The following is a 144,179-nucleotide window of genomic DNA, read 5'->3' as shown; positions in this document are numbered from 1 at the left end:
CTCTCTCCGAATTTTTTTTCTTTATCTAAAAACCAAACTATTCAGTCAGATAGCGATTTATTATTAAAGTATACAGTGCAATTACAATTTCAATAACTTTCCAGCACTTTATACACAATTCAAGCACTATTCAAACCTTGAAAACACCACATTGAAATACAAGCATTTTCAAGGATTTCCAGCACCCGTACGAACCGTGTCGGATGCGCGGTGGAGGTGGAGGCGGAGGTGGATGCCTGCGGGGAGGTGGAGACGGAGGTGGATGCCTGCGGGGAGGTGGTGGTGGAGGTGGAGGTGGATGCCTGCGGGGAGGTGGAGGCGGAGGTGGTGGAGGTGGTGGTGGTGGAGGTGTTGGAGGCATCCTGGAGAAAGACCGACGTCATTAGACAATTTCCAATATTCCACCTCCTTTATTTACAAGATATCATATCTATCTCTCATATATATATACATATATTGTATGTATATTGTATGCATGTATTTGTATTGTATTGCATGTACTTTTATGTATTATTATTATACTACAGACAAGATGGCGGCGACAGAGATCGTGTGACGGGTCGAGATGACGCACAAAGAGCGGCGGGATGAGAGGATTTCGTTTTCGGGGCGCAGACTACAGGCGTCACCCGGCCAACACAGCACCGGCAGCTCCCGAGGAGGGGGTTGATCGTAGACACAGGTGCGTCATCCCACATCATCAATGACAGGAGCAGTTTCAAGAACTTCGATAAATCCTTCGAGCCGGAGGGACACAGCATGGAGCTGGCAGACGGGAAGCGCACCTACGGGTTGGCGCAAGGGAGAGGAGACGCACAGGTACGCCTTATAGACAGTAAGGGACGCCGGTGTACAGTGACATTAAAGAACTATTCTCAGTCAAATCTGCTACTGCCAACGGCGCCGAAGTGTTCTTCAGTGAAGGTAAGGATGTTCTTGTAGAACGAGATGGTACGCGGTTTAATATCGACGTATATGGGAGAATGTATTACTTACAAACGGAGTGCAATAATAATGACAAATGTAATGTGACTGTTAGCCATGACATCCAGACGTGGCATGAAATTATGGGTCATTGTAATCACGAGGATTTGCTAAAGCTACAAGCAGTGACAGACGGTATGCACATTAAAGGTGAGAGGCATAGACCTGACAAAGAATGTGAAGTTTGCATAAGAGGGAAGTTTACTCAAAAAGGGAACAGGGGCCCCACAGAGAAAGTAAAGAGACAGCTGGAGCTAGTTACACCGTGCAGGGGCGTCCATTTGGTATGGCAAGGTATGGCACTCGCCATACCTTGGCAAATAAAAATGTAAAAAAAGAAAGATTTTTTTTTTTTTTTTTACAATTTTCTATGTTGATTTAGAATTTGAATGTCAACATTATGAACGAAGCTTCGAACTATTCGGTACAGCCCTAGCATGTTTTGATATTGTCAATTATCTCACTTTTACTAGGTGACTTTTACTGTGACTAACTGAAATATGCCCAAAAAAAAAGGAAAATGGACATAGGGAAGTTTTTTTATCAAAGGGCAGCAGAGACAAGTGATGCAGGGACACAGGTAAGGTCTGGCTTAGTGATTATAATAGTGCAGTTCAGCATTCAGTAACCCATACTTTTTGTGAATGTGTTTTTGATACTACATTCTGTTGAACACACACCTCAAAACCGTACCTAAGGAAAATTGGCTCAATTGCAAGAAAAGTAATAAGACAGTTATGATATTACATTCTGCATAATTCGTATGCAAAATATTGTGGTTCCCTGCTTTAGTCTGTTGACACATTTCTATACTAAAAATGCTTGTGTAGTCCTGTGTCATACCTAAATGTCATATAACTGAATTGTATAGAAACAACTCACCAAAAGTGACTATTGCACAACTGATTTGACAAAAAAATCCACCAAGGGGGGGAAACACCCCCTTCACCCCCCCCTTCTCCTCGCCATACCTTGCCTTTTACTGAAAGGACGCCACTGGTTACACCCCTGGTAATAATCTCAGTTAAATGGGGTTTTGCCCTCAATTGAATTTGGATTTTTAAGACTTTATAGTGGTCTATCTAGCAGGTTGCTATTTCAAATTAAGAGGGTTGTATTTTAAAATCACTTACAAGTAACAAGCATCATCGTAGAATTTGTGGCAATCAAGCTGAATATTTCAGTAATGTTACAATTATATCACATCAAGCCTCATGGAATGTATGGTGAATGGCTTTGATTGATTGATTGATTGATTGATTGAAAACTTTATTAACAGATTGCAGAATGGGTACAATACAATACGGCTCAATACACACAATTGTTAAGGGGTTGCAGACCAGAGAAAGACTTTCGTCTTGTTTACATCAGGGTCCCCCATTTTCAATTCATAATGACATTTATGACACACACACAACATACATATATCATGACATTTATGACATACATAACATGTATGTATGTCATGTTACATATACAGTACTGTTAAACAGAGGTTTTAACCTTCATTTATGAATGTCTCTCATTTCACTTTGATGGCGTTATCTAGTCTGTAGTATGTTCATTACTAAATGTTTAGAAGAATTATAGAATTAATGTTATATTGTAAACACAAACTGGCAGCTGAGAAACCTTACCTGACTCGACGACATTTTGCTAATTTTGTTAGCAGACCTGTTGAATGATGCTGTAGAAACAAAATGGTTGTTAGCTAACATTCTGTTCCTCGTTGTGTAAATAATACATCTATCTATCATCATCAACTCATGTTAATGAAAGGTAACTTTGGTAAATAATTTGTAAAGGAAGACATAACTGCTCAAAATGTAGTAATATGTAGACTTTTCCGAATCATCTAGTACTAGCTAACTCACCGTGAATTACTGAGCAAGTGACCAACACTCTCTCATCGAGACTGAAGTCGAAAGAGTATCACGTCAAGTGCGCGAGACATTTACGTCCGTTTAGGCGCGAGACGTGCAGTGCCGGCTCGAGCCCATAGATGCTCGAGCCCACCTGTCACCAGCTGCAGACCTCATGGGAGAACGGTCTCGGATCGCTCACAGCGCCATCTCCACTCAGTGGCTGAATTGGAGTATTGCGACTGGACTGTGATAATACAAATACAATTTATTACTATTATTATTATTATAATTATATTATTATTATTATAATATTGAAACATAGCAGCACATAACTCAGTAGTGCAATACTGAGCCTCTGATGTTCACATAGGGTTTAGCTTGGTCAACAACACAGGGCAGTTCTACAAACAGGCTTGTACATATGAGTAAATTAACTATACTACTTCATAAAAATGTATTGTTCTTTTATTTTTTGCTCAATATTTTAACAATATAAAACTCAAAAGTAGCCACTGCAGCCGTTATCACGAGCTCTGCTCTTCTGTGTGTTCACATAACTTTCCCCAAACAGTACTGTATATCTGTCATGTATGTCATAAATGTCATGTTTATATTAGATTAGATGATTCGATTTTTATATCTGTATATCTATGTTGTTTATGTCATAAATGTCATTATGAATTGAAAATGGGGGACCCTGATGTAAACAAGACGAAAGTCTTTCTCTTGTCTGCATCCCCTTAACAATTGTGTGTATTGAGCTGTACTGTATTGTACCCATTCTGCAATCTGTTAATAAAGTTTTCAATCAATCAATCAATCAAGCGCAACGCCAGACAGACAGACTCACTGGAGGAACCTCTTCTTCGTCGTTGAAATGGATTGATTGATTGAAAACTTTATTAACAGATTGCAGAATGGGTACAGTACAGTACAGCTCAATACATACAATTGTTAAGGGGATGCAGACCAGAGAAAGACTTTACATCAGGGTCCCCCATTTTCAATTCATCGTAACAAATATGACATACATGACATACAGATAGACAGTACTGCTACATCTATACATTTATGACATACCAGATTTGCAAATACAGTACTGTTTGTGATACAAAAAGAGTCCAGAAAAAAGAGTATACATTTGACGTAGGGAAATGTCCGGCAGTATGGCGCATTACTGCCCTCCGCTGGACGTATTTCGAATTTTCGAGAAATAACCTTCTGTAGTGTGGTAGTGAAGGGGGTTAACCCTTTGTCGTGTGGTAGTGAAGGGGGTTAACCCTTTGTCGTGTGGCAGTGAAAGGGTTAACCTTCTGTATTGTCGCGGTGAAAGGGTTAACCTTCTGTAGTGTGGTAGTGAAAGGGTTAATGTATTGTCCAGGATGCTTGTCATGTGACGTTCAAGGGGCAAAGAAGTGTGTTAGGGTGTGTCCTCTACAGAAGAACCTACAGCAGATTATTATTCAAATAAATCCAGTAGTGTTCCTTTCTCTTGTGCTATTATTGGTCATCACATTATGTAGTCATCTGGATGAGATTACTTGTTTTATAATAATAATAATAATAATTATTATTATTATTATTATTAATAATAATAATAATGATAATAACTGTTATTATTATCATGATCAACATGAGCAGTAACTCGGAGACCCACAGAGGAAGGTGGCATCCCCTGGTGTCTTCTTTAGGAATGGACAATAATACACGAAGCTATGCTGTTCAAAATTTAGGCTATTATTTTATTACTAGATTATCTTTAAATCCCAAATATGTGACCCGCCCCCCCCCCCCCATATCAATGTGGGGTAGATTCACATACATGCTTGAAGAGTTTGATCGGTAGATGGAGGATACACTATTTGTAATGTTCCTAACTGTACACCTGGATATATCTGTTTTTACTCCAGTGTGTACAAACGTTACTTTCACATACTGTCTTTTGGTGTACATTCACATGGTGGTGGGTGTACTCACTGTCTGTTGTGTTGCCTTCACTTGGCGGTGTGGCTGTGGAGGCTTAATTGATGTCCACTAATTGATTGTTGTAATTGAACACAGGTGTGGTGACGACTGTAAACAAGAATACCCTGAAGACTCTGGCAGGAGCACTCATTCAAGGGTACTACGACTATGCTTGCACGGTTGCACCTCATGGTACCAAAGTACCTCAAAGGCGCTAAAAACAAAATTACAAACATCACAAAACAAACTGGTCAGACTACTACTTGACCTTACCCCCAGAACCCACCTCACCCCTGCCCACTTTGACAACCTAGGATGGCTTAGAGTAGACGACAGAGTACAGCAACTTGCAATGGGCCTGGTCTACAAGATACACTATACGACTAAGGTATCCATGTACATGTCAAAATACTTCCCAAAGGTCAGTGAATACCACAACCACTACACCAGAGGAAGCTCAACAAATCATGTTAAACCCAGAATTGGCTCAAACAAGGGACTAAACACGTTTAGCAATTATGCCACATCAATGTGGAACGCCCTACCCAAAGCTGTAAAGGAATGTGAATCCCTACCCACATTCAAAACCGCTCTTAAAGAGCACCTACGGGAGGCTGCAATTCGAAACTGGCCACCGTAAATGCCCAAAACCCCCACCACCTCCTAATAGTCTCCTCCCCACCGCATGTATATATTCCCTCCCCGCCGTATGTATATTTCTCTCCCACCCACCCACCCCCTCCTAATGTACAGTCCCCTCCCCATCATATGTATATACTCTTGTCAGGATCTAGGGGTAACAGTACTGTATATTTGAATACCGTTTAAGTCACAAATGTATCAGTACTAAATACCTATATGTCCCTATGCCATAAATGCCTTGTATGTTGTGTGTCATAAATGTCTGTATGAATTGAAAATGGGGGACCCTGATGTAAACAAGACAAACGTCTTTCTCTGGTCTGCATCCCCTTAACAATTGTGTGTATTGAGCCGTACTGTATTGTACCCATTCTGCAATCTGTTAAATAAAGTTTTCATTCATTCAAGGGGATGCAGACCAGAGAAAGACTTTCGTCTTGTTTACATCAGGGTCCCCCCATTTTCAATTCATAGTGACTTTGCTTTCAAAGAGCCACATAAACGACACAGATAATAGAACGTGCAGTATGAGTACTGATAGGACACTTGATTATTACACAAGTGTAATTCATAATAATCTTGAGAGGCTTGTAAATGTGTTTGTTTTGTTACGCTGCTGGCCAGTATGATTTACTACCAGTGTCTTTATACCTGTACCACTGTACATATTAATATTACAACTCTGTATACATCTGATTAGCACTATTACTCAGTAGTACTCATTTATATATTTTATACCCAGTTTAATCACCTGTCCATTATATTACTATTGCACTTTACTGTTATATTTGCACTCTGGTTGGATGCCAAACTTTGTTCGTTGTACTGTACTTGTGCTGCATGATGACAATACATTTTAATATAATCTAAAGAAAATACATTATGGAGACTATATGAAAGATGTGACAAAATACGAATCTTGAACCAGTTGAAACTTTATTTTATGAAATAGTTTGTAGAACGTAGAAACTAGTTTGTAACAAGTCATATTTTGAGCGATGCAAGGCATCGTCTCACAACATATATACACCTAGAGTTGCATTTCTTAAATCCTATTAAAGGTGCTGTATGTTTTTTGTTGTTTGTTAAAACAACTGTTAAATAGCTATACATTCTGACAGCCATCACTGATATAGTCAAATAATCTATCAGTGCAGTAAACAAATCTGCCTGGGCAAGAAATACATACAAGATATCTAGTGTTCTCTCTCCTGATTGGATACATTGTGAACAGGATACCAGAACATGTATTTAGTGTTTACTGCAGAGTGGAGGGACTGGGAGACCCATGTTACTGACCAGACACTCTATATCAGTGATGGCTGTTTACTGCAGAGCGGAGGGACTGGGAGACCCATGTTACTGACCAGACACTCTATATCAATGATGGCTGTTTACTGCAGAGTGGAGGGACTGGGAGACCCATGTTACTGACCAGACACTCTATATCAGTGATGGCTGTTTACTGCAGAGCGGAGGGACTGGGAGACCCATGTTACTGACCAGACACTCTGTATCAGTGATGGCTGTTTACTGCAGAGTGGAGGGACTGAGGGACCCATGTTACTGACCAGACACTCTGTATCAGTGATGGCTGTTTATTGCAGAGTGGAGGGACTGGGAGACCCATGTTACTGACCAGACACTCTGTATCAGTGATGGCTGTTTATTGCAGAGTGGAGGGACTGGGAGACCCATGTTACTGACCAGACACTCTATATCAGTGATGGCTGTTTACTGCAGAGCGGAGGGACTGGGAGACCCATGTTACTGACCAGACACTCTGTATCGGTGAATGTAGAGCTACTATTTTAACATGTAGACCAGTTACTTTAACAAACAAAACAAAAATATCACTTACAGCACCTTTAAAATATCAAGGAATGAGGAAGGGAAATAGGAAGCAGAGGAAGGGAAACAGGAAGCAGAGGAAGGGAAACAGGAAGCAGAGGCCACATGGTGTAATCAAACATTTTAATACTCCTGTCTCGTTTATTTTTGTACTCAAAGTCACTTGAAACAACTAGTTAGAAAATAATCAAGTCTAAAAATATGGTACAAAACGTAGACAGAGCCGTACTTGGGATATAGAAGTGAACAACAGTGAAAACACCTCTGACGTCCACACAATGAAAAGCAACGCGTCCCCCCCCCCCCCCCCCCCCCCCTCAGCGCTTGAAGCGCTCGAACATGTGCCACAGTTGGCCTATGTGATTGGTTATGATGCGGTGGATGAGATCCACGTAGCGCGCCACGTCCCCTTCCCGCGAGAAGTCCCGGCAGAACATGCCCGTCTCGGCGCACAACACGAACTTCTCGGGCATGGGGCCGTTGTCTTGCACGTACTCCCAGACGGCCAGCAGCAGCAGGCGCACCTCGTAGGGCTCGATGTGGGGGAAGATCTCGTGCACGTTGGCCAGCACCGGCGGCAGCAGCTGGCCCTCGCCCATGCAGGACACCAGGAGGCAGGAGGCCTGCAGGTCCCAGGGCGAGTCCAGGGCCGAGGCCTCCCGCGAGGCCTCCCAGTGGGCCAGCAGCGTGGCCAGCAGCGCCCGCAGCAGCGCGGAGCAGCAGCAGAGGGCCGGGCGCCCGGCGGCCACCACCTGCAGCAGCGGGAAGATCAGCTTCGGGTGGTCCTCGAAGCAGCGGCGGACGCAGAGGTCGCGCTCCACCGTGGTGTGTGCATGGCTCACCGGCGGCCACGCCAGCTCCCTGTTGGCCACCTCGGGGCAGATGTTCTCCAGCAGCGCCATCGCCACCACCTGGGCCGCCTCGGAGGTGGTGCTGCAGCACTGGACCATCACGGCCATGAGAGTCTGGACGTTCTGAGAGGGGGGGGGGGGGGGGGGGAGAGAAACAGAGAGAAAGGAGAGGAGAGAACGAGAGAGATGAGAGGGGGGAGAGAGAAGAGACAGAGAGAGCGAGAGGAGAGAAAAAGAGAGAGAGAGAGAGAAAGAGGGGGGTAGAGAGAAGTAGAGAAAGGGGGGAGGTAGAGAGATAGACAGACAGAGGGAGAGAGAGAGAGAGAGGTGGGGGGGGGAGAAACAGAGAGACATGATGAAGACCATAAGTTATTAGGTGTATTTATTTACACACATTCCTGAAGAGAAATCATGAATCTGAATATAGGTTTACTATATTGAAATAATAGGTCTACTGGTCTGGTTTACTCAAAAACCTTTTTGCCGGTTTCAACAAGTTCAATTATTGACTTTTTAAGACCTTTTTTTAATACCACTAAGAGCAAAGTTTAATACCAATTTCACGACCATACTAGTAGCAAGTAGCAACAACAAAAACACTGACCTGGCGGCTGCACGTTGGCAGTTTAAATGATCAGGCGTTCCAGACAAGCGCTCGCCGCTCGGCAGACGCGGTAGCCCCGCAAACATTTCATATATTCAATATTATTTAATATCCCGACAAAACTTTATACCTTATGCAAATAAAATTCTATGCCTTTTTAATACCTTTTAAGGCCTTCAATTGAGAATTATGAATGTAAGACTTTTTAAAAGAGTGATTTCTAAATGAAAAATAAACTCATTGGAACTTTCTCAACTCATCGTGAATCGTTTTTACTCCAAAGATGTTTTACAGACAAGAAATGCAGCAAATATAATTAAGAACTTGCATACCTGGCCTGCTGTGTCTAGAGTTAGTCTGTAAGGAGCTCAGTCTTTATCACCTACAGAACACCTGCTGTGTCTAGAGTTAGTCTGTAAGGAGCTCAGTCTTTATCACCTACAGAACACCTGCTGTGTCTAGAGTTAGTCTGTAAGGAGCTCAGTCTTTATCACCTACAGAACACCTGCTGTGTCTAGAGTTAGTCTGTAAGGAGCTCAGTCTATCACCTACAGAACACACGTCTACATTTAACTTTTTATTTTTTTTTATTTTTACATTTTAAAGTTAAATGCATCAATCTGGTGCACTTTGAGAGCAAAATAAAGAGGCTATGATGAACTTTGTGCTCAAAACACAAAATCGACTAGACTGCAGTGCTTTCTCCCTGCAGCCTTTTCCTCAGGTCAGTATTTTACATTAAGCACCCCCACAGCCAAAATGAAAATGATAAAAAATAAAAAATAAAAATTATTTGTATTTTTTTTTTTATTTTTATTTTTATAGTCTAGTTCATAGCAGCGGCGGTCCTAATTAGGGGAAACACTGGATGGGTCTAATTTGGAACCAGCCGGGGGTTGTGAGCAAGGTGACTGTCAGTGGTGAATCCCCAAGTTCCGTTTCAGCACCTCGGACAGCGATGTGCAGATCCTTAATCCTCCCCTGGATAACTCCTGCTGGGTGTAATAATGCTCCCCTGGATAACTCCTGCTGGGTGTAATAATCCTCACCTGGATAACTCCTGCTGGGTGTAATAATGCTCCCCTGGATAACTCCTGCTGGGTGTAATAATGCTCCCCTGGATAACTCCTGCTGGGTGTAATAATCCTCACCTGGATAACTCCTGCTGGGTGTAATAATCCTCACCTGGATAACTCCTGCTGGGTGTAATAATCCTCCCCTGGATAACTCCTGCTGGGTGTAATAATCCTCACTTGGATAACTCCTGCTGGGTGTAATAATGCTCCCCTGGATAACTCCTGCTGGGTGTAATAATCCTCACCTGGATAACTCCTGCTGGGTGTAATAATCCTCCCCTGGATAACTCCTGCTGGGTGTAATAATCCTCACCTGGATAACTCCTGCTGGGTGTAATAATGCTCCCCTGGATAACTCCTGCTGGGTGTAATAATCCTCACCTGGATAACTCCTGCTGGGTGTAATAATCCTCCCCTGGATAACTCCTGCTGGGTGTAATAATGCTCCCCTGGATAACTCCTGCTGGGTGTAATAATCCTACCCTGCTGGGTGTAATAATCCTCCCCTGGATAACTCCTGCTGGGTGTAATAATCCTACCCTGCTGGGTGTAATAATCCTCCCCTGGATAACCCCTGCTGGGTGTAATAATCCTCCCCTGCTGGGTGTAATAATCCTCCCCTGCTGGGTGTAATAATCCTCCCCTGGATAACTCCTGCTGGGTGTAATAATCCTCCCCTGCTGGGTGTAATAATCCTCCCCTGGATAACTCCTGCTGGGTGTAATAATCCTCCCCTGCTGGGTGTAATAATCCTCCCCTGCTGGGTGTAATAATCCTCACCTGGGAGTGGGTAACCCCCTCCTCCTCCATGTCGGCCAGCCGGCCCCCGGGCAGCCGGCCCCCGAACAGGTGGGCGATGCCCTGGTGCAGCGCGCACTCCACCAGCTGCTCCAGCAATATGTTCAGGCCGATTGAGGAGAAGGCGGCCAGGTGCGACAGCAGCAGCACCGAGCAGCTCACCGCCTCGCTCGCCTGCTGGCTGTCCCCCCCCTTCCCCCGCCGCGGCAGCGACAGGAAGAAGTGGGCGATGGCCGTGTGGGCGAGCAGCAGGAGGTGCGGGGGGGAGAGGTTGCGCGGCAGCGGGCTGCAGGAGAGGAGGCGGGCGGCGGCGTGCGACACGGCCGCGTCGTCGTGCATCAGGAGCGGGCAGAAGTCGTGGAGGTGCACCGATACGGCCGCGCCCACCTGCAGCGCCATGGAGGACTGGGCGCCGCCGGCCCCCTGCTCCTCGTCGCGGCTCTGCACGGCCGCCGCCAGGTTGAGCAGCAGCGTGCGTGGCGCCGTGTTGTACGTTTTGATCTGGGCCACGATGCGCATTATGGCGTCCGGCCCCAGGTCCGGCAGGCTGGCGGACAACAGGGTGTGGAGCTGCCAGGCCAGCGCCAGCTCCTCCGGGTTGCGGGCCTGCGTCAGCAGCTGGCAGAGGGCCTCCGTGGCCACGCTGGGGCCCCCGTACACCGACAGCAGGCAGAGCAGCTGGTGGAACCAGAGGTGGCACTTCCTCTCCAGCCGCAGCGTCTTGGCGCACAGCTCCCCCACGTGGCCCTGCAGCTCCTCCAGGAAGGGCACCACGTGCTGCGCCTGGGAGGAGGGGTGGGCATCGTTAGGATCTTATCGACACTACTACTCTTTATCAATACTGCTTAACGGTTCGGTACTTTATCGATACTCTTATCGGTTCTTTTAGATTATTATTATTTAAAAAAAATATGTATACATTTATTATTTGAACGGCTTAAGGCTATATCTGTACTTGATGTTTGTTTGTTGTGTTGCATATTTGAAATAAACTTCAATCAAATCAAATCCCCCTCTCTTAAAAACAAAAACCTGTGTTTAACCTAGCCATCTATAAAACATCATGCGACATCATGTGAAACAAAATGTCCTACTCCCCTAAAGAAAGAAATACATAGCAAACATGACTCACGTTATCCAATAGTGCTGCTGCTTTTTATTTTGTTAAAATCTTTTAGTTAATAAGACTAAACGACGGAGACTTCCGGTTTGGAGATGTGTGGGTAGTCGACCATTGAAAGAGCTCCCGGTCAAACAACATCGAAAGAATCAAGTAAAACAGTCTAAAACTGTCTAAAACAAAATAAAAAGTGATAACTCAAAGATATAAGAGAAAAGGAAGGATGACCACGAGAAAGAGCGAGAGAAAGAGGACCCCGGAGGACGTACAAACACGGAGGAAATATCTCGACACGAGGAAATGGCGGCAGAGATAACTCAGGCGAGTGTGACTCAGGTAGACAAGAGGCGTGGAGAACGTGGAGCCCGCCTGGGTAGCGAAGATACAAGCGACCATGATAGCCAGCGTACAAGAACTACGGGCTGACATACAGGCTAACGCAAAAGCTATCCAAGCTATACAAAATAGCATACAAACCAACACGCAGAACATACAAGCTGGCACGTTGACTAACCAACAGGCTAACGCGACAGCTAATCAAGAGCTAAAAAATAGCATACAAGCTAACCAGTGTTAATTTTGGCAGCTATTTTCATTTTAGTTTTAGTCTTAGTCATGTGTCAAGTGCTCCTTTTTCGTTTTTATCATATTTAGTAGGGATGCACCGAATGGGAAATTCTTGGCCGAAACCGATACTGAAAATAGAAAACAGTTGGCCGAAAACCGAAAGCCGAAAGGCCGAAAATGATTCATAGAATAGATTTTTTTTACCAATGTTGTGGAACATTATGATTATGGAAAAATATATGATTATGGCAAAACTTAACTTAAATAATAAATAATCACTATTATGGGTCCATAAAACATTTATTCAGCACTTCTGAATGCATACAGTACATTAATTCCATCTTTTCTCTGGCTGCCGCAGCGGACATCTGTGCTTTACTGAGCGCACCTTTCTAGTCCCCAGCTGAATGTGCTCGCTTGACTTGGCACAGTAGACGCGCGACAGACAGACAGCGTCAATGTGAGAAACACAATCCCCCCCCTCTCTCGCTCTGAATAATATGCATATTAGATCACTCAGTGATTAACCGCGACGGGCATATAGTAAATAAGGATATAAAAGCATGTTAAAGACGTATTTATTGGACGCGTTGCGCGCAGAGTTTACATAGAAACAGCGCGACTCCCGACAGCGCGACATCATCACAACAACACGCGTTAGGTTACAGGTTGTTTCTGTTTCTGTGACATATTTTCGGTGAAAAAACTCTTTCGGCCGAAAGCCGAAAGGCCATCTTTGGCCATTTTCGGCCGAAAGTTTTCGGCCACCGAAATTTCGGTGCATCCCTAATATTTAGTCATCTTCATTTATTTTTCGTTTAGTCAGTTTTAGTCAACTAAAGGTCTGAGCATTTTAGTCTTAGTCAGTTTTTGTCTCAATTTTGGCTTTTTTGTTTTAGTCTAGATTTTTAGTCGACGAACACAGATGACATTTTTGTCTATTTTAGTTAATGGAAAAAAACTTGTCAGAAATAGTCAACATGGAACATTTTCTGATTTAAATTGCGTATTTATTTTTTAACCTAGGGGAATCTGAGTCGGCGGCACAAGTGATACACAGGAAGTATATATGTTGGTGTAGACATGGTCCAATGTATTGTTGCTCCTACAGTATATGATGGTGTAGACATGGTCCAATGTATTGTTGCTCCTACAGTATATGTTGGTGTAGACATGGTCCAATGTATTGTTGCTCCTACAGTATATGTTGGTGTAGACATGGTCCAATGTATTGTTGCTCCTACAGTATATATTGGTGTAGACATGGTCCAATGTATTGTTGCTCCTACAGTATATGTTGGTGTAGACATGGTCCAATGTATTGTTGCTCCTACATTATATGTTGGTGTAGACATGGTCCAATATATTGTTGCTCCTACAGTATATGTTGGTGTAGACATGGTCCAATGTATTGTTGCTCCTACAGTATATGTTGGTGTAGACATGGTCCAATGTATGCATCAAAGAGAGCATTACGGATGTGGTGACGTTGTTTCTGACCAGAAAGACAACGTTGAACTCTGTCTGTCTTCTGTTTGCTGTGTCTTTCCTTTCTCTCTGCCATGTCTGTCCTCTCTCTGCTGTGTCCTTCCTCTCTGTCATGTCTGTCCTCTCTCTCTCTGCTGTGTCTGGCAGCGGTTTATTCTATAACAGGATACTGTAAACTAAGTAAACAGAACACACAGTAGTACTAGTAGTAGTACACACTGATTGCAATCTGCTTGCATAAAAACATTATATAAAATCACATTCTGAGGTCAGTGTTAAAGTGCCACATGGAATAGGTCTGGTTAGTGGTTAGAGTTAGAGGTGGTCTAGGTCTGGTTAGGGTAACTTAGGGGTAGTTAAGCATTCATTATAATTTATTATTATTATTTAGATAGATGGATGTAAAGGGCTAGACCAACTCTTAACCCCTATCCGGACCTAGACCACCTCTAAGTCACAACCCTAACTTAGGGGTTCAAGTTAGAGGTGGTCTAGGTCTGGTTAGGGGTTAGAGTTAGAGGTGGTCTAGGTCTGGTTATACTGATCCGATACCAGTGCATACATAAAAAAAAAATTATATTATGTAAATTATAAAACTTTTCTTTCTTTTCTTTTTTTACAGCTACTGTTTTATATATACTGTTTTTTTAGTAATAACTAGAAAGTAATGGTATTTATTCAACAACAGGTGATTGTATAGATTAGTATTAGTATAATTAATAGGGCTGTCAGTTTATCTCGTTAATTTGATTAATTAATTACACAGCAAATTATTGCGTTATGAAAATGTATTACAAAAAAAAAGAAAAAAAAATGTTTTATAAAAAAAGTTTTTTTTATCTCATTCATTCCATAATAATGTAGAATACACATTTACAGACTTTTTTTTTAATATGGTCCAATTTCATGTTCTTGGTGTCAATCTGCGCGGTGATTGATTGAATGACATTTTTATTTTGAGTAAATTGTAATGAACCAAATGAGAATATCAATAAATTGTTTTTTATCTTTGACTGTGAATAACACCATGCTCAAATTGACCAGACCTGAAAAATCTAAGCAAATTAATAGATGGAAGATGATTAAACAGAAGGTTTTGTAGATACAGTACTGAATTCTGCCATCCGGACACATGCAATTTGAAATATGATTATAGAATATAGAATATCAGGCATAAAATGGTTATGCAATTAAAATGCGATTAATTAGATTAATTAATTACAAATCCTGTAATTTATTAGATTAATTTTTTTAATCGCCTGACAGCACTAATAATTAATTCACAACTAAGCTCAATGAGTTCACCCACGGAATGGTTGTTGGTACATTGGTTCCGCACGGACGTTACACGTTGTTGCGCACTTCCTATCCAGAAGGCTCCGTTTAGGTTGGCTAGTAGCAGAGGCTCTGTTGTGATTTTTAATGCAAAATAAATATTCAACATTCTCTTTTGAGACTCCGCCTCAGACTCTTATCATTTGGCACTAAAAGCTAAACATTGTCACGGGTATGGCTGTCTGCATTATGTCATTAATTGTGTGCGAGAGGTCGATCGTTATGTTAGCGTGAGCTAGCTTAGCCACTAGCTAACGCGAGCTAGATGGAAATACAAACAATGTAATGTTAGTGGTGAAAAAGTGATTTACCTTGGAATACTCCTTTGCCAACTTGCTGTACTTTGCTTGCAGGTCTGCAGCTGGATTATGAATAGTCCCAACTTTAGCCAAGGTAAGGTTAAGCTAAAACTAGCTTTTCAAATAGCTCCAGCTAATGCTAATAACATAGCTCCCCGTCACACTGCTCTACTCGGGACGATGGCATTAAGAAAAGTTATAATTATTTTGTCTCGTCTTGTTTTAGTCAATAATATCAATATACATGAAGAGAAATTTTCATCCTGGTTTTTATAAAATTACATTTTTGTGTCGTCAGTTGTGGTCAACGATATTTAATAAACTATTTAGTCTCGTTAGCGTGACATGGTCTTCAATAAAGTGACGTCACGTTGTCGTCATGAAAAAAACCTTCGTTGACGAACATCTTTCGTCATCAATTTAGTCAACAAAATTAACACTGAAGCTAACGCAATGGCTAACCAGGCGAGCACGCAGAATATCCAAAGCAACATCGATGGATTAAGGGAAGAGTTGAAGAGGGGACAGGACGAGCTCAGAGGGGAAATGGATAAAGGACTCGAGGCAATGGATGGAAAAATACAGGAACAAGAGAAAGACATAAAGATGTTGGAAGAAAGGACGGCTGAAACGGAAGAATGGAATACAGAAATGCATGATATTCTAAAGGCGACGCTCGAACAACAGAACATGTTGAGAGAAAAGTTAATGGACTTGGAGGGGAGGTCGAGGAGAAACAACATACGAATATGGGGACAGAAAGAGGGGATGGAAGGAGACTCGATGATCAAATTTGTGGACAGCCTAATTCGAAGAGAATTGAAGATGACAGCCCTCGACAAGACAGGGATTCAAAGAGCACACAGGACACTGGCGCCGAAGCCGCGGTTGGACAAGCCACCGAGAGCAGTTATAGTCAACTTCTTGGAATTCGAGGTCAAGGAGAACATTCTTAGAGCAGCCTGGCAGAAGAGGATGGAGGTGGAGGGAAAGAGTAACCTTCGACCATGATTATGCAACAGAGCTACGTTCAGATAGAAAAAACTCTGAAGGAAGGAGGAATCAGATTTCAATCGCCAATGACCACGCTGAAGGTCCATTGGAATGAAGGCGCAAAGGTGTACAACGACGTGCGGGAGGCGGCGAGGGACATGAACCGGAGAGGATGGAAGGTGCCGGGAGGAGAAGAGAAGGGACCGACGCTGTTACAGAGGCTGGAGAGGGCGAGGAGATGGAACAGGGTCGGCGGGGGACGAGGAGGAGGCGAGGAGAATGGGAAGGTGAAGGGGATCTGAATCGATTCAAAGCAGATCAACTGAGAAGGAGGACGCAAAGACACGGAGAAGGGGGGCAGAGAGGAGACGAGAGGGGACACGGTGATCCAAGGGAGGATAAGTACAATACACGCACAATACAGGTTAATGTATACATGAGAAGGACTGATGCAATGAGAAGATGGTAAAGTACATACGAGATAATTAAACCAAAAATTAGAAAGAAGGGCATGGAGATTCAAGACACATTAGACTGATATACATATGACGCACACAATACAAGAAAGTGAAAACATGAAAAATACTTATGCAGGAGGAAGATGATAAAGCACATGTGAGATAATTATACCGAAAGTGATAAAAAAGGACATGTGGATTCAAGAGATATATTGAGACAGACATTAAAGGAACACAGGAGTACACATGTCGCATAACACAATTAAACAGGAACATGAAAGTGACTAATACAGAGCTTATGACCAGGAGCTCGGAGGTCGCACACAGAAAGAGTTAGACATATATAGTGCGCTTTTTTTAGCCACTAGGGGGAGCCCTCTCACTAGGAGAGCCACTACTCCCCACCCACCAGCGGGGGAAGGAGGGGTACGAATGAGACCCTCAACTGCCATGGAAGTTCCAAGTGTAAATGTGGATGTTAATGTTTATTATGGTTATATGTATGTAAATCAGACGGAGATAGCAGAGGCTACAACCACAAGTATTATTTTATGTGACATGGGTAGAACGGGAAAACAATTGGAAAAGAAATTACACAAGTTAAGGGTATAAAAATGATGTCGTTAAATGTGAATGGTATGAATAATCCGATCAAGAGGACTAAGGTGATGACGAAACTTAAGAAAGAGGAGGCGCAGGTCATCTTCTTACAAGAAACACATCTAATATCACAAGAACATGAAAAGCTGATGAGATTCGGGTATGAAAATCTGTTCTATAGTTCTTTTAAACAGAACCTTAGAAGAGGAGTAGCTCACCGGTTCTACATATTATTTTTACGCACAGTTATTGTTATGTTTGAAGGCTCACGGTGTTCCATTAAGGATACCAATTGTACACCACAGATACCACAAATTCTCAATTACTAACGTCCTCGTATGAAATCCTCCACCTAGAATCAGTCTGGAGGAGGGATATACCAGACCTGGAGATAGATTTTGATTGGCAAGAAGCCTGGGCAAATGTTTGACTTGCATCAAGGAACCCGGACCATCAACAAATCAATCTTAACTATATTCATAGGACATACTTGACCCCTATAAGACTGAACAGAATGGGTCTTAAACAAGACTCCAAATGCTCCTTATGTACAAATGGGGACGAGGGGACATTTATTGTACTGGGACTGGGACATGTACTGGGACTGCCCACCAGTTAAGATATTCTGGAAAGAAGTGACCCAGCAATTATCAAATCTCTTAACTCTGAATATACCTGTACACCCCTCTGTATTACTGCTGAATGATGTTTTTGAGTGTGCAGTACCCATACAGCTAAAGAGATTGGTTTTATCTGGTATCACAGTGGCTAAAAAGCTGATAGCATCACGATGGTTTCAACCGGAAAAAATGTGCCGGAAGGTCTGGATTCTTACATATCTCGATGTGATTTATCTAGAAATATCTACAGCAAGAATTTTGGGTCTCAATGAATCCAAAATGACAATGTGGTTAGAAGTGGTGGAGAGAATAAAAACTAGCATATAATGTTAATGCCTGGTTAGGAGCGAATGATAATGGGTGGAATTTCCAATGGGAGGTCCGGGGGGGGGGGGGGGGGGGGGGGGGTAGCGAGCAGGAGCATATGTATGTAGGGTATTAGATAGCAGGTGTTAGGTGTATATCTTGTATAAGACATTTATCTAAATGGTGATTTCATTGGATGTGCACTGTTAATTAATGCTTGTATATCTAATTTTATGTTGTCATGTTTGTTTATGTGTTTGTTTAAAAAAAGAGTACAAAAAAAAGTACAACAAAAAAAGAGTAGCTATACTAATTAAGAACACAGTGAAGTTTGAAATGATCAGGGAAATAAGGTATAAAGAGGGGAGGTATGTAATGGTCAAGGGGAAAATAGAAGGTCAAATGGTAACACTAGTGAATGTATATGCTCCTCCACCAGACAGTGAGAAATATCTATTTGAAACTATCTTTGATATCATAGCGTTGGAAGGGGAGGGGGTCCTGATCTGTACAGGTGATTTCAATGTAATAATAATAATAATACATCTATTTTATATAGCGCTTTTCCAGGTGCTCAAAGACGCTTACTGAACTATGACATAGACACGACAAGCACAAAGAAATGGAGGACAAACATTAGCAAATATATGAATATACAAATGGCAGAATTAGGAATCATGGACATATGGAGAGCAATGCACACACTAGATAGAGTACACACATTATTCACATCCACACACAACATATTCAAGGATAGACTATTTTCTCATGACAACAGGGGACAGATACAGGGTAGAAGAATGCAGGATAGGGGTGACATATCAGACCACAGCGCAATATATCTGACAGTGAATGTTGTAAATTCCCCATTATTTGTTATGCTGTGTATTGTTATTTCCAGTCAGGCACTTCTTTGATGGCCCAGGGGTCCTATTATTTATAGTCTGGCATCTCTCTGGACAGCCCAGGGGTCCTAATGGGTTTAAATACAGCGGCCATCTTGCCGCCCATGTGTTCCATTGCTGTCTGCTTTCCCAGTGAGAGAGTGCGTTCATGAACTAAGTAAGTCAACAATAGCCTACAAATATAGTGCCTATGGTAATGATAGATACATGTCATATGTAGCCTGCCTTATGTGTTGAGATGCTGTGACATGCATGTGTGACTATTTGGTTTGCTACGTTGTGTTAATTCATGCTGCTAATTGAGCTATGCTAATGCCAATAATGCTATAGCATCTCTTCAGTTGTGTCTGGATGCCATTGCATTCTGCCATTTACTTGTTATGTTTGGTCCATGCGGCCGATGCTAATATGCTAGATAGCATCTTTTCAGTTGTGTGCATTATGTTTGGTCCATGCGGCCAATGCTAATATGCTAGATAGCATCTTTTCAGTTGTGTGCATTCTGCCGATTACTTGTTATGTTTGGTCCATGCGGCCGATGCTAATATGCTAGATAGCATCTTTTCAGTTGTGTGCATTATGTTTGGCCCATGCGGCCAATGCTAATATGCTAGATAGCATCTTTTGCTGTGTGTGTTCAGGTTATGATTAATAAGTATGTACCTCTGTTAATTATTGTGTTCTGCTTATATGTTGCAGAATACCACTCACTCAATCTTTGATTGCTCCATCCAGCCCTACGACCTGGATGGAAGCACTCTTGAGATATCACTCAACAGAATCCTTAATAAAATATGAAAGGACTGTTCTCTGTGTCTGCGTCCGCTCTCTGACCGGGGTGTGCCGTTCTGGATGAAGTGGCTCCAGCAAACCTTGCAAACAAACATTATATCTTCAATAGTGAATCTTAAAAGTAGATGGAGAAATACAGTTTGGAGACTGAATGTAGGATTATTAAATAACAAAGGTTTGGTTAATAAAGTAAAGGAAGACATAATTAGACACAGAAGAAAATGATAACGGAGAGGTAGACTCAAACATTTTATGGGATGCACTAAAGGTAGTAATACGGGTAAAATTGATAGCAAAGACGGCATTACTCAAGAGGGCTAGAATAGAGACATACCAGAACTTGATAAAGAAACTGAAAGAATTAGAGAGAACACCAAAGCTCAAAGAACCAAAAGACACTTAGGGAGGTAAAGGAAGTTAGAGGAAAGATAAACAAAGAGCTGCTGACAGAAATAGAGAAGAAAGCTAGATACATGAAGCAGACATACTATGAAGGGGGACCGAGAGCGACCAGACCTTTAGCTAGACGAATCAGGACACAACAAAAACTGAACACAATACACAAAATAAGGGACACGAACACAAACAAAATACTGAGAGAACCAGTTGAAATAGAGAAGACATTTGAAGAATATTATAAGAAACTATACACACAACCGATAGCGGCAGGAGAAGAGGAGAGAGAATTATTTTGAAAAATTTGATCTACCATCGATAGGGAAGGAACAGAACAAAATATTAAATGCAGAGATCACAGAACAGGAAGTATGGAATGCGATCAGTAAAGCAAAGAGTAGTAAGTCACCGGGTAGCGACGGGTTCCCCTCGGAATTCTACAAAACATTTAGACAGGAACTGAGCCCCATATTAGAAGCAGCATTCAGACACACAATGGAAAAAGGCACAATGCCACCTTCATGGAAAAAGGCCATAATTACTACAATTCCAAAAGAAGTGAAAGATAGAGAACTGTGTAGCAGTTTCAGACCTGTGTCCAATCCATATACATCAATAATATCCAAAAGATTTGAGACATTTATGACAGATATAATAGACAAAGACCAGACCGGATTCATTAAAGGAAGACAGACACAGGATAACATAAGGAAGACAGTGCAGGTAATAGATGAGATACAAAAGGAAACAGGAAGTGCAGTATTATTAGTTAACCTAGAGATGCAGAAAAAGCTTTCGACAGTGTAAGCTGGATATTTCTATATAAACAGGGCTGTACAGTGCGATGATATCGTCGCAAATTGCCCCTTTAATTGGCCGTTGCGATTGGTAAATATTATCTGGGGGCGGGCTTGCGAGTAGTGCTTTCAAGCCTTGGATTCGCATTTCACTCCTAAATTATCCAAGGCGTGTGATGACGCGATGACGTCACTCACGCGAGCTGAGCAGTGAGCACTCACAGCAGGTATGATCAGCGAGCTGCGGCGTCTGCTCCTCCTCCAGCCCTCTCGCACCCGTGGCTGTTGTAAACACTGGGACCTCGGTGAGCCTGCCAGCCGGCTAGCTACTGATAGCTATCAACAAATGCTCCAGTAAGTCTAGTAGTGCATGATAGCTTGCGTTAGCTTACTGTTCAAAACGAAACGTCCCATTAAACTAAATAGTTCAGATAGCTCCGTCCTGATATCAATGTCTTATAACACTGAGTCGATGCCAGCGTTTCCGTTAGCCGGTAATTACCGGTATTTGACTGGCAAAATCTGTTGAAGTCCGACAAATTTAATCTCTCCGGTCATAGTGTCCGGTGAAAATAGTTCCCTCTGGGCACAGTTTGATTATTTGAATTGTATTTGGATGGGCTGGAGTTGGGTGGCCTATGCGATGAACGAAACAATCATTGCGTTTGTTGTCGTTGCTTCGCTCAGCGAGAGCTTGCTGCTGGATTTGCGGAAGGCATGCAGCTGCAGACCCACAGAACCCACCAGCTTTGCTGGCACAGTGCGGTCCCCAGACCTGGAAAGCTGCTCTGCGGGTCTGCAGCTGGATGCTTCTTGCAAACTAACTGCGGCGCTCGCGCTGATATTGTTGGACCGGCTGCTTGGTGGAGCAACGATGAAACGAATGTAATGAATCGTTCGTCGCATGGGCTATTTAATTTTGGCCTGTTTTGGTACGGTTCGGGTGGTCAAGTTGTGCTTGGAGGGAGTTGTTTTCACCGGACATTATGACCAGCACCAAGTCGTTGGGACTAGGTGGAGATATACATCACGCAAACCCACGATAATGTTGCCGTCTCTCTGCCAAATTTCTCAGTTCTTCGCTTGATATAATTAATACAAATGTCCAATATAACGGAATTCGTTAGCTCATAAATGTGATTATAACAGACTGCTGTTTATTAATGTCGGGCCGACTGCCCACAGACACAGGTCTATTTGATTTAAAGTCGGCAGCAGCACGGAGTCTCTGGACTTATTTTATTTGGAATATGACTGTATACGCAAAAGTAGCCTAGCTTTAAGTTAAAATATTATAAATCTACATGCCTTGAGGATGTCATTCTTTATATAGCCTGTTGTTTTTAAGCTCAATAAACTCTGACCGGAATTTCTCTCATTTGACCGGTAGATAAAAATCTACCGGACCCTGAGACCGGCAACAATTTTTTCTAACGGAAACCCTGGTCGATGCGTATTCGAGCTGAGGGCACGCTGAATATAGTCAATAGGGACCAGCTGCAGCGCCGGAGAATCCTGGCTGTAGCTGGAGGCTACAGTATAGGGCCCAGCTGCAGCTCCGGAGAATCCTGGCCGTAGCTGGAGGCTACTCAGTACACACAGACAGTGGAGCTGGTTGCATATAGCGAGCATTTAGACTTGTTGCGTGGTGGCGATGTCTCGCAGATAATACAACTACAAGTATGATTGTATAATATATATATTTTATAAAAAAAATATATATATATAAAATAATTTTTTTTTTTTTTTTAATCAAAAACAATCGATATAAATAATGGTAAAATTGTTATTTAAAAATTTGCCCCTAAAAAATATTTTTTGCCCCTAAATTTCTCATTTAGGGGCAAGTGTGCCCCTAGTGAAAAAGCTTAGCGTACAGCCCTGATAAAGTATTGGAAAAATTTGGATTAGACAAAAACTCTATGAAAACAATTAGGGCATTATATCAAGAACCGACGGCTAGGATTAAGGTAAATGGTAGTTTGACGGACCGGATTAAACTATATACCATACCTATTTCAGTCTCTACTAGGGGTGCACCGATATATCGGTTGGGTATCGGCCGATAAGTGCCTTGTTGACTGCCATCGGCCTGTTGGCCGATAAGCTCAAATTTGCCGATGGCAGTGGCCGATGAATATCCCTCAATTTGTGTCACGTGAATCTGGTCCACACGTTAAAAACTTTGAAAAAAGTTTTAGTCAAGCAACCTGCACAACGCCGCCCCCACACACACACGCTACTGCATCAAAGTTACTTATGATTAACAAAGGCATTCGTTTTGTGGCATTAACGTTATATAGTTACATGTTCAACAACATCAGCATATTATTTACCCGACCAGATAGCATTGTTGGTCATTCATATTTCAGTTCCTTCCTTTGCTCAGAGAGCCCGTACTGAATTGTACCCATTCTGCAATCTGTTAATAAAGTTTTCAATCAGACAAATGTATAGAAAAGCTTTTATTATAACATTCGTTGCAGTAAAATCATTATGCCTCGTTTGGTCATCCTGCGGAGCGCTGGTAGCCTACTCGTGGCCGGCGAGGAGCTAAAGTTATTAGCTCCGCTAGGTTTGTTGTTGATCTCATGTAAATCAATGGCGGACTTCCCGGAAGTAAAAAACGAATAAGCGCTTGCAGATTGGTGGTAAGAACAGCAGAGGCGGGTGTAAGCGGTGTGACGTAATTGGCAGAATCGACTGTCAATCAAAATGGTGCTTTGGTTGAGAGAGAGATAGTGCTCTCTTATTAAAACTCATAAACAAGTCTTGAGCAAGACAAGTTAGTCTGTTAGGTTAAATTTGTAACACAAAAAGAGAGACGTGTAGCCTATTTATTTATTTAATATTTTATTTATTCATTTTATTATTATTATTTTATTTGTTGTCATGCCTAAAATAATAGTCAAGCATAGGGCTAAAACATTTTCATAAACAATAATATAATTTTTTGTTATATGGTTATAATAAAAGCTTTTCTATACATATGTCTGATTGATTGAAAACTTTATTAACAGATTGCAGAATGGGTACAATACAGTACAGCTCAGTGGACTGGAGGATGAAGACCAGAAAAAGACTTTTGGCTTTTTTACATAAGGGTCCTCCATTTTCAATTCATCAAAACATTTAGAGACATACAAATATACAGTAGTTTCATATAAAAAAAGAAAAATATTATATACAATAGTAAAGAAATACAAGCTAGAAAAATAATCCAAGATACTGAGATGGATAACACACGACAACAAATTCAAACCAGGGATAGACGACCATGGGTTCAAAAGATGGGAACGGGGGGGGGGGGGGGATAACAGCAATATGTACAATGATAGAAGGAGGGGAGATGCAGACTCTACAAAAATTTAAAGAAATATTCGGACTAGAGAATAGAGACCACTTTAGATATTTACAGATTAGAGACTACTATAACAAGGAAATAAAGCAAGACAGAGACAAAGAACAGAATGGGGTAATTAAGATAATGGTAAAATCATACGAAGGAAGGGAAGGGTTATATCAGCACTATATCAGGCAATAATGGACAGTAAGGGAAATACAACATTGTATATAAAAGAAAAGTGGGAGAAAGAGTTAGAAATAGAGATAACAGAGGAGGAATGGTATAACACATGTAAGACACAACAATCAACCACAGGATCAAGGATATGGAGGGAGTTTGGGTGGAAAAACATAATTAGATTCTTTATAACACCAGAAATACAGGGCAATTACACACCAGCAAAGAGACTATGTTGGAGGGAGTGTGGACAAGAAATAGCGAACCACACACACATATTCTGGAGATGTCAGAAAATAAGGCACTACTGGGAAGAGATAGGAGAGATAATAAATGAAATAATAGGATACGAAATACCCCAGGCAGGCCAAGTGTTGTATCTGAGGAGCCTATCACAGGAAGGAATAGTGGCAGCCAAAAAAGCTTTAACTAAACTGTGGTACAGGGTAGAAGCGCTGACGAAGGACCAATGGATAGAGATAGTAGAGGGGATACAGGAAATTGAGAGAATCACACATCTGCTGAGGCTGCAAGAAGAGAAGTTTGAATTGAAATGGGAAAAGTGGGAAGAATATAGGAGGGGAAGGAACGACATCACAGGGGATTGAAAAGGATACAAGGAAATGATGAAAAATGTAAATAAAGGATGCAAATATAGAATGGACCGAAGGACCCATGCCACACTGTTTTATTTTTTTTTCTTGTTGATAAGTCTTTATAATTTTGTATGTGGAAATGTATTGTCTATGTATGTTGTTGAAAAAATGAAAATAAAAACTTAAGTTAACATTTTTCCCCCCTAAAGACTAAAAGACTACAATATGACTACAACGATTTCATGATGGCTTCCTGTCCTCGCGTTTCCGGTTTCACGTTACATTATCAACAACAGATTGCTGCTAATTAAACACTTCATGGAAACGGAGTAATGTTAACGTTATGTCGAGTTCATACGCGTAGTGTAGTATGAACTCGACATAACGCTAACGTTACTCCGTGTCCAGTGTTGCTGCCACCGTTGCGTCGCAGACGGACGGTACTCCGTTAGCTCCGTAGCTAATCCGCTCCTAGACTACCGATAGCCGTAACCGATAACCGGTTTAGAACCGGGTTGTTTCGGGGGGGCATCCCTACCTGGGAGGAGGCGTGGTGGGGGGTGCTCTCCCCGTCCGAGCGGCTGTATACCAGCTTGTGGAGGTGCAGCAGCAGCGTCTGCAGCAGGCGGTCGCAGGCCTGGCGCACGCCCTCGTGGGAGGAGGAGGGCGCGGGGCCCGAGGTGATGACGGACGCAGGCGTGGCCGTGTCGGCCAGGAAGCAGAGGACCCGGGCACCGCCCGCCGGGCTCTGGCTGATGAGGTGCACGGCCAGGCCCAGCATGTTGTCCAGCTCGTCCCGGGACAGGCCCTGCAGCGATGCCTGCAGCAGGAGGAGCGCGGGCGGCTGCAGGAGCTCCACCAGCTTCGCCGACACGGCGCCCAGCAGGGCGGGGGACAGCGCCGCCAGCTGGAGGAGGAAGGGCACGGCGGCCTGACGCAGCTGGGGGGAGTTCTCCCAGGAGGAGGAGGAGGAGGAGGAGAGGGAGGGGGACAGCGGCCCGGCGGGGGGGCTCAGGCTCTTCTGGAACATGCACAGCAGCTCCCGGCGGATGCTGTCCGAGTGGTGCGCCAACAGGTGGCCCAGGATGCCGACCACCGAGCCGATCTTCGGCACGCGGCTGCCCGCGTCCGTGCCCCCCCCGCCCTCCTTGGAGCCGTGCGTGTGGAAGTCCTTCAGGCCGCACGCCAGCACGCGGCTGATGATGGTGTCCGGGAAGGCGGAGCCGATGTGCGCCACCACCCAGTCGAAGTGGGGCGCGTGGCGCACGGAGGTGTCCAGCAGGGCGTCCACGCAGGCGTCGGGGCATGAGGCCAGCATGGCCGCTAGGCACTGGGAGTAGACCTCCATGAGGGAGCGCGTGGCGGCGCAGGACATCCACAGGTCCAGCAGCTCGTTGAGGCTGGAGTGGGGCGCGATGCGGCGGCTGGCGTGCTTGCTGCTCAGCTGGCCCAGCAGGTCCACGGCCCAGGCGGACAACAGGGGGGCCCAGGAGCGTGGCTTGAAGGCGATGAACTCCAAGAGCACCCTGTGCACCTCCTGCGGAACACACACACACACACACACGCAGCAATCACTTTAAAGTTTAAACAATCGCTTTAAACAAAATGTCACACAACTTTGTTTATCCCCTTTTTTCACAATAATTGACCTCAAATGATCAATAGCAAGCTATTGATAACAAGCTCCGACGCTACCTACAAGGTAGTGAGAACGTTAGGTTATAACTATAACCAAGTTCTGTTAATAGTGGTGACGCTCGGCGTCACTCATGCACTATCCTCGCATATGTGCACGCGCACTGAATAAAATTCCACAATGTACCTTTATCCCAGTATTCGTCTGACCACACCCCTCGTTAGCTTACCTTCATAAGCAGGTGTGTGGTCACCTGCTCTCCTCCTTCCCAAGCTTTCACCACAAGGTGAGATCAAGGGCTGCAGCGGCGTCGGACGCCGAGCGTCACCACTATTAACAGAACTTGGTTATAGTTATAACCTAACGTTCTGTAACATAGTGGCTCCGCTCGGCGTCACTCATGCACAAGGGAGGCCGAGCGGGAGCCACCGGCCGACAAATACACCCCGCTGAAGGCCCCCCACAACCATCAGAACAGGGAGGGCCGAGCCCCCCCGACCCCCCCTAATGGAGGGCACCCCCCCTATTGGAGGTTTCCCGGGAGGGCGACGGACCCGACCGTGCGAAGAGGCACTCAAGCAACTCAACGCACAGGGTGAGCAGACCGTGGCCTGACCCCACGACTACACACACGCACAACCCGCATGCCACCCGGGAACGAACGGAGGGAACAACCTCGTTACTGCCCCCAGAATCACGGGGTCAAGGGCAAACCCAACCCCGTGGCAAGGCCGTAGCAGCGGAGCGCGAAGGAAGGCCCAGACCCACCAAAGGGACTGGACCCCCTGGAACGGGGGCCCGGAGAAGTCCATGATGCCAGCATCAAGACCCCACCAGGTGGGCACTTAGTGACCCCGCCCCCCACATCGCCAGCGTATTCGGACAAAGGCCCCTCAGCCGAGCGGGCCCTGTCCCCCCAATAGTACACCGCCTGGCACACTGACCCTGCAGAACAGGCAGTCAGCATGGCCGTAAGCACACAAAAAAGGTTAACCAACGGAAGCAGGCAGCGCACCGGGGAAAAACCAGGCAACAGGCTGTAACCTGAGCCTGGAGCACTGCGGACGAGACAGGCGCCAAAGGAGTCAGCTGAAAACAGCCGCCCCGGCGGAAGGGGCGTATGCTGGCGTTGTTGCATGACCAAGCCTCCATTTAAAAAAAACCCACCCAGAGGGGTTGAGGCAGAGAAGGCTGACACGATTGGCAGACGTCATGAACGTGCAGGGGCACCCTCAACCGGGTAACCCGGGAGTTGACTGCTCCAACACACCAGGGAATCAACCACCTTGGTGTTACCCAATGCGGTGGCTGTTCCTATAACCCCTCAAGAAAAAACTCAAACACACCTGCGGGTACACACCGGCTATACCGCAGTACAAGTGTTTCAGTTTTCAATAAAGGGTTAACCCAGGCCTACGGGTCGACGAAACATTACTTCGGACCGGGCCCGGCGATACGGGAAGCACAGGGTCACCAGAGGAGGTCAAAGACCACCCCAACAGGCCCCTCTTCGCCATGTGTGAGAGAGGAGCGAAAAGAATGGAGAACCAGCCCCAAGCACACCGTACTTGGTATTCCCAGGCGGTCTCCCAACCAAGTACTAACCAGGACCAACCTGCGTAGCGGCCGAGATCTGACGAGATCGAGCGTGTACAGGTTGGCATGGCCGTAAGCCATTACGACAGTGCAGAGTACAAAATGTACCCAACCAGGGTCTCCATAGCGCTTAACCCTGTGACACCCGGACCGACCTGGCATTTTTCCCCCTGAAAAAGCCCAAGTCCCTCAGGGTACCAGAACAGCAGATCTGCATCCCCGGCGGACAACGGGTTTAACTGATCCGGACCAGCGTGACCAGAACCAGTCCCGTGCCCTAACCACGCCGACATGCCTACTCCAGGAGAAGGGGCAGATATACGTGTTGATCTTAAACATGAAAAGAAGGCGCCACCCAGACGTTCGGTGCGAACCGCGCCCGGTGGCCCACCCCCAGGGCGTGAGACCCCTCTACATATGTTCAGATCCATTCCGTCATCATCCCCCAGATATGAACGAGAATCCGTCGACAACCAAAACAGGTCGTCGGAAGAGGAAAACCTCCATCCCAGTTGCTTTATAAAAACGCCGTTTTAACCTCAAGCAACCAAGGCGTGCCAGTCAGTCGCTTGATTACAGAACACCCCGAGCTAGCACTATACGTGCGTCGGGACACAACCATATCAATGAACAGGCTATTTAGACCTGTCATTGAATCCCCAAGGCGCCCAGGGGAACGACAAGAGGGGTGTGATGCTCCCTAACTCCAACTCTTCTCAATAGAAAAGAAGGAAGCACCAACAGTATGTATCCCAGTCTACACAGCCGGGGGTACATTTTTTTTCACATTTTTACATCCCACCACCCTCCCATAGGGAGGAGACGGAAATCCCCAGAGAGACTTCCCACGCGAGCTGTACAGATTGAAAAGAATATATTGCACCTTGAGCCATGTAAGTTTGGTTTTAGGGCTCTCCGGGGAGGAGGCACTGAACCCATACACACTCAATAATCGAATTGAATCGAATACACACACAATAGAGTAGGACTCCTTCTTGAGGTTCCACTCACCTTGACAATCTGAGGAGGAGGCTCTATACTCTGAGGAGGCTCCCTCACATGGAAGGAGAGTCCCAACTCACAGAAGGCCCGAATAGGAGCTTCGTGAGGAGGAGCCCTGACCACCCCCCGAAACAGATCCATCATATGGACCTGAACAGCACACGGAAGTCCTACCAACAGAGACGCGCACAGTGACGTACTCTATGGCGGGGGAATTTCTGCGGTGCACACGCCCAATATTCCAGGGCGTGGGACCAGGAAACTCCCCCCCCCCCCCCCCCCCTCACCCTGTAACGTGCCGAACCGCAACGTGACAGGAACCTTGAAGGACAGGTGGGTTTACCCCTGACCAACAGAAAAAAGGGGGAGGAAAGGTTACCAGTTCACCCCTTTACGACCCCACACCCATGATACGATGTAATGACAAAAAAGAGTATGACGCAGTCATAGTCAGCTCCATGAAGCGTCTAACAGCTTCACACAGTGCATGTGCCAACCTGCTATCTGATTTTTACTAAGGAAAAAACACAGAATAGAGAGGGCCCTCCAAGAACCCCGGTACCAGACTTACACATGTGCTTCTGTGGCCAGCCCAACCCAGTTGTAGGTCACACGACACACACAACCCATTATCACCTACAAAAAATAGCAAAAACACTCTACAGAGGAACGCCGTTTTTCATAATGAGAGAATACACAATTCTCGATTAGTATCGGCCACAGGCCTTGCTAAGCACACACGAAAAAGTTACCAAACATTCTTTTCTTTAGGAAAATAAAGTTTCTCAAGCGGTTAGCACAACCCCAACAACTAAGCCAAGGGTTACATCGTATCCCTACCACACAGTGACACAATATAGTGTAACAACATGTCTGAGAGGAGGATGAAGAAGTCCCCAGGGAACCGGGGGGAAACACAACCCTCCTACTTTACCCTTAATACGGCCAGTTAAACAGGTAAACCTGTTAATATGTGAACACACTGTTCATTGTTATTACAGGCTGAGAAAAGAATCATTCTTTACTCATATGTCACTAAGCATAGCTTTATAGGTTAGTTTAACCCCCTTAGTTGTGAGTACACGATACATGAACACATAATGTGTCTCAACACAACAAACCAGAGCATTTTCACATCTGTAACAATAACCCGATTTGCATGGAGACCAGTGACAAGACAATTCACACATAACTCGCGTCGTATCCTAAATGTAGTGCAGCAACACTCGTTTTGGAAAACATCGTTATTTACAAAACATTTAGAAGGGAAAGCAAGAAGAAGTGTTCAAGGTCTGGTCAGGACCTTGCCTACCAGGAGCGCAGATCAAGCGATTTGCAGTCTCTAACATGGCACCGAAGTAAACACAGCCTCCTGTGTTTGACGACACGGGCAGCTCGCTGCTCCAACCCGCCGCTACGGTGCTCCTTGTTGACGCAGTCCTCGCCGGCCTGGCTCAGGGCAGGTTCGACGAACATCCTCTGTCAAAGATGACGTCGTAGTCAAGAGTGTTAAAAACATGTTATCGTCACAGCACGTTCAACAGTGTAGCATTAAGCTAACGGCCGCTCTCGGCCGATAGCAGCAAGCTAACATTACCTAGCCTAGTGACACAACAGGCTTGGCAAACACAGCGAGCTAGCGCCGCAGCTAACAGCTGACTGGCTAACACAGTAGGCCACAACTAGCACGCAAGCTAAGCAGCCACCACCTGAACTCGTACACAACGATACAACAAGTCACACTCAGACAGGCCGCCGTTCTGAAACCCTCCTCACCTTTTAAGAGAAAAGAGAAACGAGATGTTTAACACAGTTTTACAAGAGTGATTTTACCAACATCCGGCGGAGCCAGCACAATTCCCATCTGGGCTGTAGCTGACTTGAACATGGATTTTCCGATAACAAACAACCATGCTCACATTTCCTCGTTTAGGGTAAACTCTCATTTGCATATGAGACAGGGCCTATACGGTGACAGAGAAGTACCCACGCGTCCAGAGATCCTGGGATCACCAGTTTTACTGGCCGTGGCCCACTAGTTGCTATAATGGGCTTCAAACCAAGGTCCTCCGTCGTCGCCTAGAGGCTGAACAAGGGACCCTAATCTGGGGCCGGTTTCCGCAAACATTGTCAACTAGCCCCCATAGCACTAACAGACAAGTGGAGCTCGCAAGCAAAACACTACTCACCAACCTGGAACCCACCGCTTCTCACAACAGCGGTGCGTCCTACAGTCCAGCTGTGTCGCTGAAAGGTTTTACCGCAACCAGCCACAGCAAGGAAGACTGCAGTTGGGAGGCATGTAGCGGCGTGCTCCCAATACGAAAACCGGTGGAGGTTTTTTAGAATGATCACCATCTTCCAGACACTCCAGTGACGAAGACAATATCGCCGTATTTTCTCGAAAATAGTGAGAGAGAAAATAAAGATATGATGTCAACGTATCTCTTGTTTTCCAACTCTTCTCCTACTATCACATCACGTCAAGTGGGATCTACCGAAGGCACTTCCTTGTGGTGAAAGCGAGAAGGAGGAGAGCAGGTGACCACACACCTGCTTATGAAGGTAAGCTAACGAGGGGTGTGGTCAGACGAATACTGGGATAAAGGTACATTGTGGAATTTTATTCAGTGCGCGTGCACATATGCGAGGATAGTGCATGAGTGACGCCGAGCGGAGCCACTATGTTACAGAACTTCTACCTATAGACTGAACTAATAGATCAGGGCTATTCAACTAAATTGTTCAGGGGGCCACATTGTCAGAAACCCAAGGGGCCAGGGGCCGGACTGCCACGGCGCCTCCCCGTGCTATGAATATATGTACACTTGACACAACACGCAACCACATTTTCACAACTTTTATTTAATTTAACTACATTGCAAAAGTAGTATACTTTTCAAAAAAAGTGCTTCATTTATGTGCCACATCTGCAACATCTCCTGCAAAAAGTGCTTCATTTATGACTGCAACAACTGCAACATCTCCTCTTCAACATTTCAATATAAAAATAAAATAAAAAACAAACGAGTGCATGATGTGCATCTGAACATTCTAACATCAACACTTGAACAAAAAAACACATTTATAGTGCAGCTGAGCTTATGAAAAAGTGCTTCATGTCTGTGCAACAACAGCAAATCACAGCATCTTATTAGCACTTATTGTCCACTCTTAACTCTCAAACATCAGGGGGGTGGGGGGCAGACAGGCCTAGCCTACATACACACATCTAATGAGAGCGATTGCACTTCTTTGACTGGGCAATGGCAGAGAAAGAGGGTTCATAGGAAGTGAGGGCTACCCGCAAACAGTGATGCAAATGCTCATTTGTCAAGGAGGCACGGTTGCTTGTTTTAATGGCATTCATGTGAGAGAAACTGGATTCACAGGTGTATGTTGAGCCAAACATTGTTAGCACAGATATTGCCAGCGTTTTTATTTTGGGGAATGTCTTGACATGAATACACTTTATCCAAAATGTTGTGGTGGATTCATTCTCAAGTGCCTGCTTCAGAGCAGATGATGCTTGCATGTCAATTATTTCAAGTTGCAGGAGACCTTCATCAATGTGAAGTGATGCAAGGAACTCTTGTCCTTTTGTGGAAATAGCAGCTACATTGGCAAATGGGTTGCTCACAAAATGCATCAATTCTCTGGACATGTCAAATTCATCAAATCGACTTGCAAAGTTTTCCCTCAATTTATCAATGAAATCTGTCATTAATTGAGTGACTTTTGGCTCAATTGTGCATGTTAACGTTGACATGAAAAGTAAAAAAGTTAAAAAAAAAGAAAAATTATTATCATGTAATCTTTGGCGGGCCGGTCAGAATCATCCCGCCGGCCGGATCTGGCCCGCGGGCCGCCAGTTGAATAGCCCTGTAATAGATGAACAACTTAATAACTTTCTGTTTTGCTTTTATAATTATCACTCATTTTAAGTCTGTTGGGATTTTTTTTAATACTTCTTTAAAAGTTATATCTTGTCATTATTATTATTATTATTATTATTATTATTATTATTATTATTATTATTATTATTATTATTATTATTATTATTGTTGATGTCGATGTCGATGTTATTTGTGTTCGGTCATAAAAAAAGAAATTGAAAAAAATTATTTGATCAAAAAAGAAAAGTATTTGATTTGATTTGATTTTTATTTGTCTCGAACATAGAAACATAAAACAAGTTTAAAAAACAAAAAAGGTAAATAGTCAAAGACTATTTCCATACAATACGTTTTCGAGAAGGAACTGGGGGAGGTAAAAAAAAAAATACGTATCAAGCCCTGCCCCTTCCTTACAATATTTGACATTATAATTTAATAAAAATAATATAACAATGAAAAATAAAATAAAAGTACAGTTTTTTTATATATCCAATTATCCACATTACTGCTCAAGCTCCTCTCGCTTATATGTGTCCATAAGTGCTTGTTTATAGCTGCCTTTAAATTTATTGATATTTTTGCTTAATTTTATACTCACCTCCAGACCATTCCAGTGATACCCCACAAACTGCAATGCACATACTTTTAAGAGTTGTATGTACCGTAGGTTGCTTTAAAGCTAATGTCCCTCTAAAATTATAAACACTCTGTCTAGCCATGATTTTTTTTGAATGTTGCATGGTAACAGCAGGCATGCGTTCGTCATGGGACGGGGTTGCACTCCGTGCAGGCCCAGGGTAAGATAAGTACTCGCTATAAGTAGCCTACCCACCTGGGCTACTTTGCATATCAATAGCGCCGGTCGTCAGGTGTGTTAAATACGTTCTCAGATACATTCACACCTAACTTGTTGTGAATGATAAGTGTTACATTCCATTCGTAGAGGCAAGTAGGCACTGTCTGTAGTCTGTGCTCAAGCGAGGGGACATTTATGCGCATTCGCGGGAGCACGCGTGCACGTGGCGCCATTAGGTGCGTGCAACCCCAGTTGATTTCAGGAACGCACGCCTGGGTAACAGTGTTTCCCACAGGATTTTCAGAGAACTTTTTTGTTGTTGTACATTTTAAAGTTAAATGCATCAATCTGGTGCACGTTGAGAGCAAAATAAAGAGGCTAGATCTATGATGATCTTTGTGCTCAAACCACAAACTCGACTAGAGCTTCCCAATCCTCTCGTCGAAGCACCCCAGCCGTTCAATGTATTTGTTAAATTCCACCAACAGCACACATGATTCAACTTAACTAGCCCTTTATTAGTTGAATCAAGGTGTGCTGGTGGTGGAATTTAACAAATACATGGAACGGCTGGGGTGTCTCAAGGAGAGGATTGGGAACCCCTAGACTAGGGGTTCCCAAACTTTTCAGGCCGGGACCCAGAAAATAAGGCGTCAGAGAGCCGCGGCCCAATGCACATCGTCAGGCTTTTTTTTTCTTTTTTCAGGCGACCGATTTTTTAAGCCAAATATCACTTCAATCCTATTAAGTTAGTTCAAGTTAGTTATTCATTTATATGTGCTATTTATGAGAGGGCTAACTTGTTGCAAAATAATAATGATAATAATAATAGCCTCATTAAAATACTATTGTTGCTTCGGTTGTTTTCAGCGTTTTATGTGCATAATCTGTTATTTAGTTTGAAATGTTTGTTGAAATAAGTCGATTTTTCGTTTTTGTTTATTTATTAAGTTAATATAAAACCATATAGTCACATTTTAGAATACAATAGAATAGAATTTTAGAATACAACTAGAAACACTGTCCTGGCCTGCTTCTAAGTTCAGTGGCCTGACACAAATTTTTTTTTTTTTTTTTTTTTTTTATCATCTCGCAGCCCTCCCGTGGCTGCTCACGGCCCACCTTTGGGTCGCGACCCCGACTTTGGGAACCACTGGACTAGAGCATACATTTGAGCCATCAAAGAAATTAAGCAAAAGTGGTTACCTGTGTTGAACTGGTTTATTTTTTAGAAAATAAAAAAATATAGTGGATTACTATTACGACTACTACCACTGCCAATACTACTGATACATCCCTATTGGCAAACTTTATATTTAAAAAAAATAAATAAAAAAAAAGAAAAAAAAATTAATAAAAATAATTTTTAGTTCATTAATGATTATACAACTGTGGCGGGACTAATTAGACTGTGGCGGCCAGGGTAATTAATTAATGGGAAACCCTGATGGTAATTCATTTTTTATTGCCAGAAACATAAGTACTTGAGTAATTGTACTTTGTTACAATACTTAAGTACTGTTTTTGGGGATTTGTACTTTAGTCGAGTATTATTAGGTTTGTATACTTGTACTTTTACTCAATTACATTTCAGAGAAACATTTTCTGTCTTAAGAACAGTAGTCTATTCGAAAATGATTTTGGTCAGTCATGCACATCCCTACTATCGTGCCAGTTCGGGTACCTTGTGTATGCCGTTTACTCATAGTATTTATATATATTCAGACTCAAATTCTTTATTGCCTATATTTATTGTAATGTATCATATACAGACCCTCATCTGCACTTTTGTTTACACTATTGATTTTTCTCACATTTTTATATTCAGAGTTAAGTATAATTGTTTACACTGTTTAGTTGTAGCAACGTACAGCAGAATGAGAGTTTGGATTGGGACCGCATCCTCCTGTTCTACACCGTGGTTCCATCGTAGCGCCCCCCAGTGGGGGGAGCGCTCTCTGGGAATGACGGATAATAATAATAATATATTAAATTTGTAATGCGCTTTATAATTGTGGAGCAAATCTCAAAGCGCTACATTTTAAAAGAACATAAAAACTAGCAAGAGTAAAGGAAGAAAGAATAAAAAAAGAATAGGCAGGACTAAAGCTAGCAAGGAGTCAAAAGAACACTAAAACTAGTAGCAGAGTAAGAGAAACATAGAATAAATAAAATTGGTAAACGAACATAAAATGTGTGGAGCAAAAAATTTGATAAAAATCAAAAGAAGGCTCTATTAAAAAGATGAGTTTTGAGGCCCTTCTTGAAAGCATCCACATATGACAAATATGGACATATGGAAATATGAACCCTATTTGACGCTCAAATGACACTAGAGGTTCCCTGCAGACAGACCAGACTGGAAAAGTCAGTCTTTTATTATAATCTGCTCCTTGGAATGAGCCGCTTCAACTCACGCTTTAGATTAATGCACCTATATCCTCTGGTAGATTTATTTAGATTAATGCACCTATATCCTCTGGTAGATTTATTTAGATTAATGCGCCTATATCCTCTGGTAGATTTATTTAGATTAATGCACCTATATCCTCTGGTAGATTTATTTAGATTAATGCACCTATATCCTCTGGTAGATTTATTTAGATTAATGCACCTATATCCTCTGGTGGATTTATTTAGATTAATGCACCTATATCCTCTGGTGGATTTATTTAGATTAATGCACCTATATCCTCTGGTAGATTTATTTAGATTAATGCTAGAGATGTTCCGATACCATTTTTTCCTTCCCGATCCGATTCCGATACCTAAGCTTTGGGTATCGGCCGATACCGATACTGATCCGATACCAGTGCATACATATATATATATATATATATATATATATATATATATATATATATATATATATATATATATATATATATATATATATATATATATATATATATAAAAGGAGAATACCTTCAAGGGAAAGAAGGGACCACACTCCACATGACTGGTTTTTGCTTTTTTATTGTTGCACAACGTGTTTCGCTATCGCTTCCTCAGGTGCAGAAATTTAGGAGCACACACAAATATTTAGGAGCACAGTGAAAATATTTCAAGTAACAGAGTTTTTTATAAATGTATATTTGTACTGTGCATGCGTGTGCAAACGGGACACACATCTGTGCAATAGCACATACCACCAAAGTCACTGGCCCACTGTGTGCGTGTGTGTGTATCTGCGTGTGCAAACGGGAATGGGACACAGACATTTGAACTATTAAGTGATTAATGCCTACTGTGGAAAAGTTGTAGCCAACAACTAGGCCTAATAAAAAAGGCAGTGACATGATCATTATATGATATTCTGTACCCGCAAAAAACAAAACCAAAGGCTGGCTGCCACAAAACAGTCACATCTAGAGACCTCAAAACCTACTCTAGCGAGGCCTTCAACCTTGAACTGGAGAGTCTGGACTGGTCAAATGAACTCAATGGGACACTGGTTGAACAAACATGGCTTGGCTTCAAAACCAAATTCTCAACAATACTAAACGACATGGCCCCCCTAAGAACCACCAGGGTAAAAAATCGCGCTGAGCCGTGGATCAGGGGCGGAGCTAGGGGGTGGCTACCTGGGCTCAAGCCCCGAATGTATTCTGAAAAGCCCCGAATCTATTTAAAAAAAAAATAAAAAAATGTTTTTTTTTTTTTTTTTTTTTTTTACAATTCATCATTGTTACATGAAAATATGTTTGCACCAGATTTAGCAGAAGCTAATTTCCATCTGTGGTCTATCCAGCTGCTAACTGTATTTGAGTGAGTTAAGTCTTGGTGTTATGGTAGACTCAGACCTAAGCTTTAAATCACAATCAACAAGTTGACAAAAACTTAATTCTTCCACCTTAGAAACATAGCTAAAGTACGGCCATTTATAAATCAAAAGGACGCTGAAAACCAGATCCATGCCTTTATCTCAAGCCAACTCGACTACTGTAATGCACTCCTTACCGGCCTCCCGAAAAAATACGATGATAACTATTTTATTGCAATGCACTATTGCATTATTTTATTCTATTTGACTAACTATTTTATTGCACTGCACTATTTTACTTTGTATCAGTGAATCATAGACGCCTGGCCATAAGAGCATTCGGAGCATCTCTGCTCTCCCACTATTGAACTTGGGGGAGCAAAGGTATGATCTTGCTCCACCACTTTTTGATTATATGAAAAATATGATATATCCCCCCCCAATATATAAATCTAACCATAACTACGTTATGGTTAACTGAGTTTTATAGTGAAAAGAGCAGCTTTATTGGTCAAGATTGAAGGCTCTATATTGCAGGAAATTGCACGTACAGGTTCATTAAATTCAAAAAAAATCTGTCGTGGAGGGGGTTGTGCCGGACCCCCTCCAAACCACCCCTTGCCTGCCCAAAAACTAAAAAAAAAATTGAAAAAAAATTGAAAAAAAAAAAAAAAAATTGAAAAGAAAAGAAAGGGGGGCCCATCTGGGCTAAGCCCCGGATCTCCTACAATCCTAAATCCGCCCCTGCCGTGGATGCACTCCGAAATACTGGCCGCTATGAAAACCAGAGACAAAAAATGCTCTGAGTTTCGTAAAAGTCAGTCAAAGCTTACTAAAAGCACGAGCAGTGAACTCCAAGCCCACGTGACTGAACTCAAACTAGAAAGAAACAGACTAAGAAACGACGTAAACTCCATGATCAAAACTGCAAAAAAGAATTTCATCAATGACAAAACTGAGGAAAACAAAAACAAACCACGTGAACTTTGGAAATTACTCAATAATCAACTAGGATGCAGTAAAAAACTCAACCAGATTCTCAAACATAAACATAAAAACGGACAACACGCTCATCACAGACAAGCTGGATGTAGCCAATTACTTAAACATTTTCTTCACAAACATAGCCACAACACTGGTAAACAAACTACCCTCCCACTCAGGGCGTTATGGGGTAGAACACATAGTAGCTTACTACAAAAACCTAGGGGTCCGCAAGGACGACTTCAAGCTGGAAATGGTAACAACAGATGAGGTACTCAATAAACTGAGCGCCCTCCAACCTAACAAGGCCACTGGCCATGACAACATCCCCTCCAAATTCCTCAGAGACTCAGCAGCCGCCATCACCCCAATCATCACACACATAATAAACCTCTCCATAAAACAGGGACACGTCCCCAAGGACTTCAAAATTGCGAGGGTGACCCCTCTGCACAAAAAGGGCAGCAAATTAGACCCAGGCAACTACCGCCCTGTTTCTATTCTCACCTCCATCTCGAAAGTCATGGAAAAAATAGTCTATGAACAGGTCGAAAAGTACCTAGCGGAAAAAAATCTAATCTACGAATTCCAATCTGGCTTCAGAACATCCCACTCCACTGACACATGCCTTCTCTATTTGAATGACCACATCAAACAAGAGGTGGACGCAAGCAAATACTGCGGCATGGTCATGCTGGACCTACAAAAGGCCTTTGACACGGTCAATCACTCCATTCTGATTGACAAGCTAAAAGCAATTGGTTTTGATAGTCTATCAGTGAGCTGGATGCAATCCTACCTTGAGGGGAGGGAACAGATGGTGGAGGTAAACGGTACCCTATCCCCCCCCCTCACAGTGAGCTGTGGTGTTCCACAAGGAAGCATACTAGGACCGCTACTGTTCCTAATTTATGCAAATGACATGTCGTCAGCTTGTGACTGCAACTTGTTCCTGTTTGCGGACGACTCAGCCCTGCTGGTCTCTGACAAGAACAAGTTACAGGTTGAAAAAACCCTCAGCTCGGAACTAGGCAGAATCTGCATATGGCTCGCTGATAACAAACTATCATTACACATGGGCAAAACAGAGTCCATTCTCTTCGGTTCAAATAACAAACTCAGCAAGACCGACGGCTTCTCAGTTACAGTGGGTGACAATATTGTCACAAGGAAAGATGAAATTACCTACCTGGGTTCCATCCTAGAGGCTAATCTCTCCTGTGACAAAATGGCATCCAATGTAATAAAAAAAGTCAACCAACAAACTCGATTCTTGTACCGGATCTCCTCTCTGGTAAACAAGAATACCCTGAAGACTCTGGCAGGAGCACTCATTCAGGGGTACTACGACTATGCTTGCACCTCATGGTACCAAAGCACCTCAAAGGCGCTAAAAACAAAATTACAAACATCTCAAAACAAACTGGTCAGACTACTGCTTGACCTTACTCCTAGAACCCACCTCACCCCTGCCCACTTTGACAACCTAGGATGGCTTAGAGTAGACGACAGAGTACAGCAACTTGCAATGGGCCTGGTCTACAAGATACACTACACGACCAAGGTACCCATGTACATGTCAAAATACTTCCCAAAGGTCAGTGAATACCACGATCACAACACCAGAGGGAGCTCCACAAATCATGTTAAACCCAGATTCGGCTCAAATAAGGGACTAAACACGTTTCGCAATTATGCCACATCAATGTGGAACGCCCTACCCAAAGCTGTAAAGGAATGTGGATCACTACCCACTTTCAAAACCTCTCTCAAGGGACACCTACGGGAGACTGCAATTCAAAACTGGTCCCTGTAAATATCCTAACCCAACCCCCTCCAATGTACAGTCATTTACCTAGTATGGTTTTGTCAATAGTCCAATGTACAATTTTGTTTGTTTGTACAGTGTCTCCTCCCCCCCCCTCAATGTACAGTTTTGCTTGTTTATACAGTGTGTCCCCCCCCCCCCCCCCCCCCCCAACCACCTCCAATGTAAATTACCCAGTATGGTTGTCAATATCCCAATGTACCCAACCCCCCCCCACCCAACCTCCTCCAATGTACAGTTTCTACGTCAAATGTATATACTCCCTTTTCTTGACTCCTTCTGTATCACAAACAGTACTGTATTTGCAAATCTGGTATGTCATAAATGTATAGATGTAGCAGTACTGACTATCTGTATGTCATGTATGTCATATATGTCCTGATGAATTGAAAATGGGGGACCCTGATGTAGGGCTGGGCGATATGATGATATTATATAAATATCGGGTACAGTTCATTAACGATACACTTTTTAAACGTATCGTGGATATCGTGATGTTTTGCCCAAGAGGATTGTGTCGCGTCAATCTGGTCCACACGTTGAAACTTTTGAACAGCGCCGCCCCACACACACTACTGCATCAAAGTTACTACTTATGATAACAAAGGCATTCGTTTTGTGGCATTAACGTTATATAGTTACACGTTCAATAATAACATCAGCGTATTTACATAGCAACGTCCGAGGTCGACCTAGATATAGCAAGCATTAGTCGTTCATATCTCAGCCCGTGCTGACTCAGTTGTGCCCATTCTGCGGTCTGTTAATAAAGTTTTCAATCAGACAGATGTATGGAAAGGCTTTTATTATAACATCCGTTGCAGTAAAATCATTATGCCTCCAGTCGTTTAGTCGTCCTGCGGAGCTAAAAGCTAAACGTCGGCCGCTGTCATTGAGCTCTCCAATGGCGGAAGTAAAAAATTAATACGCGCTTGCCGATTGGTGCTAAGAACAGCAGGGCGGGTGCAAGCGCTGTGACGTAATTGGCAGACTCGACTGTCAATCAAAATGATTCTGTTTGCCGTCTGAATGAATGAAAACGTTATTAACAGATTGCAGCATGGGTACAATACAGTACAGCTCAATACAACAACAGTGGACTGGAGGATTCAGACCAGAGAAAGACTTTCGTCTTGTTTACATCAGGGTCCCCCATTTTCAATTTATCATATTTCATATCTAAATCATATAATATCTCATTGCTAAATATATGCAATATATAATCTAATAATCCAATAATCTAAATCTAATATATAATATAAAAATGCTAAATGCATGGGTATTTTATTTTGTCTTTAATGTTAGTAGCTTGCAAACGCAAATACTGTCTTGGTAAGCCTCATAATGAAAGGAAAAAAAGAAAAACATCGTGATGCGTATCGTGTATCGCCGAAAGGTCAGAAAATATCGTGATATCATATTTAGGCCATATCGCCCAGCCCTACCCTGATGTAAACAAGACGAAAGTCTTTCTCTGGTCTGCATGCCCTTAACAATTGTGTGTATTGAGCTGTACTGTATTGTACCCATTCTGCAATCTGTTAATAAAGTTTTCAATCAATCAATCAAACATTGAACTACTGCTACAAAAGTAACAGTCACTTCGCTTTTGCCCCTTTTATGCATACAATGCCTATGTTTTGGCTAGTGTTGCTCTTCTAGAAAAAGTATCCTTTCAGGGTTGCCTATTGAAATACTGTACACCTCCAGTACAGAAACATTGTTTATGAGTTTGCGTGTCAGGTAGACCATTGATTGACAGTCGATTCTGCCAATTACGTCACACCGCTTTCACCCACCTCTGCTGTTGATAACGCTAGCCAAGTTGGCACACACACATACACACACGCACAGTGGGCCAGTGACTTTTGTGTAGGGGTGTAACGATGCATCGCAATGCATCGATCCTAAGGGGAAAATTCAACTGCATCGATTTCAAAATGTTAGAATCGATTATAATCGCAATTTTAATGTGTACACACAGTGTTGCTATTCTCATGTCCGTTACAGTCAACACAACGACATACGCTACTGCATCAACGTTATGATTAACAAAGCAAGGCATTCGTTTTGTTGCATTAACGTTATATTACTATCGATAAATCTAGGTGTTCTAAAATCTATTGCTATTGGTAAGACTAGAATAAGTTAACTTAAAGGGGACATGCATTGCTATTCCTAGCACTATTTGGGCAACTTTACACAATTCCTGTGAGTCTATTGAAGACATCTGTAAGTTTTTTTTTTTTTTTAAATGCATTGTTTTATATTTCTAATCAAGTACTCAAAACCATAATTTTTCAGCCTCAGGATTTCAGGCTGTTATGGCCTGGCTCCGCCCATAAGCACTTTGAGTGACAGTCAGCCCACAAAGTCTGCGACTGGTAGACAGAGAGAGAGAGAGGGGGGGTGGGAGAGAGAGAGAGGGAGGATTCACTGTATCATTCTGCTCTCCGCGGGGCGGGGGGGGGACCTGCACGTGGAGTGTTTGCACAGTGGTCTCCCTCCCTCTCTCTTCCTTTCTTCTTTCTTTCACTCTCTCCCTCTGTATCAAGCTGCGGTTACACCTTTCATTTCATTATCATATGCGTTTCGCCGCGACGTCGCAGCCTCGAGTCACACTTTCGTTTTTGTCACCTGAGCACACTGATGTAGTACACTGCCAAAGCAGTAGGTGGCAGTAGGTGGCAAACATGAAGGCAATTTCAACCAATCAGAACTTGAATGTGCCTGCAAAGCAAATGTCAACAAGGCGGCCACCATCTTTTGCCTAGTTACCCAATGCAGCAATTCTTTTTCAGCAAAGCCTAATAAAAGTGCAATAAACAAAACGGATACATTCACTGTGTGTTCTGCCTGTCATTTGTTGATGAAACAAAACTAACATCAACACAAGTGACCACCAAGAGCGGATAGTTTAGTCTAAAAAAAGATCGGTAGCATTGTTAGCTGCATGCTAACGTCAATGGAGTATGCCATTATAACAGTATAGCATTGTGGCTAGAAGCTAACGTTAGCTCACGCTACTTAGCCAGCACCAAACTGATGATATTGCGAGCTATCAGTAGTTAGATAACATTAGAGACAACGCTGTGTGTATTAAACAAAGGTGAATAGATGACTGGGCCATTTTGTTTAATGCTTGTTAAGTTGAAAGAGGAGCTCTGAGCTAACAGGGTCTGAATCCTGATAGCTCACGTTAGCCAGCTGCTCATGCAATCGGTAATGCTAGCAGAATGAATGGATGTAAACTTTATTTAACATATTGCATATGGGTACAATACAATACGGCTCAATACAAACAATTGTTAAGGGAATGCAGACTGTTGTAGCTTGGACTGGGGTACTTATAACAATAACTTGACAACACATGGTAGCTGAAGCTATTTGGGACACGGAGCTATGTCCCAAACACACACACACCCACACACACACACACTGTTGTCACCGGAAGGGCACGCAGATGGTATCTACTGCACAGGGGCGTTTTCGCAACAACGGCTCCGTGCAGACTACACGGCTGTTGTCGGCGCGTTTTTTAGGGGTTCTCCAAAACGCAAACACAATTTAGCGTTTCAGCCGTATCCACAAAAAAACGCCAAAAAACGCATTTCTGTGTAATAGGGACATGAAACGTATTCAAAAACGTATAAAAACGAGCCACAAAAACACTAGTCTAACCCCTGCCTCATTCTGCTCTCCACGGGGCGGGGGGGGGGACCTGCACGCGGAGTGTTTGCACAGTGGTCGCTCTCTCTCTCTCCCTCTCTCTCTCTCTCTCTCTCTCTCTCCCTCAGAGTGCATGCAGAGGTGTCGGGTTTCACTCTGCCTCCGCAGTATGAGGAAGTGGTTTCCACTCGCTGTGTAGAGGTAGATTGTGGGCGGGCATTAGCTCAAACCACAGAGCCAATCGCATCACTGTCCGCTACCCAGCACTCGGGTGACGTCACGACATGGCTCAAATCAGGATGACCTAATTAAATCTAGCAGGAAATGGTCTGAGCTGAATCAGAGCAATCCGCCAACATGGTATTTAGACACAAAAACACATTGATACTACCGTACTTTTCGCACTATAAGCCGCACCTGAATATAAGCCGCAGCAGCTAAATTGAATGATGTGTACATATATAAGCCGCACTGGACTATAAGCCGCAGGTGTTTTCATGTTTAATTACCATATGTAATTAGCATTGGGACACAATACTGTCGGGACAAATAACAAGAATTAACTCATTTACAAGTTGTATTAAGTTTAGCAAATAAGGGAACAGATGAATAACATTTCAATGCAGTCAAAAAAGCAATATTTTCATTTTTACATTTTCGGGTTTGGTCACGTCGAGTCACATATAAGCCGCACCGTTATATAAGCCGCAGGGTCGAAAAATGGGGAAAAAAGGTGCGGCTTATAGTCCGAAAAGTACGGTAACTCCTATTACTATAATACAATGCTAGAGACTGAAAAATTACATTTATAATGCATGTCACCTTTAATGTTACTGTCTCGGAAAAGTCTCGCTTAGGGCAATGGCGGACTTTCCGGCAGTAAAAAAAGCAAATGAGCTTCCGATTGGTCATTTCCTTTATTTCCCTTGAAACCAGTCACGTCACTCTACTGTGATTGGACCGTTGGCTTGAGTGCAATGTGGGACTTGTAGTTTTTGAACGATTAGCAGCGGAGAGAAAAAAGCACGACTGAGGTTGTAATCTTCACTCGCACACTGTGCGAGTAATTGATTTTTCCGGTTTGCACACACATATTATTAGGGGCAAATGCGATTATGGTCGCACTGTAGAGCCCTGAATATGAAAATTTTTATTGTGATATACATCGTGATAAAAATGTTTGGCCATATGGCCCAGCCCGTCCCACCTGGATGATGTTCTCCAGGTTGGAGACCGCGGCGCTGGCTTCCCCCTCCATCTCCAGGTGGTCCAGGAAGGCGTTGACGTGCTCGTCGTAGACGCCGGCCAGGTGCTCCAGCACAGCGGCGTGGTAGACCGGCACGGAGCGCAGGAGGCGCACGGCACAGCGGGCATGCTCCCGCACGCTGAGCTTACGGCCCTGGGTGTCCACGCCACTGTTGAACGACTTGATCTCGTCCTGGGCGCTGGAGAGAGGGAGGGAGGGGGGGGAGAGAGAGAGAGGGAGGAGAGAGAGAGAGAGAGAGAGGGAGGAGAGAGAGAGAGAGAGGGAGGAGAGAGAGAGAGAGAGGGAGGAGAGGGAGGAGAGAGAGGAGAGAGAGGAGAGAGAGAGAGAGAGAGGAGAGAGAGGAGAGAGAGAGAGAGAGAGAGAGAGAGAGAGAGAGAGAGAGAGAGAGAGAGAGAGAGAGAGAGAGAGAGAGAGAGAGAGCAAAATGGAGAAGGTAGAATCGGTAGAGATGAGGAAGAGGGTCGAGTGTGTGTGTGTGCCCACGCAACAAAATATCAAGCAGAAAATGTAAATAAAGTTCTAATCGACCACAGGAAAAAAGGCACATAGGCTAATGTATGTTATAAATAGGGATGTCCGATATTATCGGCCGATATTGGCATTAAAATGTAATATCGGAAGATATCGGTTTTCAATTTTTTTTAAAAACTCTTTTTCTTTTTACATTTATTTAACCTTTATTTAGCCAGGCAAGCAAGTAAGAACAAATAATTATTTTATTTATTGTCAAAAGTATGGATAATGTTATGTTAATTCAACTACAGTCCCTACAGCGATGGCCCGACTTCAGACAACCAAAGCACAACTGATTTTCGCGAACAAACTTGTTTCGTTCAAACATGGTCTTCTGCATAAACTTGCGACACCTTTGTAGACTATGGCCGGTCGTAGCACAAAGGACACAGCGTGTGGCGCCGGCTGTCTCATGGGCACTGGTTGCTAAGACCCTTGCTCCCAGGTCCCTGCGTCTTGCGCCCAGGTCCCTCATACCTTCCCGTGGGTTCAGGGCATGAAGCGATGTTACTGGGTTGCAAGCTATTTTGGCTTCACGTGTGAGGAACTTGACAAACTGGCTGAAGCTCGGGAACGTGTGAGTTTCGTCGTCCATGTCTACGACTTTCCTATTCCATCTTTCCGTCACTCCGTCTGGGAGTTTAGAGAGTATTTTCTGGTTCTCGTGGCAATCATTAAGTATTTCAAGACCTTTGATCTGAGGCATGGCAGCCTCACGCAACATGGCTTTCTTGGCGCCTCCCCCCACGTACTGGCGTAGACAGTAAAACTGGCTGCACCCCGATGGCTCTTCAGTAGCAGCACTACATTGAGTCTAGAACATTACCGCTGCCACAACATTCTGGAACGTTCTGGAGGAAGTCATAGCGGACCATTCTAGAACATCGAACATCCTGGCATTACATCAAGATGTCTGATAGTGGCAGCCATTCCAAGACTATGGTGGAGGAGGAGCCAACAGCCGCGGCAGAGGGCCAAGACAAGCCCAGAGAGCGCAAGTTGACGGCCGTGGCTCAAGAACTGAAGGATGAGCAAACGGCAAAGATTGAACGGAAGTTCAATACGTGCAAGGAAAGATGGCAGGAGGCGATGCGGGAAGCTGAGAACGCGCTGCGTCCCCCGGGGCACACTCAACCCACTTAAACACGGCGGCTGGCTTGCACGATGGTCACAAACGACCGAGTGATCGGTGTTGCCAGTCAGAGCAGAACATTAATTCCATTTTAGAAGGGAGTCTGGTTGTTTCCCTGCCAACGTCTCTAGTAGACAAACATACCAGCCACAGACTAGATTTACCAACAACTGGCTGGTGTTAATCTCCCACCCTGCTGTCAGTACTCAAGATAGTGGGAGTGTTGGAAGAGTAACAGGGTGAGGTTTGGGGGGCGATTCCCGTAAGGAGTCCAGTGATTCCGAGGCGCTGCTGTCCAACGGGGTCTTTCATCTTACGTTGTTGACAACCTAGGATGGCTTAGAGTAGACGACAGAGTACAGCAACTTGCAATGGGCCTGGTCTACAAGATACACTACACGACCAAGGTACCCATGTACATGTCAAAATACTTCCCAAAGGTCAGTGAATACCACGATCACAACACCAGAGGGAGCTCCACAAATCATGTGCAACCCAGATTCGGCTCAAACAAGGGACTAAACACGTTTCGCAATTATGCCACATCAATGTGGAACGCCCTACCCAAAGCTGTAAAGGAATGTGAATCACTACCCACTTTCAAAACCACTCTCGAGGAACACCTACGGGAGACTGCAATTCGAAACTGGCCCCTGTAAATGTCCTAACCCAACCCCCTCCAATGTACAGTAATTTACCTAGTATGGTTGTCAATATTCCAATGTACAGTTTTGCTTGTTTGTACAGTGTCCCCCTCCCAACGTAAATTACCTAGTATGGTTGTCAATATCCCAATGTACAGTTTTGCTTGTACAGTTGTACAGTGTTTCCCCCCCCAACCCCTCCCTACCCAACCCCCCCCCCACACAACCCCACCCAACCTCCTCCAATGTACAGTTTTTACGTCAAATGTATATACTCCCTTTTCTGGACTCTTTTTGTATCACAAACAGTACTGTATTTGCAAATCTGGTATGTCATAAATGTATAGATGTAGCAGTACTGTCTATCTGTATGTCATGTATGTCATATATGTCCTGATGAATTGAAAATGGGGGACCCTGATGTAAACAAGACGAAAGTCTTTCTCTGGTCTGCATCCCCTTAACAATTGTGTGTATTGAGCTGTACTGTATTGTACCCATTCTGCAATCTGTTAATAAAGTTTTCAATCAATCAATCAATCAATCAGTCGGCACCAGGGTTTCCGTTAGAAATCTTTTTTGCCGGTCTCAGTGTCTTGCAAGATTTCAATCTACCGGACAAATGGGATCAATTCCGGTCAGAGTTTATTGAGCTTAAATTGATAGGCAGGCTATTTTTTATAAAGAATGACATCCTCAAGGCATGTAGATTTATAATATTTTAACTTAAAACTAGGCTACTTTTGTGTATATACAATCATTAATATATTCCAAATAAAATAAGTCCCTCGAGACTTCGTGCTGCTGCCGACTTGAAATCAAATAGGTGTCGGTGGGCAGTCGGCCCGACATTAATAAACAGCAGTCTGTTATAATCACATTTTTATGAGCTAACGAATTCCGTTATATTGGACATTTGTATTAATTATATCAAGCGAAGAACTGAGAAATTTGGCAGAGAGAGACGGCAACATTATCGTGGGTTTGCGTGATGACTATCTCCGCCTCCCAACGACTTGGTGCTGGATTTGCGAGAGCGTGCAGCTGCAGAGCCGCAGAGCCAGCGGTGCTTTCAGGTCCGGTCTGGGGACCGCTCAGCAGCGCCCCCCACCCAACAGCTGAATTGCCAATGGCTGAATTGGAGTATTGCACTGTGCGGGCACAACTGTCAGCTCTGCGGCTCTGCAGTTGCATGCTTCTCGCAAATCTAGCTCCCGCTGCCAAACCCAAATGAATCTCGACATCGCTTCACCAATAGTCGTTATCAGAACACTACACACATATCATAATAGAACACACATCGTTGTCATTATTAGACCTGCTTGGTGAAGCAACAATGAAACAAATGTAACTATTTTAATACAATTCAAATTGTGCTTAGAGGGAATTATTTTCACCGGACATTATGACCGGAGAGATTTAAATATGTCGGACTTCAACAGATTTTGCCGGTCAAAAACCGGTAATTACCGGATAGCGGGATCCTCGGGACGCACATCCATCATCAGCAAAGGCCTCGGTTTCTTCGCATCTTTTTTTTCCTATGGCGATACATCACACAGTTAACAGTCAAAAGCTTTTCATCATTAGTCACACTGGGAAGTGAACCTTCTGCCAAAAAGGGACAAGGACGGGGGGAGACAATCACACGCATACATACTGATGATGTACAGTAGGGTGTGTCAAGAAATGAAAATTTGAGAAATGAGAGGTGGCCCTATGGTTTGAAGTTGTGTTATGATATAATAAAGCATAATCAAAAGCAAAAAAGTGGGTTTGACTTTATTTACCTACCCCGTTTTTCGATTGAAAATTGCATTTTTTGCGGATTTCTGACAGTTTCCGCAAAATCACATTTTCATATATGTGACTGCTTGTCTACATCCTGGGACCTCATTCAGACTTACTACCCCTACCTTAAGCTTGGTATAGTAGCCCATACCATGTTACAATGCAATAACATACAATACCATGGTATACCATAAATAAATAATCGGAAGTGTGTGGTACTGTATAATTAGTGAAAACAGGGCAGGACAGCATTTTGGTTTTTATAATGCTTTATTTTTTTTGCCTTTGTTATTTTATACTTTTTATTTTATTAAATTTGTTTATCAGATACTGTAGCAATACATCTAGCTGTATTTCAAAGCCATAAATGTGGAGATTCAGTTTGATTGCATACTTCATGGCAAGCTTCATGATGCCGATGAGGTCCTGCTTGCTGTTGATCCTGGGCACCAGGTCCATGTGCTCTGCCCTCCCCCGGATGAATCCGTCCCTCCTCTCAGCACCAGGCCACGTGAGCGGATCGGCCCGGCCGAGAAATACGCTCTTCGCTCTTTAAAGCTTGGTCCGCTCCGCTAATCGCTCATGTTGACCCCGCCCCCAAGTCGCTCTCCGCTCGCTCCCCGCTCACCTTGAATCGAGCGCTCCCCGCTCCCCGCGCCAGATCGCTCGGCAGTTTTTTATTTATTTTTTTGGAGCATGGTGTAAATTAGCTCAAACTACAACAGTCTACACCCCCTGGGCCCCTTAACAATTGTTTGTATTGAGCCGCATTGTAATTGTACCCATTCTGCAATGTTAAATAACGTTGTTTATCCATTCACTAGCTCTATTAAGCGATGATAGGCTAGCCGAGCCACAATGCTATGGTCGCTGCCATTAACGTTAGCATGTAAGCTAACGTCAACAACAATGGCGTCGATACTTTTTCTAACAGGAGTGAGTGAAGGAGGAGGAGTGAAGCCTGAACATGATATCACAGGTTCACCCTTCTCATTGGTTGAAAATGGCCTTCATGTTTGTACATCGCCATCTGTTGCTTTGGCATTGTACTGCATGTATATTATTACATCAGTGTTAAACCACTGTGAGCGGCCTGGAGTGGATTGGAGCGGAGGAGAACTCTCGCTCCGGACGTCGCGCCGACTCATTTTAAAACCCACTCCTCGCTCACGTCAAAACCGGCCGCTCCGCGCCCCGCGCCGCTCACGCTCCGATCCGCTCACATGCACTGCTCAGCACTATACACAGCACTGGCTGCTGCTGTCACTTCCTTCACAGCTCTCTCTATAACCCTCCCTCAGGTCCCTGCACGACTCCAGGGCGCTGAAGAGGGCGAGGAAGATCATGGCCGACCCCTCCCACCCCGGTCACAGCCTCTTCACCCTGCTCCCCTCTGGGAGAAGGCTGAGGATCCCAAAGGCTGTGAAAGCTCGTCACAGACTGAGCTTCTTCCCCTCAGCCGCCAGGCTGATCAATGCCTCAGGCGCCCCCCTCTGCCCCCAAGTGACACTGGCACAATGACACTGACTGCACTAGTCCTTACTGGAACTCTGCACTTTTCACTTTATATATATATATGTATTTAAATTATTAATCCTCCACTGCACTGTTTTTTGTCCTGTGTCTGTGTTGGTGTTTGTCGTTACTGTGAAAAAAGAAATGAAAAAATGCATACACTGTAGTGCTGCAACAATTACCAATGTGTTTTGCACCGATGGCTTAATAAAGGAATCTGAATCTGAATCTAAAAAATCCTAACTAACCTTACTGGCATGCACTTGATATACTAACCTACACTGTAGGGGTGGGAATCACCAGTTTAATCACGATACGATACGATATCGATTCTTTGGACAACGATACGATATTATCCGATATCACACAGTCTGCCACGATACGATACGATTCGATTCAGGTGCCTGCGATCGATATGAGACGATATTATGTGCCCATTTAATACAATCAGTAACATTTAAATCAACAACAAAAAAAGGCAATGGAAATATCCTGACATTTTTATTTTTGAGCTCTTCCAGACATTTAAATGAAAAACAATCTATTGTTTTTAATACAAATAGACCTCCTGTTCACTGTTTTTGGTTAGTTTTTCTTTTTTTTCTCGATATTAATATCCTATTCACTGTCACAGAGCTGTATTTTGGCTCGAAAAGCATATTGGGAGTCCCAAGGTGCAGTACCGGCCAGATCCTGTTAGTGGGGCTATCTCGAGAATGCACCCTCCCAGTCCCCACTTCTCTCTGCCTATGGCTCTGGGTTAGCTTGTTAGCTCACGCTAACGTAACGTTATCTTCGATCTTTAACGCGACGTGGGCATAATGGAGTGACGAGGATTGCAAAGCAGGTTAGATGCATTGGACCCGTTGTGGAATAAAACAGCAGGGACATGTTTTGGGTCACAGAATAGGCACACTAGTCTTGCTCTAGTGACGCTCTAGACGCTACTGCTGTTGATGTTAAACGGAGTTTGAGTTTCACAACACTGGGCGTGGGGCGATGACGTCGCCGTCGCCGGATTTTCAAAATAAGAGTATCGCAATATGAATAGATCTTTTTACGTGGCATCGATCCTATTTGATTATTGATAATAGATCGATATATCGATCTGGATCGATGTATCGTCCCACCCCTACTACACTGTAGCACTCAACACTTTGATGAACATTGTTACTCAGCTGATAAGAGTTGTACCCTTCCTGCTTGTTATACAAAACTTGTAAGTCACTTTGGATAAAAGCATCAGCCAAATGTAAATGTAAAAAAAAAAACTCTTAGCGATTGTACCAGCCAGACACTTAATAACAATGAGCTACCGTTAACTAATTGCTAATTCAATGGCCCATCTGAAAATAAAGACTATGTTACACCGAGTTGTCCTTCTATACGCCTCTTGCGGGTCTCAAACTGTTATAACTTATGTCATTATCAGCAGGTCAGGACTACAAGCAATTTTGAATCTGAGAGAGCTCTGGTCAGCGAAGCCGGCGCCGTTCGCAACATCCATGTTTTGGGGCTATTCATCAGAAAACTCGGATCCCGATTCGGCTCCCATCCGTCGGGCAAGAACTGGCGGTTTTCAGCCTCTCTCTCTGGAGCTTAACGGAGTTTCGAGTTTGGGATTCACCGTGTTGAATGGGGCGTCTGAACTAAGCGAGGACCTCATGCGCATGCGCGGCGAAGAATGCGGAAGCACTCTTGCACTCTTCCGCTGGCATTAAGCTACACACGGCTAGTACATCGACAGGCTGCTATAGTGGAGCCAGCTAACGTTAGCTGCTGAGGCTAGTACATCGACAGTTAACATTACATAAGGTTTTAGCGCGACGTGGGCATTCCAGAATGGCGAGGATGCAAAGCATGTTAGACCATTGGACTCGTCGCAGAGTTTACATTACACATGTAACTGCGCGACTTGCGAGAGAAGTTGTCACACAGCCTTCAAACGCAGGGTGGAAGAGCTAGTTTGCGTCTGTGTATTATGAAATGACAATTGCGCGTTGACACGCCCACTGCGTGAAGCCTCTGTGCTCCTAAATAACCTTTTCCAGTTTGCACATCTATTATGACTAATTCTATCTATTTTTAGGGGCAAATACGAGTGAAATAGTCGCGCCCTGGCTGTGGTTACATGACGTCATTGCTATTTTAGAGCTGCTCTACCGGTTACAAGGTATAGTCAAAATCCATACCATAGCGCAAATTCATACCGTTTATACCGTCCACCCCTATGTCAAACTACACAGCTATCACCCCCTTACATCCCCCCTCCCTCTTCTCCCCTACTCTCGCTACCTTACTTATACCCACCCCACCAATGCTCCTCATCTTCCTAGCCCTCTCCACCTGCTCCTCACTACCACACCCTACGGCCAGATTACCATCCCACAAAACTCTCGCATACTTTACCTCACCTAATTGCTCGACAATGAGTTTGGGCAACTCGAGCCTACCTACTTTCCTCACTCCCCTCTCCCCTCAAGCCTAACCACTATATGAATCACTTCTGCAACATCATTTCCTCCACCCTCGCCTTCTGACCCACTTGAGCTATCGTCCCTCACTTTCTTCCTCTTGCTCTCCTTCCCCTCTCTTACCTCCCTCTTCTTCTCCTCCTTCTCCATATCGTCACCACCCGACCCCTTACCCTTGCCCTGGCTATTCTCGCCCCCATCGCTGTCGTTCCTCCCCTTTCCCTCACTTACCCTCCTCTTCTTCCCCACCCTTTCCCACCCTTCTTTCTCACTCTCCTCCCCACTATACTCCATTCTGTCACAACCCGACTCCTTCCCTTTGCCCTGAGACTTGTTGAATATATATAGATACACAAATGTTCTAGAATGTTTGATTATGACAGCATACTGTGACATCACGAATGCTCTAGAATGTTCCATTATGACAGCATACTGTGACATCACAAATGTTCTAGAATGGTTGACTATGACATCATACTGTGACATCACGAATGTTCTAGAAGGTCCTATTATGACAAATAATACGGTTCAATGACTTTATCTAAATCCAATCAATATTCCTAATGCCGTTTCAATGTAAGGTTATAAAAATAAACATATAAACATTCATATAATACAATAACCTACATATATAGCTTTGGCTCCTCTACAATACACTTACCTAGGATTTGACTTGTTTCAACAACAAAGCAGTCGGGGCAATGGCAAGCCGAAAACGGTCGAAAGTGTAGTTATTTGAAGTTTGGATTTTTTTTTCGACTGAGGTAGGTAGATTACATTTTTAGAGACTAAAGTACCGAAAAATTGTACCATTGGGTACCGGTATCGATTCACAGGTACCGGTACCGTATCGGTTCAAATGTGAACGATAAATAAAGATCAAATCAAATCTAACTGAAGAAGTTATCCCTCTTCTAACAAGAGAGAAAAACGTATAGTTTAGCTTTAAACTATAACGTCATTGCTTATTAGGGATGGGTACCGAATTCGGTACTTTTAAAGGTACTTACCGAAACACATCGGTACTACCGAGTATCGATTCACGTGATACCGTAAAAGAAAGGAAAAAAAATCATTTTTTTGCACTTTTTTTATATATTTTTTAACCTTTTTTCTTTTCATGTCAACGTTCACACGCACAATATACGTATCAGGGCCGACGTTCCACTCTATTGGTTAAAGTTGCTTACTCGTGACTGAGTAGTACGTTCGTTGATAAAGAAAAATAAGGTCCACAGCCGCTCCAGTGTAAAACAAAGATATCCAAATGGTTTATTTCTCTTCCACAGCGAAGTCTTTCTTTACAGAAGTGATCCTAAAGCTATTTTCCTAAATATTCACGTCACTACAAGGTAAGAAAACTGTATTTTCCCCGTCTCCAAAATCACAGCAGACTCGACACATGAAAATTCCTCCTCACCTGAAAGCCGTAAATCAACTTGCCGGCTCTTTCCACAGCAAAACGGTCGGCAAGGCACCTTGGTTGAGAGATGCAGGCTTCAATCTATGTTGTTTAGTCTATCCGTTCAGTACTGCTCAGCACTGTTTCAAGATGCACAATGAGCTCTTCAGAGAGAATTGTTGAATATATATAGATACACAAATGTTCTAGAATGTTTGATTATGACAGCATACTGTGACATCACGAATGCTCTAGAATGTTCCATTATGACAGCATACTGTGACATCACAAATGTTCTAGAATGGTTAACTATGACATCATACTGTGACATCACGAATGTTCTAGAAGGTTCTATTATGACAAATAATACGGTTCAATGACTTTATCTAAATCCAATCAATATTCCTAATGCCGTTTCAATGTAAGGTTATAAAAATAAACATATAAACATTCATATAATACAATAACCTAAATATATAGCTTTGGCTCCTCTACAATACACTTACCTAGGATTTGACTTGATTCAACAACAAAGCAGTCGGGGCAATGGCAAGCCGAAAACGGTCGAAAGTGTAGTTAGTTGAAGTTTGGATATTTTTTTTCCGACTGAGGTAGGTAGATTACATTTTTAGAGACTAAAGTACAGAAAAAGGGTACCGTTGGGTACCGGTATCGATTCACAGGTACCGGTACCGTGTCGGTTCAAATGTGAACGGTACCCATCCCTATTGCTTATGTCCAGAGATTCCAGCTTTGATAACTAAAGTAATGACACTTGACTTACCTGTTATATTATGTTTTGCCTTTTTAAACATGTCCCTTATCACGCTGTCCACGACAGCTGTCACGAGACGCGCACTGAGAGCTGGCCAGTATACCGCGGGACCTTTTATGAAACATTCTGATATTTTCGCGGGCACGAGACCACTGCACAAGACCCGCGAAAATATCTCCATAACAGTTAAATACGCCTATACAGGCTAAAGAGTTATGATAATAATAATAAATGGAACGAGTGATCCTAATAAAATGTCTATTCGATTCATGCATGTCTGACTGTTAAACAAGTAAAAAATTATGTAAATATGTTGTTAGAATGGTACAAATATTCATCTGGTGACATTCTTCATAGCATTAACACATTTATTGACCCACAAAATGTATAGTTTGACACCAAAATGTATCTTCTATGTTCAACATTCTAACAACAAACCCTAACCCAACATTCACATTTTTGGCAGTTGTTAGAATGTTCGACACATTTGTACCACATGCACAAACCTGCTTGATTATTGCCCCAAATAGCATGCAAGTTGGACAAAGTGGGTATGTCTGGAAAGAAGAGGCTTGTGGGTACCTATAAAACCAATGTGCACTCTGATATATTCATGTGAATATCCAAGGGACCTTTTGGAAGATGAGCATGGCAGTTTTTTCTAGGCGAAAATGTTACATAATTTTGAATCATTGCCTATTAAAACCCCCTTCCCAACAGTTTACATCAGGGTCCCCCATTTTCAATTCATAATGACATTTATGACACACACACAACATACATATATCATGACATTTATGACATACATAACATACAGGTATACAGTACTGTTACATATACAGTACTGTTAAACAGAGGTTTTAACCTTCATTTATGAATGTCTCTCATTTCACTTTGATGGCGTTATCTAGTCTGTAGTATGTTCATTACTAAATGTTTAGAAGAATTATAGCATTAATGTTATATTGTAAACACAAACTGGCAGCTGAGAAACCTTACCTGACTCGACGACATTTTGCTAATTTTGTTAGCAGACCTGTTGAATGATGCTGTAGAAACAAAATGGTTGTTAGCTAGCATTCTGTTCCTCGTTGTGTAAATAATACATCTATCTATCATCATCAACTCATGTTAATGAAAGGTAACTTTGGTAAATAATTTGTAAAGGAAGACATAACTGCTCAAAATGTAGTAATATGTAGACTTTTCCGAATCATCTAGTTAGTACTAGCTAACTCACCGTGAATTACTGACCAACACGCTCTCATCAAGACTGAAGTCGAAAGAGTATCACGTCAAGTGCGCGAGACAGGTTTACGTCCGTTTAGGCGCGAGACGTGCAGTGCCGCCCTCGAGCCCATAGATGCTCGAGCCCTATGCTCGAGCCCACCTGTCACCAGCTGCAGACCTCATGGGAGAACGGTCTCGGATCGCTCACAGCGCCATCTCCACTTAGTGGCTGAATTGGAGTATTGCGACTGGACTGTGATAATACAAATACAATTTATTACTATTATTATTATTATTATTATTATTATTATTATTATTATTATTATTATTATTATTATTATTATTATTATTATAATTATATTATTATTATTATTATAATATTGAAACATAGCAGCAAATAACTCAGTAGTGCAATACTGAGCCTCTGATGTTCACATAGGGTTTAGCTTGGTCAACAACACAGGGCAGTTCTACAAACAGGCTTGTACATATGAGTAAATTAACTATACTACTTCATAAAAATGTATTGTTCTTTTATTTTTTGCTCAATATTTTAACAATATAAAACTCAAAAGTAGCCACTGCAGCCGTTATCACGAGCTCTGCTCTTCTGTGTGTTCACATAACTTTCCCCAAACAGTACTGTATATCTGTCATGTATGTCATAAATGTCATGTTTATATTAGATTAGATGATTCGATTTTTATATCTGTATATCTATGTTGTTTATGTCATAAATGTCATTATGAATTGAAAATGGGGGACCCTGATGTAAACAAGACGAAAGTCTTTCTCTTGTCTGCATCCCCTTAACAATTGTGTGTATTGAGCTGTACTGTATTGTACCCATTCTGCAATCTGTTAATAAAGTTTTCAATCAATCAATCAATCAATCAATCAATCAAGCGCAACGCCAGACAGACAGACTCACTGGAGGAACCTCTTCTTCGTCGTTGAAATGGATTGATTGATTGAAAACTTTATTAACAGATTGCAGAATGGGTACAGTACAGTACAGCTCAATACATACAATTGTTAAGGGGATGCAGACCAGAGAAAGACTTTCATCTTGTTTACATCAGGGTCCCCCATTTTCAATTCATCGTAACAAATATGACATACATGACATACAGATAGACAGTACTGCTACATCTATACATTTATGACATACCAGATTTGCAAATACAGTACTGTTTGTGATACAAAAAGAGTCCAGAAAAAAGAGTATATACATTTGACGTAGGGAAATGTCCGGCAGTATGGCGCATTACTGCCCTCCGCTGGACGTATTTCGAATTTTCGAGAAATAACCTTCTGTAGTGTGGTAGTGAAGGGGGTTAACCCTTTGTCGTGTGGTAGTGAAGGGGGTTAACCCTTTGTCGTGTGGTAGTGAAGGGGGTTAACCCTTTGTCGTGTGGCAGTGAAAGGGTTAACCTTCTGTATTGTCGCGGTGAAAGGGTTAACCTTCTGTAGTGTGGTAGTGAAAGGGTTAATGTATTGTCCAGGATGCTTGTCATGTGACGTTCAAGGGGCAAAGAAGTGTGTTAGGGTGTGTCCTCTACAGAAGAACCTACAGCAGATTATTATTAAAATAAATCCAGTAGTGTTCCTTTCTCTTGTGCTATTATTGGTCATCACATTATGTAGTCATCTGGATGAGATTACTTGTTTTATAATAATAATAATAATAATAATAATAATAATAATAATAATAATAATAATAATAATAATAATAATAATAACTGTTATTATTATCATGATCAACATGAGCAGTAACTCGGAGACCCACAGAGGAAGGTGGCATCCCCTGGTGTCTTCTTTAGGAATGGACAATAATACACGAAGCTATGCTGTTCAAAATTTAGGCTATTATTTTATTACTAGATTATCTTTAAATCCCAAATATGTGACCCCCCCCCCATATCAATGTGGGGTAGATTCACATACATGCTTGAAGAGTTTGATCGGTAGATGGAGGATACACTATTTGTAATGTTCCTAACTGTACACCTGGATATATCTGTTTTTACTCCAGTGTGTACAAACGTTACTTTCACATACTGTCTTTTGGTGTACATTCACATGGTGGTGGGTGTACTCACTGTCTGTTGTGTTGCCTTCACTTGGCGGTGTGGCTGTGGAGGCTTAATTGATGTCCACTAATTGATTGTTGTAATTGAACACAGGTGTGGTGACGAGGCTCCACGCCCTATAAACCACGGGAGCGTCATCACTGCTGTGTTCTGGATGGCGGCTGGATGTGGTCGGAGCAGAGGAGGTTGAGGTTTTCGGAGGAGATGGTGGGAGGCTTGTTCCGAGTCGGTGGCGTGAGGATGACGGAAGGGGAAGTAGAGTCGCTCCGCCAGGAGGGAAGCGTTTTGCAGATTGAATGTTTGGAGTCTGGTCCTGGTGTGCCGGAGCGGTGGTGTCGTAAGCGGGAGAGACTTAAGTTTACTTGTCGAGAGAACTGTTTGATGGGATATGGAGACATGGAGGAGGCTCTAGCATGGAGGGTGGGCTCCCGCTGTCGTGCTGTGTACCCCGGGGATGGCAAGGTGTATCTGGGGTTTGTTTCCTGGATCAAGGGTGAAGACTGCAGGGTCTCGTTTGACGGATATGAAGAGAATGAGCCGATGGGTATGTCCACCTTGCTGCTCCCTGAGGGAGTGAGTTTGGCGATGGGAGATGACAGTATGGAGTGTGGTTCGGGGGGTGAGAGCGGGGGAGAAGGGTGGAGTAAGGTGGAGAAGAGGGGCAGGGATAGTGGGGGGAAGGGGGTGAAGAGGAAGAAGGGTAGGGGGTATAGCTCGAGTGGATCAGATGGTGAGGGTAGAGACGAGGTTGTTGCGGGAGTGATTCATGTAGTGGTTAGGTTTGAGGGGGTGGGGGGAGTGAGCAAATTAGGGTTGTTCGAGCTGCCAAAACTCGTAGGTAAGCAGTTAGGAGAGGTAAAGTATGCTAGAGTTTTGAGAGATGGGAATCTGGCCTTAGGGTGTGTAAGTGTAGGGCAGGTGGAGATGGCTAGGAAGATGAGGAGCATTGGTGGAGTGGGTATAAGGGAGGTAGTGAGAGTAGGGGAGAAGAGGGAGGGGGGATATAAGGGGGTGATAGCTGGGGTACCGGTCGAGGTTAGCATGGAGCAGCTGGTGGAAGGATTAGGGAAGGACGGGCGTAATGGCATAGTTAAGGGTGCAGAAAGGATGAAGAGGGGAGCAGATAGGGTAGAGACGGAGACGGTAGTGATTAAGTTTGAGGGTAAGGTTGTTCCTAGTGTAGTGTTTGTAGGGTATAGGTTGTTTAGGGTTAGGGAATTTGTTCAGAGTCCTCTTAGGTGTTATAGGTGTCAGGAGTTTGGCCATGTAGCTGTTTCTTGTAGGAAGGGACAGAGGTGTGCTAGGTGTGGCGGGGAGCATGAATATGGGAAGTGTGGAGAGGGAGTGAAGCTGAAGTGTTGTAGTTGTGGTGGGGAGCATAGTGTAGCGTTTAGGGGTTGTGAGGTGATGAGGAGGGAGGTTGAGGTTCAGAGAGTGAGAAGGGATGATAGGATTTCGTATGCAGAGGCAGTTAGGAAGTTAGGTCAGGGAAAGCAAGGTGAGGAAGGAGAAGGGCATTTGGCAGTAAGGGTAGTGCAGGAGGATCAGGGGAAGCAAGGTGTGGATAAGGGGTTTAGAAAAGGGCATTTGTCGGTAGAGGAAGTACAAGAGGAGAAAGAGAGGGTGTGGGGGGTGAAGTTGGAGATGGTGGCATTTGTGACGAGAGTAGTGAATACTATAGTGATGGTTAGCAGTAGGACAGAGAGGTTAAAGTTAGTAGTTGAGGCAGCAGTACTAGACATGGGTATGAAGGGGTTGACAATGGGGCAAGTATCGAGGGAGTTAGGGAAGTTAGGGAAGAAGGTTGTTGTGAGTGATCAAGTAAGAGAGTTAGGGAAGGGGGTGGTGAGTGTTCAGGAAGGCCAGAGTCAGCCGCAGGAGGCAATGAGTGACTCATAGATTAGGTTTGGATAGGGTGGTGATGTTAGGGATGGGTTTTGTTTTTGTTTGGTGTGTTAGGGGGTTGAGTGGATTGTACAGTAGGTGGCGGTATGCACCTTTTGTGGTCGCGATCTGACATTGAACCATTGAAGAAGAAAAAGAAGAGGGGAGAATGGAAGACTGGCCCGATTTCCGGGTCGGTAGGTGGCGGTAAATGGCCCAATTTTGGTGCCCGTCCGCCGTAAAACACCATTTAGAAGAAGAAGAAGAAGAAGAAGACTGCTGTGTTCTGGTGGAGTTAAGAATATAGAGTCGAGACAGCTGTCAAAACTCATTAGAGCACAGTTAGGAGAGGTAAGGTACGCAAAGGTGTTGGGGAATGGGAACTTGTTTATAGGGTGTGTCAGTGTAGTGCAGGTAGAGAAGGCAAGGGAAATGAAGAGCATTGGCAAAGTGAATGTCTGTAGAGTAGTGAGAGTAGGGGAGAAAAAAGGGATGGTGGTTGCAAGGGGGTAATTAGTGGAATTCCAATCAAGGTTAGTATAGAGCAGCTGTTAGGAGATTTGAGGAGTAACTAACATGTTGGGAAAGTTAAGAGTGTAGAAAGGATGAAGAGAGGTGCAGAGAAGGAGGAGACAGGGACGATAATTCAGTTTGAAGATGAGATTAGTCCGAAAGAGGTATTGTTAGGGTATATAATATGGCATATATGGTTAGGGAGTTTGTGCCGAAACCGTTGAGGTGTTACAGGTGCCAGGAGTTTGGGCATATAGCTAAGTCATGTAGGAAGGGGCAGAGATGTGCTAGATGTAGTGGGGAGCATGAGTATGGGGATTGTGACCAGGGAGTGGAGCCGAGGTGTTGTAGTTGTGGTGGGAAGCATAGTGTAGCATATTGGGGTTGTGAGGCGATGAAACGAGAGGTAGAGGTCCAGCAGGTGAGAAGGGAAGGTAGGATATCATATGCAGAGGCAGCTAGGAAGGTAGGACAGGGAAAGCAAGATAAGGTACAGGGGGTTAGAGAAGGGCATTTGGCAGTGAGGGTAGTGAAGGAGGATCAGGGAAAGCAAAATAGGGAACAGGGTTTTAGAAAAGAGCATTTGTCAGTAGAGGAAGTACAGGAGGAGAAAGTCAGGGTGTGGGGGGAGAAGTTGAATATAGTGGCCTTTGTGGCAGGAGTAGTGAATGCAACAGCGATGGTTAGCGGTAGAACAGAAAGGATCAAGTTAATAGTTAAAGCAGCAGTACAACACATGGGTATGAAGGGGTTGGTATGGCAGGAAGTAGTAAGTGAGTTAGAGAAGGGGGTTGTGGGTGATCAAGTAAGAGAGTTAGAGAAGGGGGGGGGTGACGGCCCGAACTCACTGCTCACGAACGAACACGGACGGACGGACGGGCGGCTGCCTCTTCACTTCCGCTCCCATGTTAACGGACGATAGTAGGCACACTGGCCGCGAGCGGGAGCGCGCCTCCCGAGTGGCTGGCGAGCGGCAAGCTATTTTTTCGCCTCGATCCTATTTGAGGCGGCGCGCCACGCGCATTGTCACAGAAATACAATTGAATATCTGCATTATTACCACAGATATAGATGTTGTTCAACCAGCTGTGTCTGTATCTGCAAATAAACGCCTTGAATGTTTGTCTGTATGTTTGTTTATACCTATAACTATTACAATGTTGCATAATAATAATAATAATAATAATAATAATAATAATAATAATAATAAGCTCTTGCTGCTGCTGGGGCTACACGCTGCTCTTTCAGGAGTACAGTCACACTGATCATCATTCTAAAATGACTGACTTCGCATATAGACTAGGCATTTACAGCTGTCCCAATGTAAATATGCCTTCCTCGGTGCGCTTCCGCACGCTCAAGTCGTAGGTCCAGTGTGCCTGACCAGGCGCGCGATCTCACGAGGGAGCCGCACGTGAAATTCGTTCGTGAGCAGTGAGTTCGGGGCGTGAGTGATCGAGAAGCTCAGGCCACAGGAGGCGAAGCGTGTCTCACAGAGGGGGACTTGCCCCCGGCACACCCAACGCGAATGAACACGGACGGACGGACGGACGGGCGACTGCCGCTTCACTTCCGCTCCCATGTTAACGGACGCTACTGTGCACACTGGCCGCAAGCGGGCGCGCGCCTCGCGGGCGGCTCGCGGGCGGCTCGCGGGCGGCAAGCTATCTTTTCCGCTTTGGTTGGATTCGAGGCGACGCGGGAGGCGTGCACCACGCGACTGATTGATTGATTGATTGAAAATTGTATTAACAGATTGCAGAACCCATTCTGCAATCTGTTAAATAAAGTTTTCATTCATTCATTCAGTTGTCATACAAAAATACAGAATACTTTTATATGAAATGCTTTTTTCTGTTTTGCTCCTGAGAGTGTGCTAGATAAAAATAGATACGTATAAAATAGAAAGTCAAAAGTACGTGACCATGTGTAAACAAAAGTGTCCAACATATATACAATATACAATGCAGAGTAGGGGGGAAAAGTAACTGAGTTACAATACAATATACAGTACAATGCAGAAATGGGATGAGGTACAACTTAGGGTAAGGTGCAATGAGGTATGAGTTGTAGTGCAAATCTCTTTACCAATAAATATAAAGTGTGTGTCTTACTTGTCATATTTATTAGTTTATTAGTTGTCATAGTAAAATACAGAATATTTTTCCATGAAATGCTTTTTTTTATGAGCTTCTGGGATTGTGCTAGATAAAAATAAATAAAAAGTATAAAAACAGAAAAAGTCAAAAATACGTAAACAAAAAGTGTTCAGTTACTCAATATACAATATAATACAGAGTAAAAAAGAGTAACAGTGAGGTACAATGCAGAAATGGGATGAGGTACAACTTAGGGTAAGGTGCAATGAGGTATGAATTGTAGTGCAATCTCTTTGCTAATAAATATAAAGTGTGTTAAAGTGTCTAAAGTGAGTAGAGTGGGTGTTACGGTGAGTGTGTGTGTGTGGATGTGTGTGCTGTGAGTGTTGATGGGTTGAGCATCCTGATGGCCTGGGGATAGAAGCTCTGTGCTGGCCATGAGACTCCGGTATCGCTTGCCTGACCGCAGCAGTTCAGAGGCAGTTGTTTGGGTGACTAGAGTCTTTGATTATTCTCTTAGCCTTGCCCCTGCAACGCTTGTTGTGAATGTCCTGGAGGCGTGTAGCTTATTCCCAGCGGAAGAGTGCGTCGCGTTTGACCTGACCGCGGCAGCGCGAGAGAGCGGCAGTGCGGAAATAGGCTGCATCCTCCACGTCAAGAAAGACAGACAGGCATTCTCTGTGACAAACCCTAACCTTAACCAACTCCGAAATAATGCCTAACCTTAACCCTCCCTAACCTTAACTTAACCCTAACCTTAACCTTAACCAACTCCGAAATAATGCCTAACCTTAACTTAACCCTAACCAACTCCGAAAGAATGCCTAACCTTAACCCTCCCTAACCTTAACTTAACCCTAACCTTAACCAACTCCGAAATAATGCCTAACCTTAACTTAACCCTAACCTTAACCAACTCCGAAAGAATGCCTAAACTTAACCAGCGGAAGAATGCACGTTTATAATGCACGTTTATAGCGAGAGATGAAAAAAAAATTGAAGTGATTCAAACTTGTGACCAACCGCACCGCAGGCTCCACAGCACGGCGGCATACCAGTTGAGCTAAGCGTCGAATGAAAAACATCGGGGATTACGGCTACATAATGCCGCAAGCTCTGCCGCTCCGCTCCGCGGCAGAGTGGGCCGCGGGGCGTGTCGCAGCCAATCAGGGAAAACGCGGAAGCACTCGGCAGCACTCTTCCGCTGGGAATAAAGAATAGGCGTCCTGGAGAGGGAAGCCCACCTCCAATTGTGCTTATGCGTTGACTGGCTGTCGTCGTGGAAACAGGCAAAGTTGACACCCCCCCTCCTTCGAGCGACGAGGCAACTTTTGTTACAATGTATCAATTCAGGTGCTTGACCGTGACCAAAGAATGATAATATTTGATGTTCACGGATGATAATAAACAAATACCATATACACTCTGAACTCCATTGTCTATAATGCTAGGCTCTGTTACCCATACTGTACAGACCTTGAACTCTGTTTCCTGGCCCTATACTCAATGTATACCCATCTACTGCTTTCTTTCACTGTCTACAACTGCTCTACACTGTAATCATAATAATCACAACTACCTACCTCATACTAGTCTTCCTCTGATCTGGGTCTCCTCTCCATCCCTCGCACCAGGTTGCGGACTTTCGGTGACAGAGCCTTCAGCGTGGCGTCCCCTGCCCTCTGGAACTCTCTCCCCATTAGTGAGTTTAAATTAGATTAGGTTCATTATCCCTTACCTGCCCTCATCCCCCCCTTTCTTCCCTAGCCCTATTTTTTTGTGATTGTGAAGCGACCTTGGGTTTCATGAAAGGCGCTATAGAAATTTGATCTATTATTATTATTATATAACTCTGTATGACAGCATGTACAATGCTGTATATAAAAATGTATATACACATCTGTCTGTACATACCGGCATATAATCCTTTTTACATATCTGTAGATACTATATCTATATCTGTACATATCCCTTACCTACTCTTACTAGTTACGCTGCTGGCCAGTATGACTTACTACCATAGTGTCTTTATACCTGTATCACTGTACATATATATTATACTACAACTCTGTACATACAACTGATTAGCACTATTACTCAGTAGTAGTAATTTATGTTTTATACCCAGTTTAATCACCTGTACATTGTATATTACTATACTGTTAAATTTGCACTCTGGTTGGATGCCAGATGTATTTTCGTAGTACTGTACTTGTGTTGTATGACAATACATTTGAATCTAATCTAAAAACAACGATTTCTGAAAATGTCTACTGAGCTCGGTCAGTAATACAAATATCACGGGTATACAATAGAAGCAATTTAATAGTCCTGTGAAGATAACCCAGCCCTGCCTCCAATAGATTTGAATCTAATCGAAATCTAGATGTTAAACGCTACAAACTCACATGAATGAAACACAGTGACGACCGTATTGAAAATACAATTTATTACACTTAGTAATAAATACATACAAAGATGCAAGTAACAGCATTTTCATTTTTATACCAAAAAGACAACCTCAACATGAATGAACCAATGTGTTTGGCACATCTCTGTCCTTTACGGTCATGTGTGTTATAAGGGTCTGAAAAACAGACCAAATTCTATCAAAAAGAGTTCCTCTCCTCCTAGTCTAGTCCTGTACAAGCCATGCAGTGTCTACAGTTAAACCAGAGACCCCCAGGGGGCCCCTCGCATGCATAAAATCACTTTAAATATGAAGTCAAAACTAACCCCAAAGTGGGGCACAAAGGAAATAAAAAGACCTTGTGTTTTCCTCTCATTTGAATCCCAATAATCCACACAATGACGCTCCCTAACACTCACCAGTCAAGTCACAAATTATCTTGTGTTTTCAACATATTTCTTTTCTCCCAATCCCTTGTTTGTTTCACTTCCTCCTCTGGAAGGAAATACCATGCAACAGTTTTAATTTTTTCTATTAATGAGAAACACACGCGGTTGGTTCTTGTGGAGACGAAGACGAGGGGGCGTGGCTAGGACCTGGCGTTCCTCTCAGTCTCTGCCAAGCACTCGCGTACCAACCCCCGGGCGTGGATTATACCTTCGGAGACGGAACAGAATAGTTACACAATGATAATTGTTGTAACTTAATAGGCCAGGTTACATGATTAATGAGTTATATTTCATATATGTTCATATAGATTATTGTTTACATTTGAAAGCAAGGTTGGAAGAGTGTTTGTTTATTAAAGCCAAGAGATACTATTATTTACATTAGTCGCCACATTAGTTGGTAGAAATACAAGTCCCAATAGAGGGGATAGAGGAAATGGAGAGAATCACTTGTAGCTGAGGCTACAAGAGGAGAAATTGGAGTCAAAATGGGAAAAGTGGGAGGAATATAGGAAGAAAGGAAACGACATCACAGAAGAATGAAAAAGAAACAAGAAAATAAATTGAAATGTAAATAAACAATGTATGGACCGATGAACCCATGTCACTCCTTTTTATTTATTTTTGTCCCCCTTTTATTTGTTTTTTGATATTATTTTTGTATAATTGTCAGTAACTGTATTGTCTTTGATGTTAAAAAAAGTGCAAAAAAAAATGTGAGTAAAAAAATAAAAAAAATACAAGTCCCAGAATGCCTTGCACCTAGTAACCAGCTGGCGCAAAGATTTTCCCTAACGCACTTTCAGTTCCGCGTTCGGGTTCCGCGATCTGATTGGCCACTGACGTTTCTCTCAGCGCCAATCGCGTTACGCCTAGTTCTATCACTGGTTAAGCTTGGCGACTCTTTCGACGTTTTTTTTTTTTTTTATATTTCTTCCCCTCTTTTTCCCGATTTTTCTCCCATCCCACCCTTCCTGGTTGTTGCGTACTTTCCCCTACTGTTGGTCCGAGAGACCGGAGACTGTCACATGCTTTCCTCCGACGCATGTGCAGCCTGCCGGCAGGCCAGCCTGGCCGCGCAGGTTCTCACCGGGGAGAGTGTAGCGTGTGGGAGGCCGCACTATCTCTCCCTAGTTCCTACCTTAGCTGAGCAGGCGCCCCGACCGAACTGTAGGGGTCGCTGTCCACAATGCCCAGGACCCACCCTTCAGCTTTCCCATCCTCTAATACTGCCAATTGTATTAGTGAGAGGCCAGCCAAGCTGATAGCAACGCCGGGAGCTGGATTTGAACAGGCGAATCCAGCGTCTCCGGTGTTGGTGACGAACGCAATCTCCGCTACGCCACCTGACCCCCCTTTCGAAGTTGGTTAAGGTTAAAGTTTGGTTTAGAGCAGGGCGATAGACCACCAGCCCTGATTCCAAACTCTAACCTTAACCAACTTCGAAAGAGTCGCCAAGCTTAACCAGTGATAGAACTAGGCGTTAGCTAGTTAGCAGGCTGTTAGAGGCATAACTAGGCGAGAACTAGGCGTAACGCGATTGGCGCAGAGAGAAACGTCAGTGGCCAATCAGATTGCGGAACCCGAACGCGGAACTGAAAGTGCGTTAGGGAAAATCTTTACGCAACCAGCTGTGTCCATTTATAGTGATTAAGTTGCCGACTGGAGCGAGCGTTTTTTGTGAATGAACTGATGACAAGAACTGCAATGTAACATGCGCCGAAAGTTTCTATATAAAGGACATCGTATTGGAACCCGACGTTTGGACAATCTATTATTTTGGAAAGTAGATATTCTACAATAATAACAATCACAACTTTGTGTAGAGGGGATTTCACATGTTTCATGATCATCAAATCAGTTATAAAATCAATGGTATTTATTTGTTAAAATAAGTGGTCTACATGTTAAAATTATAATTCTACATTACGACAGGCCATCACTGATATAGAGTGTCTGGTCAGTACTGCTCAGCAGTAAACATTTCCTGGTAAATAAATTTCCTGGTATCCCGTCCCCACCAATCAGGAGAGAGAACTCCACACTGCAAAAATGGTCTGACAAAAATAAGAAATAAAAACTAGTTTTGAAAGCAAAGATGTGCTTGAAACAAGTAAAGTAATCTACCACTGCAGTAAGCAAATTTGGCATGGCAAGATTTATTTTTAAATGATTAATTATAATTATAAATGATTAAATTAGATGTATAAGTAAAAAAAAACATCTAGGGTTCTTTCTGCTGATTGGATAAAGTGGGAACGGGATACCAGAACATTTATTTTGTGTTTACTGCAGAGCAGGAGGGACTGGGAGACCCATGTTACTGACCAGACACTCTATATCAGTGATGGCTGTCGGAGTGTAGAGCTATTTAACACTTATAACTTTATAACACTTATACTGTTGTCAGTATGTCATCTCAGGTAGACTGTGGTGACATAGAGGATAGAGAAGCTCACTTGTGACCAAAAGGTCATTGGTTCAAAATAAATCCCCAGGGTGGAAGAATGCCACTCTCCCCTGTCAAGAAAACTACTGTTGAAGTTCCCTTGAACTAATTATACTACATCATTGTTGGAATGGAATTTTACTACAGAGCAGAGGGACTGGGATACCCATGTTACTGACCAAACACTATATCAGTGATGGCTGTCAGAGACAGAGTGTAGAGCTATTTTTTTTTTTATATCTTTTCCCCCCTTCTTTTACTGTTTTTCTCTTATCCCAATGTTAGTCGTTATGCCAATTCCCAATCCCCTTCCTGGCGTTGCGTACTCTACCCCCTACCGTCGGTCTGGGAGGGCAGAGACTATCACACGCTTCCTCCGACACATGTGTAGCCTAGCCAGCCCACCGCTTTTTTTCACCTGGCAGCGCGGACTCTCACTGGGAGAGTGTAACGTGTGGAAGGATCACACTACCTCTCCCAGATCCTTCCCTTGCTGTGCAGGCGCCCCGACCGAACTGTAGGAGTCGCTGTTTACAACGACCAGGACCCACCCTCGCCGGGGTTTCCCACCCGCTAACACTGCCAATTGTGTCACTATGGACGGTCGGCCAACCCGGAAGCACCACAGCTGGATTCGATCCCACTGTCTCTGTGGTGGTAGACAGACGCTTAGTCCGCTGCGCTACCCGGCCGCCCCAGAGTGTAGAGCTATTTAACACTTATTTTAACAAAAGAAGACATACCTAATTCAACGGTGTGTTTTACTAGCTTATTAGATCAATGCGTTGCCTGTGGCTTGTTGTAAAAAGGAGATCTGGTTTCCGGTACCTCGCTTCAGTCTCTCCATGGCGCTCTTACTCCCAGCGTATGTCGGCCGGATCTCCTTGCCCAGCTCCTCGATGATGGCCAGCAGCTCTGCATATTTGCTCTGTGGCACTTGGCTGCCACCACTGGAGACCTGGCACCAACACAATGATTACATTAGATTACAATCAAATGTATTGTCATCATACAGCACAAGTACAGTACGACGACAAGAAGGTTGTTGGCATCTAACCAGAGTGCAAATGTAACAGTAAAGTGTGATAGTATAATACAATGTACATGCTATCATACATACATAGTTATATGGGTTATATGCAGGATATATATATATATATATATATATATATATATATATATATAGGGCTGTCAAAATTAATGCTTTAACTTTGGAGATTAATTTAAATTATTTAAAGCATTAAAATAAATTAATCTAGATTAATCTATGGAGTGAAAAATCTTCAACGTTCTGAACTTTCAGCAGTATATTTGCTTGTTCGGATATAAGAAAGAGGTAGCTGAGTCAATGTTGATGGTTTTGTTGAACATTTGTATTTCACAGGAGAGAAACTGTATTCAAAGAAAGCTATTAAAATAGTCTTTGAATCTAAATATACTTTCTTTGTGTTGATTTTACATTAATTCCATGATTTTACTCAAGTAAATATCTGTTACAAGCTTCGGTCTTAAATAGAAAAATGCTATTTTTAATCTAGATTAATTACAGAAAATTGTGAGATTAATTAGTTAATCTTTTTTTAATCTATTGACAGCACTAATATATATATATATGCAAAAAATATAAATGTATATATACGGTATATACAGCACTATTGTACATGCTATCATACAGAGTTATATGGGTAGATAGTATGAGGTAGGTAGTTGTGATTATTATGATTACAGTGTAGGACAGTTGTAGACAGTGAAAGCAGTAGGTAAGTATATATTTGAGTATAGGCAACCATGCACAAGGTTAGCGGACAAACAACAAACAATTTGCCAAAGATTCTCCAGAGCAGCTCCCAGGCTCTGGAACTCTCTCCCCCAAGACATTAGAGACTCACGAGTCCATCGCAGTTTTCCAATCCTGCCTCAAGACCTGTCTCTTCTCCAGGTCACGCTGCCTTCATCAATTCCTGCCTCCGCTGAGCAGGCGCCCAGACCTGACCTGGCTGTCCACAACGCCAGATTCCCACCCATGACTTGCCCTCCCCGTAACCCAGCCAAACGAGTTAGTATGACAATCAGCCCAAGCCAAGGCAATGCTGACTCCGGGAGTCGAGACCGCACAGTGAAAGGGTTAACCATTTGGTAGTGTGGCAGTGAAAAGGTTAATGTAAAGCAACTTTGTGTTCTAGTAAAGCGCTATATGAATCACATTTATTATAATTGTTGTTGTTACTACGGTGTATAATCTCTCCAGAATAGTATTATTTTGTTTTATTTCCTCCAAAAATAGCTTAGAGTTGAATCACCTGTACATTGTATATTACTATTGCACGTTACTGTTATATTTGCACTCTGGTTGGATACATACTTCTTCTGGTTGTACTGTACTTGTGCTGTAATGATGACGAACAAATTTGAATCTATTTTCATGTAATTTGCATAAATCACTAATTACTCTAAATCTACACTATAAACTTGAATCGTGGATATTTAGTTAAAAAGATGGATGAACTCTATTTTACAGATTAACTGGCGAGTACAGTGAGTGGAGGAGGTTAATACTCCTGTTGTCAGTATGTCATGTCATGTCAGGTACACTGTGGTGACACATAGAGGACAGAGAAGCTCACTTGTCGTCACCAAAGGGTCATTGGTTCAAATCCCCAGTGTGGAAGAATGCCACTCTCCCCTGTCAAGAAAACTACTGTTGAAGTTCCCTTGAACTAATTATACTACATGATTATTGGAACCGGTGGAACCTGTTCTAGTGACTGCCAGGTCCTTAAGGTCCAGTTTGCTCTGAACAGGGTGAATCTGCTTTTTGCTATGATGCCCCTCTAGCTCATGGAATGAACTCCAACAGTCCTAAAAGCTTGAGATTCTCCCCTCTGTTGCAGAGTTTAAAACCTTGATCTCCAACCTTTGTCAATCAAGTTGTACATGTTTTAATTTATTTCTTACCTTGCTTTTTGCCTCGTCTTGTTGTCTTATTGTTATGATTTTATATGCTGTGTGATTTTATATGCTTGTATGCTCATTTCGTTCACACTTGACGTGGCGGTAAATGGGGGAAACCTTGGTTGCCTTCAGAGTTTAAACTGTTCCAGTAGAGCAGCTCAGTGGCCAACAGTATAACGTGTTTGTACTGTGCAGCTACTGCTAGTAGCTAAAGAAAAGCATACATGCTCACAAATCTACCATGGATAAACAAGGGTGAAAGTAAAAATAAAATAAACGCTAGTTAGTTACCTGTGAGAATCCCAGCGAGGGCGGCCCATAGTCATTCACCAGAGGTCTGTACGATTGTAATGTGGCCAAGTTGGCTGCGGAGGGAGACTGGATATTTCCAACCACTGAAAGATAAACAGACTTGGGGTCAAGATGAGATAAGATATTCCTTTATTGATTCCCTTGGGGGAAATGTGGGCGTCATGGCAAAATAAACAGTGTAAACAATGTAATTAACTGATTATAAAAATATGAGAAAAAATAAACAGTGTAAACAATGTAATTAACTCTGAATATAGAAATACAAGGAAAGTAAACAGTACACACAAGGTGCTATATATAGAGTGTAGACAAAGGTTCAGATGAGGGTCTGTATGCCCCATCAGTTATTTTATATGTTACCATAAATATAGGCAATAAAGAATTTTAATCTGAATATATACTATGAGTAGGCGTAACAGTATAAACAATGTGCCCTAACTGGCAATTAGGGTAAAATTGCGAAAGTCTAACAGCATATATACACCTGTGTATTCAAATTGTCCAGGTCATCGGTCCTGCAACCTACCGACTATCCTCTGTCCATCAACACAAGGTTCCCTAACTGATCCGATAACAGGCTGAACAAGTTTTGAACATGTTTTCTTTTGTAACAAAAAAAAAAAAAAAAAAGAAAAAAAGCTATGTTGAAACTTGAAACCAGTACCTACTGACTTGTGTTTTGTCAATTGTAAATACTATAATTAACTCTAAATATAAAAACATGCGAAAAAGAAACAGTAAACACAAGGTGCAGTATACACATGGTGGTAGCCGGTCCATAACCGGCACGAAAATAGTCCAAACAAGTTTTTGAAGCGTCAAAAAAGTTAAGTACTTTATGTTGAAACCTCGTACACAACCTACTGACCTAAATAGATCTGAATATAATAAGAAAAATGTGTAAACAATAATAATTCATTCTAAAATATAAAAATATGAGAAAAGTATACACAAGAAGAAGGAGCAGTATATATACATACACAGAGGTATCCTATACCCGGCACGAAAATAGTCCTGAACAAGTTTTTGAAGGATGAAAAAGTACTTTGTTAAAAAAAAATGTATATATTTAAAACACATACAACCATCTGACTCAGTGTAATAAAATATAAAAATATGAGAAAAGTATACACAAGGAAGGAGCAGTAGAGGTACCCCCCCCCCCCACCTCATCCAATGTACAGTTTCTTCGTCAAACGTATATACAATTTTTTTTTACTTTTTGTATCAACGGTACTATATTTGTAAATTTGGTATGTCATAAATGTATAGATGTCGCAGTACTGTCTATCTATATAATAATTTAGGACCTGCTCCGAGGTCATCAATTGGCACACATGCGATGCATGCATGCAATTCGTATCTGCGATTAACCCATCCCGTCGTCCTTCCCCCCCAAGGGCAGCCGGGAGCAGACAGGCGTCAACGTGAGCCGCGCCAGGGGACCAATCCAAGTGCTCCTGTCCGTCTTCGTCAAGGACGCCACAGCGTTAGCGATCTTGTTGTTGTGCATGTTTTTCCATTGGGTTTATCTTATCGGGGGGGAAACCCTTGCGAGCACGGGGAGAACATGCAAACTCCACACAGAAAGGCCTGGGAGATACCCCACCTGGGTAACTGGCATCATGGAAACCTGGTCCCCAATGATGAATTGAACATGGGGGACCCTGATGTAAACAAGACGACAGTCTTTCTCTGGTCTGCATCCCCATAACAATCTGCAATCTGTTAATAACATTTTCAATCAATCAATCAATCAATCAATCATATACCCGGCACGAAATTAGTCCCAACTAGTTTTTGAAGGATGGAAAACGTACTTTATGTTTATATATATAAATAAATAAAAACTTCCACCTTCTGACTAACAGTGTTTTGTCTGCTGTCTGCTGTTTTGTCTGCAATATGCCCCGTCACCGCGAGGTGTCCTCGCAGAGTCATAAAAAAACACACACCCAGCAGCAGCGGCGGCAGATCAATCAGCGGCTGGCTGGGCGCGAGGCTCGGGGAGCATCATGGAGGAAACGGAACACACTCAAGAAGCCAAAGTGATACATTTTTTTTGATGTAACGGCGCCTCGCGCTCCGGGACCGGGGACACAACGGGCGAACGACGGGACCGTGTCGCGCGGTCGATATACCTCGTACTTAATAAACCCCCACGTCCCGGGTCTCCCGGTGCCCGACGAGGGGAGCTCTTCTGTACATTAGTAATAATGGCGGATGTGAATGAGCCGCGCTCCCAGGATCTGACCCTACATATATAACTGGACACAAAAAAAACTACACACGGTCTCTTTCTCCTCCTCAGGTATTCTCTCTCGCTCTCCGCGAGACCCCGCGGTTCAAAACACTCGATCTAACGGACGGATAGTTGGATTTTCGCCGCGTTTTTTTCGCTTACCCGGGTTCCCCGAAGTTCCCGGGACGTGCTGGTGGACGTTTGGTTTATAGGACATTCCCAGAGACATCGTAAATTAAAGAAATAAAAATGACCCGAAATCCACTGAAGCGTCTTGTCTGACTGTCTCTCACTTCTTTTTGTTTACAACAGCGGCGCCGGCAAATATGGCCGTCAGTCTGTATTGACACCCGCACTGTGTGTTCTCCATCATCATGTCCATTAGGAGGTTATGGTTTTATGTCAGAAAAAATAAAAAAAATAAATGATTATAACGCGATTTACATAATAAATCAAGGGGGATTTCGACAGATTGTTTCGATGTATATTTAGATTAAATTCGCGTGTTTTAAACCAAATTAAACATTTTACGAGAAAAACCTAATTCAATTGTAATAAGACTTTACAACCAGCTGAGCACTAACTTTGACACACAAAAGCAAAAACGATAGTTCCACTCACTTCACTTCAGACTTTTAATGTTTGTTTTTTCAGCATGCTGAGGCTTTTAAGTACTTGATTAGAAATATAAAACAATGCATTTTTTTTATAAAACCTTACTAAGGTGTTCCATAGACAATTGTGTAAAGTTGCCCAAATAGTGCTAGGAATAGCAATGCATGTCCCTACTTTTTTTTGGGTCGCATTAAAAGCAGAACTCGTGTGGGGTCGGTGTAAACCAGTGATATATATAAAGTACAGTGGTTGCAGTAGTAGTAATACATTACATACTGCTTTTGTTTGGTCAGTGAACTGACGGATTATTATTTAAAAAAAAAAACACGTTTGACGAGAAACTAGTAATAAAACAAAATACCTGTCTTTGTCTGGGGGGTCGTATCCATCGTTTCCTCCACACAGGACTTTAGGATCAAACCTACTAGACTTGTTACATTTAAAGTTTATATTCGTGCAAAATAATAAACAAACGGTGGACTTGTTTGTAGGCACGTGGTGGCGAGGGCTCCGGTCCTCCTGCCATACAGCTGTGTGGGTTCGAGTCCGACTGAGGCTCGGAGGGACCAGTGGGACCACCCGTCACCACCGGCTATAAGGGGGGGGGGTTTAGAGGAACTATGGTCGCCTTGACCATTGGTGGACACTCGGCCATTATTAGGGGCCAGTAGCCCAATGGTGGCTCCCAGCGTCATGACCTGTTGGCCGAGTAGAGTACAGCTAGGACCCCAAATAGATCATAGGAGGCCTGAAGGGTCAGGGGCCAGGTTCAACATCCAAATATGGGGCCCTTTGTCTTGTTTTAACAACCACCCCTCCCCCAACCGGCATAGACATTTACATGAGAATGAAGCCATCCGTAATTATACATTAGTTCCTGGGGACTCAATTGTGTGTGTGTGGGGGGGGGGGGGGTGCAAGCAAATGAGAGCAGGCAAGATACATTTACCGCTTACTTTTCAAGCCCTAAATCTTAATGCATAATGACATGCCATATATCAAATGAAACAGTGAAGTATGAGGTTCAAGCATTTAATAATATAATAATGCAGGACCTCTTTACGAGAGGCTTTAATCGGCATGCAAGGAACTGGCCATGCAATTGGAGCGGCACACACACGGGATACATGCATTATTATACCTCACTCATAACAATAGGAATTAGGAAGACAAGAAAATGTTTTAGGTGAATTTGCACATCAGACGGGAAGCTACTGTGGCAAACTCATCGAGACAGTTCATTAGACCATGGAGATTTCCATGACTTGCTTTATTTATGTCAGGAACAAGGTTTCTTCTACAAGGTGAAAGACTGAAGTCACCTGAACATCTCGTGTGTTGGCGACGTTCCTTTGAGCGTTTCTACCGCGCATCATTTATCCACATTTGCCTCATCAATAGCGGTTTTCGATCAAAACAAGTGAAACGTATCCAAGGTTCACGATAAATTCATTGTTCGGAAACAAAAACAGAATCGACACGACAGAACATTGTCCTAAGATTTATTGGTCATATGCAAGAGGTAGAATCCTTGCACTCATTCAAATAATGTAATGCAGATCTTTGTACAACTCAGTAGTGCAACTCGTGCAACAATGAAAAGGACATCCTTCAAGTGTTTCAACTTCTAAATTTAAAAACTACTCGAGTGTCGAGTTACGACTCTATACACGTTGGCATAGCAGAGGAGAAACGGCCCACCCGTCAGAACATCTTTTACAGCACTCTAAACAAATAAAAGCTTCTTTTTTCTTTCATATAAAGTCAGCAGCCCATGTACATAAGTTGTCAAAAACAAAAAAACACCAGACAGTGCCTAAAGTATACGGTGGACATTCCAGTTAAGTTAGACTTGGTTTACGCCTCCTCACCCTTTCAGCGAATGGAAATAATTTATTTTCAAGATTTTCCTTCCATCTTTCAACATCTGGGTATGCGTTGCCGAATTTAGAATTTCATCCTCTCTCTCTCTCTCTCTCTCTCTCTCTCTCTCCCTCCTTCTCGCTCTCTCCCCGAGGGTACAAATTGCACATCACTTGGTATTATACAGTGGCAGGTTTGTCCTGCCCGTTTTAAATGTAAGCCAGGAGGATGTGTACACTTCAGGGGAAAACAGCAGAGAAACTTGTCCACAGGTTAAGGGTGTAAAAAAAAAAAAAAATCTGCAACTAGCTTCTTCCGCCGCCGACCCGTCAGCTCACATCGCCGGACCTCGGCGCGGAACTTTAGGAGGCGACGACGCTCAACTGAACGGGTGTGTAAATACAAGCTCTCCGATCGGATCAGGACCACCGTGTTCAGAGCTCCGCTCGGGGGAAACCAGAGGAGTCACAAGAGATGCGTTGACGACGTACTGCATGGATAAAAGATTTAAACACGACCGGACAAAAGCGCCGGCAGAATGAGGGGGGGGGAATACAGGGGGTGACATTTCTTTCAGAGCAGATGTATAAAGAAAGCGTTTGGGCTAGGGTCATGCATCAAGACATTTTGTAAATGTCTTTTAGTTTGTTCTTTTTTTATTGTTTTATTATTTTCTTTTACGAAAAAGGGTTGCGTGTAGTTTAACTGACCGCTGAGCACTGTCCCGTGTCCATTACAACACAAAAGCCTTCACTGGGAGAAGGAAGTCTTGGGAGGTCAGTAGGGAAAGCCCAGGGCGTTTAAATACAGCTTAGAGCAGGGTGGGGGAAACGCACGGTAACGGAACAGCCTCAGGTGATACCGTCGTGCTTTCTCAGTTTCAACTTGCGTCAACTCCCCCCCCCCTCCCGCCCCTTGATCAATGCAGCGTCATCTTACACATTCATTCACTCTGAATGTCAGAGGACTACAAGCCTCCCGGTCGAACTCCTCTTGGTAGAAAACGAGAGTCTCAGGGGGATCCCACGAGCAAAAAGCCCCGAAACCGTTCCTCTCGTACTACCGCTGCTTTTACGTCTTGAGAGTACCACCGCTTGGCGTGGCACCTCCGACCCGCAGGAGCGATTGGGGGGGGGGGGGGGGGGGGGGGGGGGGGTGCGTGGGGGGTCGTGGTCCCGGAGCTCGCGGTGCAAAGACGGGAGATCGATTCGAGTCGAATCCCTTTCGGGTCGGAACTCGGGGGGGGTGGGGGGCGTGGAGGTTTCGGTGTTAAACCCGTAGTACTACTGAGCGGGCCCCATGCGCTACTATGTGTTGGGCGTGTGGCTGAGGCCCTGGTTGGTGAGGCTCTGGGGGTGGAGTTGCTGCCACTTCTGCTGCTCCGCAACGGCCAGCTGCTGGCACTGGTCCGAGGACGACAGGATGTTGGTCAGCGGGGAAACGCAGTTTGCTGGAATGATCAGGCCTGTGGAGATAAAAACACATTGTGAGGAAGACGTGAGGCAAGAGAAGATGTTCCTTTATTGATCCGCTTGGGGAGAATTTGGGCGTCATGGGAGCATGGGGGAGGGGAAGTACAGGTAATAGAAGAAAGATGATCAAGATTAGATCTTAATGTAAAAATATGAGAGAAATAAACGGTGTAAACAATATAATCAACTCTGAATATAAAAATATGAGGAAAATAAACTGTAAACAAGTGTGCAGATGAGGGTCTGTATATTGGTTATATTATGTTACAATAAATATCGGCAATAAAGAATTTGAATCAAGGTATCCTAACTGGCAATTAGGGTAACATTGAGAAAGTCTAACACCATATATACTTCCGTGTATTCAAATATTCCAGGTCATCCATCCTCCTGCAACCTACCGACTATCCTCTGTCCGTCTTCCGTTCTGAGGCGAACGATCTGCATCTTGACGTTGGTCCCGCTGACGGAGGCGAGGACGCCCTCCACCTTCGTCCACACGCTGAGCACGGAGCCACAGAGGACGTAGTACGTCCGGCACCGCAGACCGATCTCGCACTGCAGGCCCACGGACGCCTTCTTACAGTTACCACGCCTGGGGGGGCAGAAAGACGTGCCGTCACGTTTACATTTAGCTGAACGCTTTCGTCCAAAAGAGACTTACAAGGTCTGTACAACAAGTCAGCAGGAAGGGTACAACTCTGGCAGCTAAGGGTCAGTAACATAGTTACACACACAAATATGCTAACTGGTCAACATGACAGTTATGTTTAAATACAAATTTCTGTCAAATATATCATTAACTCATAGGGCTGTCAATATTAACAAGTTAATTTGTTCAAACCTTAACACACGTTGATTTTTGGGCAGAATCTTTTCTAAATCATAAACTGATTTTGACAACGCCCTTCCCAATCAGAACTCACCAGGATGCCTCCAAAGCCACGCCCCCACTAGGTAGCTAGCGGGCAGCTATGAGTTAGCAGCAGGCCTTTGTGTACGCATGCAACCATTACGCACATACTGTAACACGCACGCATGTCACTAGAGGGTTTGATAGACAGCTCGCTCGTTCCAATCATTTGATTTTATCTCCTACCCCTTACCGGAAGGATCAAATTTTATTTGGGTGTCAAACTTTTTTTTTATAGTACTATCGAGATATAATAAGAAATCTAAAATGATGCAAAAAAGTAGCTGCGTATTGATCCTTTAACTCCTAACATGCAAACCGGGAGTATGGGTTTTTCATTCTTTTCACTATTGCACAGTCTATTTTTATGATTATTGTACTGTAAAGGATATATTTTATTGCATTGCTTTTATTCTGTCTATTTTATGTCTGCACTGTATGCATTGCTTTTATTTAGTAAATTCTCTGCTCATTTTATGCCCGTCTATATTTATGCCAATTCTATGCTAATTCTATCCCTATTATACATCTACATTACTGCTGTGAAGAACTTGCGTTCTGCAATTCTTGTATGAAAGGTGCTAAATAAAGTTTATAATACAACGTTTTCTAACTGACTTTCAGATTAAACCAAGTTGTATAAAGGATGCAGTGATGAACAGTCATTCCCAGTGAAGCAACATGTATTAAGGTCAGAGGTCGAGCTATCGTAAACTCACTAATCTAGCCCCTGTCGTGACCATGATGCACGCCAACAAAGTTTGGCCGAGTGAATCCAGTCCCTTGCTCCCCCATAGGAAACCACCCTATTTTAACTCTGAAGAACTGGTCCGACGCGAAACGTTCGTTACAAGTATCGCAGAGAAATTTCAAAGGTACTCACAGTTGCACGAGGGTCTTGGACAGAGAGCGGCAATGGTTTGAAAGCTCGGCATTGCTAATAAACATTTTTTATAATTTTTATAAACGTGTAAACGGCAAAGAACGTATGGCTGCTCTCCCCCGAACACCGCAATGAGGAGTAGGGTATATCTGCAGATAGTAAGAGGCGCACTGCTGTCTCGGTGATGTTTACACGTTTATATACAAATTTAAAATGTTTATTAGCAACGCCAAGCTTTCAAGCGGTCAAACCATTGCCGTTCCCTGTCCAAGACCCTTGTGCAACTGTGAGTACCTTTGAAATTGCTCTGCTACTCGCTAATCACGCTCACGTTAGGTAGCACTGTCCGATGGAGCAGTCTGCCAACAAAGATCACATCAGAGAACAAATTTATTCACAAAATGCCGCAACCCCATACCGATGCCTTTTTATTTATTTTATACGTGTTAATGGAAGCCTATCATGCCATTAACGCGTTAAGTAAGGGATAATGTATAGCTACGAGGTCATTGTCGCAAAATAATTGACTGACACAGAGTTTAGAATACCGAGGCGCCTCGCCGAGGTGTTCTAAACGTAGTAAAAGTCAATTATTTTGCAACAATGACCGAGTATAGCTATACATTATCCCGCTTATTACATGGCTAACTTACTAACAATATACCTAATTCATTTTACACCATCGACAAGACGAGATCAAATGCAGACGCAGTTGTTCTGTGGCTCCGTCCGCTGTCAGCCCAAATAAAGTGATTATTATCGCCGGCAGCCGGCAGGTGTGTGGACTGATTGCACTGATGCAGTGTGTGTCAGCGGGCTTGATTGCTCCAGCTGCAAACAGCGGTCATTATTGCGCATTGCCCATGGCAGCGGTCAGTTATCGAAAAATAATTCACCGCTGTCAGGGGCTATTGACCAATCACAATCAAGCATTTCGGCGAATGTGAGAAAACGCCATGTAATAACATCTTTTAACGATCGACAGTCCTACTAACTCATCACTCTCACTAAGTGGATGTGTGGAGTGTACTGTACATACCAGTACGCATGGGAACAGATCTTTGCAGAAGACTTGTACTGGTCGATCCAGTGCTGCTTGGCATCGTCTGATAAGACCTGTCAAGAGAACAAAGAAACCGTGCATTTAAAAACATTAACTTTACATTCAATATTGCTGAGAGACAAAGAATAGACAAGGATCCTGAGACAAATATGTTGTAACATCGAAAATATTAGAGGAACCAATATATCCGCTATTACTGCTTTATGTGGTGTTACACCACAGAGTGAACACTTGCATGATTATAAACATGTAACATGCTGGCCTTTTGCACTTTATTAGCCAGGCGCCTCATACTGTTCAGGAAGAGAGACCCTCTTTATTAGCCAGGCGCCTCATACTGTTCAGGAAGAGAGACCCTCTTTATTAGCCAGGCACCTCATACTGTTCAGGAGGAGACCCTCTTTATTAGCCAGGCGCCTCATACTGTTCAGGAGGAGACCCTCTTTATTAGCCAGGCGCCTCACTGTTCAGGAGGAGACTCTCTTTATTAGCCAGGCGCCTCATACTGTTCAGGAGGAGACCCTCTTTATTAGCCAGGCGCCTCATACTGTTCAGGAAGAGAGACCCTCTTTATTAGCCAGGCGCCTCATACTGTTCAGGAGACTCTTTATTAGCCAGGCGCCTCATACTGTCCAGGCGCCTCATACTGTTCAGGAGGAGACCCTCTTTATTAGCCAGGCACTTCATACTGTTCAGGAGGAGACCCTCTTTATTAGCCAGGCGCCTCATACTGTTCAGGAGGAGACCCTCTTTATTAGCCAGGCGCCTCATACTGTTCAGGAAGAGAGACCCTCTTTATTAGCCAGGCACCTCATACTGTTCAGGAAGAGACCCTCTTTATTAGCCAGGCGCCTCATACTGTTCAGGAGGAGACCCTCTTTATTAGCCAGGCGCCTCATACTGTTCAGGAGGAGACCCTCTTTATTAGCCAGGCACCTCATACTGTTCAGGAGGAGACCCTCTTTATTAGCCAGGCACCTCATACTGTTCAGGAAGAGACCCTCTTTATTAGCCAGGCGCCTCATACTGTTCAGGAGGAGACCCTCTTTATTAGCCAGGCACCTCATACTGTTCAGGAAGAGACCCTCTTTATTAGCCAGGCACCTCATACTGTTCAGGAAGAGACCCTCTTTATTAGCCAGGCACCTCATACTGTTCAGGAGGAGACCCTCTTTATTAGCCAGGCACCTCATACTGTTCAGGAAGAGAGACCCTCTTTATTAGCCAGGCGCCTCATACTGTTCAGGAAGAGACCCTCTTTATTAGCCAGGCGCCTCATACTGTTCAGGAAGAGAGACCCTCTTTATTAGCCAGGCGCCTCATACTGTTCAGGAAGAGACCCTCTTTATTAGCCAGGCACCTCATACTGTTCAGGAAGAGAGACCCTCTTTATTAGCCAGGCGCCTCATACTGTTCAGGAAGAGACCCTCGTTATTAGCCAGGCGCCTCATACTGTTCAGGAAGAGACCCTCTTTATTAGCCAGGCGCCTCATACTGTTCAGGAGGAGACCCTCTTTATTAGCCAGGCACCTCATACTGTTCAGGAGGAGACCCTCTTTATTAGCCAGGCACTTCATACTGTTCAGGAAGAGAGACCCTCTTTATTAGCCAGGCGCCTCATACTGTTCAGGAGGAGACCCTCTTTATTAGCCAGGCACCTCATACTGTTCAGGAGGAGACCCTCTTTATTAGCCAGGCACCTCATACTGTTCAGGAGGAGACCCTCTTTATTAGCCAGGCACTTCATACTGTTCAGGAGGAGACCCTCTTTATTAGCCAGGCACCTCATACTGTTCAGGAGGAGACCCTCTTTATTAGCCAGGCACCTCATACTGTTCAGGAGGAGACCTTCTTTATTAGCCAGGCGCCTCATACTGTTCAGGAAGAGACTCTCTTTATTAGCCAGGCACCTCATACTGTTCAGGAGGAGACCCTCTTTATTAGCCAGGCACCTCATACTGTTCAGGAGACCCTCTTTATTAGCCAGGCACTTCATACTGTTCAGGAGGAGACCCTCTTTATTAGCCAAGCGCCTCATACTGTTCAGGAAGAGACCCTCTTTATTAGCCAGGCACCTCATACTGTTCAGGAGGAGACTCTCTTTATTAGCCAGGCACTTCATACTGTTCAGGAGGAGACCCTCTTTATTAGCCAGGCGCCTCATACTGTTCAGGAAGAGAGACCCTCTTTATTAGCCAGGCGCCTCATACTGTTCAGGAAGAGAGACCCTCTTTATTAGCCAGGCGCCTCATACTGTTCAGGAAGAGAGACCCTCTTTATTAGCCAGGCACCTCATACTGTTCAGGAAGAGAGACCCTCTTTATTAGCCAGGCGCCTCATACTGTTCAGGAAGAGACCCTCTTTATTAGCCAGGCGCCTCATACTGTTCAGGAGGAGACCCTCTTTATTAGCCAGGCGCCTCATACTGTTCAGGAAGAGACCCTCTTTATTAGCCAGGCACTTCATACTGTTCAGGAGGAGACCCTCTTTATTAGCCAGGCGCCTCATACTGTTCAGGAAGAGAGACCCTCTTTATTAGTCAGGCGCCTCATACTGTTCAGGAGGAGACCCTCTTTATTAGCCAGGCACCTCATACTGTTCAGGAGGAGACCCTCTTTATTAGCCAGGTGCCTCATACTGTTCAGGAGACTCTTTATTAGCCAGGCACTTCATACTGTTCAGGAGACTCTTTATTAGCCAGGCGCCTCATACTGTTCAGGAGACTCTTTATTAGCCAGGCACCTCATACTGTTCAGGAGGAGACCCTCTTTATTAGCCAGGTGCCTCATACTGTCCAGGAGACCCTCGTTATTAGCCAGGTGCCTCATACTGTTCAGGAGACTCTTTATTAGCCAGGTGCCTCATACTGTTCAGGAGACCCTCGTTATTAGCCAGGTGCCTCATACTGTTCAGGAGACTCTTTATTAGCCAGGTGCCTCATACTGTTCAGGAGACTCTTTATTAGCCAGGTGCCTCATACTGTTCAGGAGACCCTCGTTATTAGCCAGGCGCCTCATACTGTTCAGGAGACTCTTTATTAGCCAGGTGCCTCATACTGTTCAGGAGACCCTCTTTATTAGCCAGGTGCCTCATACTGTTCAGGAGACCCTCGTTATTAGCCAGGTGCCTCATACTGTTCAGGAGACTCTTTATTAGCCAGGCGCCTCATACTGTTCAGGAGACCTCTCCCTCCTACACTCTCCCCTTGGATCAAAAAGATTATGCAACATATCAAGAGAGAAGATAAGAGGGTCTACTTTCAGAAGCAGAGAATATAACCCCATAATATGCTCGTTTCTGTATGCAAGTGTTTCTTCTCAGCAATTGTGTAAAATGATTTAATCTAGTGGTGTAGTACAGCGGTTCTCAACAGGGGTTCCGCGGCACACAGGGGTTCCGCGGAGAGCTGTCAGGGGTTCCGCGAGATGCCTGATGGGAATGTTTCTTTAAGAATATAGAATGACAACTATTAACTAAACAAATAGTCTATCTAGTGCTTCATGTGTATACAATAATTGCCTAATCTAATAACATGAACTAAAAAAGAAATCGATCAAAATGTCTTCACACGTTTCGTAAAGTTATTATAGAAACAACTTAACGTCCGCGTCAGGCGTCATTGCTTTTACCAACAGATTTTCCAACGCATTTCCAGAGAAGTCGCATTCGTGTGACGTCACATCGCGGGTCCCGTCTCCGTTACAGAGCCGGCTCTGATCCGTTATCAATGAATTGCAAAGCGGGCGGCTGTCGTGATAATAATTACTAAATGCATTCAGTGCTGGATCGAATCAAATGGATTTATCGAGACACGTTATGGAAAGTTCAAGACCGGATCACAAGCGTGCTAATTACACACTTGGGCTACGGTGATGGGCTACTCGCCAAGTGCAGACAAAGTGAGTGTATCCGCTGCTGTTATTATTATGATACAAAATGTGAATGAATGAATGAAAACTGTATTTAACAGATAAACAGTAAAAGGCACTCTGCAGATTACATTTATATATAGCTGTTTTATACGTCAACATTGTGTCCCTGACCGTCAACAAAGAATGGCAGGATGTGATGTCATAAACAAGCGTCACCTCACTAGAATAATATTTCCAAATGGTCACACTATGTTATTTTTTTAGAAAACAGTGCAGCTGCAACAGATAGCACTTTGATATTTTTCTGTATTTAAAAAAATAAATACATGATTTTCTGTTTTGAGAAATGGTCACTAGTTTTTATTTATTTTTTGAAAACAGTGCAGCTGCAACAGATAGCACTTTAGATATTTTTCTGTATTTAAAAAAATAAATACATGATTTTCTGTTTGATAAATGGTCACAATGTTATTTGTATAGAAAACAGTGCAGCTGCAACAGATAGCACTTTATTGATATTTTTCTGTATTTAAAAAAATAAATACACGATTTTCTGTTTGATTAATGGTCACACTATGTTATTTTTATGGAAAACAGTGCAGCTGCAACAGATAGCACTTTATTGATATTTTTCTGTATTTAAAAAAATAAATACATGATTTTCTGTTTGATAAATGGTCACACTATGTTATTTTTATGGAAAACAGTGCAGCTGCAACAGATAGCACTTTATTGATATTTTTCTGTATTTAAAAAAATAAATACATGATTTTCTGTTTGATAAATGGTCACACTATGTTATTTTTATGGAAAACAGTGCAGCTGCAACAGATAGCACTTTGATATTTTTCTGTATTTAAAAAAATAAATACATGATTTTCTGTTTGATAAATGGTCACACTATGTTATTTTTATGGAAAACAGTGCAGCTGCAACAGAGCACGTTGATATTTTTCTGTATTTAAAAATAAAATACATGATTTTCTGTTTGTTTCCCGGTTTCAATGGGTTAAATAAACGTTATTTTGAAAGCAAGCACTTTTGTCATCATTGTAGCAAAAAAGACAGGACCGCAAAAGTCTTTATCGTATGTAGGGGTGCCCTGGAATATTTTTTTGGACACAGGGGTGCCTTGGCAGCAGAAAGGTTGAGAACCCCTGGTGTAGTAGATCTGGTAGGTGGGTGGATGGGCGGGCGGGTTAGGTCAATACTTGGGATTAGAATTGATACAATGTATAATGTGCAAATGTACAGTAACAAGTATGGAAAAACCTTGATTTAAAAAAATACATATATATTTAAGCATTACATCACGCGCAGGAGTGGTTTGTGACCAATAAACCATGCCTAGGGGTGGTCGTTAGACCCCCCTAGGCATGGTTTATTGGTCACAAATCACGACTACAAGTGGTGTAAAGCTTTTATACAACTGCCAGATTCATCCAACCTTATTTCTATACAATAAACACACATTAATCGAAGATTTATTGAAAAAACCATCCGCCAGAAAAAGTAGTTCCCACAACTACAAAAAAGACAAGTTGCCTCCATGTGGAAGCAGCTTGAAGTGCATCCAACCAAACGAACACATCCAACTGTGTATTATTGGAATGATTGAGAGAAGTTGCCTCATGTGGAAGCAGCTTGAAGTGCATCCAACCAACTAACACATCCAACTGTGTATTATTGGAATGATTGATTGAAAATGTTATTACCAGATGCAGAATGGGTACAATACAGTACGGCTCAATACACACAATTGTTAAGGGAATGCAGACCTACTTTCCATAGAACTTCATTCTTAGATGCTTCTATATAAAGTAGGTAAAACAAATATAACGTTTTCTTTGCCCTATAGGAAAAAAACGTTTTCTTCGCCCTATTTTTTTATTTATTTCTTTTAGCCTAAACTTAACCAGTTGGAAACCAGGGGTACAGTAATAAAATTAGCAATCAACCAATCAATCAATTCAATAGACCATGCTCACTTAAAACAGCGCTGCTTCTCTCTCAGTCTGACTCCCCCGCTGTTGCAGACAGGAGTGTGTGTGTGTGTGTGTGTGTGTGTGTGTGTGTGCGTGTGTGTGTGTGTGTGTGTCACAGTGTGTGTGTGTGTGTGCGTGCGTGTGTGTGTGTATGTGTGTGTGTGTGTGTGTGTGTGTGTGTGTATGTGTGTGTGTGTGTTTGTGGGTACGCCAGCGTCGGACAGTGTGAGAGAGAACGCTGCAGTCAGTAGAAAGTAGGAAGGAAGAAATTTAAATCAATCAATTAATCAATCAATCAATCCGCGATTTTTCTTTTGTTCTAGATTGACTCAAGACCCATCAATTACATCATCCAACATTGTTTAAAGGACTAACACATTCCCCTTGACAGAATCGCTTCATATTTAGTCGTTATGGTGCTTTCAACATAACCATTTGTTGTCCGCGATCTTGTTTTCTCCCGGAGTGAGCCGGGGAGTGATATGTGATTCGGTTGTGGGCGGGTCCTGAGCCCAGGACCGTGGATTGTTGCCAATAAAGACGTGTAAATGGCCAATCAGAATAGAGAAATTTGCATGCCGTTGTATAAATGTGTGTAGTTACCTTTTTACACTTCTTCTTGATGTCCACATAGGTCTCCAGTTTGAGCTGCTTGCCTGTGTTGGGCCTGTAGACCAGGAACAGCCTCTTCTTGAGGTTCACCTCCTTCACCAAGATGGCCGTCTTCTTGTTGTTCCTCACCTGGAGGTCAAAATACAGGTTTTAGTGAAGTCGTTTTAAAATCAGACAAACTAGGTTTATTCTTTGTTAAACCATTTTATCTTTTGACTGGACATATTTTTTGGGTAAGCAATTAATTATCCAGGGTATCTGCAGGTTTCGACAACTAGTGGATACTAATATGAGATGTCAATAACCACTTTGTGAAGCAGCTTTGTATTATTACTATATGTACATGTTTTATTGTTTTTATGCAAGTGTAAATGTGTGTGTAATGTTAGCAACGTCTGTTTTTGTAATACTCAAAACAATTATATACAGCACTAATTGTTTGAAAAATGCAAATAAACAAGTAAAACATTTTAAAATAATAATAAACAGTTCACACGAGGTGAGGCCATTAGAATTCAGACAATTTCCCAAGATTTCATTGCAACAGCTCAATGGAATTCATGAATCATTCTACCAAGTAATGGTCATGTTCAAGTTCCAGTTTCAAGTTTGTTTATTATTTGTCATAATAAAATACAGAATACTTTATGATGAAATGCTTGTTTCTGTATGAGCCCCTGAGTGTGCTACATACAGTAAAAGAAAAAGTAATTAAGTAAAAAGTAAGTAAATTAATATTCAGTCAATATATACAATACAGAGTAAAATGAGAACAGTGAGCTACAATGCAGCAATGAGATGATCATGTGCTCCTAGCGTTGAGACGTGTGTAGTCGAGATTGTATCTCAAAGAAAAACACCTGCACACACAAACGCTGCCATTTCTCAGAAGCTCTTCCAGTGTGAGCTGGACCCTCATCACGTCAAGAGGACCGTACCTGGACATAGAAGCCGTCGTCAGCCCCACTCTGCTCCGCCCAGGCATGGGTGGCCTCCTCCCAGGACATCCCCCTCTCCACACTCACCTGGGAGACGAGGCAAACGGGGACAGAGTCAGTGGAGAACTACCACTAGTGCATAGGTGTAGGTTTAGGGAAGAGCCCCCCCCCATCCCCCTAAGAAAATATAGCTAATATGAAAGACAACCTCCCCCTGCCCAAAAGAGGTAATAAATAAGGGGGTCAAAACATTTATATATCCTTTACCTGTAACTATATATAATACAGGAGAATAAATATTTGAAAGCAATACAGAATGCATTGCCTGAGAGCCTTACTGCATTATATTTGTGTCAGAGGGTACCTGAATGTTGTCTTTTCCTTTACACAAATAAAGACATTTCCACCATAAATTGATGCAGAAAAGGCACACATGGTGCAGAAAATAAAATAAAATCAGAATGCAGGAAATGCAGTGTTTGGGCTTAGAAATGCCGCCCCCACAATGAAACCAGTCCTACACCCTTGTACTATATGTAAATGTACTAATGTACATGTAACAGTTGACCTGATTAAGGTAATTAACTGTAGACATCTATCCTAAGCTAAACATAGTCAGAGAAGTGCAGCAGAGTGATGTTAATTGACTGCACATACTGTGTAAAGTGCTGCAGAGTGATGTTAATTGACTCCACATACTGTGTAAAGTGCAGCAAAGTGATGTTAATTGACTGCACATACTGTGTAAAGTGCTGCAGAGTGATGTTAATTGACTCCACATACTGTGTAAAGCTCGACGTGTCCCGACGTAGAGTAGCCTGGCGTGAGGAACTTCTTACATTCAGTCTTCTTCACCTTCTCGTCACCGGAGCCCAGATCTAGTAGAGCACAAGATGAGAACACATTATAGTTGGTGTTTTTCATGCATGTTGGGACCAATCTTGTATTCTCCATATAGGAGCATCGAAATCCGCATTTAATTACTTTGAAATAGGTCATTGGGGCCATTCTACCACAATCTCCTCCACATCAAAGACTGTTCTATGCCCCACTTGTGAACCTGTGGTATCTGGAATAAAAACCTTTATTGATCTCCAACTAAACGACAATACTCCCCATCTCACCTAGAATGCCCATGTCATATCTGAAAAAAACTTTATTGATCGGACTAAACGACAACACTGCAGTCTCACCTAGGATGCCCATGTCATATCTGCCGTTCTTCTTGGCTTCCGTGACCACGGCAGCCAACGTATCAGCGAAGTACTGGAACAAGGCGTTCTGCTGCTGGACTTCCATGCCCAGAATACGGTTCAGGAACTTACCAATGTTGTTGTAGTCTGGAACAGCAATGAACAATACATAAGTTTGAATTATAAAAAATTTAATAGTTAAATATAGTAGTCTCATAAAATATATTTTCCCTCGTTTCTAACGGCACCTACACTGTGTGGTGTATTGAGATAGGACCCTATTAACGGTTACACCGCTGAACAGCATGCTGGGTACAGGTAGCTAGCCAGGTAGCATAACAGTCTGTTATTAACACTTTGAGAGCCACTCACGGCTAATCTCGTGTTTACGATAGTTACGTTGAAAGCCACTCACGAGATTTCTCGGATTCTTTTTTTTTTTGCGATCTGAAATCATATTGCATCACGCGAGCCTACCCTAGCCTACCCAAGAGCCGACGGCGATCAGATGTGAAAAAAGCGCCCCCTATCGTCTCCCAGATGGTAAATCACCCTTTTGGAATGGACTCAATGAAAATGGATGGGGGGAAAAAAATATTCCAGTCCACATTTTCCAGTCCACTGATGCAGCCGGGGTTACCAGAGTTAATTCTGGATCCTCTGAGCGCCGCGGATCATGAGTCCTACTGTATACACGTTAGATATATACACTTATCGATTTTTTCGAATGGTGATCAGGAATTGGAATATACCAGTTGGATACCATCTGATGTCAGATAAGGAATCTATGTTATCAGTGTTAGTGTAGCAGGTGCCACCTAGCACCTGCCACGAATTCGAACCGTGCCTCGAGTGGGAGTCGAACCCCGAGCGTCTGCACCGGAGCCGACATAACAAACCGTTGCGCCAAGAAGGGAACTCCCCCCTAAGCGCTCAGTTTGTATGCCTCTGGGGAGTGAGTTTTACACACTTCTATGTGCCGTAGTCACACTATCGCGGCACATATCCGTTACATTCACCCCCCCTAAACTCACACCACCCAAGGCATCCGGGTCAACGGCACCACTGTAGCAGGTGCCACCTAGCACCTGCCACGAATTCGAACCGTGCCTCGAGTGGGAGTCGAACCCTGAGCGTCTGCACCGGAGCCGACATAACAAACCGTTGCGCCAAGAAGGGAACTCCCCCCTAAGCGCTCAGTTTGTATGCCTCTGGGGAGTGAGTTTTACACACTTCTATGTGCCGTAGTCACACTATCGCGGCACATATCCGTTACATTAGGATAATCGGACTCGTTTTCATGAAGATATAAGCTTTTTCTGATATGTGCTCCAGCTGTTTCACTGTAAAATCCATGAGGAAATGAAAACAGCTATTATCAGCGCGCGCCTCGAACGTGCGTGCACGTATACTATTGATCATCTAGCGTTTATTTGAAAACGATTCATAAATAGGCCGACAAATAAACGTTCTGGAATATTCCAGTAAAAGGCGATTATCACAGAATGGGCTGTTTTTCACCTAAAAACGGGTGCTTTTCAAAATGCTCTCAAACGGAAATGAAGCGATAAAAAACAATCTGCCTTGACAACACTGACTGGAAAATGATTCTTTGATAAGCGACGGGCAGATTAGACACATAGCCATAATTTAAAACATAGATTAGGCGATATTAACGTTAACATTGGCGCCGATGGTGGCATTCAAGCACTAAGTCGTGCGCCCCCTGGTGGCACTGAAAGTGTTAAGTAAAAACAATTATAACCTACTGTGAACCATTCTCAATTCTGTGAGTTTTGCCCATACCTACAGATTACTGCACTCTTCTTACATCAAACACATTGACCACCAATAGAAATCAAGAGTCAGGAACAGTCACAACTTCATTGTTTTTGAAGAGAGGACTCACCTTTGTCAAGTGACAGGATACCAGAATTCTCTTCCACATTTATCAAACCCACTCCTACCAATCCAAATCTGATTTCTGCAGAGGAAACAGACAAGAGATCACTCAAAAAAGGCATCGATGATTAGAGATACTGATGATGATTGAGCGTTCCATGTTAATTATAAAAACACAACAGTAAGCACTAATTAGATTAACATGTTCGGGGTGAGTCTGATCAGACAACCGGCACAAAATAGAATTCTAGTGGCTTAAAAGGGAAATACCACTCAAATTGAGAATTCCAATGTTATCTCCAGGGCCCAGGAGTTCAAAACTTGTAATCCCTATCTGATTGGATCAGATTTGTATTCATTCATTTAAACTCATGAATTGAAAATGGGGGACCCTGATGTAAACAAGACAAAAGTCTTTCTCTGGTCTGCATCCCCTTAACAATTGTGTGTATTGAGCTGTACTGTACCCATTCTGCAATCTGTTAATAAAAATGTTCAATCAACCAATCAATCAATCAATCAATCAATAGGGATTCAGTGTTTTGAACTCCTGGGCCCAGGTCTAAGACAGTCAATCTATTTTTGTGAACAGGATCTATGCTCTCCCAAACCCAGAGACCAAAGAAGACGGACTCAAACTAGTGATGTCATCAGGTATGAAGTCTGGAGCTGCCCCGTTGACAATGAATGAGAGGCTGATTTTATTGGACCGAACAGAAAGTTTGTTTTATTCTTTATATCCAAATTTGCTTTATTCTATAGTAGTGTGTCTCAGTTGTGAATCAGAACATGTACCTATGGACTCTGAACATTTCCCTCGATGCTCTAATCTATAAAAATTTTAAAACTATAAAAGTCAGACTTTATACCCGCTTACATCACACCTTAGTTTATGGATTTGGAAAAGTTGCTCATTTTCGCTAATATTTTTGTACAGTCTTAGACCAGAGGAATAATAATATGAATTCCAAAATTGGAACGAAGTTCCACTTTAAAAAGGGGGAAGTCCTGTGCCAAGTTTAGAACACCCAGTGACTCATACCTTTGTAAAAATCCCCATCGAAGTTTGAGGGAGGCGACACTAACGGCATGTCAAGGTTTACGATGGACTTCATCACAATTTCCAGAGCAGTTCTGCCATACTGTTTTGTGGAGGAGAAGAAAGGTTGGTAACAAAAACAAATAAGCAGATGCTTCATAAACACCATGAAGGTGCCTTCCCTGCCCTTAGGGGCATTTAAAACTTAATTCTCGTTTATAATGCAATAATGAAGAACAAATCTGTAACAATAATACGAGGATAGAACAAGACATTTATTATTATTGTATATACGTTTATTATTATTATTATTATACAATGAATGTGGAGAGACTGACCAAATTTATTTCAGGGGATTTCTTTGCAGCCATAATCCCAATTTCAGGGGAAACTTTATGAACTCACAGGAGCATTCTTGCCGAGTCCCCGTTCATTTCCTACCCTAATGTACTTACTTTGTTATCAAAGTTGAACCTGCTGAGGTCTCTTGTTTCTGTTGCTCTCCTGTCTCCATGAGTGAGAGCGCCCTGTTACGAGAAGACACAAATACAGCTGCTCATTAGCCTTCAGTGAAAACTTCTAACTTCCATAGAAATATTTACAATCTTTTCACATCAGCATAAACAGTAGACATGTTTAAGTATAGTCAATTTAAGACTTTAATACCACTTAAGAGCAAAATAGCAACAAGAAAATAAAAAATAACACATTAGCGACACTGAACTGGCAGCTGCTTTAAATTATTGTGCGTTCCATACAAGCTTTCGCCAGAAGCACCAAGCCGCCGCAAAAGATAATGACTTGAATACAAAAACATTTCATATATTTAATATTATTTCATCATAGTATCACAGCTGGGCTCCCCCTCCCATTTTTTAATACCTGTGCAAATTTAATTCAAGACCTTTTAAGGCCATAGAGATGTATGGATTGAATACTTAAGGCTTTTTAATACCCCAGATACCCCAATAATAAAAACAACAATAATGGAAAAAAGGACCGTACCAGGCTTTCAAGTCTTTTGGCAACAATAGATGCAAATCTCTGCTCTCCAGCAAGCTCTGATATGAGAAAGACATATTCTGGAGCGGTGACCTGGTTGGATCTGTGCGTTCTCCCTGTCGGTCAATAGAAACAAAAAACACATTTAGAACCAACAATTCCAACAAAATTAAATATTTTTGGGAGGCTGGATGATCAAGCTCACTACCAAAACCCCCTACAGAACACACCACTGCAACCTCCAACTCCTCTGTAAACTAGACACCACTGCAACCTCTAACTCATCTGTAAACTGGACATCACTACATAATATACAGAAACTCCACTGAAAAACCTTGAAACCGGAAAACCCAAGTTTCTACTGACCGAACTGCTGTATAGCTCTGTCTGCGCTCCAGGGCAGCTCCAGAGTCATGTGGACCCTTCTCCTCTGGTTCTTCACCCGACGGTCGGCCTGCAAGGAGATACCCGAGCTGGCGGCTTCCGAGATGATCGCTATGTTCTGGTAAAAAGAAAGAAAGAAAAGTCTGTCACGTTTCACATCAAAACTTTTCTATTTGCTGCAATTTCTCTACGAATGTTTCACTTGAAAGTCGCAAGAGGGTGATCTTTCTCCTTAAAATGTCCAATCAGTTACTATTATTATAATTTCTTTCTGAAACCGTTTGTTTGTCTGTCACATTGTTTTGATGTCTGTTGTCCTTTGTATTCAGTTTTGTGTTTCCAATGGAAAACTTTCAAGGACATATCATTTGTAAATGTTGGTTGCACTGGAAAAAACGCATCCGTTATTGAAGCTCCGTCACACAAGCTCAGACATGAGTGATTCACTGGATTAAAAATGGTGCCATAAAGACAGAAAACCGAATCACAGTATCCGTGACAAAAACTGTACTTCCAAATACTTCCAACTCTTAAAACAACATTGATGAATATGCCCAAAATATACAGTGGTGAAATAACTTCCCAATTGTGACCAAGTTCCAACATTTCTACGGATCAATAATAAAGCCCAATGTCCTCGATGAGAAAGCCTCCCCTTTCCATCCTCTCAACACTGGTCTTACCTTCTCTCCATCCATGAACCTCTGCTTCTCTGTGAGATTGAGGATCTCCACGGGGACATCGAGCTCAGAGCGCGATTCGTAGGAGATGCTGCCATCGTCATTACTGACCACGCGACCTTTACGACCAGTCATCTGGAGGAGAAAGGAAAGATCAGTGAAGCCGTTATTATCCCACCATTAGGCATTATCCCATGGTTGTTGCTTGGTGTGAGGCTCCATTGGTCTAGATTAGGGCCACGAAACGTGGGGCCCATAGGCCATATTTATCTCTCCACAAGAACCCTCCACAAGGGTTCCAGAGAGTGATGACACTCTTACTTGGTTTATTTTAGTGCAACTTGTTTGTATTTGGGGATGCATTTTTAAGTAACCATTATTACAAGGTAGAATCATGTTAACATCAGGGGGGGGCGACTGGGTGGCGTAGCAGAGATTGCGCTCGTCACCAATGCGGTCTCGACTCCCGGAGTCAGCATTGCCTGCGGCTTGGGCCAGCCGTCATACTATCTCAATTGGCAGAGGCAGCGGGTGGAAAGTCGATGGGTGGGGATTGGACGTTGTGGACAGCGACTCCTACAGGTCGGTTCGGTGACGCCTGTACAGCAGAGTCAGGAAGTACCGGGGGCAGCGTGAGCCTCCCACGCGTTACTCCTCGCCACTACCGTGCTGTACAGGTGAAAAGATGAGACAGGCTGCCTCCTCGTGTACCGGAGGGGACACGTGATGCAAGGCTTCTATCCTCACTACAGCCGACCAGTGGGAGGCATAGTCTAGCAACGTTCAAGACAGGGGAGGAGAGAATTGAAGGAGAGAATTGGCGATGCGAAATTGGGATGGGAGAAAAATAGAAAAAGGAGAAAGTGGATAAAAAAAAACATCAGGGCTAATTAAGACAGTTATTCACATTTGTAGAATTATCAATGTACAGTCACATTGTTTGGCCCAGTTTGCTACAATTTAGCCCTTAGCCCCAGACATAAAAAAAAACATGGGCCTCACACACGCAAATAAATACATTATAATACATGAGCAAGAGGAGATTTGCTTGACATTTAACTCATTGGGCGCCATACCCGAGTATAGTCGGGTCTCGCCGCCATGCGCTGAGCGCCAAAACCAGAGTATACTCACGTTTTGATCCTTTGATATTTTTCCTTTGATCCCTGTTCTATACACTCAGCCGGAGCTCCATAGTCTCCCTGGCTCATCTGCCTACGTTGGAATTGCAATGACGATCGAATCTCACCAGGTGGAAGTATCGGCTACTTTTTTTTTTTTTTGGTATCTCTCTTTCTCCGATTTCAGTTTTCTCCCCGTCCCAATTTAGTTGTGCCAATTCCCCCCCCTCCCCTACCTGGTTGTTGTGCGCATGTTCTCCTACTGGTCGGTACAAGGGAACCCTGAAGTATCCGCACGCTTCCTCCGACACGTGCAGAGACAGCCAGTGGCCCTCTTCTCACTTGGCAGCGAGGGCTCTCATTGGTGAAGTGTAACGCGTGGGAGGTCACGCCTCAAGTCGTATCGCCTACCTTTTGAACCCGAGATTGCACTTTTGTGATCTCAGACTCATTCCCTATGATAACACCAGGCTCCCTGGATGGATAATGAAATCGAATAAAAGAAATAACGATGAAAACCCGACTTTTCTCGGGTTTGGCGCTCAAGCGTCGGCGAGTTAACCCGACCCGTCCATTGAGTTAAGAATGCATCATTTATATTAATAATATTGTCTCATCTTTGAGTGGCTGTCAAGTTAATCTTTATGCAGATGATACTATTGTGTATCGTATTGCCTAGTCTACAACGAGCCATTGAGAACCTGCAACTCTCCTTTAATGGTTTACAAGATGTGCTTATTAATCTTAAACTATTACTTAAAGTATTTGAACAAAATTCAAGTAATTTTCTTGCTTTGTTTTCTAGTCAACTTTTGAATGATTATATATACCGGTATATATTGTTTATCGTTATTCGCACTTACAAACATACATTCTGGAATAAAATAAGTAAAAAGAAGAACAGTTCAAATGTGCAGGAAAGGTCAAAAAACCCAAGGGCTTATAAGCGACCTCCCCTCTTAAACCTATATAGGATAACTACACAAAAAAAATCCCCCCCGCCCCCCCCCCCCCCCCCACATTATGCACAAACACATGTGCATATCCCTCTCTCATACACACAGATACATACAATACAGCATTATACAACTATTATAATGGTGGGACATTTTAAAAGACTTTACACAAATACACATGGATACTATAGACTACAGGATCTGTAGTTCTTTTTTAAGCTTACTTTTAAATATATTTAAAGTGGAACATGTTTCTATTAGATTTTGTATATCATTCCACATCACTGCACCTTGATAAACAAATTATATATATAATTTAATACCACAGACAAGAGAGCACAGATGCTGCCGGTACCTCTGCCACATTCTCAGGTCCTCCTAGTTCATCTATGAGCTCGTCCAGAGTGTTTGGAGGCAGCTCCTGCGCCAGCTTCTCCAGTTTCTCCAGCAGATCCTTCTTCATCTGCTGCGCGTCCTCCACCGATTCCTGACTGGTTAGACAGCTGTCCTCCTTCTCCACTTTGACTAGTGGACAAAAGGAATAAAGTAGGTCATCGACAGTCCTCTTGTTACAACTCAACATTTCAACTGGCCTTCTAATATAGCCAATAGAAAGGTTCCTACACATTTCCTTTTGAAAAATTCGACTTAATTTCCTTGACTGAATTTTAAGGTTGCCGACGTCACAACCAAAATAACAATATGTGGAAAAACAGGCAAGTCCACAGCTACATCAAATGACAAGAGTTCCAGTCCATTGTCCGATTATTTGCCTTTAGATTAGATTCAAATGCATCGTCATCATACAGCACAACAAAAACAAGTTTGGCATCCAACCAGAGTGCAAATATAACAGTAAAGTGCAATAGTAATATACAATGTACAGGCGATTAAACTGGGTAAAAAACATAAATTAGTACTACCGAGTAATAGTGCTAATCAGATGCATGTACAGAGTTGTAGTATTAATATGTACAGTGATACAGGTATAAAGACACTGTGGTAGTAAGTCATACTGGCCAGCAGTGTAACTAGTAAGAGTAGGTAAGGGATATGTGTACAGATATAGAATGAAAGAGTGTGGTTACCTATGGCAGGTGGGGGCGCGAGGACAACAGGCATATTGAAGGCCCGTTTGGTGGATCCGAGTCCGGAGGCGAGCAGAGCGCTCTGGATGGAGTCTGGGTCGATACCGCTATTCTTCTTCTTCTTCCTCCTCTCTTTACCCTTCTTTGGTTCTTTTCTAATGAGCCACGGATCTAAGAAAAGGAATGACAAATCGGCAGCGTTATATTATACGTCTAATATTTGTATATGTTTTTTTATTTGTTTTTTTTTTTATCTACTTTTTCTCCCCATTTTCCTATTTTTCTCCCTTCCCCAATTCCGTATAGTCCAATTCTACCCTCCCGTGTCGAACGCCGTTGGCCACGCCTCCCACAAGCCGGCTGCAATGTGGACGAAGCCTTGCATCACGTGTCCCCTCCGGTACTCGAGGAGGCAGCCGTCGCATCTTTTCACCTGAACAGCGCGATCTCTCAGCGGCGGGGGTCTGCGTGGGAGGGACACGCCGCCCTCGTCGTTTCCCGATTCTACTGCGCAGGCGCACCAACCGACATGTAGGAGTCGCTGTCCACAATGTCCGATCCCCACCCACCAGCTTCCCACCCCCTAATACTGCCAATTGGATTAGTATGAACGACCAAGATGGTAGCAACGCAGAGAGCTGGGCTCGAACCCAGCATCTCCTGCGTTGGTGGCGAGCGCCTTGCCCACTGCGCCACCTAGCCGCCCACGTCTAATATTTTATTAAAGAAAAGGAAAACTCAAGACTTGTCGTCAATTATCTTCTTTTATAAAAAAAAAACTGAGCTCATATCTCTCCCCTCTGCAACGTTTGCCGACGTCATTTTGCACGAGGAGCATAAAAAATGCAGAGGACGTGATGATGCAACCCTGAACATGCATGGGGGCACGCTTTTCATCTATTTAAATGTGGTTTTCTTTGGGGGGGGGGGGTGACATTTTTATTGTATTATTAAAAAAAAATCAAACAGGCAGGTAAATTAACCTTTGACTCCCACGCATATTACTTATCCTTAGAATGCCAGCCTTCTAGTCGTTTCCGTGGTCGTTGCACTATGTTTACGAAGCTGTGTATGTGTTCTGTATTATAGCTGTAGAGACATGGTGTGGCTAATTTTGACAAACATTACTTGTAGTCCAGCATGGGAATAATAGTTTGTTTCCACACGCTGTAGTTTGTAGTTTATTACACGCTAAACATTGCGCATTTCCAAGATAGTCTTTTTTCATAGATTGCAAGATAAAACGCGATGAAGAGAACAGGCTTTGTTTTGACTCGCACGTCCGAGTGAAAGTGGGCGGGCATTTTGGATAATCACGCAGAATCTTTACCGGTACACATTACAAAAACATTTGTGAAACACACATTTTGCGTGGGATTTTTATAAACTTTGGACCTGTACTACCGTACATAAGACTTCAGGCTATGGAACCGTTATGTTTTCCAGCTCCTAGCTGGAACTTAAAAACAGGCATCTGGCAACCACTAAACAGAAATGAGAGTACGCAACTTTTACTCCAGTGTGTTCAAACCTCTGTTACTCTATTTCATTAGGACTCAAAGTGATTTTTATTTATTGTGTAAGAAACTTCAGAGTGTTACCTTTCAAAAGAGACCACTCATGCATGTGCTATAAGTATAAAGTATAATAAATCGCAAATTGCTTTGGGTATGCAATCGTCAAAAAAGGAGAAAGAAATAGCCCCATTTTGCCCCATGCCTAAGAGGTTAAAATGCTGGGTGACAGTAGCAGGTGTGTGTAAACAACTCTGCGATAAGAGTCCTTAAAAGTAGTGAGGGGGGGGATCGATTTGTCCAAGTCTGTTGCATCTCGTTCCAACTGCTGGGAGCAGCAAATTGGATGGAGGATGGACCAGAGGAAGTGAACCAGAAGAAGACCACAGTGATTCTCACCGTCGTCCTGGTCTTCGCTGGACTCGTCCCTAAAGGGGTTGAAGTCGTCGTCGTCGTCTCCCGAGCTGATGGACTTGAAGCTGTCGTCACTCTCGTCGTCTTTCTCAGAGTCCTTGTCCGACTCCTCCGATTGGCTCTCGTCTGAGCTGGTGCCCGACAGACCGCCGTGCTTACGAGGCTTCTTCCTGGGCTTCTTCTTGGCGTCTGAAGCTGCGGGGAGAACAACAGAACGGCTGTTGCAGGAGGTATATACGTTTGGGGCACAAGGCCTTCTAACAATAATAATAATGCTGGGAACTCCATCTGAAAGGCGTACACACTTAGGGAAGCAACAGCCGTGATTGGAGGATCAAGAAAAGCGTCCCTGGTGATTTCCAACAACTGTCAATATGAAAGTGAAAGCAAGACAACAGGCAGTGTGGCTGTACTTGATTCTTTTTAAAATATTCAATAAAGTCTACATTCTCGCTCACATTTTATATTTTGCTTTTCCATCTTTAGTTGCACAGAGTTCTCTTTTCTTAAATTTTTTCTTCTGGCCAACAATCTCTTTTTCATCCCATTGTATGTTTTACATCTTGTCCTCTTATAAACATTCAATAAATAAATAAAAGTGCTGCAAGTGGTATTTCTGTGTTTGTTAAAATAAGTGGTCTACATGTTAAAATAATAGCTCTACATTCCAACAATCATCACTGATATAGAGTGCAGTAAGCAGAAAATACATTCTCTGGTATCCAGTTCCCACTGTATGCAATCAGGAGAGAGAACTCTACACTGCTCTGACAAAAATAAGAAATAAAAACAAGGATGTGCTTGAAACAAGTAAAATGATCTGCCAGCAAATTTAGCTTGACAAGATTTCTTGAAATAAGTATATAACATATAAAAAAAAATATATATATATCTAGGGTTTAACCTGATTGGATAAAGTGAGAAGGGATACCAGGAAATGTATTTTGGGACTGGGAGACCCATATACTGACCAAACGGTCTACATCAGTGATGGCTGTCGTAACGTAGAGCTATACAACACATATTTTAACAAAACAATCGTTACAGCACCTTTAAGTCACTAGTGAATGTGGCCGCCCACCTTTCCTCTTCTGGCCCTTCTGGTCGGCCGCGGTGACGATGGGAGAGGGAGTCTTTTTGGCCGAGAGGTCGATGCCCAGCAGACTGAAGAGCTTCTGTCTGTCAGGAGCTGGGAAGTGCTTCTCGATCAGTGACTGCAGCACACCTCTACAGGAAGGAACAACAGTGTTTTAAACAGAAGTGCTTCTCGACCAGTGACTGCAGCACACCTCTACAGGAAGGAACAACAGTGTTTTAAACAGAAGTGCTTCTCGACCAGTGACTGCAGCACACCTCTACAGGAAGGAACAACAGTGTTTTAAACAGAAGTGCTTCTCGACCAGTGACTGCAGCACACCTCTACAGGAAGGAACAACAGTGTTTTAAACAGAAGTGCTTCTCGACCAGTGACTGCAGCACACCTCTACAGGAAGGAACAACAGTGTTTTAAACAGAAGTGCTTCTCGATCAGTGACTGCAGCACACCTCTACAGGAAGGAACAACAGTGTTTTAAACAGAAGTGCTTCTCGACCAGTGACTGCAGCACACCTCTACAGGAAGGAACAACAGTGTTTTAAACAGAAGTGCGATCTCGACCAGTGACTGCAGCACACCTCTACAGGAAGGAACAACAGTGTTTTAAACAACAGAATTTCTCCCTGGGGATAACAAAGTTAGTCTAATCACCCATCAAACACCCATCAAAGAAGAATACTAGTCTAGTAGCATGCATATAGAAATCTTGCGAGTATATACAATTCTCTAACAGGGTATCCACAGGTTTCAACAAGTGAAATAAGACTTTTTAATACAATTTTACGACCATACAAGGGATAAAAAAAAAAAAAAAGTAAACACATAGCGACACTAAACTGTTGGCTGCACTTCCGCGCCTATTTAAATTCTCACACGTTCCATACAAGCTCTCTCCAGACGCACCAATTAGGCCCACAAAACTTGAATACAAAAACATTTGATATTAAATATAATTTGATCTCCCACCAGCTGCCACCCCCCAAAATGTAATACCTGATACCTTAAATTGAGAATTATGAATTTAATACTTTAAGTTTTAATACCCTGCAGATACCCCGTCTAAGCTGTGGTTACTGTCAATTCTTACTTCGCCGTGGACACAAAGTCGTTAAGCTCGCCTCCTCCTTCCTCCAAGGCCTCGAGAGTTCGAGCTTCTCCCGTGGACTGAAGACCGATGACGACACACTGCGGAGGGAACGGCACGTCAGCAGCATTCTCAAGAATCAGAAAGAGCTCTTTATTGCCCAAGTAAGTTTATCTGTGGAACTCTCTGCCCAGGGCCATCCAAAACTCCCCCACTATTGCTGTCTTCAAGAGGGGTGTGAAGCGACATCTGCAACAATAGGTTACAGTGGGTGCTGCTTGGCCACCACTCTTGAAGAACAGGAACATGCTGTAATGAGGCTCTTTCAGAAAATTGTCTCGTCTATTTTATCTACTTGTTGTATCCATCTTATCTTCTTAACTCTTTTTGTGATTTATTGTATTCTTCTTGGGACCATGTTGGAAACAAGTCGACAGACTTTCACATGTTATCCTTGTACCCCTTGTTTTTATACTTTTGTATAAATTGTATGTACTAAATAAAAATCAAATCAAATATCAAATCATCATTTATAGTAAGTTTGTACATTCAAGGAATTTGTCTAGGCCGTTTGGTGCATCAACATTAACAGACAATATTAAAATGTTATTAATTAGAATTCAAATACAATAGAATATAATATAGGACAGGGCTATACAGTTGTGCAGGATGTAGCACAATATATAAACTAAATTAGAATACAAATAAAGTGGAATAGAATATGTAACATGGGTGTGAAATTGTGGAAAAAATATGAACAGTGTCATGTTCAGATGCTCACAGTTGAGCATTATGTGCAAATCCAGGAAGGGTGTGTTAATGTAACACATTGTGACAGACGCTTAAGTAGAGTATAGTGTCTACTAGGGGTGTAACGATTCGACCTCCCAACGATTAGATTACGATTTTTCAGGCAACGATTCAATGCATCATGAAATCTCTTCATTTGACCACGATTCGATTAATTTTCTATCAGTTAATTCCCTAAAAAAATTTGAATACACAAATGTGGCTGGGGGAACTGATTCACTCAGCATGAATGGACTATAGGTCAATAAAAACAATACAAATTATATATATATATATATATATTTTTTTAAGAAATTCGAATAGATTCTAACATTTTCAAATCGATGCAGTTGAATAGTCACATTAGGATCGATGCTTCGCTACACCCCTAGTGTCTACTATAGATTCACACACAAACCCTGACAGCAGTGGCCATCGCTAAGGAGACATAACCTTCAGTGAGGATCTAACAGACTCGTGGTTTGACAGGCATAGGTTTCATTGGCCAATTTCACCTTTCCATTCTTGACCTCCTCTCTGGCTAGCTGGACCACCCTGCGGACCTTGGAGGCGATGCAAAGGTACTTAAAGAACCTCTGGTGAGCCGACCAGAACTGGCCCCACATGGACTTCTTCATGCGCTGCTCTGCATCCATCAGGTTCGCAGCCAGCTGGAACTTCTCACGTGCGCTCACCCACTGAAGTAGACGAGACAGAGTATGAGTTTATGGTTATTATATTATGGTTGTGTGTTTGACATGCATCTCACATTTTAACCATTTCCTCCTGCACCCCTTACCCTAAACCAGGTTCATATCCTATTCCCTACCCCAGGTTTGTATCCTATTTCGTACCCCTATACCCTTACCCTAAACCTGGTTTGTATCCTATTCCCTACCCCCCTAACTAGGGATGTCTGATATTATCGACCTACCGATATTATCGGCCAATATTGGCATTAAAATGTAATATCGGAAATGATCGCTATCGGTTTTCAATTCTTTTTTTTTTAAACATTTATTTAACCTTTATTTACCCAGGCAAGCAAGTAAGAACAAATTCTTATTTAATTTATTGTGAAAAGTATGCATAATGTTGTGTTTTTTGGGGGGAAACCCGCATATATCGGTATCGGAAATTAAGAGTTGGACAATATCGGTATATCTGTAAAAAAGTCAATATCGAACATCCCTAACCCTAAACCTAAACCAGGATCATATCCTATTCCCTACATCAGTTACCCTAAACCAGGTTAATTTCGTATCGAACACCACACTCACGCGCATATATATATACACACATGACCTTTTTATTTTACCACTATGAGTAGCATAGATGTTTGCTAAGGGGCTTGAGTTTCTTGCTTATCCTTAGGGCACAGGAACCTTGTTTTATTATCAATATAAAAGAGGAATGATGATGAATACCAACAGTGCCATTTCAGAAGCTTATTAGAGGGTGCTTACCAGGCGCACAGACTTGTTGTACATCTTGATGTAATTCAGAGTCAGAGGAACCTCATCAATCTTGAATGTCACACCTGTGAAACTCAACTGCCTGGCGATGTACATTCCTCTGAGCTTCATATCCATGGCAACGATCTCCATGGCACCAACACCTCTAAAATGCAAAGGAAGAAAACAAGATGTCAAAATACTAGCCAGTACAGAAGTACAGTAAGGCTACAATGCAAGCCTTGGTGGTCAATTCCGATTTACTGCTCAGATCAGATTTTTCACATTATTTAAAATGTGGCAAATATCAGATTCCAGTGTGAACTGGTCACGCTCCTGAACTGACCCACATGCGCAAATTAACAATAAAGAAGATGGACATAAAGAAATTGTGACAAATGTCAATCTAGAGCAGACCTGGGCATTGTCCGGCCCGCGGGCCGGATCCGGCCCGCGGGATGATTCTGACCGGCCCGCGAAAGATTACATGATAATAAAAAAAAATAAAAAATAAATAAAAAAAAATATTTTTTTTGAATATTTTTTTTTTACTTTTTTTTTTTACTTTTTTTTTCTTCATATCAACGTTCACACGCACAGTATACGCTTAGGAGACATGCTCAGAAGATGTTGGTTCTCTTTGGATCCACCTACATATGTGAACAGACATTCTCAGTCATGACGTTTACCAAGTCCAGGTACAGATCCTCTCTCACTGATGAACATCTGGCAGCTGTGCTTCGCATCTCCACCTCAGACATGCAACCTGACTTTGATGGACTTGTTAAAGCTCAACAGAGACTGGATTTCTCACACTGAATGAAAAAAAAGAACTGATGAACACTAAAATGTGGAAATATAACAAGTGAAATGTGACACTTGATCTTTTTTTTTCTTTTTTTTGCACAGTTCTGAAAACATTAAATGTTTAAAGTAATGTAAAGTAAAAAAGGCTACAAAACTGGGACACTTTTCTTTACACAGTTCAGTGAAATGTCTTGTTTATTTTTGCTATAAGATGATGTGATGTCTTTAGAAAGCTAAGAAAATCCTTGTTTCAATAGTATATGAAACTCAAAATGCCCTTTGTTATTAATGTTTCACATTTTGTTTATCATTTTGGAAATAAATTCTATTTGAATAAATTATATTTTTGAAAGCTAACCTCACCTTTTAATTGCCAAATAATAACATACACTCTTACCAGGGGTCAAAACAATGCCATTTACTGCTTTTTATATAGAAATAAAATGTATATTATGCATAATTGAGTTTGGAATTTTGGCCCGGCCCCCCAACATATTTTCAGTTGCTCATTCGGCCCCCCGGGAAAAATAATTGCCCACCCCTGATCTAGAGTGACGTAAAAGTTGCATGAAAGTCGCGTGACTTGTTCAGACTGAGGTCGCGTAGCAAAAGATCTGACCTGCATCTGATGTAGGACCATACGAGTCACATATGAGCAAAGAAATCCGATTTGGGCCACTTAGCCTGCAGTGTGAACGTAGCCCGAGTCATATCGGGGACATTGAATCGATCCTTTGGAATGTAATGTTGACCATGTTGTTGTACACAAAAGAGGAACTCACCTGCGCTCGACGGCTTGGATGAAGTTGCTGAACTCTCTGAAGGGGGTTCCTTCCCCCCAGATGCCCAGCCGGTTCATGTAGGCCATGTTTCGAGGTTCAGAGGCACCTAGACGGCATCAAACGGATGTTCAGTACCGATTCACCGACTCCCACTTGGGTTGGTTTTTACAGACTATAATCAGGAGGAAGATCATCTCTGATCCACTGGGCTATTCCTCATTATTCAGCTGCAACTTCTTCTGGGTACAATGGATTTATGCACGAAAGACACCATCCTCTACAGGCCGCAAAAACATCCTATTGGCCATGTTAAAATGTGTATGTATATTATTGAAATAAATGTCAAGTGTGATGTCAAATTGTTCCGGCTCTGCACCGATATCACTGTTATCTGGTGTAGCCACACCTCTGGCCCTTAGCCGAGCAGAAAGACAGACTCGCACGCTAGACGCCTTCACTGGAATTCTGTTGCTAGTTAGGACACGCATGCAAAATAGTCAGCTACTGTATAAGAAAATAAACTTGGGGCCATTTTTTTTTTTACAATGTTATTGTCGTCACTGAATTAATTAATATCAATCTATAATCAAATCATCGAATTGCCTGAAAGGAAAAAAAAATTATTTTAATCTCAACTGTGACCCAAGAGTCTAAATCAAAATCGTGAGATTCCCAAAAATTCCCCACCGCTGCTCCAGACAGAGCTCAGCTGTCAACATGTCAGTAAGAAGCCTGGCAGCGCTGTGGGGCATCGTCGTGAGAGAAATGGGTCAGATTTTGCACGGCTAGAGCGGAGGAGAGTGCCTCATCAGGGGACGTGTTGGAGCGTGCGCCAGCGGCCATTGTTCAAACTGCCGTTTGAAATCAAAGCCAATCAAAGCGCTGCCTTCGGCTGCCAAAAGTCAAGTCATCTCACGTTTCTTTTCTCCAGACGTCTTTTAGAGAGAGCCAGAGCATCTTTTTGTTCTTCTCCCATCCCCCAATTTAGTCGTTATGCCAATTCCCTTCCTGGTCGTTGCAGACTAATCACACGCCTCCTCCGGTACATGTGGAGTCGCCAGCTGCTTCTTTTCACCCGACAGTGAGGCGTTTCACTGGGGGAAGGTAACGTGTGCAGAGGTTCATGCTACCTCCCCCAGATCGCTTCCCTGCTGAACAGTCGGGCGCCCCGACAGACCAGGACTCATACTGCACCGGCTTCCCACCCGCGAACACTGCCGGTTGTGTTCATAGGGACGGCTGACCAAGTCGGAGGTACCGCTGGCAGCTGGGTTCAAAGCTAGAGTCTCTGTGGTGGTTAGGCGAGTGCTTAGACCTCTACCCGAGCATTTTTTTTTTATTGTGAAAGGATGTGTGTCGAGATCACACGTCTGCCTCACCTGTGGCACTGGCGTACACGACCCGAGCCTTGGGGAGTTTGTTCTGCAGCTCCAACACCGCCAGTCCAGTCTTGGTAGGTTTAGACGATCCGATTGGACAAACATTTTTGGCTTTGTGACACTCGTCATAGACGATCTTATGGCAGCAGTTGGTTAAGGAAACTCATAGTTTCTGAACGGTTTCTAAATCAGGTATGTTTACATTAGTTATGCATGCCCACTGGTTAGATAAAAACAAGAAAACAACACAATGATTCTATCAGGGTATCTGCAGGTTAAGTTAAATTTAAGACTTTAACGTCTTAAGCCCTTGCCATATTTTCAGAAGATTTGCCGAAAAGTACATACCCAAGAAATGGAAGATTGCTCTACAACAGGGCTATTCAACTGGCGGCCCGCGGGCCAGATCCGGCCTGCGGGATGATTCTGACCGGCCCGCCAAAGATTACATGATAATTAAAAAAAAAAAAAAACGTTCTTTTCATGTCAACGTTAACACGCACAATTGAGCCAAAAATCACTCAATTAATGACAGATTTCATTGATAAATTGAGGGAAAACTTTGCAAGTCGATTTGATGAATTTGACATGTCCAGAGAATTGATGCATTTTGTGAGCAACCCATTTGCCAATGTAGCTGCTATTTCCACAAAAGGACAAGAGTTCCTTGCATCACTTCACATTGATGAAGGTCTCCTGCAACTTGAAATAATTGACATGCAAGCATCATCTGCTCTGAAGCAGGCACTTGAGAATGAATCCACCACAACATTTTGGATAAAGTGTATTCATGTCAAGACATTCCCCAAAATAAAAACGCTGGCAATATCTGTGCTAACAATGTTTGGCTCAACATACAGTTTCTCTCACATGAATGCCATTAAAACAAGCAACCGTGCCTCCTTGACAAATGAGCATTTGCATCACTGTTTGCGGGTAGCCCTCACTTCCTATGAACCCTCTTTCTCTGCCATTGCCCAGTCAAAGAAGTGCAATCGCTCATTAGATGTGTGTATGTAGGCTAGGCCTGTCTGCCCCCCACCCCCCTGATGTTTGAGAGTTAAGAGTGGACAATAAGTGCTAATAAGATGCTGTGATTTGCTGTTGTTGCAGACATGAAGCACTTTTTCATAAGCTCAGCTGCACTATAAATGTGTTTTTTTGTTCAAGTGTTGATGTTAGAATGTTCAGATGCACATCATGCACTCGTTTGTTTTTTATTTTATTTTTATATTGAAATGAAGAGGAGATGTTGCAGTTGTTGCACAGTCATAAATGAAGCACTTTTTGCAGGAGATGTTGCAGATGTGGCACATAAATGAAGCACTTTTTTTGAAAAGTATACTACTTTTGCAATGTAGTTAAATAAAAGTTGTGAAAATGTGGTTGCGTGTTGTGTCAAGTGTACATATATTCATAGCACAGGGAGGAGCTGTGGCAGTCCGGCCCCTGGCCCCTTGGGTTTCTGACAATGTGGCCCCCTGAACAATTTAGTTGAATAGCCCTGCTCTACAAGGTCATTTTCCATCTTCTTGGTATCTAGGGACATCTATGGACCTCAGGGAATTTATTCCCAGTGTCGGAAATATTGTGTCCGTTATTATGCTTGAGTAAATTTGTAATGAACCAAAAGGAAAATATATATAATTTTTTTATTATTATTTTTCTCATCTTTTTGATGGTGAATAACACCATGCTAACATTTAGTACCACCAGGCACAAGTTACAGGGCAGCAAAGACCATGAATGAAATAACTTTTGTATAATGTCCATAGCTCTGCCATTTTTCACCAGATCGCAATTTTTATAGACGTTCACAGAAAAGTAAATAAACAATATACGTTCACGAAAAAGAACGTCAATATTTTTTCCCACGTCGGCCAGCTGAGTTTGACAGCGGCTAGTGTGAGCTGGGTAGTGTAGTTTTATAAAATTTCAACATCCATCAAAAATCCTGGGTCTCCTCTTTCTTAGGACTAACTATTTCATGACGGCGCCATTTCCCGCGTCTAAGTCATCCGGTTTCCGATGCAATGCGCTGAGATTTAACACCCCCAAAAAACGAACAACTGGAATATATATATATATATTTTATTTGTTTCTGTTTCTGATTTCTCTGATTTTCTCCCCGTCCCAATTAGTCGTTGTGCCAATTCCCCCCCCTCCCCTACCTGGCTGCTGTATGCATGTTCTCCTACGAGTCGGTACAAGGGCGTCCCGAGTCGATCGCACGCTTCCTCCGAGACGTGCGCCGACAGCCAGTGACGTCTTTTCACTTGGCAGCGAGGGCTCTCATTGGTGGAGTGTAACGCGTGGGAGGGCACGCTATCTCCACGAAGTCCTTCCCCGCTTAGCAAGCGCCAAGACCTGACCTGTAGCAGGGCTGTACGCTAAGCTTTTTCACTAGGGGCACACTTGCCCCTAAATGAGAAATTTAGGGGCAAAAAATATTTTTTAGGGGCACATTTTTAAATAACAATTTTACCATTATTTATATCGATTGTTTTTTATTTAAAAAAAAATAAATTATATAATTTTTTTTTAAATAAAATATATATATTATATAATCATACTTGTAGTTGTATTATCTGCGAGACATCGCCACCACGCAACAAGTCTAAATGCTCGCTATATGCAACCAGCTCCACTGTCTGTGTGTACTCGAGTAGCCTCCAGCTACGGCCAGGATTCCCCGGAGCTGCAGCTGGACCCTATACTGTAGCCTCCAGCTACGGCCAGGATTCTCCGGCGCTGCAGCTGGACCCTATTGACTATATTCAGCGTGCCCTCAGCTCGAATCGACTCAGTGTTATAAGACATTGATATCAGGAGCTATCTGAACTATTTAGTTTAATGGGACGTTTCGTTTTGAACAGTAAGCTAACGCGAGCTATCATGCACTACTAGACTTACTGGAGCATTTGTTGATAGCTATCAGTAGCTAGCCGGCTGGCAGGCTCACCGAGGTCCCAGTCCCACTAGAGACTAGTGTTTACAACAGCCACGGGTGCGGGAGGGAGGAGGAGCAGCAGACGCCGCAGCTCTCTCCGTGTGTCCGAGTTCAGTTCAGTTCGGCTCACTATAGGAGGTCGAACGCGTCAAAAATATGAAGCAATACTAACTTTACTTTACTTTTCTTCATAGCTAAATCAGACAGTCAGCCAGTCTATCAGAGTGAGTGCTCAGTCGATTGTTCCCGCTGATCATACCTGCTGAGTGCTCACTGCTCAGCTCGCGTGAGTGACGTCATCGCATCATCACACGCCTTGGATAATTTAGGAGTGAAATGCGAATGCAATGCTTGAAAGCACTACTCGCAAGCCCGCCCCCAGATAATATTTCCCAATCGCAACGGCCAATTAAAGGGGCAATTTGCGACGATATCATCGCAGTGTACAGCCCTGTGTAGGCGTCGCTGTCCACAACGCCAGATTCCCACCCGCCAGCTGCCCCACCCCCTAATACTGCCAATTGTATTAGTGTGAACTGCCAGCCAAGCTGGTGGCAACGCCGAGAGCTGGGCTCGAACCCAGCATCTCCTGCGTTGGTGACGAGCGCAATCTCCGCTACGCCACCTGACCGCATATATATTTTTTTTTTAATCCACTTTTTCTCCTTATTTTTCAATTTTTCTCCCATCCAAATTTGGCTGTTTCCAATTCTCCCCTCCCCTGTCTTGAACGTTGCTCGCATATGCCCCCCACAGGTCGGTCGTAGGGAGTATCTTGCGTTGGTGACGAGCGCAATGTCCGCTGCGCCACCCAGCCGCCGTAACATTTAATATATTTAACATTATTTAATCTCCCGGCAGCCGGGCTTGCCCCACCAAAAATGTAATACCTGTGCAAATTAAATGTAAGACTTTTTAATACCCTGGGTTAGATGAGAAGTAAAGAACATCACAATGATCCTGCACTGATGTATTAACGTCCTATAAAGGATACAACTCCGTCAAAGTCCTCGCCGCACCAGTGCAGGAGCTGCTTAAACCGGGTCTTGTACTTCCCTCCAGACTGACTCTCTCCGATCAGGGAGGAATAGGTGGCGAAGATCACACCCTTCTTCACGCTGCCGTTGTGTTTAGAGGAGATCTTGCCGTACTTGAACTAAAAGATGAAAAATAATTAAAACCTGTGAATAATAATCCTTAAGAGAGGTGGTGAAAAATGTAATACAGTTAGTTATACATCCACAACCTTTTACCTTGTTTAGTGAATGGACCTGAATGTTCTTGGCTCCTATATCCTTTAGATCCCTTTCAGCGTCGTACTTCAAGTCGTTAGAAACACTAAACCTGAGGAACAAGTGGAGAGAAAGGAATTTAAAGGAGACAAATTATGCATCTTTTGAACTATTTTATACCACTTCCTTAACCCGTGGAACGTGTTTGTTAAGGTTTAGGACTGCAGCCGTGGGCAAATTGTGGTCAGTCATCAGCTCGCCGGGTCAGACGAGCTGGCAGGACGTTTCGTCAGAGGCGTGTACGGGTAGGGTCGCGGGTTGACAGTTTTGTGCTCGTTTGCAAATAGGGTTGGGTACACATTTGAACAGATACCTGGGAATCGATACCCGTACTCAACAACGGTAACTTTTTTCAGTACTTTACTCTCTGTAATAGAATTTTTTTTATCTAAACATCTCAATTTCAACTAGGGCTGGGCGATATGGCCTAAAAATTGTATGTACGATTTTTTCACACCACATCCGATTTTTATCTCTGCCGACAGGGAGAGAGCGGAGAGCGAGCGGGCGGGAGGGGGAGGGATGCGGAGCGTTTTGCGCTCGCTCCCGACTGCGTGTGTGTGTGTTTCCCCGCGCGCGGTCGGGAATGTGTGTGTGGGGTGCTCCGTGTCCCTCTGTCTGGCGCTCTCTCTCGTCATGGTCTGTGTCCCGACTGTGTGTGTGTTTCCCCGCACGCGCGCAGTCGGGAGTGTGTGTAAAATGCCCCGTATCCCTCTCGCTCGTTCTTTGCTCCGTTACATTTTAGACCATACCGTCCAGCGCTAGTCTGGGTCCATTATGAAATGACAATTTTACACCATTGAAGGTCCGCACTGATTTGTGTCCATCATGAAATAACAATAGTTAAGTCAATATAGTCAGATTATTTTCTACCTGGGCGGGTGTTAATCTACCACCTGCTCTCAAGGTACCAAAATGTGGCACAGATTGACCTAACGTGATTAGTTACTCGGTAGTAAGACGTAATTCGGTCGGTACAGAGTTCGGTACCCAACCCCATTTGCAAAGGAACTACCGTAGTCTAAATCCTATTTCAACTGTGTATTTTCCAGCGCCTCCTTCCTCCCTTGTATTGAACAATGGGTGCAGCAGCACAACACACCAAGTCAGGTAGGTAGTCAAGTGTTCCTGTTCCTTAGTCAGGTAGGTAGTCAAGTGTTCCTGTTCCTTAGTCAGGTAGGTAGTGAAAGTGTTCATGTTCCTTAGTCAGGTAGGTAGTCAAGTGTTCCTGTTCCTTAGTCAGGTAGGTAGTCAAGTGTTCATGTTCCTTAGTCAGGTAGGTAGTCAAGTGTTCCTGTTCCTTAGTCAGGTAGGTAGTCAAGTGTTCATGTTCCTTAGTCAGGTAGGTAGTCAAGTGTTCCTGTTCCTTAGTCAGGTAGGTAGTCAAGTGTTCCTGTTCCTTAGTCAGGTAGGTAGTCAAGTGTTCCTGTTCCTTAGTCAGGTAGGTAGTCAAGTGTTCATGTTCCTTAGTCAGGTAGGTAGTCAAGTGTTCCTGTTCCTTAGTCAGGTAGGTAGTCAAGTGTTCCTGTTCCTTAGTCAGGTAGGTAGTCAAGTGTTCATGTTCCTTAGTCAGGTAGGTAGTCAAGTGTTCCTGTTCCTTAGTCAGGTAGTCAAGTGTTCCTGTTCCTTAGTCAGGTAGGTAGTCAAGTGTTCATGTTCCTTAGTCAGGTAGTCAAGTGTTCATGTTCCTTAGTCAGGTAGGTAGTCAAGTGTTCCTGTTCCTTAGTCAGGTAGTCAAGTGTTCATGTTCCTTAGTCAGGTAGGTAGTCAAGTGTTCCTGTTCCTTAGTCAGGTAGGTAGTCAAGTGTTCATGTTCCTTAGTCAGGTAGGTAGTCAAGTGTTCCTGTTCCTTAGTCAGGTAGTCAAGTGTTCCTGTTCCTTAGTCAGGTAGGTAGTCAAGTGTTCCTGTTCCTTAGTCGGGTAGGTAGTCAAGTGTTCCTGTTCCTTAGTCAGGTAGGTAGTCAAGTGTTCCTGTTCCTTAGTCAGGTAGGTAGTCAAGTGTTCCTGTTCCTTAGTCAGGTAGGTAGTCAAGTGTTCCTGTTCCTTAGTCAGGTAGGTAGTCAAGTGTTCCTGTTCCTTAGTCAGGTAGGTAGTCAAGTGTTCATGTTCCTTAGTCAGGTAGTCAAGTGTTCTTGTTCCTTAGTCAGGTAGTCAAGTGTTCCTGTTCCTTAGTCAGGTAGGTAGTCAAGTGTTCCTGTTCCTTAGTCAGGTAGGTAGTCAAGTGTTCCTGTTCCTTAGTCAGGTAGGTAGTCAAGTGTTCATGTTCCTTAGTCAGGTAGGTAGTCAAGTGTTCATGTTCCTTAGTCAGGTAGGTAGTCAAGTGTTCCTGTTCCTTAGTCAGGTAGGTAGTCAAGTGTTCCTGTTCCTTAGTCAGGTAGGTAGTCAAGTGTTCATGTTCCTTAGTCAGGTAGGTAGTCAAGTGTTCCTGTTCCTTAGTCGGGTACGTAGTCAAGTGTTCATGTTCCTTAGTCAGGTACGTAGTCAAGTGTTCATGTTCCTTAGTCGGGTAGGTAGTCAAGTGTTCATGTTCCTTAGTCAGGTAGGTAGTCAAGTGTTCCTGTTCCTTAGTCAGGTAGGTAGTCAAGTGTTCCTGTTCCTTAGTCAGGTAGGTAGTCAAGTGTTCATGTTCCTTAGTCAGGTAGGTAGTCAAGTGTTCCTGTTCCTTAGTCAGGTAGGTAGTCAAGTGTTCATGTTCCTTAGTCAGGTAGGTAGTCAAGTGTTCATGTTCCTTAGTCAGGTAGGTAGTCAAGTGTTCATGTTCCTTAGTCAGGTAGGTAGTCAAGTGTTCATGTTCCTTAGTCAGGTAGGTAGTCAAGTGTTCCTGTTCCTTAGTCAAGTAGGTAGTCAAGTGTTCATGTTCCTTAGTCAGGTAGGTAGTCAAGTGTTCCTGTTCCTTAGTCAGGTAGGTAGTAAAGTGTTCCTGTTCCTTAGTCAGGTAGGTAGTCAAGTGTTCCTGTTCCTTAGTCAGGTAGGTAGTCAAGTCAAGTGTTCCTGTTCCTTAGTCAGGTAGGTAGTCAAGTGTTCATGTTCCTTAGTCAGGTAGGTAGTCAAGTGTTCCTGTTCCTTAGTCAGGTAGGTAGTCAAGTGTTCCTGTTCCTTAGTCAGGTAGGTAGTCAAGTGTTCCTGTTCCTTAGTCAGGTAGGTAGTCAAGTGTTCCTGTTCCTTAGTCAGGTAGGTAGTCAAGTGTTCCTGTTCCTTAGTCAGGTAGGTAGTAAAGTGTTCCTGTTCCTTAGTCAGGTAGTCAAGTGTTCCTGTTCCTTAGTCGGGTAGTCAAGTGTTCATGTTCCTTAGTCAGGTAGTCAAGTGTTCATGTTCCTTAGTCAGGTAGGTAGTCAAGTGTTCCTGTTCCTTAGTCAGGTAGGTAGTCAAGTGTTCATGTTCCTTAGTCAGGTAGGTAGTCAAGTGTTCCTGTTCCTTAGTCAGGTAGGTAGTCAAGTGTTCATGTTCCTTAGTCAGGTAGGTAGTCAAGTGTTCCTGTTCCTTAGTCAGGTAGGTAGTCAAGTGTTCATGTTCCTTAGTCAGGTAGGTAGTCAAGTGTTCATGTTCCTTAGTCAGGTAGGTAGTAAAGTGTTCCTGTTCCTTAGTCAGGTAGGTAGTCAAGTGTTCATGTTCCTTAGTCAGGTAGGTAGTCAAGTGTTCCTGTTCCTTAGTCAGGTAGTCAAGTGTTCATGTTCCTTAGTCAGGTAGGTAGTCAAGTGTTCCTGTTCCTTAGTCAGGTAGGTAGTCAAGTGTTCCTGTTCCTTAGTCAGGTAGTCAAGTGTTCATGTTCCTTAGTCAGGTAGGTAGTCAAGTGTTCATGTTCCTTAGTCAGGTAGGTAGTCAAGTGTTCATGTTCCTTAGTCAGGTAGGTAGTCAAGTGTTCCTGTTCCTTAGTCAGGTAGGTAGTCAAGTGTTCATGTTCCTTAGTCAGGTAGGTAGTCAAGTGTTCCTGTTCCTTAGTCGGGTAGGTAGTCAAGTGTTCCTGTTCCTTAGTCAGGTAGGTAGTCAAGTGTTCCTGTTCCTTAGTCAGGTAGTCAAGTGTTCCTGTTCCTTAGTCAGGTAGGTAGTCAAGTGTTCATGTTCCTTAGTCAGGTAGGTAGTCAAGTGTTCATGTTCCTTAGTCAGGTAGGTAGTCAAGTGTTCCTGTTCCTTAGTCGGGTAGGTAGTCAAGTGTTCATGTTCCTTAGTCAGGTAGGTAGTCAAGTGTTCATGTTCCTTAGTCAGGTAGGTAGTCAAGTGTTCCTGTTCCTTAGTCAGGTAGGTAGTCAAGTGTTCATGTTCCTTAGTCAGGTAGGTAGTCAAGTGTTCATGTTCCTTAGTCAGGTAGGTAGTCAAGTGTTCATGTTCCTTAGTCGGGTAGGTAGTCAAGTGTTCCTGTTCCTTAGTCAGGTAGGTAGTCAAGTGTTCCTGTTCCTTAGTCAGGTAGTCAAGTGTTCCTGTTCCTTAGTCAGGTAGGTAGTCAAGTGTTCCTGTTCCTTAGTCAGGTAGTCAAGTGTTCCTGTTCCTTAGTCAGGTAGGTAGTCAAGTGTTCCTGTTCCTTAGTCAGGTAGGTAGTCAAGTGTTCATGTTCCTTAGTCAGGTAGGTAGTCAAGTGTTCATGTTCCTTAGTCAGGTAGGTAGTCAAGTGTTCCTGTTCCTTAGTCAGGTAGGTAGTCAAGTGTTCATGTTCCTTAGTCAGGTAGGTAGTCAAGTGTTCCTGTTCCTTAGGCCCCGTTTAGACGGAAACGCTAGCAGGTGAATCCGCAAAAATATTTTTGCGGATGTGCCTTTCGTTTATACGGAAACGGCGTTTTTACGGGGTGAAACCGCAAAAAAGTGAGACTACCTTCCAGGGTGGAATTCCTAGAAACGCAAAAGCTTTGCGATCTCGTCTAAACTATCAAAACGTATAAATCTGTTAAAACGATGACGAAAGGGTTGTCACGGCTGTGGTCGCGCGTACTGCTTAAGTCACAGGTAGCAGGTATGCGCCAGTAGCCGAGACGTAAACAAAGCAAGTATGTCTGACTTATATCAACGGAGATCACCTGAAGGCTACATTGGCAGTACTTTTAACCCTTTCACTGCCACACGACAGAAGGTTACCCCTTTACTATCACACAACCGGCTGTCGTGTGGCAGTGAAAGGGTTAAGAATCTGTCCGGCGGCGTGAGCCGTGAGTGGACCCACTGTCTGTGAGTGACTCTGCTTTGGTGCAATCACATTCCCCATCCACAGTCTGCGAATCAGAGGCAGAGTAGGGCGGGTCTTCACAGCACGTCATGTGACATATGCGCCAATCGTGTGACAGCGGGTCTCCGTCGTTACAGCGTCGTCTGCACGGAGAATTCCACTCAAACGCTCGTCTAAACGTAAAATTAAAAGTGAAACCGCAAGATGACTTTTGCGGTTTCTGTTCACAAAACGCTCGTCTAAACGGGGCCTTAGTCAGGTAGGTAGTCAAGTGTTCCTGTTCCTTAGTCAGGTAGGTAGTCAAGTGTTCCTGTTCCTTAGTCAGGTAGGTAGTCAAGTGTTCCTGTTCCTTAGTCGGGTAGGTAGTAAAGTGTTCCTGTTCCTTAGTCAGGTAGGTAGTCAAGTGTTCCTGTTCCTTAGTCAGGTAGGTAGTCAAGTGTTCCTGTTCCTTAGTCAGGTAGGTAGTCAAGTGTTCCTGTTCCTTAGTCAGGTAGGTAGTCAAGTGTTCCTGTTCCTTAGTCAGGTAGGTAGTCAAGTGTTCCTGTTCCTTAGTCAGGTAGGTAGTCAAGTCAAGTGTTCCAGTCAGGTAGGTAGTCAAGTCAAGTGTTCCTGGCTCCAAAAAGTACTGCTAATTGATTAATCAAAGCTAAGTCGCTGCTTGTGTCCCCGTTGTGACATCACCAAGGTAAATCATTCTGAACAGCTTGTTAACCTCTTAAGCCCTAGCCATATTTTCAGAAAATTCACCTAAAAGTACATACCCAAGTAAATGGAAGATAGCTCCACTTCTACCAAGCCCATTTGCATGTTCTTGGTATCTATGGACATCTATGGATATCCGGGAATGTATTCCCAGTGTCAGAAATAAATATTGTGTCTGTTACTATGCTTGAGTAAATTAAATTATAATGAACCAAAAAGGAGAATATAAAATATTTAAAAATGTCTCATCTTTGACGGTGAATAACACCATGCCAACATTGACCAGACGTGAAACATTTTGCAGAAAGGTAAAGAAACAAACTATGTTCTATTTTATGGCAATAATGTTCAGGTTTGTTAGATATAATCACAAAAGTAACGTCCAAAAATTATTTCACGCCAGACGGCTCCAAGTTTGAAAGGGGCTGGCGTGAGCTGGGTAGTGTAGTTTTATGAAATTGCAATGTCCATTGAAAGCCCCGGGTCTCCCGTTTTAGGATTACAGCGCTTCCATGACACATTATTTCCTCACATCTAATTCATCCGGTGTCCGTCGAGATATTTATAAACTCATATTTCGCTAATAACACTTAAAATCATTGGTAAACATTACATATTGCTGAACATATACACTTTGACTGCCGTTTTGATAGGGTTAGGATATTTACTCTTGGCTACATTTGAAGAAAAAAAACCACGCTACATTAATTAATACAGACTGTATTAAATCAATTTATGAAATAAATCTCTGCCCGGTACCGGGCCATTCAGGCTTAACCCATTCACGGCCATTCGATATCCCCATCTAGCTATAGCTGGGCCAACTTTCCATTACACACTTTCACTGTGCGTCACGTTGTTTGTAGAGCTAAATCTATATTTTATATTATAGCTATGGATACAATATCATGGTAATTTGACAGTAAGAACCTTCCGTTCAAGATGAAAAAGAAAAACTATTTCCATCCATACGTTCCCGTTTTATACCGTGGTGAATATGAGTGTTATTTCGGAATGATCGGGACTAATTCCTGAGAGGCTGTTTATAAGCCACGTGTATTATACCAAATCCATTGGCGTTTCGTCCCTACACACGCTACAATTAAAGAATCAAATGCATACGATAGGTATTATGTTTCATCATGAATGCATGAAAGGGGGGGGGGGTCGTTTCTGATTAAGTGATTGCCATTAACGGCATTAGTTATTACCACAACATACGCTGATCAGGGGGCTGTCTATGAAAACCTTGCACGATTAAGCTGAAATTGACATCAAATTGTTCTTACCTGTGGCCGGTGGGATTCCAAAAAGAATACGGTATTCCAATTATTTGATCGCCATCTGGTAATAATAATAATAAATTCAATAATTTTGTACCGCACTTTATATTTGTGAAAATCTCAAAGTGCTAAGATAAAAAGTTAAATGAATAAAAACAATTTTGGTAGATCGTATGTCCATTTGGTGGACGACATAACCCACAACAGCATAATGAATCTGGGGTCCCGAAAACTATTCAATACGATCGGGTGAAGCCCTAGGTTCAGGTTAGTAGAAAAGAGCACCCGGAGCGTTTTCAGTGTGGCACCCAGTCTGGAACAGGGGTTACTGCGTTCTCGATACAGCACTACTAGCAGGATCTGGCCGGTACTCCACCTTCGGAGTCCCGGTATGCATTTTACAGGCAAAATACAGCTCCCTGACATTGAATAGGGTATTAAAATCAAATAAAAAGGGAAAACGAGTCGGCCGTCAACCGCTGGCTCCCAATAACGTATATATATGTGGTTGGCCGGGAAAGTGTTAAAGGTGCAGTAAGTGGTATTTGTGCTCTCTCCTGATTGGATGAGGTGGGAACAGGGTACCAGAACATGTATTTCCGTTTACTGCAGAGCAGGAGGGACTGGCAGACCCATGTTACTGACCAAACACTCTATATCAGTGATGGCTGTAGAAACGCAGATCTATTCTTTTAATGTAGACCATTCATTTGAACAAAAACATACTACTTGCAGCACCTTTAATGTGAAAACTTCAAACCCATGGACAAATGGTAAGCCCCCCCCCCCCCAGTGCCCAAATAACAGTTCAGACTTTCAGACTTTCAAATCCATCCATAATAAGTCCCCTTTAAAGCAAAGGCACTCCATATGTCCATGTCAAATGTGTCAAACGTTTGTATGCATTTACCAGAGTGATCTCTTCCTGCCCAGGATGTAATTCTCATAGATGATCCCCGCGATGGTCCTGCCTTTCCCCACTCCAGCTCCGTCTCCTATCAAGTAGGCCGCTCGGTCCCCGTTAGGGAGGAATGTCTCGTGTTGCTGTGGAGGACGAGACAAGAGGGGATGAAAACCTACCAGCTCTGTAAACACATGACGAGGTGAACCAAGATGCCAAACGAAGGACTGAAAATGTTGTAAAGGTTTTGATTAGTAACAAGCACACAACATTTTAGCACTCTCGTTCTTGGGCTAGATAATTTATTTAAAAAATTATACGGTAGGCCGGCCTACCGTATATAACAAGAAAAAAAAATTGTTCTTGTTACGGACTTGTGTTAATCTTCCATGTTTTCTACTAGAGCAGGGATCGGCAACCTTTTTGACATGAAGTGCCAGTTTGAAATGTTCTTGTTAACTAGTGTGCCAATGACAATATTCAATCCATCGGCTACATGCATCGTAACAGCATTTTAAAGACACATTCTCTCTTAATCAGGTATTTTTTATGAATTCCCCCCCCCCCCCCCTACACTTTCTCTCTTTATTTTCAATTTCGCTGTTTCCAATTCTCCCCTCCCCCGTCTTGAACATTGCTCGCATATGCCCCCCACAGGTTGGTCGTAGGGAGGATAGAAGCCTTGCATCACGTGTCCCCTCCGATACACAACGTGTGGGAGGCTCACACTCCCCCCGCTATTTCCTGTCTCTGCTGTGCAGGTGTCCCCCAACCGACCTGTAGGAGTCGCTGTCCACAACGTCCAGATTACCACCCATCGACTTCCACCCGCTGACTGCCAATTGAGCCAGTATGACGGCCGGCCCAAGCCGGAGGCAATGCCGACAGCCGGGTTTGAATCCGGTGTCAGTTGCGTTGGTGACGCGCGCAATGTCCGCTGTGCCACCCAGCCGCCTTTTTTAATGATCATTTTTATTATTATAGCTACATACAGTGAGACTATTTCACTAGCATTTTTTTTTTTTTTGTGGAAAAATAGACGAGAAGAAAGGAATCTGGCGTGGGGGATTCGCAAGCCTCATCTAACGAGGCGTCGCAAGGTTTAACTTGCTAACGTTAACATGACGGCACTCACGTTACCAAGCTAATGCATCTGCAAAGCATGTTAGACAATTGGACCCGTTGCACGCAGAGTTTTCGTTGCACATAGAAACAGCGTGACTCGCAAGATGAGTTGTTAGAGCCGTCAAGCGCAAGGCTGAATAGCTAATGTCATAGCTTCTCAAATTTAGGGTGCAACTTGCTCCGTGCAATCCATTCCGTGTCTAATATGAAATGACAATTGCGCGTTGACACACCCACTACGCAAAACTATTACTCGCACACTGTGCTCCTAAATGGTTTTTCCGGTTCGCACAAATCTATTTTTAGGGGTAAATGAGTGAAATGCTTGCACTGTAGAGCCCTGGGGCATAGTTACAATTAGCTATGTAGAAAAGGGGAGGAGTTTACCTGAGCTGTGTATGTGATGGCTTGGGATGCGTTTACCTGAGCTGTGTATGTGATGGCTTGGGAGGCGCAGGTGATTGATTGAAAACTTTATTTAACAGATTGCAGAATGGGTACAATACAGTATGACTCAATACACACAATTGTTAAGGGAGTGCAGACCAGAGAAAGACTTTTGTCTCGTTTACATCAGGGTCCCCCATTTTCAAGTCATAATGAATTGTAAGTAAGGGTGCAATTAGCACTGTGCAATCCATTCTTTGTGGATCTAGCCCTTGGTGTTTACCTGAGCTGTAAGTAAAGGCTTGGGAGGTGTTTACCTGAGCTGTGTGTAAAGGCTTGGGAGGTGTTTACCTGAGCTGTCTGTAAAGGCTTGGTGTTTACCTGAGCTGTGTATGTAAAGGCTTGGTGTTTACCTGAGCTGTATGTAAAGGCTTGGTGTTTACCTGAGCTGTGTAAGTAAAGGCTTGATGTTTACCTGAGCTGTGTGTAAAGGCTTGGTGTTTACCTGAGCTGTGTAAGTAAAGGCTTGGTGTTTACCTGAGCTGTATGTAAAGGCTTGGTGTTTACCTGAGCTGTGTAAGTAAAGGCTTGGTGTTAACCTGAGCTGTATGTAAAGGCTTGGTGTTTACCTGAGCTGTATGTAAAGGCTTGGTGTTTACCTGAGCTGTATGTAAAGGCTTGGTGTTTACCTGAGCTGTGTAAGTAAAGGCTTGGTGTTTACCTGAGCTGTGTGTAAAGGCTTGGTGTTTACCTGAGCTGTGTGTAAAGGCTTGGTGTTTACCTGAGCTGTGTGTAAAGGCTTGGTGTTTACCTGAGCTGTGTGTAAAGGCTTGGTGTTTACCTGAGCTGTGTGTAAAGGCTTGGTGTTTCCCTGAGCTGTGTAAGTAAAGGCTTGGTGTTTACCTGAGCTGTGTGTAAAGGCTTGGTGTTTACCTGAGCTGTGTGTAAAGGCTTGGTGTTTACCTGAGCTGTATGTAAAGGCTTGGTGTTTACCTGAGCTGTGTGTAAAGGCTTGGTGTTTACCTGAGCTGTGTGTAAAGGCTTGGGAGGTGTTTACCTGAGCAGCATATGTAATGGCTTCCAGCTGCAGCGCAGACAGCCAGCCCCGGTCCATGATCTCCTCTGGGACGGACAGCCTGTACCACACGTTGGGGGGGGCGACGCTGGACAGGGAGCTGGTCTCCACCACAGAGTCCGGATGCCGCAGGCCGATCTTTACTGGATGGACAAAAGAGATGCGCTCGTCGTCAAGATCTATCCCATTAGTGAAGTTGGACAAAAGAGCCCAACTTGATCATTGTAAAATTAGACATGCACAGTGGGGTCTAGGGATGGGTACCGAATTCGGTACTTTTGAGGTACCGAACCGAAACACGTCGGTACTACAGAGTATCGAATCAAGTGAGATACAGAAAAAAAAGATTTTTTTTTTTTTTTTTTACACATCAACGTGCACACGCACAATATATGCTTACCTAGGATTTGACTTAATTCAACAACAAAGCAGTCGGAGCAATGGCAAGCCGAAAACTGTCGAAATTGTAGTTATTTGAAGTTTGGATTTTTTTTTTTTCACGACTCAGGTAGGTAAATTAAATTTCTTGAGACTAAAGTACCGAAAAAAGGTACCGTTGGGTACCGGTATCGATTCACAGGTACCGGTTCAAATGTGAAAGGTACCCATCCCTACTGGGGTCCCAGTGAGTTATAGAATCTCCAGTACCAGTAATGACCTTGGATTTGATGATCAAAGGGAGCTGGATATCCACTGATTTGGCTAGTTAGTGTCAAACTAATGCAAAGTCACATGGGGCCACAAGATTCACATTCTTTCATAGAGTCAGTTTTAACCCTTTCACTGCCACACGACAGAAGGTTAACCCTTACTATCACACAACCGACGGTCGCAGTGAAAGGGTTAACAGTTTGGTAGTGCGGCGGTGAAAGGGCCGTTTTTCCCGGCTCCTCAACCGTAGTAGATTTGTAAACATAGTACACAATGTATATTTTATCTATACAAACTAGAGCTATAAGCGATAACTATAAATGTAAACTATAAACTAGATAAGCTATAAACAAAAGATAATACAACATTAATACAACATATATAAACTATGCTATCTGTATAAATTGCTATAAAAACCATAAAACATATATATATTCTATCTATACAAACGTATACAATACAAGTAGTGATGCACGATATATCGGCCGCCGATATAATATCGGCCGATATGGCAGTTTTTTTTACACATCGGTATCGGTCCGATATCAAGATAGGGCCAATATGGGCCCATATTAAAAAATATATATATATATATATTTCTTTTTTTTTATCTTTATACATGTTTTGGCCTTAAATAGTTTCAAAATATCAGTCATTTCTGAAAATAAGTTACAAAAGTAAAAAAGAATAGTTAAAATAGCTCTTTATTTGATTATCATAAAAAAGTGTTTTCTATACAGAGATATCGACATCGGTAAATATCGGTATCGGCCAGAACAGCAATATTTATATCAGTTATCGGCATCTGCCACAATTTTCACATCGGTGCATCACTAAATACAAGGTATATGTTAGCAGCAGTGCGTGTGTGATAAGTGTGCTTGTGTAAGTCACTATGGTGCTTTTGTGTGTATGCTTGACTATACAAGCCGTAAACTAAATGCTGTTGCTCAGCCTACTGCGGATGCACCAGAGAGGAGGTTTCAGCGTTTATCCCAGGGCTCCTTACAGACTGGCACACTGCACAGTGGCACAGTGTGGCTCCATTGACTTTGCAGTAAATGTGTGGCTAAGTAGCCTGAGCTGCAGGTGTCCAGTATGAGGAACAGCATGGAATGAGAGAGAAAGGACTCTGCGGTCGACAGCATTGGTAGGAAATGGGGGCAGGGAGTCAAACATTCTGAACCAAACCTTTTAACAGTTTAGTTCTTCCAATAAGTATCGACAAACCAGACATAGCTGCATATAATCGTTTTTTACATGTCTGTAGATATCTATACATATCCCTTACCTACTCTTACTAGTTTACATTTAGTCATTTAGCTGACGCTTTTATCCAAAGCGACTTACAAGTTCTGTACGACAAGTCATCAGGAAGGGCACAACTCTATCAGCTGAGTAACAATGTTCATCTCTCTCTCCGAGTGCTACAGTGTAACTTGTGAGTCACTTTGGTTTCTGGCTGTGGGGGAGAGCCTTACACAGGGAGAACCGGTCAGGTTCAGGTCCGACATTGTGGCTACATGGATAGAGCTCCGGACTCGTGATTGGAGGATGACCGGTTCAAGTCCCGGTCAAGGCCGTTGTCTTCTGGACTTGTCAGTAACAATTCCTTTGTTACAAGGGCGGCTAGGTGGTGTAGTGGGCAAGGCACTCGCCACCAATGTGGAGACGCTGGGTTCGCATGTTCGAATCCAGCTCTTTACATTGTTTTCAGTTTGGCTGGTCGCCCGTACTAATACAATTGGCAGTATTAGAGGGTGGGAAACTGATGGGTGGGGATCGGGCGTTATGGACAGCGACTCCTACAGGTCGGTTGGTGCGCCTGCGCAGTAGAATCAGGAAGTGTCGGGGGCAGCGTGAGCCTCCCACGCGTTACTCCTCGCCACTGAGAGATCGAGCTGCGCAGGTGAAAAGATGCGACTGCTGTTACCTCAAGTACCGGAGGGGACTTGTGCTATGTATGACTTAGTCCACATTGCAGCCGGCTTGTGGGAGGCAAGAAACAGCGTTCGTGACAGGGGAGGGTTGAATTGGATGATACGAAATTGGGATGGGAGAAATTATAGAAAATGGGAGAAAAAGTGGATAAAAAAAAAAAATCCTTTGTTAGTGATAGGGACACCACACAGCTGTGAGCGCCGTCCTTTGGATGAGACTGAATTTGGTCGTTAAAGAACCTAGGGCGTCTATCGCAAAGAGTAGTTGGACATTCCTGGCCAAATTCCCAATCAGGTCTCTGACATCAAGGCCACATAATCACTGGCTGATATCAATCCTTGTCGCCTGAGCCGTTCAGCCATTGTGTAGTGTGATGTGTGCCTGGTGCCAGTGTATGGCAGCCATTGAGCCTGCGGTAGCCCAAGGGTAGGTGCTACACAGTGGTGGTGAAGGCGGTCATTTCCACCCTACACTGTAAAAAGCACTTTAAGTCTGTCTAGAAAGAAGCGCTATATTTACATTTAGCTGACGCTTTTATCCAAAGCGACTTACAAGTTCTGTACGACAAGGGTACAACTCGATCAGCTGAGTAACAATATTCATCAAAGTGTTGCGTGTTACAGTGTAGGTTAGTTTATTAGGACAAGTGCATGACAGTAAGGTTAGTTAGGGTTAGATTTTTATTTAAATTTTTTTTTATTATTATTTCAGATAATGGTTGAAGAAGTGAGTCTTTAGTCGACGGCGAAAGATTGGACGGGATTCGGCTGTAGTTACACTGCTGGCAAGTATGACTTACTACCATAGTGACTTTGTCTGCATCACTGCACATATTAATACTACAACTCTGTACATACATCTGATTAGCACTATTACTCAGTAGTAGGGCTGTCTTAAATACTTCAAAGCTTCATTCGATGGGCATTGGATTCAAATATGAAAATAAAATGTGATTATTAAAAGAAAATATATATATGATTATCTTTTCTTTATTTTTTGCTAAATCAACTCTGCCTCTCTTTGTTAACTACAACAAGCAATGCTGTTTGTTATTTAAGATGAGGCCGGACTCGGCACTGACAGATGTGTTCATTGTGCTGCTTTTTTTTATTTTTTTCACTTTTTCTCCCATTTTCTATATTTTCTCCCATCCCAATTTTTGTATCATCCAATTCAACCCTCCCCTGTCACGAACTCCGTTTCTTGCCTCCCACAAGCCGGCTGCAATGTGGACTAAGTCATACATGGCACAAATCCCCTCCGGTAATTGAGGTAACAGCAGTCGCATCTTTTCACCTGCTCAGCTCGATCTCTGTGGCGAGGAGTAACGCGTGGGAGGCTCACGCTGCCCCCGACACTTCCTGATTCTACTGCGCAGGCGCACCAACCGACCTGTAGGAGTCGCTGTCCACAACGCCCGATCCCCACCCATCAGTTTCCCACCCCCTAATACGGCCAATGTGTATTAGTACGGACGACCAGCTAAACTGAAAGCAAATGTGGAGCGCTGGGCTCGAACAGGCGAGCCCAGCGTCTCCATTGTGCTGCTTTTATAAATCCTCAAATGACGGTTTACAATATTTCATGAAAGCAAAGTGTTTCGTTTGTCTAAGATTTAAAAAGGTTTCAACTTTACAGCACTGACAAAGTTGAACAAAGTGCTGTACAAGTCCCACAACATAAAAAAAAAAAAAAAAAAAATATCTCGAAGCGTCGAATTAAAATAGAATCTCGGCCCCGAAGCTTCGAATTCCAAAAAAATATTCGAAGGTCAGCCCTACTCAGTAGCACTAATTTATATATCTAGTTTAATCACCTGTACATTACTATTGCACTTTACCGTTACATTTGCACTCTGGTTGGATGGCAATCTTCTTTTCGTTGTACTGTACTGTATAATGACGATACATTTGAGTCTAATCTAATCTCTACTGGCCCGATTGCGTCGCAGCAGTTGTGATTGGAGGATGGAGAAAAGAGGGGGTGGCCAGAGATGGGAGAACTGTAGTTCGTTCTGCGTTCGTTAGGCTCACTTACATTTCATGGGCATGTATTCTGCATATGTTTCCGCATGACCCAGCTCCTCTTCCTCCTCCTCCTCAGGCTCTTCTTCCTCCTTCATCCCTGGGAGTTTCTACGGAAGAAAGTCACAAGATGAGGACAAAAGAATCTGGGAAATCTTTGAGAAACTCAATTAATCAAGGCAATTCGATAAGATTTTATTCTAGATTGATATGAACCTTTGACCTATACAAAGTTAGTATAGACGGTTTCAAAGGGACAAAAAATACATTCTAAAAAAATTACTAGTGCAGTCAGGCGATTAAAAAAATGTATCTAATTAATTACAGGACTTGTAATGAATTAATCTAATGAATCACATTTTAATGGCATAACCATTTTAGGCCTGATATTCTTTTTTTTTTATCCACTTTTTCTCTCATTTTCTATTTTTCTCCCATCCCAATTTCGTATCGTCCAATTCAACCCTCCCCTGTCTCGAACGCTGTTTGGCCATGCCTCCCACAAGCCGGCTGTAATGTGGACGTGTAAGCCATACATTGCACAAGTCCCCTCCAGTACTCGAGGTAGCAGCCGTTGCATCTTTTCACCTGCACAGCGCGATCTTTCAGCGTCAGGGGTCTGCGCTTTGGAGGGACGCCGCCCCCGTCGCTTCCTGATTCTACTGCGCAGGCGCACCAACCGACCTGTAGGAGTCGCTGTCCACAACGTCCGATCCCCACCCATCAGCTTCCCACCCCCTAATACTGCCAAATGTATTAGTACGAACGACCAGCCAAACTGAAAGCAATGTGGAGAGCTGGGCTCGAACCCAGCGTCTCCTGCATTGGTGGTGAGTGCCTTGCCCACTGCACCACCTAGCCGCCCTTAGGCCTGATATTCTATAATCATATTTCAAATGGCATGTGTCCGTCCGGATGGCAGAATTCAGTACTGCATCTGTATATATTTTATAAATTTTTTGTTAATTTTCATAACGCGATAATTTGCCGGGTAATTAATTAATCTAATTAACACTATAAACTGACAGCCCTAAAAATTACCCACGTTTATTTCCTGTTTCAATGTTTTCTTATGAAGTAGTTGACAGGAAATGCATGTGCGTTTAAACTGTTCCATAGCAACAGAATTCCAGTGAAACCGTCTATAGTGTGCAAGTCTTTCTGCTCTGCTAATCTGTAGGATTTAACAAGCAACGGTTTATAATTCTATGGTCATGAGAAAGTTGAACCTACTGAAATTCTTTTGAGAATTGATTAATGGATTTTTAGTCTTAGGAAATATAATATAAGGTGGGTAAGTAAGGCTGATATGACATCGGATGCCTTTTTTTGTTTATTTTTTTGTCTGCAGTATCATACATGAGCACAAAACAGCTAAATACATGCTCACACCTGTAACTGCCAGGGCAAACTTCTGTGAGCCTCCTGTTATAGTCTAGGTCTGTCGGGCCAGCTGCAGCATACTGCTCCGAAAAGCTACACTGCAGCTTCCACCCAAGACCCAAATCGGATGCCTTTTCTCAGAGCAGTCACTACTAACCAGAGTGGGTGGGAAGAGCAGTAACTACTAACCAGAGACAGAGTGGGCGAGAAGAGCAGTCACTACTAACCAGAGACCGAGTGGGCGAGAAGAGCAGTCACTACTAGGGATGGGTACCGAATTCGGTACTTTTGAGGTACCGAACCGAAATACGTCGGTACTACAGAGTATCGATTCAAGTGAGATACCGATTTTTCTCTTTTCTTTTTTTTTACTTTTTTTTTTCTTCATGTCAACGTTCACACGCACAATATATGCTTACCTAGGATTTGACTTGATTCAACAACAAAGCAGTCGGAGCAATGGCAAGCCAAAAACGGTCGAAATTGTAGTTATTTGAAGTTTGGATTATTTTTTTCACAACTGAGGTAGGTAAATTAAATTTCTTGAGACTAAAGTACCGAAAAAAGGTACCGTTGGGTACCGTTATCGATTCACAGGTACCGGTTCAAATGTGAAAGATACCCATCCCTAGTCACTACTAACCAGAGTGGGCGAGAAGAGCAGTCACTACTAATCAGAGTGGGCGAAAAGAGCAGTCACTACTAACCAGAGTGGGCGAGAAGAGCAGTCACTACTAACCAGAGACAGAGTGGGCGAGAAGAGCAGTCACTACTAACCAGAGTGGGCGAGAAGCTCCGGACTGTCACGACGTCGTCGTTCACCCAGATGCGAGCGACGTCTTTATTAGACACTTCTTTCTTCATGCCGTTGATCAGTTCCGCTGCAGGGACCAAAAAAGGAGAACAGAGGCTCCGTTAGCACCTCGCTCCGCGCGCCACAGAGCAGAAGTGTAGTCATACACTCTGCCTGACGGCCCAAGTGTAGAGAGGCTCCGTTTCCTCTTTCCCCCCCCCCACCATCTCCAATTCATTCACCCAGTAGAGACATTAATGCTGAGGCCCCCCCTGGTCGAATCCTGTCCATACCTGGTTTATGGATCATCTTTGTCCTGACCAGAATTATCTCTGCGAGGATGAAAACATTCATACCAATTTAACATTTTAGTGAAGACGTTCATGAACCGTTATATTCCCACGTGGAGAATATGGTTATGCAAAACAAGACATTTAAAACAAGAGGTATTTTGTATTAAAAAAAAAAAAGGGGGACTAGTGACAAAGCATTGGAATATAGTTAGCGCATGTTTTTGCACCCCGAGCGGGAGACTTTTCAGTCACCCAGTCGGTTGTACATCAAGCAGTGGACATTATACATCATACGACAACTCCCTCAATAAACCTGAATGTCAGACTAAACTAGAACTCATGGTACGAGCTAGAATTACGATTGCGTTTATCGATTAGTATTCGAACAGTTCCCAGTGACTATGGAATAGCAAACTTTGTGAGTCTTGCCCGGCCCTAGTCAACGCCAGTTGTTGGGACACTGCCAGCGTCCAGTAGGCTACGGTCGTGTTTCCCCTTTACTACGTCGGCCGCTGATGAGAACACATCTGACCACACAGACGTCCCTGGGAAACCAAAAGGTACTCGTAGGGGTGTAACGATGCATCGATTAATCGAAATGCATCGATTCTAATGTGACGATTCGACTGCATTCAACTGAAAATGTTAGAATCGATTATAATCCAAATTTAAAAAAAATCTTTTTGAATGTATATGTTTTTTTTGTGTGTCTTGTTTTTATTGACCTATAGTCCATTCATGCCGAGTGAATCAGGTCCCCCAGCCACATTTGTATATTCAAATTTTTTTGGGGGATTAACTGATAGAAAATTAATCGAATCGAATCGTGGTCAAATGAAAAGATTTCATGATGCATTGAATCGTTGCCTGAATAAGCGTAATCGAAATTAATCGTTGTGAGGTCGCATCGTTACACCCCTACTCGTGGGCCAAGATGAGGAAGTCATTGGACTAAATGGACTGGGTTTCCGTCAGCTGACCACGATGCTCTCTGTGGAATAACCTTCCTTCCCCACAGTGCGCGTGGGACTGCTGCCAGGGGCTATGCATGGCAAATTGAGATCACTCGCTCGCCCTCCCGCCGACTCACTCACAATCTGGCGAGGACGTTTCGACAGACGCATGCGCGGGTGGCGTTGTACGTCTGCGCCGGTTTCACGCCCGGTTTTTGGAGGATTATCTTTGCGTTGCCCTTCTCCACGACGGTCTGCCCTAGTAAAAGCCCCTGGGGCATTAAGGGCTACTCTCGTGGAGGATTCCTCCGGCAGGGCGAGCCAGACATTGTCTGGCGTCTATTCAAACATGCTGTGTGTGTGTCTCCCCGCCCCCCCCCACCTCTACTGCCTCGCAGACAGATAGAACTTGTGGGAGGTGAGGGTCCCGGTATGGACCTTTATAGAGGTCTTTGTTGTGAACTGTAGTGCTTTTTCAAATCAGCTGCTCCCGCCAGTCATCGCTTTCACAGGGGGGTGGGACTTGTGCAACATTTTGACCAATAGGGAAGCTGTGAGACTGTGTAGCCTACACAGTACATGTGTCCATAATAAGGGATAGGTTGATGTTTTGAATTTACTGTTCGTAGAGCACTGGAGTGCTTATAAGCGCATCAGTCTATTTGCACCCCCATATCACTTTACGTTAATTTTACATTTAGTCATTTAGCGGACTCTTTTATCCAAAGTGACAAATTGTGAACAAGTCAGCAGGAGGCAGGGAGCGAAATTAACTTTGACTCACCGGCCAGTGGCGGGTAGATGGGAAGAATCTACCCGCCAAGCATATTTCTTACCTGCCAAATTTTTTTTGGTTAAAAAATATATATTTTATATAACAATTTTTTTTAATAAAATATATATTATATAATCATACTTGTATTATCTGCGAGACATCGCCACCTCGCAATAAGTCAAAATGCTCGCCATCTGCAAACAGCTCCACTGTCTGTGTGTATACTTGAGTAGCCTCCAGCAAGGATTCACCGGCGATGCAGCTAGACCCTATATTCAGCTAGACCCTACATTCAGCATGCAAGGATTCTCCGGCGCTGCAGCTGGACCTATTGGTATAATGTTACGTTTCTTTGGTCAAATCACATTCATCAAGCCCTCAGCTAGAATACGCATTGAATCAATGTTATAAGACATTGATATCAGGAGCTATCTGTAGCTACTGCTAGCCAGCTAGATAACGTTAAGACAATTTAGTTTACTGGGACATATAGATCTAACGTGAGCTAGCTAACGTGAGCTAGCTAACGAGGGAACGGAGGTATTATGCACTCGAGTCGACTATTGCTGGAGCATTTGTTGATATCAGCAGCTATCAGTAGCTAGCCAGCTAGATACCGTTAGACAATGCCTCGTCATGTATTAAACTAAAAGTCAATAGTTGACTGGGTCATTGTTTAAACAGTAACGGTAGCTCATGGAGGTCCGATCTTCTAGACTAGAGCAGACTGCCTCTGTGTTGATACGAGCAGAGTGCATAGTAGTATAGACATATTAGCATGATAGGTAGTAGTAGTAGTATACGTATATAGTAGTATAGACATATTAGCATGATAGTATACGTATATAGTATAGACATAATAGCATGATAGGTAGTAGTTGTATACGTATATAGTAGTATAGACATATTAGCATGATAGGTAGTAGTAGTATACGTATATAGTAGTATAGACATATTAGCATGATAGGTAGTCGTATAAGTATAGTAGCATAGACATTAGACAATTGTAGGCAGTCTTATAATCTCTAGGCCTACATTATCACTCAAGTATTTTAGCAAGCCCAGCCCTTCCAATTTGGCTGTCAAAATTAGGCACTAGAGAACAAACAAAAAAAAATGTAGGTTGTTTTTAAAGTGTCTTGTAATCGTGGTTCCATGACTCACTTGGACCTGTGGCCGTTGCCGTGGCTACCGGCTGGGCGATGTCAGGCGGGGGCTTGAGCTTCATGAGCTCGATGAGACTGTTGCCCTTCATACCGCTCTTCAGATTGGTCGCCCTAAGAAGGTCCTTTAGCTGGATCTGAGACGAGAGGGGGAGACGTGCCACTGTGTCACAAGTGCATCTTAACCCTTTCACGGCCACACGACAGAAGGTTATAACCCTTTACTATCACACTACCGACGGTCAAGGGTTAACCAAGGGGAGCAGCTATTCTCCCACCTTTACCGTCCGGTGTTTGCAGCGGGTTGAACCAACTCACCTGCTCTCTACTGGAAGGCACCATTGTTGACAACGTGGAGGTCGATGTGCACCCCCGCAGGGCCGACGCAGTGGTATTCACCACCTTGGTCACAGTTATGGTGTGTCTGACGGTGTTCAACGCTGTTGGCTTGGTCACGACCGTCCCGAGCGCTCCGAGCGCCGGCAGCTGATTCAGTTGATTTAAGACAAACGTGGTGGTTGATGGCTGTGGTTTGTGCTGTTGGGAGAGCATTATGTGGGCAGAAAGAAAGGATTTCATTTAGAAACGGAGAAACAGGGTATCTGCCGGTTTCAACAAGTTCAATTTAAGACTTAATATACCAATTACACAACCATACTAGCAAAAATAATGATAATTCTTAAATTGATATAGCGCCTTTCAGGAAAGCACTTAACAAGGCGCTTAACAGAGGCGGGGGACAAAATCACAGGGACAATTGGGTAAAGGAGGGAAGTCGACTTCCGGTTTGCGACGTTCTGGTGAGCAGCCACATGAAAGAGCTCCCGGTCAATGAATATTTAAAAAAAAAGGAAGTAAAACAATTCAAAACGAAATAAAAAGTGAAGCCAATAGAAATAAGGTATAACTCATGAGTGCTTTGGCTCCTATAGAAGTCCTTGAGCTTTTAGTTTGTTTTAGTATTACGCTACATTTAATAATGTCATTTATCAGCTATCTGTGATAAGAGTGCAGATGTTTCTGCACTCCCTGCAAGAAGAATCACATATTAGTTGTTTCTCATGAGTGGGATTCATCCAAAAACTGAGATAAGAGTGTTCTTCATTACTGGAAGAGATTCACCATTAACAATGGATCACTAGAAGGCTTGCCAGGGGCAAGGTCATCTCTTTAGACCGAGGAATTTAATACCAATACTCCCCCCGGAACAGTCAGTTTTTCAAACACCCCACCCCACACATCAATCTCCACCACGTCAATACCCACCACATCGCCATCCAAGACACACACCCTGAGGCATAACAAAAAATATTGTTTGTTTCCTGTTGGTTGTCATGGGTAGGTAGGGAATTTATTTTATTAAATTTTTTATTTAATTCTTTCCCACGGTGACTATGGATAGGGAATTTCTTTATTTAATTCAAATGTTTACAACAACATGGAAGCATGTTTAATATCCATAATACTAAAGGTTTGACTAAGATTTCTATGAAACTTTATTCAAAAAATTTTAAGATTCTTTTTTTTTCTCTCATAAAATATGTTGGGTCACACCTAAATCGGCAGGGTCGGTCGGCAACCGGAAACAAACCATTATTTTTTTTAGGCCTAGTGGTTCAAAAATTGGTTGCGACTTAATGACTAAGGAAAATGTTGGGTCCGGAGGCTAGACCAGTTGAGAACCACTGGTCTAAGTGTTGTATGTCTATAAATGTTAATAAAAAAATTTAAGTTTAAAAAAAAAAGAAGAGGGAAGTCAGGCAGTCATTAATAATTTTGGTGAAGAGGTAAGATTTGAGTTGTGATTTGAAAGAGTCCAGGGATATTAGGGATGGGTACCTTTCACATTTGAACCGATACCGGTACCTGTGAATCGATACCGGTACCCAACGGTACCTTTTTTCGGTACTTTAGTCTCAAGAAATTTAATTTGTCGTAAAAAAAAAAATCCAAACTTCAAATAACTACAATTTCGACAGTTTTCGGCTTGTCATTGCTCCGACTGCTTTGTTGTTGAATCAAGTCAAATCCTAGGTAAGCATATATTGTGCGTGTGAACGTTGACATGAAAAGAAAAAAGTAAAAAAAATAAATAAATAAAAATAAAAAAATTTGTTTTAATTCCTTTTTTAATTTTTTTTCGGTTTCTCACTTGATTCGATACTCGGTAGTACCGACGTGTTTCGGTTCGGTACCTCAAAAGTACCGAATTCGGTACCCATCCCTAAGGGATATAGCGTTGCGGATGTCTGGAGGGAGAGAGTTCCAGAGGGTGGGTGTGGCGACAGTGTGCAGGTTGGTGGTGGGGATGGAGAGGAGACCAGAGTCAGAGGACCGCAGCCTCTGGAGTGGGATGAAGGTCGGCTAGGTACCGGGGGGCAAGGAAGTGAAGGGATTTGTAGGTGATGAGGAGGATCTTAAAGTCAATGCGGGACTTGACTGGAAGCCAGTGGATGTGGATGAGGGTGGGAGTGATGTGGTGCCAGGGCTTGGTGCGGGTGAGAACCCTAGCTAGCAGCTGAGTTCTGTACATATTGCAGCCTGTTCAGGGCATTGCTGGGTAGCGCTGCAAGGACTGAATTTGGAGTAGTCCAAACAGGAAGTGATAAAAGAGTGGATGAGTGTCTCCACTACGGAGTCAGGGAGAGATGGCCGGAGTCTGGATATATTTTTGAGGTGGAAAAGAAAATAGTGACACTGAACTGGCAGCTGCACTTGCACGCCAATTTAAATTCATGTGCGTTCCATACAAGCTCTCGCCAGACGCATTAAGCTCCCGGTAGCCACGCAAAAAACAACGACTTGAATACAAAATAAATTAATATATTTAATATTATTTCATCTCCCGACAACCGGGCTGCCCCCCCCCCAATGTAACACCTGTGCAAAATTTTTTTAATATTGTAATACCCCGAATATACCCTGCTATAAGCCAAACGATTACTCCCAATTACACAATCTTGCCTGCTTGCCATTAAAAGTGGATGTCGCAAAATGTTCTACTCCTTAATGCAGATAAAAAAACGTCAAAAAAAATCTTCAACTCATGCAAAATGTGGCTGCACTAACTAAAACTAGAAAATTTGATCACACCAGTTTTGTCCGCCTTACACTGGCTTCCTATTCAAGCCAGATCTGACTGGCAATTTGGGTGCCAATCACACGACACGTTTCTGGGCCCCGACCGTTGAGTGCCAAAAACGTGTTGGTGGGTCGTTTCCCCTTCGATATTTTTATTCATTATCCACCCAGGGAGCCTGTTGTTACCATAGCATAGGGAATGAGTCTGAGGTCACCAAAGTGCAATACCGGCCGCATACAGCTAGACGGCGGTATTGAGCACCCTTTGAAACCTTGCATCTTGGCCTGTGCGTCGATCTAATGGGTCTGGGTCGTTTTATTTATTTTTGCTCAAGCTCAGCGGTTATAACGATCAGATTGAGAAGAATCAAATGCTCCCGACACATGATGTGTGGTGGATTATGTTGGCGACACGATGGACACTACTTGGACTCGCGATCAGATAATTGGAATATTCTTTTTGGGGTACATCCTAGTCAAGGTAAGGGCTATATGATATCAATCTTGTGTTGATCCAAGCATGTCTTCAGCTCGATCCAAACGCGTGTCTGTAACGTTAGTCCACAACGTAGGCCGTTGGTGTCGATCAAAGCATGAGACCCTCTCTGCGCCGCACACTTGCCTCAAATAGATCCGCCATCAGCTCTATTTTTTTTATCTTTCAAAATACACTTATTAGTGCATGCTTACCAATTGGTTCGCCTGTTTTATTGCAACACTACCATCACCGACATCTAAGAAGGGAGATCCCCCCTTGAACGGCCCTTCTAAGGTTTCTCTCCTCCACATTGCCTGTGGTGCATTTTTTCCTATTGCTAGATTTTACTGAGTTTTTCCTTACCTTCGCGTGGGGTATGTTTGAGAGTGTTGCATTTATTTTAAATGTTTTGGACTTTATGGTGTTTTTGTTTTGTTCTCGATTTATTGTGATGTTTCTTCTTGACTTGTTTAAAGAAGACTTGTCCGGCCCATGGGGACATTAACGTGTGTTGTCGGGCCTTACAAATACATTTGATTTATAAACTGTGATAGAATGTTATCAAGTGTTCCACACTGTTTCGTAAGGTATTTGCGGTGGCAGCAGCCTGGGATGGAAAAGGGATGCAGGGTGGAATAGCATGAAAGAGTGAGTGTGCAACAGTTTGTCAGAGGGAAGGCAAGCGATGGTTGTGATTAGAGGATCAAGGAAAGAGGGCAGGGTTTGAGACAGGCCAACTGCAATGATGTTAAACGTGTTGTTTTGTTTGTTGGCAACAACCAACAAGAAGGAGGGGAGCCGCTGATTGAACTTACCCGGAAGGTGACTATGGGAGTACAAGGTAGGGGTGGAGGGGCTGTCCTAAAGACTCCCAACGCTTCCGTCCCCCGGCCAACATCCAGGGCACTGAGGGAGATGGACTGAAAGAGGGCAATAAAGTACAATTATAAACACCACATAAAGGAATGACTCAAATAACTTCATTAGCCGCTTCCACAAGAAATGAAAGAGCTTAGACAATGTAGCCATCTAAGGATGGCATGGAGAATAATTTAGTTTTTGCTAGGAAAGAGAGCCGCCATCTCTGATGTTTTGCCACAATACGAGTCTCATAACCCCCTTACCTGCTGAGTAGAGGAGGGCTGTGCAACATCCTGAAGTTCAAAATCAAACAAGTCATTTGGGCAAATGCCACTCTCGCTTAGGGCAGCCAGAAGCAAATCCTGTCCAGGATCCATCATCTGAAACAATACGTACAACAACAAAATGCTTATTACAAAAACAGTGTAGTATATAATATGCATGCATACAAAATACATTAGTAGCGGAGTAACTCATGATATGATGAATTGAAAATGGGGGACCCTGAATGTAAACAAGACGAAAGTCTGCATCCCCTTAACAATTGTGTGTAATGTATTGAGCTGTACTGTATTGTACCCATTCTGCAATTTGTTAATAAAATGTTCAATCAATCACTCAATGTTTAATAAATGACAATGTCATCAGAGACTACAGACAGAACATGTGGCAATCCGATGGTTTAAATATCATTCCAGTCCATCGGAGAATCAAAACACAAGTCGTGATGGTGCTATGGTCAAAATAGCCCATCAAGCCTAGATCAAAACAAGCACACAAGCTATATAACAGGCCCCAAGCACTATGTGTAGCACACATGTAGAAGAAAGAAAGAAAAACAAACTAGTCGGATCCATTCAAGACTGAATCAATTAAGCATTAATGGGACAAACCTTTGCAAAAGTTGATCAAAGACAACCACAAATATTCCAAGAACGTTACTCTATAGACATTGTCCTCCGTGTTTACTGGGGCTGCCCTGCTGCTATCTTCTCACAGAAGAACGCCTACAGTAGGACTGAAAATAGAGTTCTACCAAGTCATCTTAAAAAACAACACTGCAGCGTTGGCTAATGATGCAACACGAAGACACAACGTCGTCCATGCAGATCCCGATTCCCGATAGCAGTCTCGTCTCTATAATCCCGGAGTGTCACCCACACAGCGTGGGACGAGTTGCAAAGTGACCCAGAGAGTGAGAGAGGCACGTGTTTGCAGAGGGAGCTGCACTCTCTTGCTTTGCCTTTTCAACTTCCTGGTCTGACTCACGGCTTTCCCACCAACACCATGGATTGATTGATAACTTTATTAACAAGATTGCAGAATGGGTACAATACAGTACGGGGATGCAGACCAGAGAAAGACTTTAGTCTTGTTTACAATCGCCCCCCCCCCCATTTTCAATTCATCACACACCAGCCTCGTTAGCTTGTAGCTACTACTAGTCAAACGGTCTGAGAGGACACTGCACCCAACACCCCGCATGGTCCAATACAGAACCGGTCATGGTGCAACGCTAAGGCGAATAATCACTCTTTTATCTCAGAAGAACGTAACGTTACACCAACGTTAGCAGCATAATATCTAGCCATGTTACATTATTATTATTCTTCTATTAGTGATCGCCGCAGCGCTTATGCATCATTATTATTGTAACGTTAATAACATTAGCCCCAAATAATTGACCTGGCAGCACGTTAGCATTGTATCATGTGCCTGCTGCTGCTAGCCACACATCAACATGGTTTAATGTTTTAAACAGCCAGCCATAACGTAACGTTAGCTTACATAACCACCACGTTCAGCGAGTAATAAACAGTCTCCATAATAACTTAAAATCGCAACACAGTCTGCTAACTAACACATGTGGCCACAACAACGTTATTAACTGCTGTGTGTCTTCCAGACACCTTCACGTTTTAAACAAACCCCAACAGTCGACTCGTGATGATGGCTATAACGAGTCGTCTCCCTTAGTTACCTTTGAGAATCGCAACATAATCAAGATTGACTTGTTGACATAACTTCACTCGCTGACCAGGCACTTGCTAGTAGTAGTAGCAACGGCTGGGTTATGTTAATAAAACCCACTCATCGCTAACTTTACTTAACAGTTCTAGCGTTAGTTACCCGGTAACAACGTCACCATGTAATAAAACGGGGACAGCTGACAAAACTATATACAGTCACGTTACTTTCTTGTTATGTATCCCCCAACAAATGAGCTAACCTTGGGGAGCTTTGTGTTTCTTTGAGCTGTGCCGAGGTCGCCAGCTAAGCTAGCTCGTTAGCTCCGAGGAGGCGGTGTGTGACCGTGTGTTCGCTGCTGCTGCTGCTCCGCGGTGTTGTGATGGTGTTGACGCTGCTGCTCAGTCACGCCGTGTGTCACTGCTGCTGCACGAGAGCTAACTGTTAGCTGGAGCAGGGTCCCGCTGCAGCGCCGGAGAAGCCTCTCACTGGGGGGCAAGCCTGTGGCGCGTGATTTTTTCCCCGTAGCCTATGTTGGCTAGCCGTGTGTCATGTATGTTGTGTATGTCATAAATGTCTATATGAATTGAAAATGGGGGACCCTGATGGAAACAAGACAAACGTCTTTCTCAGGTCTGCATGCCCTTAACAATTGTGTGTATTGAGCCTTACTGTATTGTACCCATTCTGCAATCTGTTAAATAAAGTTCTCATTCATTCATTCACCCTCTCTGATTGGTTTAGCTCCGAAGAGTCTCTTCCGCCTTGTACATATATATTCTCTGCTTCAAAGTGGTTATGCTTTGGCCCTCTTTCGAAGTGGTATACTCGATGTATCGCGGCTTGTTCTACATGAGATGTAGTAAATTACACATCGAGTATATGTTGTCCCTTTGCGGCTGAGGCCCCGTTTAGACGAGCGTTTTGTGAACAGAAACCGCAAAGGTCATCTTGCGGTTTCACTTTTAATTTTACGTTTAGACGAGCGTTTTGGGATGGAATTCTGCGTGCAGACGACGCTGTAACGACTCGAGACGACGGAGCCCCACTGTCACACGATTGGCGCATATGTCACATGACGTGCTGTGAAGACCCGCCCTACTCTGCCTCTGATTCGCAGACTGTGGATGGGGAATGTGATTGCACCAAAGCAGAGTCACTCACAGACTCACAGACGCCGCGGGACAGATTCTTGTGTATTTACCCTTTCACTGCCACACGACAGCCGGTTGTGTGATAGTAAAGGGTTAACCTTCTGTCGTGTGACTCGTGTGGCAGTGAAAGGGTTAAAAGTACTGCCAATGTAGCCTTCAGGTGATCTCCGTTGATATAAGTCAGACATACTTGCTTTGTTTACGTCTCGGCTACTGGCGCATACCTGCTACCTGTGACGTAAGCAGTACGCGCGACCACAGCCGTGACAACCCTTTCGTCATCGTTTTAACAGATTTATACGTTTTGATAGTTTAGACGAGATCGCAAAGCTTTTGCGTTTCTAGGAATTCCACCCTGGAAGGTAGTCTCACTTTTTTGCGGTTTCACCCCGTAAAAACGCCGTTTCCGTATAAACGAAAGGCACATCCGCAAAAATATTTTTGCGGATTCACCTGCTAGCGTTTCCGTCTAAACGGGGCCTGAGATGAGACTTGCTTTTGCGCAGAGCTGTCCTCTCATTTCATTATAGACACATGACCAGCGCGGACCTTAAATGACATGCAATTGTATTTTCATTAGACAGACCAGCGCGGACCTTTAATGACATGCAATTGAATTGACACGAGCAATGGGCTAACGTTAGCTGCTATCCAAGTTATCCATGATGACTATGCTAAGCTAACGTTAGCTGCTAACCCTGGAAACCGCTCAAAGCGGACTCCACAACACTAGTTCCATTCGTGAGGAAAGGTTATATTGACGACGCTTGACAACAGAAGTTTAAACATAACTTCATATTTATTAGTTATTCGTTTCTTTATATCATACAGTTTCCATCTCAGTGTGTTAAACTCTTCCTGTATACATTAGAGTGTGACATCACCTACAGCAGCTTAGACGATCAAGACGCAAACCTAGAACAAAACCCGAGGGGGGGGGGGGGGGGGGGGCTGGCTCTCAGGGACTTATTATAATCATCATATTGGCGTGACTGTATGCATCAAAGGGTTAAATCAAGCATTTTTAAGTGCTTTAGAGGAAATGTCAAAATATCGCGATATTTATCGTGTATCGTGATATGGCCAAAAAATATCACTATATCATTTAGAGGCCATATCGCCAAGCCCTACTTAGAGTTGGAGTTAAGGTCAAGGTTAGGGTCAGTTAAGGTCACGGTTAGGGTCGGTTAAGGTCAGGGTCGGACGGTTAAGGTCAAGGTCAGGGTCGGTTAAGGTTAGGGTCGGTTAAGGTTAGGCGGAAGAGACCCTTCGGCGCTAAACCAATCAGAGAGGGTCTTTGCTGTACGAGGCTAGCCAATCAGAGAGGGTCTTCGCTGTACGCGGCTAACCAATCAGAGAGCGTCTTCGCACACAGGCTACAGGGGGGGGGGGGAAATCACGCGCCGGAGAATCCTCTCAATGGCAAGCCCGTGGGGCAGCCACCAACCTACTTTCTATAGAAGCAGCTCGGAGGTGCGCTGTTTTATTAAGTGAGCGTGTGTTATTGGATTGATTGAACATTTTATTAATGTCCGCCTTGTTTCTAACTGGTTATGCTTAGGCCCTCTTTCGAAGTCGGTTATGCTTTAGTAAATAAAAAAAACAGTAAATTACCAAGTATGGTCTTGTCAATATTCCAATGTACAGTTTTGTTTGTACAGTTGTACAGTGTACCCCACTCCTACCCAACCCCCCCCCCCACCCACCCACCTCCAATGTACAGTCCCCCCACCCCCCCAATCCAATGTACAGTTTCTACGTCAAATGTATATACTTTTTTTTCTGGACTCTTTTTGTATCACAAACAGTACTGTATTTGCAAATCTGGTATGTCATAAATGTATAGATGTAGCAGTACTGTCTATCTGCATGTCATGTATGTCATATATGTTACAATGAATTGAAAATGGGGGACCCTGATGTAAACAAGACGAAAGTCTCTCTCTGGTCTGCATCCCCTTAACAATTGTATGTATTGAGCTGTACTGTACCCATTCTGCAATCTGTTAATAAAGTTTTCAATCAATCAATCTTTAGAGTTTCTCTTTAGAGCAGGGTGATAGACCTCCAGCCCTGATTCCAAACTCTTAAGCATAACCGACTTCGAAAGAGGGCCTAACCAGTTCGAAACAAGGCGGACGTTAATAAAAATATTCAATCAATCCAATAATAACACACGCTCACTTAAAACAGCGCACCTCCGAGCTGCTTCTTATAGAAAGTAGGTTCGTGTCTGCCACAGCCAGGCTTGCCCAGTGAGAGGATTCTGCGGCGCTGCAGCTGGACCCTGAGTTGCCCTCCTCCCAACCCGCCGTTCAAGAAACAACCCGCTTACCATCTAAATAATAACACGTAACGACAACGAACCAACTTCAACGTCATGACCCCGAGGAAGTAATAATAATTAGTCGACGACAGAAAAATGCGTCGATAACAACAACAACTCACTTGACAGTTAACGGCCGCTCTGATGACCGCAGCAGTTAGATAAAGGCTCGTTCTCCTCCTGGCTCCGCTGGTTTTAACTACCTCGCGCCATCTTTCTTTTACCAAACCACCATTCCGCGTGCTGGTCACGTGACGTCGTTCACCACCACCCCGAGGAGAACTGGAATTATTATTTTCAAGTTCAAATGTCGATCCCCGTGTCGATGCGAACGGCTCTCCGAGCGGCCGCCGGGTGTCCTTTGCCGAAAATAAATCGATAGAAACCACAAAGTTGACATTTCGCGCATATTATATAACTAAACCGTAAAAAGCTAGCAGAAACGGAGAGCTAATCCAGCGTCACGTGACCATTTGCGATCTTTGGCGGATGTGACGTTGAGTAGCAATGCGGAAGTGTGCTTTTCGGGAAATATTATGTAAAACGATCCCCCATGTTGGTAAGGTCAAAATGAGAGTAGCCTCATTTACAATAGTTTGGTTCTCTCTCTCTCTCTATCTCTCTCCCCCATAAAAATCATTCACTTTGAAATAAAAAATTACAATATGGCTGAGTGGTAGGTTTTTATGATCGAATTTTTTTTTATCCAATGAGTTAATGGTCAAGTGGAATGAATGAACATTTTATTTAACAGATTGCAGAATGGGTACAATACAGTATGGCTCAATACATTGTTGTTAAGGGGATGCAGACCAGAGAAAGACTTCCGTCTTGTTTACATCAGGGTCCCCCATTTTCAATTCATAGTGAGATTAAAATTGGATTAAAATACTTTGACAATTTCCTATTACAGCCTACTATTAAATTACTCTACAGATAATGTACTAATATGCATTATGCTGTAACGTTATATGTATCACTGTATCACTCTAGTCTAGAGGTAGATTAGAGGTCCACGTAGGTTTGAACAAATCAAATTTTTTCTAAATTAAATGTGATTAGATTAGATTCAACAGTACTGTATATTTGCATATCTTGTATGTCACAAATGTAACAGTACAATACATTTATGTATTGTCATAAATGTCATAATATATATCGGTATGGCCCCCGTAAATGTACAAACCCCCCCTTCCACCCACCCACCCTCTCCTAATGTACAGTTTCCTCCCCCTCGTGTGTATATATTTTATGTTAGGATTTTCTGTTAGGATAACAGTACTGTATATGTGCATATCTTGTATGTCACAAATGTAACTACTGTATACCTGTATGTGTCATGTATGTCAGAAATGTCAAGATATATGTTGCATATGTCATTAATGTCATTATTAATTGAAAATGGGGGACCCTGATGTAAACAAGACGAAAGTCTTTCTCTGGTCTGCATCCCCTTAACAACTGTGTGTATTGAGCCGTACTGTATTGTACCCATTCTGCAATCTGTTAATAAAGTGTTCAATCAATCAATGTCAATATACAGCACAAGTACAGTACAAAGAAAATAAGTTTGGCATCCAGAGTGCAAATGTAACAGTAAAGTGCAATAGTAATAGTTCAAGTTCAAGTTTCTTTAATAGTTGTCATACAGAAGTACAGAATACTTTTATACAAAATGCTTCTTTCTGTTACGCTCCAGATACTGTGCTAGACAAAAGATAAGTATAAAATAAAATAGTATAGCATGTAAAAATAGAAGTAAAAATAGCAGTCACGTACGTAGACACAGTGTTCAGTATATACATATGTACAATGTTCGAT

At 43.2% G+C, this 144,179-nt stretch overlaps 3 protein-coding genes across 7 annotated transcripts; all 3 read right to left on the bottom strand.

The window, feature by feature from the left end:
• Window positions 1-7,624: 7,624 nt before the first annotated feature.
• Window positions 7,625-46,976, bottom strand: LOC311236992 (integrator complex subunit 5-like; the record flags this gene model as incomplete). The annotated part of the gene is made up of 5 exons (XM_084324801.1): window positions 7,625-8,281; window positions 10,619-11,419; window positions 25,970-26,968; window positions 45,809-46,046; window positions 46,693-46,976. The coding sequence occupies 5 exons, from the start codon at window positions 46,974-46,976 to the stop codon at window positions 7,625-7,627; spliced, it is 2,979 nt and encodes a 992-aa protein (XP_084180927.1).
• A 19,391-nt stretch (window positions 46,977-66,367) lies between these two features.
• cdk2ap1 (cyclin dependent kinase 2 associated protein 1) lies at window positions 66,368-75,895 on the bottom strand. Of its 2 annotated transcripts, none has more exons than XM_084325411.1 (4): window positions 75,724-75,895; window positions 72,485-72,588; window positions 70,070-70,199; window positions 66,368-67,000 (listed from the first exon to the last, which is right to left on the bottom strand). In XM_084325411.1, the coding sequence occupies exons 1-4, from the start codon at window positions 75,749-75,751 to the stop codon at window positions 66,933-66,935; spliced, it is 330 nt and encodes a 109-aa protein (XP_084181537.1). In that variant the 5' UTR covers window positions 75,752-75,895; the 3' UTR covers window positions 66,368-66,932. The 2 variants fall into 2 exon arrangements, with proteins under 2 accessions (XP_084181537.1, XP_084181536.1); XM_084325410.1 differs by lacking the exon at window positions 75,724-75,895 and adding an exon at window positions 74,910-75,083.
• Window positions 75,896-76,856: 961 nt separating this feature from the next.
• On the bottom strand, window positions 76,857-142,807 carry sbno1 (strawberry notch homolog 1). 4 transcript variants are annotated; one of them, XM_084325405.1, is made up of 35 exons: window positions 142,481-142,807; window positions 137,174-137,290; window positions 136,865-136,969; window positions 132,809-133,027; window positions 132,492-132,627; window positions 129,600-129,638; window positions 129,291-129,394; window positions 127,144-127,240; window positions 122,497-122,657; window positions 119,937-120,070; window positions 111,851-111,941; window positions 111,592-111,753; window positions 107,648-107,783; window positions 106,269-106,374; window positions 104,692-104,845; window positions 103,789-103,923; window positions 103,741-103,755; window positions 102,440-102,537; window positions 101,338-101,483; window positions 100,242-100,451; window positions 98,329-98,499; window positions 97,596-97,765; window positions 95,167-95,298; window positions 94,466-94,601; window positions 94,103-94,215; window positions 93,553-93,624; window positions 93,101-93,200; window positions 92,066-92,140; window positions 90,157-90,303; window positions 89,747-89,841; window positions 88,964-89,050; window positions 88,017-88,154; window positions 81,533-81,609; window positions 79,099-79,292; window positions 76,857-78,690 (listed from the first exon to the last, which is right to left on the bottom strand). In XM_084325405.1, the coding sequence occupies exons 2-35, from the start codon at window positions 137,288-137,290 to the stop codon at window positions 78,533-78,535; spliced, it is 4,230 nt and encodes a 1,409-aa protein (XP_084181531.1). In that variant the 5' UTR covers window positions 142,481-142,807; the 3' UTR covers window positions 76,857-78,532. The 4 variants fall into 4 exon arrangements, with proteins under 4 accessions (XP_084181531.1, XP_084181529.1, XP_084181530.1 ...); XM_084325403.1 differs by having other exon boundaries at window positions 103,741-103,923; XM_084325404.1 differs by lacking the exon at window positions 142,481-142,807 and adding an exon at window positions 139,141-139,276 and having other exon boundaries at window positions 103,741-103,923.
• Between the last annotated feature and the right edge of the window lie 1,372 nt (window positions 142,808-144,179).

This window comes from Notolepis coatsorum (genome assembly GCF_963971535.1).
Source record: "Notolepis coatsorum genome assembly, chromosome: 11".
NCBI lineage: Eukaryota > Metazoa > Chordata > Actinopteri > Aulopiformes > Paralepididae > Notolepis > Notolepis coatsorum.
The sequence above is the reverse complement of the archived record's forward strand: the minus strand, read 5'-3'. Positions and strand labels throughout refer to the sequence as shown.

Bases quoted from the DNA above. Each gene is read 5' to 3' on its own strand.
- cdk2ap1 (XM_084325410.1), bottom strand. From the start codon at position 74,976: ATGTCTCTGGGAATGTCCTATAAACCAAACGTCCACCAGCACGTCCCG. The intron at 70,200-72,484 runs GTAACTAACTAG...TGTTGGTGCCAG, and splicing joins CCTCGCTGGGATTCTCACAG to GTCTCCAGTGGTGGCAGCCA. The intron at 67,001-70,069 runs GTACCGGAAACC...CCGTCTCCGAAG, and splicing joins CATGGAGAGACTGAAGCGAG to GTATAATCCACGCCCGGGGG.
- sbno1 (XM_084325403.1), bottom strand. From the start codon at position 137,290: ATGATGGATCCTGGACAGGATTTGCTTCTGGCTGCCCTAAGCGAGAGT. The intron at 129,395-129,599 runs GTATGGACAGGA...TGGTCCCTGCAG, and splicing joins AAAGATGATCCATAAACCAG to CGGAACTGATCAACGGCATG. The intron at 111,754-111,850 runs GTAAAAGGTTGT...TTCATCTTTTAG, and splicing joins AGGTCCATTCACTAAACAAG to TTCAAGTACGGCAAGATCTC.